General features: G+C 38.1%; 1 protein-coding gene across 2 annotated transcripts; it reads right to left on the reverse strand.

The window, feature by feature from the left end:
• Positions 1–76,543: 76,543 nt before the first annotated feature.
• Positions 76,544–120,079, reverse strand: Gxylt1 (glucoside xylosyltransferase 1). Of its 2 annotated transcripts, XM_076854313.2 has the most exons (8): positions 119,859–120,079; positions 109,326–109,418; positions 101,051–101,222; positions 98,121–98,246; positions 96,829–97,080; positions 91,853–91,976; positions 91,404–91,576; positions 76,544–82,717 (listed from the first exon to the last, which is right to left on the reverse strand). In XM_076854313.2, exons 1-8 carry the CDS (start codon positions 120,077–120,079, stop codon positions 82,556–82,558), a joined length of 1,323 nt encoding a protein of 440 aa, XP_076710428.1. In that variant the 3' UTR covers positions 76,544–82,555. The 2 variants fall into 2 exon arrangements, with proteins under 2 accessions (XP_076710428.1, XP_076710429.1); XM_076854314.2 differs by lacking the exon at positions 109,326–109,418.
• Between the last annotated feature and the right edge of the window lie 8,492 nt (positions 120,080–128,571).

Here is a 128,571-nt window from a genome sequence, read left to right on the forward strand (position 1 = left end):
GAAGTTAAATACACAGTTGCTAAGAAGAAACCAACATCAAAGAGAAATACCTCCTGAGAATTCATATAAAGATCTTCACTACCTCACATGAGAGGCAAAGGTGAGGTTCACAAAATGTTTGATTGTTTGGTAGGATGATCGGCCATCTAAGTTTATCTAGGTCTAGAAGTTTCCTGGGACACGAGACTTTCAGTTCACTATTGGCTGGTGTAAAGGAGGAGAGTTGGTGGCCCTGGAGATGATACAACTCTAACATCAAGTCAGTAAAAAAGAAAGTCTGCAGAGGGTCAATATGAGTTAGTCTCTGTTGCTGTGGCTTAGTCCAGAGGTTTTTTTGTTTTTTGTGTTTTTTTTTAGGTTACCTAGAGTAATCTTTAAACTTCATGGCCTTCACACAACCCTTCATGAATATTGTTGCTCTCCACTGAGCTTCTGAGAGATGATGCATATATATAGCAAAGAGTTTAACACTATACTACTCAAAAATAGCTGAAGTACAGCTACATGGTGCTGTCAATTGATTAAAGATCATTATACATTCAATAGGCAGTTGAACTAAGGTCAGAGTTAACATTCTTAGGTGAAAATTGAAAAAAAGCTGAAAACCACAGAAAGGTATTTTTATCTTCACATGGTGGTGAGATAAAGAAATATTTGGGGACAGGAATAAAATTGTCTTTTGAAAGTCATTTTGAGTTGTCTCGATGACATAAATGCATGCACTGAGGTAAAAATATTCTCCGCAAAAAACAAATTGGGTGGCCACAAATTTAACCTGGAAAAAACAGAAACTGAAAAAGGCAGATGCTACCCCAAAAATCAATCACAATAAAACATCTATAGAATAATTAACTTAACTCTTTGCCACTTTGGGGCATACCTGCCATGATAAACTACTTGCAGAATTAACAAAAAAAGTAACTGAATAATTTTCCACTACTTGCATCTCATTACAATGAGCTCTTCCCATATATCCACCATCTAGTCTATAACTGAAATAATAATCCACTAGTTTATCACACTGACATGTTTCTAATGGACTGAGCCTAAGAGTTACAGTCAATAATCCTGATTTAGAAGTTTCAGTTTAGCAGTTATCTCTCAGCAAATAACCTTTGGAAGTCATTTAACAAATAAATATTCCCTATTCCTGAGGGATCTAATCAGCAATCATATGGATTTTCTTTTCTGGTCAAGTTCTAGTTGTCAATTGCAATTTGTAAAAGAAACTTGGAGGAAGTTAGAAACAAAAATAGCAATTATCCAGCTAATCTGGGTTTTGTATACAGTGGGTGCACCTGTCAGATATGTATCAGAATATTTTCTCTTTGCATTGACAAAATTTCCAAATGATTGTTAATGTTTTTTTTTCTTGTTCTAGCATACAAAGTGATAGTTACTTTGGGTTGTCTGCTTGATTGAATTGATAGATGCCTAGGAAATATATAGGTTTTAAGAGGCTTCTGGGTATGTGTGAGTGCTTCTGGAAATGATTGGCACATGGGACAGCGAACTGAAAAAAAGACCCATACTGAAGGTGGGTGGCACTATCTAATATGCTGAAAGCCTCTGGGGTATCATCTGGATTCTACTTAAGCAAGTACATCTATTGCTGCTGACATTGCCTATGGACATCAATCTCAGCTTCTTCAGTCTTCCAATGTGGACTATTCACCAATGATTCCCTAGGGAGCTTCCAGTCCTCAGTCTCTGACTGGGGCTGCATCATTAGTTGCTTTTCTTCTAAAGATCCCACTTCTTGGACTGAGAAACTACTGAATTTTCTAGCTCTCCAGCCCATGCAGAGTCCTTGTGGGCCTATCCAGCTTCTAATCATGTAAGCCAATCTAATGAATGCCTTTTTATAATTGCACATATGCATATCATGTTAGTTCTTCTGCTCTAGAGAATCCTGCCCAATAGAGACAGTTACAAGTAAAACTGAAATATACACACTCTCATATGTCAGATATGCCAGATCTCAGAGCACACTGTCCAGTGCCAGTGACAATCATCCTTGGAATTCAGATGGTGATCCACTGAGGTAGGGTCCCTTTTATTTTTTTCAGTAATTTTTTTCTTCTATCTAAATGAGTTGGTTGAAATATCTATAGAGTGAGACTAAGAAGAGTTGGCTGAAAAGCCCAAACAAGGAAAACAAGTCCCTTTTCTAGGGAAATGCTGGTATCTTAGACTTCCACCTCACAAAAGCTAGGACACTCACATCTGTGGGAAGGAGGGGGCTTCAGCACTTTGGCAATGGCTCAAAAAGCTCTCCAGCTTTGAAGAGCCTTGTTTGTATTTCTTCATTGCCTTATTCACCAGTGAGTTTCCAATCCTCCATTTCATTTTCTGCAGAGCTGATCCTGTGAAAGACAGAAAGCTGGCTGCCACTGAGCCATGTATTGCAGCCACACAGAGAGGTACTAAGCTTCTCTTCCCTATAACTTCTCCACTGTCCCCTACCTGCTTCACAGCTACCTAATTCCATTACATGCCATTTGGCTATTTGCATCCACAGCTTAAGCCATTAAACAGGAGAGAAAGGGCCCCATTGGCTGCACAACAAAGTTATCCATTTCCTCAGTTCAACATACAGGCAAGCTTTTCTTCCCTCTGAATAGCTAGTTTTATCTATGACTAAAAGCTCTGAAATTTTACTACTCCACCTGCTCACTTTTGCATTGCCTCAAAGGGAAGGTCAGTAATCTTCTTGACAGAAGATTTAAGACATAAGAAGCTTAGCATTCAGGTCTAGGAACTTAACCTCCATGCCCTCCCAGGGCACGTCTAATGGAGCTCCATTTCGGTTTCCAGCTGGTTTTTCAAAAAAGCTGATGAGGACAGAATGGCTCCTCCACCACCCTGCTGTAGCTAGGCATTTTATACACCTCCAAACAAGACTAACGAGCAAGCTCCTCCTGGTGAAATGTAAGGATCCTGGCTCTGATTTTGTGAACTCTTGAATCAGAGTAATTTCCAAATACATCACTGTCAGTCCACACTTTTAGCCTGCCATCCAGGAGTCCAGAAATTGGATTGCCACCTCATTCTTTTCTAAAGGTGAAATGAGTCCCTTAAAAAAAAAAGAAGAAGAAGAAGAAGTTTTATTTTTTTGTGGACATTACATTTTGCCAGAAATGAATGAATTATATGCAAGAATTTTTCACTTCCTAAAGAAGAACATAAACGTTTCTATTTCCAAAATGTACATGCATACATTTGCTTAAAAATAGCTACCTTCATTATCATAATGATTTTCCCCCTGTGTTCAGGAGCTCAGGGAATTAGTGGTAAATGTAAATGTAATCAAGGGCCCCACCATGCTTTTAATTTGGCAAGTGAAAACCATTTATATCTTTCATTGCTGTGGCAGGACAAGTCAATTTTATTACCAAAAGAAGCTTAGAAGTAACCTGACTTGCCATCTGACTTATTTTTTTCCATGTTTATATCTTGCCTGGATAATAATCCTGCTCTTAATGAGCAGTGTCGGTTCAATTATGGGAAACTGGACTGGTAAGAGTGTATTTTGGCACCTTTCTGGGACACAATCTGCCAAAACATATCAAAAACGTGAATATTCTTTGACCTAGAAATCTCACTTCTGTGAATTTACCCAGAGATAGTGGCACACACAGAAACAGGTACATGTTCACTGTGTCACTGTCCACAACAGGAAAAAAAAAAAAAAAAAAGAAGGAAATAACCTTTCTGTAATAAAAGGCAATAGTCAAATACAGTATGGTGTGCAAGTCAACTGCAATGCAAAGATTCGAAACAACTGTGTGACTCGGACTCCTGAAATAGTTGAAATAAGAAATACCTTGTACCATTCACACAATTTATATGAAATTCTTTCATGCAGCAAGTATTTGTCATGCACTTAGTAAGAGGCATTATTCTAAAGCAGAGGTCACCAAACTTTTTCTACAAAGGGCCACATAGTAAATTTTGTAGGCCGCAAAGTTCCTAGATAGCTACATAACTCCGCCATTGCAGTATGGAAACAGACATAGGCAATCTGTAACCAATGGGTGTGGCTGTATTCCAACAAAACTTTACTTACAAAAATAAATGGGATGCTGCATGGACTTGGATCCTGGCTATTAATTTGCTAAACCTGGTTCCGGGTAACTGGAATATACAAATGAAACAAAACATACAAAAATTCTGACGTCATAGATCTTACATTATGTAACCATTTATCTATGAACAGCAATGATTTGATGGCCCTTCACCAATCATTCACTAAGCGGATCTTGGGGAATTGTGCAGATATTATGCTATGATTGGCTAGTGATTCAGTGGTAAACAAAAAAGATTTGGTTCCTGCCCTAATAAAGCTCTTGATCTAATAAAGATGACAGACAATAAAGCACATAAAAATAATAATTACAGTCTGTTAAAATTGATAAGAAAATAAAATTGTTAACATGGTTATCAATGGATAATGAAATGTGTGAGTTTTTTTCTTCTACTATTTGAAATTTTTGTAATAAGCACGTATTATCATTTCAAAAACAATAAAACTACTCTCAAAAAGTTGTAAGTAATGGAAAAGGATAAAAGCTTCATTTGTATTTTCTTTTGAACATGTAATCCTAAAGGATTTAGAACCGTGGATGATCTCTACATTTTTTACAGTAGTGATTCCAGTTGTCTTTGAAACCATCTGCCTAGAATAAAAAGTCTTACTATTCTCTAAAGAAATAAACAAGCCAAAATCCTTGTCTTTGGTATATGGATGAGGGGTTTAGTGAGGGACAGACTCTAATTCTTCTCCATTCATTCATTAATTTCAAGTTTAAAGCAAAGAGCTGATAGAAGTACAGGATAGCAATAATCCCAAAGACTGTCAACCTTTAAAAATATTGGTTCTGAGGAGCTGGGGCTGGGGCTGGGGCTCAGTGGCAGAGCGCTTAACCTAGCATGTGTGAGGAACTGGGTTTGATCCTTAGCACCACATAAAAAATAAACAAATAAAGGCATGTTGTCCATCTACAATTATTAAAAATAATTAAATACTGGTTCTGAAATTTTTCTTTTCATTTTCATTTTAAAAGGGAATGTATAATTTAAAAATTAATAAAGGTATTTTACCCAAAAATGATCTGACCTGTGCCTTGTTTCCATCTTTGCTTATGGGACATAATCTATGTCACATATGAGAATGGAACTGGCCACACCTGACAATCAGGTTGGGAGCTGACGGTGCCAAAAACACCAACCATGCGACACAGGGTAGGAAATGGGATCACCCAACCTGGTGACTGACTTCAACACATGACAGTCCATCAATCACACCTATGTAATGAAGCCCCAATAAAAACTCTGGATGCCAAAGCTCATGTGGGCAATTCCTGATTGGTGCATCGTCACATTTGAAACCAAGAGGGCAATGAGTTCTGAGGTAAATAAAATCTTCCTGCTTGCAACCCTCAAACACTGCCCTATGGATCTCTTCCTTTGGCTGATTGTAACTTGCACTCTTTCCTTGTAACAAACCATAAGAATAGATATTGTCAGTCTGAGTGAGGTCTAAGAGTCTTTCTGAGGCAGGAAGGTAATCTTCCTATAGGCAGCCAGGTAGGCTAAGGGCCTTGGAGAAGGAAAGGAGAGGAGGGGGAACATCACCCCAACCTGAAAGGAGACATCAGGTCTGGAGGACATCCTATGACTCACTACTCCCTGACAGCTTTAACCACAGCGCCTTCTTCTGGGTTAGAACACCTGTTTGTGTTCCTCACAGCTTCAATCAGAACAGCTCTTCCTTAGTTCCCTTGCTCCTACCCCTAGCAATGGCCAGCCACAAAGTAGGCCCCAACCCAAAGTGCTTCCTCTCCCCAACAGATGTGTCAAACCACAAGGTTGGACCTATCCTCTTAATTATGTAAATTAAGGATTGAAGTTATGCATTTCAGATTGGCTTGCTGAACTCAGAGCTTAGAAAGTTTGGTTCGTCCATGATACTAGCATCCCTCACCCCACCAATCACCTATGCTTAGCCATCAGATATGCCTTTAAAAATCCCTAGTCAATAGACATCCATTGGTATCCCACTCTTGGGAATCCACCCCTTCAGGAACTCTGTTTTCTTCCTTTTACCCTAATAAATCCTGTTACTTTGCTCTCATCCTTGTGTCCATGAATTTTATTCCTAAAATGTGTGAGACAAAGAATCTGACTGCCAAATGCCTTGTTGTATTTCTAGTGAGTTATGGAACCAGAGTTTGTCCTTGACTCTGAGTTCCAGTACCTTGAACTTGCACTTTGGGAAACTCCTGTACTTGTAATTGGCACAGAAGTGAGGGTAAAAATAAGTTTTCCTCATCAGAGTCTGTCAATAAATCAAACATTTTTTTTAAATTTTCTTTAAAAAGAATAGGAAGAAGAAGAAGAAGAAGAAGAAGAAGTAGCAGTAGTAGTAGTAGTACTAGTAGTAGTAGTAGGTGGCAGTGGGGGTGGTGGTGATGGTGGTACTGAGGGTGATCCTTTGGAGAACTGTGCCCTCAGAACTTGTAGATGGCTGGCTCCAAGCAGGGAGCATTAAAAGGAAAAAAAGAGAAGACAAAGTGTGGGTGAAATTTCAACTCTCAAATTTGCCATAATACTTCATGCTCTGGCCCTTTTTCTCCTGCTGCTGCTTCTGGATCCAAATGTCACAGGTTAACAGAAGGAATAACTGCACAGGATCCTAACAAACATATGTCCTCAGGGCACATTTACAAACATTTTAATTCTTTAACTGCTTTAGAAAAATGTATACTATATATTTTTTTCTCCTCTAATATATAAAAGGCAAATAAAGATTCAAATCCTCTAATCAAGGCTTTTCCTTGATGCAATCAGCACAAACTTTGCAAAAATATTTGGCCAACAGCTTTTTGGTGAGTCAGAGAAAAATGTTTCAATTAAGTTTTCTGATTTAGTCTTTTCAAACAAAAAAAAAATGGTTCCTAGGAAAAACAGGGTCTAGACACATTCTATTTTTGCAAAAGAACCACAAAAACTCTACCTTTGTGAATATTTAGATGTGTGTGAGAGTCTGTATTCGGATTAATAAAGACCCTGTTTAGTTACCACTACTCCTAGGGGAAACCTTGGGCTCAACCTTGGGCTTTCACAATGGCATCCTTTAGTCCATTATCTTTAAGGTATAAAAACTTGAGACAATCCCTAAAGCTTAGTCTAACATTTCCTGAGAGATTTCCTGAGTGCCTCCAGCAGTCAAATGTGGGTGTCTCATAAATCCTAGGTGATCCAACCCACTGTGTCAAAAATTGATCCAGGCAAATTAACACCATGCACCTCAACAACAACTAAGGCTGGAACGCAAATGTATTTCCTTCTTGCTCGCATTTTACCTACATAAGTCATTTGTCATTCATTTTAAGGACTTGAATTCAGAATGGATTCAACCTCTAAAAACTCAAGTCTAGTTCTGAGCTTGTCCTTGACTCTGAGTTCCAGTACCTTGCACTTGAAAAGATCAGGTGCAATTCAATTATGAAGTCGTGTCTGACTTTTTGAAGTGTAAATCCAATGCACTTGAAAATGGCAAGTGTAAAATCCATTCTTAAAAAGCACTTGACATTTTCACATACAGCTTTACAGCCGTGGAAATGTGAGAAGTCTCGCAAGATATGGCCAAGAGTAGCTTTAAAAAAAAAATGATAAAGAAAAAAAAGTTCTAATATTTGACCAGGAGGAAAGTCTAATTTTTAAGCTCTATGTTTTAGCTAAAAAATTATAATTTCTTTAATAGCTCTGCTTCGTAAAACTAATATCTTTGAGCTGATTATTTTGTTGTTGGGGGCGAGGGGGATTCTATATCTTTCTCCTCACAAGGACTTCATGTATTTCTTCTCTCCTTACATTCTGAAGTCATCATATAGATCAGGAGTAGGCAAACTTTGCCCATAAAGGACCATACAATAAAGTTTTGGCTTTGTGGACCATCTGGTCTTCATCAACTCTGCTGCTACAGCATGAAAGCAACCCTTGGTAAATATACGCAAATAAATGGGCTCTTCTGTGTTTCAATTAAAACTATAATTATGGACACTAAAACTTAAATTTCATATAATATTCAAGTACCGTAAAATATAATTCTTTTGTTGATTATTCTTCAACCATTTAAATAACTAAAAGCCATTCTTACTTAGTGGGCTGTACAAAAACAGGCTGTGGGCTGGATTTGGCCCCAGGCTCATAGTTTGTCAACCTTTGTTATGGATGGCAAAAATAATTTACCAAAATAAGGCATACATGGCAGAGCACATGTTCTGAAATTTTACACATTTCATGGAAAAGATCTAGCGGGGATCCTCAATATCTCTGAGCATAAGGAAACCACCAAGTCCATCAGATTCCATAAGTGGTTCAATAGGCTGGTTATCCTGCTGGAGTCATCCTGTCAATCAATGCTCTGGTCCACCCTGCCCATCACTCATCACCTAGGAGCCCCAGCCCCACCCATGAATCATCTTCACACCAGCTACACCACCTGGAGATATGTTAGAAACTTAAGATCTCAGGCTCTGACTCCAAACTTTTTAAACCAAAGTCTGCTTTTTGTTGGAAGAAGCCAGATCCAAAAGGTCAGATATTACATGACACTGTGCACATAAAATATTGAGAAAAGGTAAATCCACAGAGACACAAAGCAGATTGGTGGCTGACAGGGGCTGGATGGGGAGGGAGGAACAGCAAATGATGGCCTAATGGGCTTGGAGTCTCCTTGATGAAGCAGATGGAGATGATAGCTGAGCAACATTGAAAATAAATTAAGTGCCACTGAATCAGAACCTTTAAATGGTTAATGATTAATTTTACGTTATGGGAATATTACCACAATTTTTTAAATGCAAAAAAAATAAATTGGATTTTAAGAAGATCTCTAGGTGATTCATAATGGCATTAGAGTTTGAGAAACAACCTGTATCAAGGCTCAGGAATTTTCCATCTGGCTCATAGAAACACTGAGTTTTCAACATAAAAGAGCAAAGCTCTACTCACTGATGCTAATGCCTACATTATCATAATATTAATGGTTATCTAAATATTGTTGGTACATTTTATTAAACCTTTGACATATGAATTGTTAATATAGTATCACTTTTAAACTCCTTTTCCCAGATTTGTTTTTACATATTCAACAGGGAAATTGCTAATGCCAAAGAGATATCAAATATCTTTCACCCATTAAATTCGAGTTTATACGATTCTTTTCTTGTTCCAACAACTGCTCCCTAGCACCACCTATTTCTTCCTATTACTTATTCAACTACAACATTCTTTAATTTTTTTTAACTTTCCCAGATTAACTCTCCAGATGAAGTGCTACCTACTTGATATTCAGTATATATTTTCTAGTGACAGCTTTATGGTACAATTAAATTTCATACATTTTTTCAGCCTTCCCTGAATATGCATTAGAAAGCCAACCATCATAATTCTAAACCAATTGGCTTGATTTGCTTATTTAAACCCCACATCTCACAGGCCTGCCACATTTCCACATGATCCATCCCCATCTGCACTCCATCCACCTGCCCAAAGTTATCGATTGTGCTGACAGTGAAGGAAACCGTGGAGCATTAACAGTCAAAACATAATTTCCATTAGAAATCACTTTAGAAAGCATTCTGAACTTTAATATGTCTAACGGTAGTGGTGCCAGTTTAAACCAGGTCACGGAAGAAACTGAAAACTGATTATCACCAGTAGACTGGACCTGTGCTTTTCAAAAGAATCATCAATATTTGGCATATAAGAAACTGTTATCACAACTTAGCATTTAAGAAAAAATCCTGATGTTTAGATGGACTAAGTAACTTAATAAGGCTCATTTGGATGCAAAAATAAATGAGCATCAAGTTAACATTAACTTTTAATGCTTGCCATTTTATGTTAATTCATATTTTTAAATTATGGTTGATTCTTTGCAATCAGTCTATGGCTAATTATATCTCCAACATGTAAATCTGATGGAGTGCTGGGACCAAAGAACAACAAAAAATATCCAACAAAGACCTTGGAGGCTCAGAACTGTCAATCCATTAACTGATAAAATCCCAGTCTGCAGAAAAAAAACCGAAGCTCTCAACTACTGTCACTACTGTCTCAAAAATCAAAGCTAGGTCTGTTTAACCATGGAAACCATATTGATGCACCCTGTTTGCAGATGTTTCTACTGATTTTTTTCTTTGTAACTGATGGCTCTATACTGTGTTAGGTAGAAGAAGACTGGACTTTTAGGAAACCTACAAAATTGAAAACATGTAAATAAGAAGAAACATGCAGTTAAATACAGTCTACCAACACCAAGTGTCTACACAATCTTCAACACCAGACGAAAAGATACTAAGAGCCAACTATATTAATTATAATAAATTCTAAGGACACAATCTTATCAAGAAGCTAAAATTCTAAGAATACAAAAAAATATCTACCATTTAATGAGACTCTTTCCTCAGCCAGGAACTTTGTAAATTCTATTTGCCTCACTTAGTCTCCACAGTAACCATTCATGAGAAAACTGAAAGCCATTTGATCAAAGTTACTAAGCTAGGAAATGACCCATGATAGTGTTTGACTTGGGAGTTTGGTAGAATCTGGATTGTTCAAATCTGGATGCATTTAACAAATACTCATGAATCCACTAATCACCACCTGTAAAAATCCAATTTGTTTTGTTTGTGAAGACAGTGAGGCCCATAGAGGGTAAGCAACTTGTCTGAGTTAACACAGCCAACTAGTTGCAAATCCAAGACCAGAGCCCAGATTCCCTGTCCACTGAGTCACCATCTGTCCTCCACATCAGGTCAACAGAGCTTGAAAGTGCCTGTGAGTCATCAGGGGCTCTTGTTACAGTTCTGATTATATTTCATATAAAAAGTTTATTATTTGCCTGCAGGTTTTGAGTCAATAAGTCTTGGATGGCCCTGAGAGCTTTTGTGTAAACATGTCTTCAAGTCTCTTAGGTCTATCCCTAGGAGGAGAATTGCTGGATCATATGACAACTCTAACTTGAAGCAACTGCCAGGCTGTTTTCTAAAACATCAGTTTGTTTGTTTGTTTTGTTTTGTTTTTTTTGTTTGTTTGTTTGTTTGTTTGTTTTGCATTTCCATCAGCAGTATAGGAGGGATTGAAACCCTTCACCAGGAGTCTGTTGCTTGCATTTTACCCCTAACCTGGAAAGTTATGAAGTTGTTTCTAACTTGAGCAAAATGATTATGAAAGGAGATACTAAGAGATTCCACCTTACCCTCAGGAGCCACAGTCTCCCCTGTTTTCTCCAGAGATACACAAAGCTGGGATATAGAAGGTAAAAAAAAACCCACCCATCACTGATAGACTCATCAGACACCCTAAGGGAACTGACTCAGGTTGATTTACAGTGTAGACCTACCAGAATTTCAACTCACCCACTCCCCTAATCCTCCCCTTCTCTGCACCACCCAAGTGTTCCCCTTTCTCATTCCTTAGGCTAGCACTCCTTCACACGGGAAAGAACCAAGTCCTTCTTACTTACTCTGCATGAGTTTGTTGTTTGACAGCCAGGTACTGAGCTAGACTCGTCCAGGGATTCTCAAGGATCTTAAACAGCTTGGATTGAAAGGCTGGGTTGATTTGCCATATCAGTTAAAATTCTTTCATATTAAATCAACATTCTGTGCATTGATCAACAAATATAAATGATACAAAACCACTTTGTATTTGAGAAGAGAAAAAAAGAGAATGAAAAAAAAAAAAAGGAGACACAGATTCCTTCAGTCAGGGGCAAGGGCAGTCTGTTAAAAGGTAACAAAAAATGGAAAGTGGAGAAACAGAGAACTTTGGAACATTCCATATATGGCCCAGGGGTGGCTGTTGGCCTATATATCTGGGCAGGGCTGAGAGCCACTCAGCTCAGAAGTTATTTTTTTGTCCTGCCAATGCCTAGAGGCAGTTCTGCCTGGCTTGATTTATGAAGGAGATTGGAGCATATTTTTTTTTTCTTTGCAACACTGCCTCTTTCCCCAAGGATTTGTTAATTGAGGTATCACCTCTCAAGAATCATTGAGTAAAACTAATATATTACATTGCATGTTTCTGATTTCCACCAGGGCAATTACTTCACGAAGTGTCTGAAAGGGAAGACCGCGCTCTTGAGCATGTCAAATAGGAAGCAGTTTATTCAAGACCAAATGGGAAGAGGTTGATTTCCCTAATTTGCACACTGGAATTAGACTTTATTTCATTTCTTTATCCTATTTCTAGAAATGAAATCATAAATTCCTCCTGACAGGTCGGCACAGATTAGTTTTAAGTGCTCATAATTCAGTTATCTTTGGGCCGTCTGACCAAAGAAGTCTGTCACGTGACTTTGTAACACCCTAAATGGAACACTTAACCCTTTTTACTATTTTGGGATAGTTATTGTCTAAAATTATTAAACAACCTAATATAAATCCCAGAGCTTCCTAGACTCTTAGCAGCTGGGGAAAGTAGAAATAAGGACCTTCAGCATTTCCCTGTTTCTGAAAATCCAAGACAAATCAGATAATACATCTGCACGAGCCAAAAGCAACCAAAGAAAGCTTCACTCTTGATGCAATTTTGTCAACTTTTACATTCCTCAGATATTAAGACTCATAATTATGTGTTGATGGGGATAATTAATTTTTTTTAAAAAACTAGTCATTGCTTAATAAAGTCATTTTATAGACAAAACCTGAGTCCATGAGAGAGGTGTCAATCACTAAATAGGTCCCTGGAATTTGAAAAGTCTGGAGAAACCTGGAATACACTCTAGAACATCAGAAAATTCTGTTCCTTTAGCAGCTATTGCTTGGAGCTCAAGACTCTTCAGTCATCTGTGTTCCTGGCTTCCCCCTCACCCCCAATCACTGCCACCTGGGACCTAGAATGAAATACACCTGAGAGAGGAGGTTTCCCAAGAAGGTCCTTTTGGTGGATTAAACAATCCAAATATATCGTTGATATATTTTCTTGGAAACAACAGTTTAGATGTAATCTTTGGATATCAGCAGCAATTATTTTCTCTCTGTTCTCTGGAGGGGCTCTTGCCCAGCATGGATACCTACCGAAATCTAAATGGGCAATCCCTGCTTCAGGGAAGATCTGAACAAGGGCACCTCAGGTTAGCATAGTCCTTCTCTACTGGGAAGTTTGAAGAAGGACCAAGTTAATGAACCTTCCTAATTAAGCCTTAACCAAATGACTGTCACCATTGGTTAGAAGTGAGTTCTAAATCAAACCAGTCTCATAAAAAAAAATTAAACTTAAATGTATATTGAGATCAAAGGGAAGTAGGGGAGATGGGCCATTCCCTCCATACTGAAGGCAAGTGAACAAGTTTTTTGTACTGTTCTTTTCAAGAATGGCAGTGAAAATGATAGCAATGCACAAAGCAAGAAGTTCATTAATACATTTTTCCCCACCACCATCACCAAAATTGTAATGTGTCATTAAAAAAAAAAAAATCTCCACAAGCTAGAGATTTCCTCTCACACGGGGTAGTAAGCAAAAACAAAAACAAACTCCCTTGATCAGCCTCAGCTACACCATGTCCAGAACAGCAGCTCTCCCTCCAGCTCAGGTGGGGCCTCTGCAGGGCCAAACACAACAGAAAAGATGGGATGCTATGTTTTGCTTTGTTTGGGGTTGGTAACTACAGCAACCACTAGCCCATACCAATGTGTTATTCATATCCTAAATGTTTTTATTTATTTTTCTTTATTCCATAGGCAACGAAAAGTCACAAAAGTTTTCTGAGCAAGCAAATGGCATTCTCAAACTTGTGTGCAGGAAGATAACTGTCAGCTGTGTGAAGGATAAATGGGATGATGGAAAGGTTAAACAGATAAGGAGCTTCTTGCACAAGACAGTGCCAGACCAAACCAGGGTGAAGACAGAAAGGGCAAGGGGTGATAGATAAAAGTAACACAGCAAAGAATAAAAATCACTAGCAGCTCCTGATGGGAAGGGATAGAAACGATGCTAAGGAAATGGCTGGAGGAGAAAGACATAGATTGATGAGTGGTAAAGTAAGAATATATTCTGTGGTGGTTTCACAGATGCTTATGAGTCCCTGCCTCTAAGCCCCAGTGAAGGATGACTGTGCCCTAGAACCTGTCAATGGTTGGGCTGCTACCTGCCTCCAATCCAAAGGAAAGAGAGAAGCCACTGGACTTCACACAGTAGAGAAAGCACCGATTTAGAGAAAGTTCTCTGGGATCTAAGTCCCTGCACCCTTCCCCACCATTCCTGTGTGACCTAGGAAAAATTACTAACCTTTTCCTGAGCCAATGCTTCCTCCTCCAAAGATGAGAATGATATCCCTGGTAGGACTGTTGTAGAAATAAACAGTCTTATGCTCTGTGGCACTCATGCAAGCTGGGCATGCATCAGGGGCCTAATAACCAGTAATGTGTATCATCAGCCACACAAATGTTCCTACACTGGGAACATTTCCCAGATAACACCTGACTTTCCCAAGATTGGGCAGTAAATCAGTAATAAAACCAGAACTCCACATCAATGTGTCTGAAGAAATCGACCCCCTAAGCTGACATTGTGGGGTCTATATTATGATCTTCTGGTAGAGATTTTCTCAGAACACACACACACAAAAAAAAAAGGTAACATGACATCATAATATCAATGTGAGCCTTCCACAACTCAGTTGTAACATTGTTGCTACTCTGTAGCATAGAAATAAAATGCCTAAATAGAATAGAAATATGTATTACCTCTTAAGGCAAACAAAGAACAGAAGTGGCGACCCCCATCTTGGATGTTTCTTTCTCCTTTTATTTTTTAATCTCTGTTCACAGAGCCTGCTCACAGTAATCATGCTTGCTCAACTGCTGAGGTGAGAACTTGAGCTGTCTGTGGACGGGGGAAGGATCTGGGCTGCTTGAGCAAGAAAGTCTTAAAACCTGGGCGTCTGTACTGTATAAAAGATTCTGAGAACAAAGAACTGTGCTAAGAATTTCGAGTTTGTTCTCCCCTGGGTCCGCTAGTGTAAACTAAAGTTTGAGTTCTCCTATTCTCCGAGTGCCTCTTGCTGCATCTCAACCAGTCTACTTCCCACTACAATGTTACTGCACCCCCTGCCCACCTCTGATTCCATCCTTTCCTTTTGCACAGTACTTATATTATGCCCCAGTAAACTAACATCTTCCTAACTTCACCTCCTCCCTGGTAAGACCCACCTGGCACATCTATCCTATTGCAGTAGTTCTCAAAGTATAGTCTCCAGTCCAGGAAGCCACATCTCCTGGGAGCCTATTAGAAATGCAGATTCTTGTGGCCCATCACTTGGAATTTTACCAGCCCAGCAATGGCATTGAGGCAGAATAAGTTCAGCCTGGGCAACACAGCAAGACCTGCTTCTAGAAAACCAAAACAAACATACAAAGAAGCGGGGGGTGGGGGAGTAGGGGGAGACTCCTGCAGCCCCCTATTTCAGCAAGAGTTCACAGTACCTCATAACCTCTGCAGTAAAATCAATCACCGATTTGGGGTCTGTACAAGTCATTGCCAGCGCCCTCTGCAGACCACAGATAGAAAGAGAAATAAATCTAACTTTTGCCATCAGCAAAATCCTGCCTCAACCACAGGAGCTCTCTTCATAGCTGACACACTGGTTGCACCCAGTCTGTGGTCTCCAAGCCCAGTGCCCCAGCAGCCTAGCCACTCTATTGCAAGCAACGGAATCAATGCAGTGAATTTAACCACAAGGTCACAATCAGAGTTTGAACTGTAAAAGTACAACATTTGACATTCACATTGCCAACCGTTTTCTATAGCATCTAAGGAATACCACCTCCCCACGTTTGATTTGTCAGGGCTCACAACATGCCTGGTGTTTCATAGGATGTGGATTCAGACATTGACCTCATACTGCTCTTAACTTCTGCATTTATAAGATTCCCAGCTGAGGAGCACCAGCTAGCTCCTCAGGTATCTCCTGCTCTGCCCCACCCTGGTGCTGATGCTCAGGCTCTTGGGCCCCTCCTTGTAATGGTTCAGATGGATTCTGTTATTAAAGCTTCCTCCTTAATTACTGACGTACGTGCAATTCAAGTTACTTTCTTGCAATTATGTTATTCAGCAATAATTGGATTTCTAGTTTTAATTGGGCCCTAAATTAGCGATAGCTTTCGTGAAAGCCATTAACAGTGATTTCTAACCACAGTTTTTGCTGCTTTTTGAGTACATTATATTTCAAACAGAATGATTCACCAGTAGTAGGAGTCACAGTTGTGGTGAACCCTTACACGGGATCCTGCTAATGATTACAAGTTGGGTGCCATTCTGTAGTAACTAAACATTAGCTGCAAGTACTATCCATTGAACACTGAAGTGTCACAGGAGAGGCAGCCTGCCACCCAGGCCTAGTTTGGTGTGGGATAAAGATTCAGCCAAGTGACCAGATATTTAGCTCAGTTAAGTGGGGAAGAGAATATTTGTTACCCCCTACAGATGAACACTTCAAAATAATACAAAATAAAAGAAAACCAAACTATTCTGTTTTAATACCTTTAATACCTTTCAAGGTATTAAAGTCAAACCTTTGTTGAACTTACAGAAAGCATAATTCATTGCTATTTTCCTTTCCTAAGGGGCTCTTTATTTAATTCAGCCCAATTATTTGCTGAGTGTCAGCTACACACTAGTCATTGCAAAGGACACTAAGCTAGTAAGAGATAATATAATGGCCTGTGGTTCACAGCATGAGATTTGAGTCAGGCCACCTGGGATTAGCAGGTTAGCTCTACTAATTCTTGGCTGTGCAACCTTAGGCAAATTACTCACTCTCTGTGGTTGTTTCCTATTTGTAAATGTATCACGTGGTTGTTGTATGGCTGAAATGAGTTACAGTAGTTCCCATTTATCCACTGGGGATATATTCCAAGACCCCCAATGGGTACCTGAAACCATGTATAGTACCAAACCCTAAGTATCCTGTTTTTTCCCCATATACATATCTATGATAAAATTTAATTTAGAAATTAGGTACAACTAATAATAAAATCAAATAACTATAATAATATACCATAATAAAAGTTATTTTAAATTTATGAATTTTTATTTCTGGGATTTTTTCATATGATATTTTCAGATTATAACTGAACCCATGGAAAGGAAAACCACTTGGTAGGGGGAAACTACGGTATCACATGTAATAGACTTTTTAAAGTACTTAGCCCATGGTAAGCACTTATGAAACCCTAGTTTTATTATTTTAGTTCAAACTGAGGAGGACTCTGTGTCGTCCATCTCTGTATTCCCTAGCAACCAGAATAGTGACTGAGAGATGGCAAGTGCTCAATAGGTGTTTTTTATCTCAACGGGAAATCCAAGACTATTGGAAGTGCCCTCAGAGAGAAGGGATTTAAAGGAGACAGGATTTTATCTAGTATGGGTTGTATTGATCAGGATCTTGGTAGGAAACCGATGGCACATTCAAACAGGATAATAGAGGAGCACTCCTGAAATAAGCACCTACAAAGGTGTACAGCAGAGTAAGAAAAGCATCCAGAGATGGTGAAGCGCCACAGGGGTGGCGACAGAAGAGAAGGAATATCACCTCTGAGCTGAAGGGGTCTGAGAGAGCTGTGGAGAGAGACCCTGACACGAGCCAAAGCCACGGCTTTCAGAGAGGGGCACTATCCTGCACACCTACTCACACAGAGGGTGACAGCTAAAACACACCCTGACCGCCTTCTCATCCTGATGCCCAAACCCAACTGGAAGCAGTCAATGATTCTATACTATTGCATAAAATAATAAAATCTGAAGACAGGTGCAAATAATACAAATAATTTTCAAGTAGTAATAAATGAAAAAAATTATATATCTACAACAATGTGAAATTTAAAAATCTGTGATTTCTATGGTTCACAACATTTCTTGAGGTTTGATGCCTACATTTGTACTTAAAGAAAATGCTAAGTTTCAACTAGAAGTTCATGAAAACAAAGATGTAGCTTTTCCCCATCCAAGCTCATGGACTCTGAATGAAGCACCCCTGGGCTGGCCCTGACATGCCTGTTTCCATCTCCCAAGTAGCAGAGGCTATGGAACACCAACTTACATGCAACATAAATGAGATAGTCACAGATAGATTATGGAGACTTCTCATGAGTCTATAATCAGTCTTCATAAAGTGCATTCATTCAGCAAATATGTACTGAGCATGTACTATATGCCAAGCACTGATCTAGATACTGGGGATACATCAGTGAACAAAAAAAAAAAAAGACTAGGAAAAAATTCTTTGTCCCCATGAAGTTTAGATTTTGGGAGGTAGGTAGAGGGTTGGAGAAAAGGTCAGGCAATAAGCAAAAATAAGTGATATCACATGATAGGAAATGATAAGTGATCTAAAAATATGTACAAAGAACATTTTAAGTAGCATAGGGAACCAGAGGAAAGTTGTAATTTTAAATGGTACAATCAGGGTAAAGAAGATGAACTCAAAGCCAGGTACAGGGGCACATGTCTATAATCCCAGCAACTCGGGAGGGTGAGACAGGAGGATGGCAAGTTCAAAGCCAGCCTCAGCAATGTGTAGGCACTAAGCAACTCAGTGAGACCCTATCTCTAAATAAAACAGAAAATAGGGCTGGGGATGTGGCTCAGTGGCCAAGTGCCCCTGAGTTTAATCCCTGGTACCCCACCCCGCAAAAAAAGAAGATGAAGTCAAAGACTTGGAGGAAGTGAAACCAATCATAGCTAACTTGACAAATCCTTTCACCCCAAAGCAGCACTGTTCTTCTTGTCGGTAGGTGGCGCCGCATAATGGAAGCAGCACAAGAGCGGATTCGAGAACCCTTGTCCTCTCCCTGACAGGTGACCCTTTCTGGACTTGGTTTCGTCAGCGTTGGGCTGGGTCCACCATTACAGACCTGTGAGAGCCCACCCTAGGTGCTGGGTCCACGGGGGTCCTGGAGAGAGATGACACCAGAGACTAAGCTGGCAAAGATCTGAGTCACTTCCCCACCTTCGATCCTCCACCTGTTTTATACAATGGGGGCTACACATCAGATTTCGTTTGAAAATCATTTTCCCACAAACCAAAGAAAAAGAGTCTAAAAACCATTAAATAGTGATTATAGGGATTTTTTTTCTTTTAAATAATTGTCATCATCCAAAAGAAACATGATGCCAGTGTTATATGCCACTGCCTTTGATTCTCCACTACTCACAGCTGGCCACCATTTCACTACTTCTCTTGGTTCTATTTCATTACCCTTCACACAGAGGTATTTATAGTGATGATAATGAGTTTCAAAACAAATCTAATGAAATGTGCATTTTCGTAGGATTGTGAGTTCCCAGAATAAACAAGCATTGATTCAAGGAATCAAATCACACAGATACCAGGAGCAGAGGCTGTCCAAGAAGGTAAACTGTATATGTAAACATGCATCTCCTAGCCCTTCCTGCCCCAAACATCCCCACCAGAATGCCTCACTAATGCATACTAGGTTTATTTCATCAAGAAATTGTCCAATCACTCCCATTTAAAGGAGTCTTCCAACTTAGACACACACACACACACACACATGCTCACCTGGAGGAATTTTCTAATAGGCCATAGATCCTCAGTACAGAGTCCCATTCAGTCAGATGTCAGACATGGCATAGCCACATAACTGATTATATTGCTCTCCCCATAAATATTCTACCACCAAGGAAGAGATTTACGATATTGTATCTTCAGTTCAATTTTCAGAACGATTTACAGCTCACACACATCCAAAAACTTATTACCAACCGCATTATTTGAAAACAAAGCGATAACTTGCTATCCTCTGAGAGGACCAAGGGAGCCTTCAGCGGTGCCTTCTATCTATCTCAGCACTATCTCTGCCACTCCTATTACTATAATATATATAACAAACATCTTAAGTGAAATTACAAAGCACACATGCTACACGGCGGGCAGTAGTCTATTTAAGTGAGAAGCCTTCGGAGGATCACATATTTGTCTTCAAAGTGGAGACCTTGACAAGACTTTTCAAGTAACAGGGAGGCCTGCAGCATAGATTGTGCGGAGAAGCGATGAGCCCTCAGAACACACTCCTGATGACAACAGCTGGCTCTGGAATCATGACACCCAGGCTCAGAGGCTGCATTCTGTCCTTAATGGGCTACATCCACCTGGCTTTGTGGTTTAGCTCCCGTCCCTGCTAGACCAGTGAGACCTTGCATCAGTGTCCCTAAGCCCTCGCCACGCATTAGAACCCTAAAGGGAACTTTCAAAGAAAATACTAACCCCTGGCCCCATATTTAGCAACTCTGATTTAATTGATGTAGGGTCGAATCTTGACATCAGACTCACAACCACCCCTGCCCCACCACATGGACTCTCCACCCACCCCCAGATTATTCTAATATACAGTAGAGTTGAGAACCTCGGACTTCATGACCCTGAGCTTGAGTTTCCTCAGCTGTGAGCTATACATCACAGGCACTTTACCTATTGTATGAAAGTATGCCCAGGGTAGGCTCCTTAACCATCACAGCACACACTAGCACCTGGCACACTTCAGTAAGTCGATAAATAGGTGTCAAATTAACCAGCATATAAACACCAAGTTCTGGTAAGTGGCAGAGAATTTCATTATTCAAAATTCATTATTTAAAACCTTTGGACTTTGTTTTCACTTCCTGTCTCCGCACCATCTCTGCCACTCCACAACACTGTTCATATTCAACTCTTGCTCTTCAATCACAAAGCTATTGTTTCCTTCCTGCACCATTTTTTATTGCATTGTCCCAAAATAGGGAGAACTTAAAATTAGATACAAGGAAAGAGTAGATACCAGCACCCAGCATTAGCATATACCCTTTTACCCTGAAATATTTTTCCGTGTTCTGTGTCAGTGCTACATTGCAGAAGAAACACTCCTCATTTCTATTTGCACTCCTCATTTAGTGAGAACACTTTTCCCCATGACTAACTTCACACCGTGGTGGAAAAGGGAAATTATGTCCCTAAGTTCAACATTCTTATAAATGCTCAGTAAAGTTATACCTGTTTGTAGAAGTGACATCACAGAATTTTTTAAAATATCATATTTCATTTTTGTTCCAACTATTCTAACTAAGTCCTTTGCCATCCCAGTAGGAGTGGGACAGTAGTCCTATCTCCACATGAAATGGACCTCGCTGTAGCACATACAATGCAATCCTTCTGTCCCCTTTCATTGACTGGTGCTGGGAGCTGCACAATCAATCCCACTGGGGAAGAGCCCTGATGTTCTGTGCAGGTAATGAGGAGAGAGAGTTGGTACCCACAACCTCGGGCCAGGGATGATAAATGGGCACAAGTGCAGACTTGGCCCCAGGGTGAGTCCATAGAAAGACTCCAAGGCTGAGTGATCCCCAGAGGATTACACACACACACACACACACACACACACAACTAAAGGGGAGTTTTGAGAAAGTCGCCAGTGGCATGGTCCTCACAATTAATCAAGCCACTTAACTGAGATTCACCTCTAATTCTCCTCCCCTTTTTCAGTCCAAATTCCTCTCCACCTCACTCAGGTGGCATTGCAAGTCACTTATACTAAATCTCCCTTTTAAAACCAGATGCTTCATGGTCACGATTTAAAACTTTTGAGTTCCCCCCGATTTGGTCCCTCTGAAAGCCAACTTCAGACTGCTCTTTAAAACATGAATAATTCTCACCCCCTCAGCCAATCGGGTCGGCCCCTGCCACATTCTTTTGAGGTGTGTGTTCCCCCAGGATGGTTTCCAATGCTCGTGTCTTTGAAAAATATCTGTAATAAAAATTCAAATACATTCAAAAATGAACATAAATAAAACATAATTTCCTCCACATGATTTATAAAATACTAAAGCATCCGCTTCCCTGTCTTCTGCCTGTCAAGAGCGGTGTGGCGTGTCTCCTTGGGGTGGAGAAGCTGCTCCAGTTTCCCCTCAGCCTTCTCCACAGGCTGGATCCGGGCGCTGCCTTGACAACAGAGAACACCCTGAAGCCTGCCAGTGCTCCTGCACTGAGGTCTCCCTGTATCCATCAAGGCTTCAGCATGAATTTTACCCATGGAGAGATGGTAGAGCTCTCTATTTCCTCCTTAAAGGGCTCTCATTTTAAGGAAAATGCTGCAATGTAAGGATTGTCAGAATGGCAACAAGTGGGGCAGAGGATGACAATTTATTCCATGGGTTCTTCCATCAGCCCTGTCTTAGTGAGAGGCACTGTGGGGCAAGTCCCCTCCTCCACCCATCACAGCCTTCATCCACAACCTGACATCCCCAGTCCTGCCTGGGTAGCAACAGAGACAGCAGAGTGAGTCCAAGGAAGGGCTGGCATGCAGGGAGTCTCCTGGAGGGTGGTGTGACAAAGCACAGGTTGTAGGGGGCCAATCCAGAGTTCCTGGTTCAGCAGGTCTGGGGCAGAACCTGAGAATCTGCGTTTCTAAGAAGTTCCTCCGTGATGCTGATGTTACCAGACTGGGACCAACTCATCTAGGTTCTCAGGAACCAAGCCTTCCTTGGAACTGAGGTGGGGAAGCCGTTGTGCTCAAGGACTATGCAAAATGTACCAGACCCAATCACATCACTCTTTCCCAGAGCATTCTATACACACACACACACACACACACACACACACACACTCACACACACACACATTGCAGGAAGAGGCGGAGCATAATAGAAATAATCCAAAATGATTAGATACACGACGCTTCCCCTTAAACAACTCATAGACTAGTGGAGAAATAAACACAAGAATAAATAACTAACGAACAATGTGAAAAGTACTTTAGAGGAAACATATATCAAAGACTGGGAGAGCATCTGGACTCGGCCTAGGGTTTAGAAAAACTTCCAAAAGGAGGAAAAGGCTGATGGGTAGCTCAGTGGTAGAGTGCTTGCCTGGCATGCACAAGGCCCTGGGTTTGACCCCCAGCACCACCAAAAAAAAAACAAAAAACAAAGTGCCACTGGACCCAGAACTTGCAGGATGAATAGGAGTAGAAAAGATGAAGTAGAGAATAATCAACAGAGCCAATATAAAAAACAGCTGAGAGCCTGGTACTCCCAATAAATCAATTAATTTCATGTGTACTCAAGGGAATGTTTACAGATCCTGTATATAGTGCCTAATACCAGGTCAGAGCTGTGTTTGCATGAGACCCAGCTTATTATTCTTCTGGAATCATAACTGGGCTCCAGTGCAGTTCCATGAAGCTATTTGTATCCTCCAAAGCCATCCTGGAGTTTTAGAAAGATTTGGCCACAGAAATCAACAGATTCCATAAATTGGCTGAGAAATTGAGACACAACACAGAGACCGGCTCAACAAGCTGCTATTTGGAGGGTGACAGGGTAAGATCCGCCCAAGGCCCACAAATGTCGCACAGGGCAGACCCTGGCAGGAATTTTTAGCACTGGGCCATATGATCAGGAATGTGTGCCCAGCAGCCATGTCAATGTTCTGCTGATAATGATGAGGCTGTGGAGACTGGTTTGATGTGTAGTCACTGAATAGGACCCAACCAGGAGCCAAGTGCATATAATGAGAAAAAGTAATAAGATAGTTACTGCACTGATATACATTTTGCAGTCACAAGCTGAGACATAAAAAAAGAAGAAGAACTTAAAAAATTGCCTATCTTAGTTGTTTTCCTACCTTAATTCAAAACCCTATTTTACCTGAAGCAGAAAATTTTTAGTCTTGTCACTTTCAGGAAATTTTAATCAATTCTCCCCCTCTGCTTTAACTTTTTTCCCCTAGAGATTCCTTCAGTTGTGGAGGTTCAAGCAGCACCCATTGAGAGACAGAATTTTACCATGACAATCTGCCTTGGTAACATGCTGTATCCACTGGTAACACACCTGGCTGGATTTTTGTGCTCTGCAGGCACTAACCACACTGCAGTTGCTGCTGACTGTGCATGCAGGCTCTGTGCTACTCTCTGGGCCCCAGGGCCATGCTGGTCACCTGGATCCTTTTTGTGTGTATGTCAAGGCCTCTCTGGTTTCTTGGCCCCTCCCAATCTCAAGGGTACAGAAATCTTTAGTCTCCTGCACTACCTCAGGTAACTACTAAGTGAAAGAACTAGGACTCTCACTCAGGTCAGGGGACACCAAAATCTTTTCCACTATAGCATTTCCCAGTGAAAGGCCTTTATTCAGGCTGTTTTCCATTTTTCCATTGATGACAGTGGGCTGTCATCTCTTCCCTGTCAACACAAATCACTCTGCCATTTTTAATCTACTGGGGACCCCACTGAGGCAGGGAGTTCTGGGCCTAAGGGGCTTTCTGCTTTCTCACATTTCACCTAGACAACAAAGCACAACCATCTTTGTTCCAGAATTTCACCCAGATTCAGCTAGGCTTTCCCTTGTCTAACCTCTGCCAGAGACACATCCAGGAGATGCAGGTTCCCTCCTCCAGCACTACCCACCATAGTAATAGCTCCTCCCTCAATTCACCTCCTGCTACCAACTAACTGATTTTTTTTTTTTTTAACCAGGGATTGAACTCAAAAGTACTTAACCACTGAGCAACATCCCAAGCCCTTTTTTATTTTTTATTTTATTTTTATTCTTAAGAGAGAGAGAGAATTTTTTAATATTTATTTTTTAGTTTTCGGTGGACACAACATCTTTATTTTATTTTTATGTGGCGCTGAGGATGGAACCCAGCGCCCAGTGCATGCCAGATGAACGCACTACTGCTTGAGCCACATCCCCAGCCCTTTTATTTTTTATTTTGAGACAGGGTCTCACTAAGTTACTTACAGCCTCACTAAGATGCTGAGACTGACTCTGAACTTGCAATCCTCCTGCCCCAGCCTCCTGAGTTGCTGAGATTACAGGCGTGGGCCACCAAGCCCTATCTGACTGATTCTTTATCTCTTTTTGAGCAGTGAAATCTGTTACTTAAAAAAAAAAAGAAAGAAAGAAAAAGAAAAAAATTCAACTACCTCCAAATCTCCAAATTACTTGGATCACATATCATGATCATTTGTTTATCAAATATTCATTGAGAATCATTTACTATGTCAAATATATTCTAGGTACTTTCACTAAATAAAGAAATAAAATATTAAAAAATCTCTATACTCATGAAGCTTACACACTGGAAGAAAGAAATAAATTATAAACAATAAATATAATATTGTATTATTTTAATATGTTATATATATTGTAAGATGAAATATGTATACATGACTACATGGTGTGTTAGAAGATGATACATGCTATGGAAAAAGAATCTCAATGTTGGCACCAAATGCAAATCAACATAGCAGACTGTGGGACAAGAGGCAGTCCTGCCATTGGCATTTTTGAAATTTCCCCAAGCAGTTTCAATGTTCCGACAGACTCAAGAACCACTGCCTTTGTCCATGAGAATTGCCACTATTGCTTCTCTTGTTTTATTCATTTATTCATTAATATATTCAATAAGTATTTAGTGAGCACCTACAATTTTCCAGGGCTATTCTAAACACTGGGATCCAGGGGAACAAAGAGACAAATTTCTTGCTTTTATGCTGGTCCCATACCAGAACATCATCTCATTTAACTCTCAGAATACACACAGGTGGTGATCATTACTATCGCCATTTTCCAGGTGAGGAAGCTGAGCCTCAGTCAAGATAAGAAACAACAACCTCTTTAAAGGCCCTATCTTCAAATACGGTCACAATCTTTGGTACTGGGGGCTTGAACTTCGACATACAAAACTTGCCCAAAGTCATACAATTACTAAATGACAGAGCTAGGACTCACGCCCGGAGGCCGGGGGATTCAACTCACCTCTTCATCATAGCATTTCCCAGTGAAAGACCTTCATGCTTTTTTCCACTTTATTTTCAATACTTCACGATGGACCAATTTCATGACATAATTTAATGGATTAAATTTGAACAGCTCCAAATTGTGTAATTGATTGCATTCACTTTTCATCACAAATTACTAATTTGATTCACACCTGCTGATGTGACACCTGGAAGAAGTGAGTAGAGGTGGGTGGGTGGCCTTATTGGTCTCCCACATATGCATGAATTAATCACATAAAATAAAATGTTATTTTAAAATCGCAAATGGGTCATGACCTATGATTAGACAGACCACATAGTTACCATCAGCTTTCCGTTGGACACCTGGAAATTACTGTAATCAAGCCTGATAAATTCTGAAATTAATTTCCATTAAATCTTCCTAAACATGAGATCATATATTTATAGAACATCCTAAATTTTTGATCAGCATTCCACATTCAGTACAACTGTGAGTTACGTTAAACACACGTGCTGTTATGGGCTGAATGGTGCCTTTCAAAAACCTTTGTATGTCGAAGTCCAAGCCCCCAGTACCAAAGAATGTGACTGTATTTGGAGATAGGGCCTTTAAAGAGGTTATTGTGTCAAAATGAGACCATCAGGGTGGGCCCTAATGGAGTCTGAGTGGCATCATTTTAAGAAGAGAACATTTGGATACAACAGCCCGGCCCCAGACATGTGCAGACATAGAGGAAAGACCATGTGAGGACACAGCAAGAAGGAAGCCAATGCAGCCAAGAAAAGAAGCCTCAAGAGAAACCGGAGCTGCAACACCTTGACCATGAACCTCTAGCCTCCAGAGAGGTGAACAAATGAATGTCTGTTTTTAAGGCACCCAGACTGTGGGGTTTTGTTATGTCAGCTCTAGGAACTAATACACATGCATATTATACTCCATTTAACAAAAAATTACCACCCTAGGTCTGACCTACAAAGAGACTGTTGGAGGACACCATAGAACCTTTCTTCAAGGAAATTCAGTCTCTTAGAAAGGCAGCATATAGATAAGACAGAATAATAGGCAGTCCAAGGCCAAATGGAGCCATAGAGGAAATAAGCATTACTCTAGGGAGTGGAGGCCAGGAAGGACCAGCAAGGGTCTCAGGATTTGAAAGAAAGGGGAGCTGTCAAGGTAGACTGTGGTACATGGCTTTTGCTTCAGAGCAGTCTCAGCCACTTACTAGGCATGTGACCTTCAGCAGGTATCTTCAACAGGAAATGATAATGCACACCTGGTGAGGTTGTGTTGTAATGCAGATCAGCATCAGCGGGTGACAGTGCTATAGGTGAAACTCCCCTGCAAGTGTTGTGCTCTGGATTAAGTTCGGGAGGACCCTGCAAGCACCTCACTCAGAAACCAAAGATTCAGGATGAGAAAAAAAGTGAAAGACAAGAGGTGTATTCAGTTAGAGACTTGAGATTAACATAAAAATCCCAAGAAGAATTTTCTTCCCCGACGGGAGGCACAAGCCTGTAATCCCAAGGGCTAGGGATCCTGAGACAGGAGAATCAAGAGTTCAAAGGGCTGGGGATGTGGCTCAGTGGTTGAGTGTCCCTGAGTTCAATCCCCAGTACCCCCAAAAAAAGTGTTCTCTATAAATAAAATTTGATTTCCAAAATGATAAAAACATCCATAAAATAATATTAAGTAGCATTTGTGGAGCATTGGTGTGTGCAAGCCTTGTTTTAAATACTTCACATGTATTAGCTTCTTATATACAAAGAGTACATGCCTTCATGGTATTTCCATTCCGAACATAGAGAGGGATGAAAAAAAAAGGAAAACAGATACCCAACATTTCAGTCAAGCCCTCCCTCAAAGAAACCACTTCTAAATACCAGGTGGGTGATTCAAATTATATTTTGATTCTTAATAATGAGGAGCAGAAGAGAAACATTTTTCTTTTCCTTCAAACCCAAGGATACTCCATTCACTTCAAAGTCTCTACCATGAATATGAACATGATTAAACCAGGATGACTGATGTCAGGTGTGGTTAAAGTAAAACAGTTTCTTCATTGTTAATGAACATTGGTTGAGCACCTACCATTGACAGGCACAAGAAGAAACAGAGATCTGAAAAATATTTAGTCTGTAGTCATGGAGACCCAAGGATGAGCATTCTGGAAAGAGTGGTTGAGCTGAGTCCTGGAGTACACTGGGAGCAGTTAGGGGGTTTCTGCCTTCAGTCTGACCAAAGGAATCATAAAAGTCTGAAAGTAAGTATTCCTCAACTGCTTCATCAATGGCAGGGTTCAGTGAGCAGAAACTACAACCTCCTGACCATCCTTCTCTCTTTCTAGCATGACTCTAATCATACAAATGGCTCGTTGGCCAAGGCAATGTCCCCAGAAACTCGTAAGAAAAAAAAAAAATCCATGAATTCCCCCTTTTACATTATTATTTTATCATTATCTATTAAGAAATACATGTGGTAGTTTTGAAACATCACATAGTACCACGTTAATATGTAAAAATTTATGTTTTATGTATCAGTTAAAATTTAAATTCATTTAAAAAATTTTTAAGACCTATTTATAACATTATAACTTTATTATCTATTAAGAAATAAATATTGTTAAAAGATATGGTTAATTCAGTATTGTCTTAAAACAATGTCCATTTTATGAAACATTGCAGTATCTACATTCTATATATATCCAAACGGTGGTTAAGTCATGTGCTGTATTCAGTCTGCAGACAACTTAGGAATCTAAAGATCTCTTTAATCATGGAGGGCCTGGAGCAGAGGCTGGAATCCCACAGGCTGTGATCTCTTGGCCCAGCCTATTGTCTCAAGGGGTTTCCTTCCAGGATTTTCTTAACTGTGTGAAAATAGGGACCTCACACCCTGCAAAAGCAGAAAGATAGACCTGTTGGCCCGCAGGAAGCCCACACTGAAAACTGGGTTTCTGCAGATGGTTTACAACAGCATTTTTGAAAGCTGTCAGGTACTCACCAGGTTTGGAATTGGGGACTGAGTCTCAACTACCTCTGAGCAACTCCTTGGCTTTCTACGAAGATGTGATGTCACCCCAGAGGAAACTTTGGTGGCATAAAATGTGGTGTAGTAAAAGGGCGAGGCGAAAAGCAATATCAAACAGGTCATAAACGTCTAACTTTCACTGAGGGAGTCAGGAATTGTCCTTAGGAATATTTACCCTATAAAACTCTAGGCAGCAAAGTGGGTGAAAGCAGGTCGTTCTTAAGGCTTATTCCTCAAAAGTCAAACATGATTTCAGTTTGGGGTCATCCACCAAGCATGAAGGTTGTGGATAACAGTATTATTAATATTCCATAAATTCTTTATATAGTACTCGGTAGAAAATCATCATTTGTAATATTTATCTGGTGCTTGAATGAGTACATGCGATAATATGACAATTCAATTTTCTACTTTGACATTTCAAATATGACCAAGTCATGATAATCAATCAGTAATACATTTATCATCTACATGAAGCCAATTACACACCAATAATCAGTGAAATTTCGAACTTGTAACCTAGACCTGTGTGCAGTAGTGACAGTGAAAGTGGAGACATTTGCTATAATTATGCTGTTATTGCTTCTAACAAAATGTTTTATACCTGAAAGGGCAGGCAGTGCTTTTAAAACCTCAATTCCAGTCTGGCTCTTTATTACAAATTGCCTTTTGAATCATAAGCTTTTTAGAAGGGCAATAGGCAGTCCAGTCACAATAAGGTAGCATGAGGATGTGGCTTTGGAATCAAATTTGGACTGTGGTTCAAGTCCCAGCTCTGCGTTTACTAGCTGAGAGACCTCGAGCAAGTGATTTAAATCCTCTAAGCCTCAGTTTCACCATCTATAAAGAGGATAGTAACAACCACGTTACAGGGTTGTATAAGAATTTACTACGATGCAGGGCACCCACAGGCTCAATAAATAGTCTTGATCATTAAAACCAAAAGAGCCTAACCAAAACGTAATGAGTCCTAAAGGTCTAGATCATGTTTTTTAACAAAATAATTTTAAAACTTTCTATATAGGTGAACCAATGTGGAGGGAAGAAAAATATTTAAAACATCAGCACTCATTATAATCAAGTATCTTTTTAAATATTCTGATTACAAGACAACAATTATACATGCTATTTTAATAATATCATAAAATGGTTGCACTTTGTTTATTGCATTCTGAAATCCCATGCCAGAATTATAGGCATATAAACTGGAGCCATTAAGAATGTCTGTGGAAGGCACTTTCTGATGCATCATTTAGCCTGTTTCTTGTCTTTGGAAGAAAGAAATCCAAATGGCTGCTTGTTTCAAATGCTACCCAGAAACATAGTGCTCATTTGCGGTCATCTAAATAGTGTGTGTGTGTGTGTGTGTGTGTGTGTGTGTGTGTGAGAGAGAGAGAGAGAGAGAGAGAGAGAGAGAGAATTCAACTTTCTATGGCACCTCACAGGAATTTTCCTTCCCGATGAGACATTTGGGAATACTGTGGGACCAAAACAGATTTGGAGGCAGCCAATAAGCCCAGATGTATCACTATGGGAAACTTCCTGAAACTATTGTCCAGTCCCAAATAGCCCCTCATGGGGCAGGGTTATTGTCACAGATCCTTGAATTAATCATTCACTGTGTGCAGGCTACTTACAGTGTATTACCATGTATAGATGTGTTTCAGTTTCTATTACTGCGTAACAAAACACCCTAAAACTTAGAAACTTAAAATTTACTCTCTCTTAACACTACCGGTTGACTGGTGCTCCCACTGTCCAGACGGCATCAGCTGGAGGCTATGTTCCTCAGGGAATGGTTTGGGCTGGCACATCCAAAATGGCTCACTCTCATGGCTGCCTGTTGTTGGTTCTTGGCAGGGAGTTCAGTAGAGGCTATCAGCCAGAACACCTACAAGGGAGTCCCCATGTAAGGAAATTTTCTCACGGTGCTGGCCTGCAAAGGGTAACAACCAAAACAGGAGGACTGGATGGAAGCAGCAAGGCTGCTCACAGCTTCACCTCAGAAGTCACACAGCACTGTTTTATAGGTCAAACAACTCACAGGGCCAGCCAGGGATTCAAGGGGAGGGCAATTAGACTCCAGTACTTAATGGGAGTATGCTATAATTAAGTGTCTTCTAATACGTAATTGATAAAACACAAATGTACTGAAAGGAATATTGAATTCTTCATAAATTTCAGTCATTTACTATTTTTCCAATCAAGTCATAAAAATATATAAGCAATCTAACAGTATGTTCAAGCTCTGCTGTCAGATGGGTCTCAGTGGGAAGATTAGGTCCCCCGTCAAAAAAGCAGGTACAGAAGGGGATTCAGGACAACACAGAGCAGATACCAGAACTTCTGCAAGCATCATATGCAGTAAGAGGAACAAAGGCAGTCTAAATAAAGGGGAGCCAGGAAATCAAACTGGGTAGAAACCCAAGGTCAAATCTCAGAAGCAATGAAGTTCATGGAAAGAATTCTGCTGTCTCCCTGATGTTCCTCTTTTCACCTGTTCCAAACAACCTATTCCTAACTGGAGTGAAAAACAGCCCTAGGTGGCTTCTGACCTTAGTCCAAGTTGTGGTAAACTAAGAGAGCAACACAAGCTTCTAAATGAAAATTTTTGCTAAATTCAAGTATTTTATTAGAAGGAAGGAAGGAAGGGAGCTCTCTGGCCCTGAACTATGCAAGTGATAATCTCATGAAGAGTAAACTGGCCCTGCACACACTGTGTGAGGTTCCTCCCCTATAATCTTAAGCGAACAAGAGTTATGCATATGAAAGGAACTGAGGAATCGACTTCATTAAGTGTTTAGAAACCTTATAAGTAAAAATATATGTGAAAGTTAAATGGTCAGGGCCTCCCTCCCATGACACAATTTTGGCACATCATGGTTGAAATGATTCCAATGAAGCTTTGCTGGTGTCCCCAACATAAAGCTTTTTAAAAAGGTAGTTAGAAGTATCTGCCTACCTCACTGCACACTGTAGAAGTTCATATTATATATTAAGACCTAGTACGTAAGGCATTTTCAGTGGTAGTTTTTCTCTCAGTCCTTGGTTTGTACTTAGAAATTTTCTGAACTGACTGTAGGTTTGGAGCTATATATTAATAATGTTGAACGATGGATTTTATAGAAAATGCATTAGACACTGAAATTAAACTCACTCTAAGACTTTTACATCTTATTGCTACATTTGTTGTACTGTTGAGAGCAACTTTTGTATACAAACCCTTCTTAATTTATAAACTAGAAGGGCCATCAGTTCACACTCCTGATGTTATATTTAATATTCTGTTAGTACCACCAAACATGAAACAGCTTGCTTCCCTTTGAGTTTCTCCAATACATTGATAGTCATGGAAGCCCTCTTGCCACTACTCCGGTATATGTTATATATGTATGCTATTATATATTTTTTTTGTTGTTTAAACCCAGGAGATTGTACTTGAATGATTAGCTGGCTCTACTGAATCCTGTTGCTTTTAACCTCCTCTTCTCCAGAGGGATGATTTTCTCATTGGCTAGACTGTATTTTCATGCAAAGAAAGACCACCCTGCTCTTATCCATGACACAGTCTTACCATCCTTTGATGGTACTCATATGGCTATCCCACACTCTGAGGCAATCATTTACTGCTTAAAACCATTATATCACAGAAAAGTTGGTTTCTATCTCATAGAATTAAATTCTGCTGACTCCATCCTACCAACTTCTTGCATTTCAATGTGCACTTAATTGGATGGGAGTTTAGCCAGGCAAAGATGGCAGATCTGTGGTCATCAGGCCATGTGGGACTGACTGTCACTCATTAAAGTTAGCCTTAAGATAAAGATTTAAATCTATTTCATTTCCTTGCTCAGTATCACTCAGGTAAATAGGACTAAGATACGGGAATTAAAGGAGATTTCCCAGCCAAGAACATTGACAGCTGAAATATAATCAGTTTATAAGATTTATAATGCTATTGACTTTTCTTTTGCATCATAAATTTCACTGCTGACTCTCTGCCTGGGTTTTATTATAATATCATATCATATTAGGGAAATCAGCTTTGCTGGTGACAAATGAAAATCACTGATATGAAAAAAAATTCCCATTATCAGCTCATCACCTAATCATATTAGCATCTTTGTATCCTATTATCAACTTTTTATATAAAATAACATTTCCTAATGACAGGGATTTCACTAATGCTATATGAGTGGTGCTAATATCATTTGAGAGTTCTCATCATGCATATCCTTCTTGAAGGCAGAGTATATTTGTTTTCCACACAGACTTTGAAAATTGCTAATAGTTTGTAGCAATTCAGGCAAAAATAATGCTTTATGGAAAAACTATCCTATTGATTAGGATTGAAGGCTCTTCCCAATTTGGTCCCAACCTTTAATTAATAATATATTGACTCACAAACTTTGAAGACAATTAAAACAGGAAGGTTTAAAAAAAAAAAAAAACCTGCTGACCTACTGGATACAACATAGAATATATTTTTACTTATCACTCATATAATTCTCAAAGTCAAAGTGGGCTGAAGTTTAGCTAAGTTTCCTGTTGCTGAGACCTCAAATGTTATATACCAGGTGTTTGTCAATGACATCGAATAAGAGAACATTATTTCTTAGCAAATGCCCAACTTTCTTAAATGAGCAGAACCTGGTGAAGAAGGCAGACAGCATTTTTGAATTTGTTTTTGAGAATGTGATCGAGTCATTGGAGTTTGTGGCTCTATTTGCAAGATGCTGAAACAGCCAATCACCTCAGCAATTCAGTATGACAACCAGTCAATGCAGTGAGAAAATCAATTTTATCAGCTCACTGAACTGAACCGATGCCTGTGGACACATGCAAATCAACGGCCCTCTGTGGCTTCCCATCGCTACTGTGGTAGCTGCTTTTCTCTTGCCACTGTGGGGAAAAAGTCTCTCCTGACCAGAATTTCCACAAAAGAGGAGCCTGGCTCTCTCATGTCTTTTTAAGTTCCCCTGGCATCTGGCACTGGACCAGGAGGCACTTGCTAGGCAGCACAGAACCCCTCTTTTGGTCAACTGCAGTCCAGGCCCTGGCAGCACATTCCAGGCTACCTTAATGAGCACTTGCCTACCCTGGTCATTGCTTCTAGAACTCAGGACTCACTTTGGGCTCTGCTTTGAAAACACACTCTCACTGTTTCATAAACAAACAGAACAATTCTCTCCAAAATTTCTTCCAGGGAATTTAGTAGGTCCTCATAGAGGCTACTACCTCCAGAGTCAGCCATAGATTCCAGAATTTCTAGAGTGGTGACATAATGTGACTTTACTTCCCCATTGACCTTCCCTACAATGTCACAGCAGAAAAGTACATCCTGGAAATGGAGGGATCATGTCTTCATAACACATGCAATGACTTGCACACCACAGAGTTTAAAAACTACTGACTGACTAGATTTGATTGATTAATTAACTTAAGGCACTGGTTCTTACACTTTAGTTGGCTGTAGAAAAATAACCTGAAATATTTTTAAAATGTGGATTTAATAAAATAACTCTATTTATTTTAAAATAAATCCTGGTGCTGAGGATTGAACCCAGTGCCTCACACATGCTAGGCAAGCACTCTACCACTGAGCCATAATCCCATCCCTAAAATGTGGATTCTTGAACTCCACTCCTAGATTGAGGACAGGTATCTGAAATTTAACAAACAGCCCAGTTGATGTGCTTTAATTTAAAATATGTTGTCTTCCACCACTCTGACCCATCTCTTACTTAAAAAAAAAAAATCTGTAAATGTTTGATACGAGCAAAATTTCGTAAGTTGATGCATTTGTGCTTTGAGTGTCTATTTTTGCCGTTGTAGTTTGTTTAAAAATAAGAGAATGGTCAAGCCTTTAAAACATTTCCAGCCAAGATTCCAGTGGAAATTGGTTGGGAAGGCAAACCTAGTGAAATGTGTGAAAATATTTTCACACAAAATGCCTGAAACTCTTAATAAACATCTCTCTATACTCGACTTTGTTTGAGTCCCCTCTGCCTTGGCATATTTCCCAGCATCCAGCTTCAAGAGAACACACACTCAAGTTTCATATAGTTCCTGCCTTTAGGGAGAGGTGTGAGGAGTCACAGAGACGAGTAAATCACATTGTCAGGCAAGTCAACAGACCAAAGGGGAAAGTGAGAGAAAACAGGTTTCCTGGGAAGTGAGATAAAAGTCAGACAACACAGAGAAGGTGAGAAGGTTAAAAATGTCACATCCCTGCAGCTTTCTCAGCTCCTCTTCCCACAGGACTTGCTCCCTGTCCCCAGCACCTATGCCAATGTGGATATCTATATTACAGTGCTTTCCACAGCACCATGTACTTTGCGGTCTCTAGGGGGCAGCAAGCACCTACAAGATGGTGCCTCTGACTGACCGTTCTGTAGTTAAGAGCCTGCTCCAAAAGCAGGCCCCAAATTAAAATCTGGATCAGTCACTTACTGGCTTTGTGGGCTGGGCAATTTATCCACTAAACCTCAGCTTCCTCATCTGCAAAATAGATACAGTAACTTCCCCAGAGGAATGGTTGTATGGATTATATGAGATAATCCTTGTAAACTGCTGAGCAAACTTGCATTGTTGAGCGTTTGATAAGCATGAGCTCTTACAATTTATAATTACAATTTATAATTCCATTTACCACAAGTTGTACCGGAGCCCGGTACAACTTGTGGTAAATGGAAAGGAAATTAGAACCTCTGATACCTACCCTGCCTCAGTCAGCCTCTAGCTCTAGAAGGAACCCTGAGGAAGGCAGAAGGTAACGACAACCACTGTTCCTTCCTAAGTATTTGCTGAAAGCCTACAGTGTGAAAAGTCCAATCTGGTGTAGTTGGACCAAAGCCCAGGACAGGAGATTTCTGGGGCCTCTCCCACGGACCCAACATCTTGTTGTCTTATCTCCCAAGATTTCACCACTCTGTGGAAAGATGTAAAGAAAAGGGCAGGCAAGGGAAAGAAGAGGAGGACACAATTCCCCTAGCCCACACCCCTGGTAGGGCAACCCTGTCCGGGCATAGGGATTAATAATAGAATTTCCTTACTCATGTTCAGGTTTGGATCAATCCCATAGATATCCAACCTTCAGGAATTACCAGGGGAGAATTCCTCCAAGTATCTTGAGCCAGACTGGAAGCAGCTGGAGATGTCCTGTGACACCAGCTCCCAGGACTAACAGGGAAGGGAAGCCCTGCCTTTGAGCCCAGCTGTATCTCTGGGGCCTCCTTTGGCCCAGGACCCTCATCAAAGCCCCTTTTCCTCAGGTGGGAGGGAGCATGTACTCACAGGAGAGTTCTAAATTCTCTCAACCCAGCTCTTAACAGGGAACCCAATCATTATAAGAAACTCAAAATATTAACTTTTACTTTAGAGAAAGTCTTTCCATGTGTACTTAAAAGCTAATTTGGTTTTGCCAGGCACAGTGGCGCATGCCTATAATCCCAGCAGCTCAGGAAGTGGAGGCAGGAGGATCTTGAGTTCAAAGCCAACCTCAGCAATTTAACAAGGTCCTAAGCAACTCAGTGAGACTCTGTCTCTAATAAAATACAAAATAGGGCTGAGGATGTCGCTCAGTGGTTGAGTGCCCTTGAGTTCAATCCCTGGTACCCAAAGGAAAAAAAAATTAATTTGGTTTTGATGATCATAACATTCTTGGATACAAAACAAAAGATAATCTAACAAACTGTTGTACAGTGGTCACAGAGTATCAAACAGTCAAGTCCAAAAAATCACAGAAAGCACAATCAGCCACAATAACTTGACTCCTGTCAAGCAATTTGCATTCACATTGTGCTTCCACACTTATGGCCTCACTTTGCACAGTGAGGTAGGTATCATTAACCCAAAGTGTGTAAGTGAGAAGAAGGCCCTGGGAAAGGTTAAATGATTTGTCAAGATCACACAGCACACAGGGGCAGACCTGGAATGGAATCCAAGACCTTTGATTTCAAATCTTGTAATTCTCTCTAATACAGAGTCACCTCATATTCACATTAACTTGAATTCAGTTCAATTCCTGGTGGGAAGGGGTGCAAAATAAAGAGAAGAAAAGATGAGAAGGAACCATTTTTTCCCACTTTTTTTATTTGTGCATTGTGGTTGTACATTTTAATGGGATTTGTTACACATACAGACAGGCATACCAGAAGGAACCATTTAATGTTGCAGGCAACACCTCAGACCCATGTTTTCAATGCACGTGTGCCATGGGGAGAGTGAGCCCTCTGAGGCATGAAGACACCATCCACCTTGCGTTTGATGCACTTGCTCTCACATACTCTCCTGACAGCCTCTTACCCCTGCAAGTTCAATTGTAAGACTTAAAGGCATGTGTTTGAGGACACAGTCACAACATACAGATGAACACACTAGTTCATCTGGTGCTCAAGCCAAGAAACATGCCAGATGTTGGAGGGAAAAACTTAGAGAGGGACAATGTACAATCCCATGTGGCACCTTCCCCAAGGCTTGACTACCATGGAAACTGTGGCTCCTCCACCATCGAGCATGCAACAATAAGGAAGCAGTACACAGACCTGCTCATCCAATCCCCGTTAACAACCCTGAGAAAGAGAGAGGTAGGACAGATGTAGATGTCCCCCTCCTAGGGCAAGGCAGGAGAATATTTTCAGGCATCACATTGTCCGGGATGGAACACTGTTTTTCTTTCTCTCTCTCTCCCTCCCCCCTCCATCCATTTAAGCTTCAGGAAAGAGCTTGTCAAGTCTCATTCAGATCAGGCTTCTCGGCATGGGGTTTCCAGGGCTGGGCAGTGCCCAGGCTTGGTCCAGAACTCACAGAGCTGCCTGCCTCTAGGACACATGGCTTGGACTGTGCAGATGCCAGCTGAAAATATGCTGAACTGAGACTGGATGATCTTCCCCATAAAGCAAGTCACCAGTAAATCTCGTAGGTTTTTGTACAACCCAAGGGAGCTGGAAGAAGTCTCAACACAATAATGATGATAAATAAATTGTGTGTGTGTGTGTGTGTGTGTGTGTGTGTGTGTTGCTGGGGAGAAAACCCAGGGTCTGATGCACTCTACTATCGAGCTACACCCCAGCCTTTAAAAAACAAATATACCACTGATTTTGAGAGATGGGTACTCACAATCACATTCCTGTTGGCATTTTTTTATTTGTTCTTTTTAGATATACATGACAGTAGAGTGTATTTTGGCATTTTTTTGAAATGAAGAAATTTGACATTTCTGGCAGATCTCATTTTGTGATTGCAAATTTCTTCCCACTACATGACAGAGGGAAAAAAAATAAAATGCTGAACATTCAAAAGCACTTTTTTTTTTTTTTTGGTATTAGGGATTGAACCCACAGTTGCTTTACCACTGAGCTACCTCCCCAGTCCTTTTTATATTTAAGACAGGGTCTCACTAAGTTGCTAAGCATCTTGCTAAGTTGACTGGACGACAACCACACCTTGAACTTGTGGTCCTCCTGCCTCAGCCTCCTGATGGCTGGGATTAAAGATATGCCCCATGGCAGCAGCCATAAAACACAGGTTTGAGGTGTAAGAACTACCCTTGTTTGGAATGAGACGCTTGGTTAATAAGGCAGTCTGTGGCCAATTTGTGGTTCTCCCTTTGTTTACAGACTACACTTGTTTAAAGTGACTTTGGGGGACCCCATCATTTTCTGACTTATGAGGTTGCTTGTCTCCAGTGCCTGTCACCAAACTAATGAGGCCAAAGCAGTTTCTGTGGCACCTTGGAGGTCTCTGATAGAAATAGTGCCTAAGGTACCTGGTCATTAAATGGCTTCTTGGGCCTGGGACTCAGGACTTTTTATCAAGATATAAATTATAAAACTGTTTCTTTCCCCTTCAGTATTTCGTATTTATTCATTTATCATGAAGGTTGGGATTTTGAAGATTAAAGAAAAATATATATAAATTTCAGCTCAGTTATGTAAAATGACTCCCTATCATGTAGAGCCTCTGAATAGAAGCTCACTTCCTATCATCCATCCAAACATGCCTTCCCTGCCACCTACACAGGCCCTCTTCTGTCCCCCCTCTGCAGCACTCTGAACGCTGGCTTTTGCTTTCATAGCATTTTCAAACCCAGCTATACATTTAAAGGCTTTTGCTATATTTAATTCAGTATTCAGAGCCCAACGGGGCTTCCCATGGTACCCAGGTTTGCCATGTTCAGGGCAGCCTCAGTCAACACGCTTGAGTGCTTTTGAGGGGTCAGGCACTGTGGAGGCACAAAGGACACAAACATGAGTTAGGCAAAATGCCCCTTCTCAACAACCTCATAGTCTGGAGAAAAAAACAAACAAATTCCAGCACAATGAGACCAATGACAAGCACAGGTGTGAACAAAAAGGAACAGGAGCAAAGAGAACTGAGCCGCTGCCTGGCAGGAAAGCCAGAGGAGAGTGTGCCTGTGTGGCTGTGTGACAAGTGTGACCAGCCACAGTCCATCCATGGTCAGCACATCAGTGAAACAAATTAACCTTGACATTTACAATCTGAACCTGTAGGTTGTTGGCCTAATCCTCAAGAAACCTGGATCAGAGTCCTCGCCCTGCACCTATGTGGACTTGAGCAAAGTGCTTGCATGTTCTCAGACTTCACCTCCTCACCACATTATTTGGCCAGTTGGGTTAAGTAATCTCCAAGATCTCTTTTAGCTGAAAACTATGATCATTATACTTAGTGGCCATAGTTTTCCCCATCAATAAAAGCATTTTTACAATGTTTCTTAATAAAGTTAAATATACCTCTTGCCAAAATCATCATATGTAAATTTAGCTAAAGTAGCAGACCCAGAAGAAAAAAGCAGACACAAACCAAAAGACACAAGAAAGTGGGGATTGCTGATGGTAAGTATTGGGTACAATTAGCACAATCTTCACAGCACAGGGTCACAGCAAAATGAAACTGCCTGTCTGCAACCTATGGGCAGATGGTCATTTCCACAGAATATCTATGGGTCACCTTCTTGACCACAGACTTCGAGTTCTGTATCACATCCTCTCACGGGCAACCCACTAGTGAGCACCAAGGGACTTTTAATGAATACAAATTGGTTAGGACAAAGAAGAGAGTGTTCACTTCTGGGTATTTGTTGGATGGTGCTGAGGCATTCTTTCAACCTGCCACAGCAACAATGGGATCCTCTCTCCTAACAAGCAGTCCACCCCCTTAACAGCAAAGGAGCACGGGTTAATCCAATATGCAAAGCCCCCTCCATGAAAGATAATAAAACTGTATATCCTTAAGAGCACAGATCGGTATGAAGCGAAGTAAATTATGATTCTAAATGCGTAGGCTTTTTTTACTTCAATTGCTCACCCAGTTCTGAATAAGGTGTTTACAATTTTCAGCACAGCTCTGCCAAAGTTGCAGTTACTGTCCCGTCACCAGGCACGCAAAAGGGGAAGCACAGCGCCATCTGCTGTCCATCCAAAGGGAGAGTCGAGGATGCTAAGGAATTACTACCAAGTATCAAAGAGGTTCCTCCAATGGAACTTCACATTTTCCAAAGCCATTTTCTCCATTACAAGGGAACAGGTGTGGATTTTAGCATATATTTTGCTTTATTTTGCCCGATATTTTAGATAACAATGTTTTTTATTTCAGGCAAAAATAAACTTCAAACACCTAGTTTATATTTTAATTTATTCACTTCATAGAATCACAGCATTTTGTAATTAAGTATCTGACCCTAATGATAGTGCTTTTATTTGCATTAATTCTAAGTATCTTGAAATTAATGCCATGCATAGAAGCTGATACGTATACAAATATGAAGGGAACTGTTGAAGAATGAAAGCATCCAAACAATATTATAGAAGAAACAGCACATTTGAATTATTAAGGTAAACATTTTTGAACTAACATATTGGAATTTAAAGCAATTTGTTACAAAATCATCTTTATTTCCTAAAATAGCTGAAACTTTGCACAAAGTGTCCTGATTCTTTTCCTTAACTGAACTCAGGATGTAATTCTATATTAATAGTCTATCTCCACAGCTGCCAGTGGGCTACTAGGATTCTTTCAACTAGGAATGAATAAGTGTCGTTTAGCTAAGACTTGACATGGATTTTCTAGCTTGGCTGATTTAGAGCTTGTGTGTTATAACTAGAAAAAAATGGTGATCAGAATCCTTACCTACAGTAATACCATCCCTGGGACTCTGGGTCACCACCACACCACAGACCTGGACAAGGGTGCCCAGAGGTATCTTCCTGTGGCCTTTCTCCCAACATCAATTCCAGTCAATATTTACTAATGCAGTGTCTATCTTATAACTTGAGATAACTTGATGACTAACAACCAAAGGTGACTAACCTTCTGTTTTATTACAAATATTTCCAGTAGTATTGGTAGAAAACAAGATGCCAGAAATAGCACCTTCATGAAACAAATTGTAGGTTGAATCATAAAAAAAAATACTGCTACTTAATTATTTGTATCTAAGATAAAGCCACTTTATATGATTTACTCTAATACTTAGGAAACTTGAGGTTAGGTACACAGACATGGATGTGACTAAGGGAATAATATTCCTTGCAAATGCAATTTTTAACTTATGTTTATGGCAGAGAACCGGTTTGAACAAATTTTTTTTTAGCTTATTATATTGAATTTTTGAAAGTAACACTATCATTTATCAGAATGTACTGACTCCAATGGGGCTCTCAATTTAGTTGCATTAGTCAGCTTTGCATCACTGTAACAAATCACCTGAGATAATCAACTTAAAAGGAGGAAAGGTTGTTTTGGCTCACTGTTTCAGAGTTTTCTCGTTGCTTGACCCTGTTTTTGGAGCCTGTGGCAGCACAGTATATCATGGGGGGAATTCATAGCCGAGGAAGCCTGTTCACCTCATGTTGACTAGGACACACAGAAAAGGAGAAAAAAAAAAAAAAAAGCCAATGCTCCAATATTCCCAGTGACCTAACTTTTTCCAATAGACCCTGCCTCTAAAAGGTTTCCACCATGTCCCAATAGTACCCACAAACTGATGGCCTGGTGACAGGCCTTTAACACCTGGGCCTTTGGAGGACATTTATCCAAACCACAGTAGTTAAGGCAAGTCTTCAACATTGTTTACTAGTTCAATCTCTGTCAAACTTTTCTTTTTTCTTTTTTTATTTTTTACTTTTGCTTTATTTATTTATTTTTATGTGGTGCTGAGGATCGAACCCAGGACCTTGCACGTGCTAAGCAAGCACTCTACCACTGAGCCCCAGCCCCAGCCCTCTGTCAAACCTTTCTTATTATAACATATATAGAGAGAAAACTATTCATAAGCCTAGCATATTCATTTGATCAAGTAGTAGACTTCGTGTGTTGCAAAAGTCCATTTTTTTCCAAACCTCCATTTTTAAGCAAATAAGCAACTCCTCAAAGAAATTTAAAAGCACCCCTAAAAAGTTGTCAAGTTCCCAAGTTGAGTCATGAGAGTCTATGTAATGCATAATTCAGTCACATTATGATTATGTTACACACCTGCCTTACGAGCCCAGAAACCAATAAGACAAAAAGAACCAAAAAGTGACAGTGTGGCTCTTAGTGATTGTGATACCATTTCCAGTATTCTGATATAATCTTTAAGAACTGACAGGTTTAGTTCTGAATCATACTGTTATTTTATTATTTGAAAAGAACTCAAAATCTGACTCCTTTATGTATTCAAAACCCAATGACTCAATTTTTAATTAATGCAGCAAACAAATCTGGGCTCCTGTTTTGACAGGAGACGGGACCACACCCAGGAAGGTGGCAATAACAGCCAGATGCACAACTGCAAAGCTTCCAGGGCAAGTGTCAGTCTCAATCTGTACAGAAGGAAGCTAAGAAAGACAAAGACAAACCAGAAAAGCTTTCTTCAAAACAAAATAGTACAGCTTGCCATACTAAAAAGATTTTCACTCTAAAAAGAAAAAGAGTATCAAAATTTTCAAAAAGTCCTCTTCAAAGTGATGGCGTTATTTGAAGATGAAGGAGTCAAAAGAAAACGTCTGCAGTTAGCTATAGCTTGCTCCAAACCACCTCCTGGCACAGAGGAACTTAGAATGAGCATTGTCAGCAGCTGGAAAATGTTGGACAAAAATAGCCTTGAAATGACTGCTGCAGCCACTGACCCCATTTTTTTTTTGAAGTTGCTCCTTCTTTTATTAATCTTTTGATTTGTATATATTTTAATTACACATAAGTATAAGGTACAGTGTGATAATCTAGACATATGTAATGTATCATGTTCAAGTCAAGGTCACTAGCATTTCCAGCTCCTTAAGCATTTGTTATTTCTTTGTGTTGGAAGCCTTTGAACTCCTTTGTTCTATTTCTTTATAAAATATGTAATGGGGCTGGGGACGTGGCTCAAGTGGTAGCGCGCTCGCCTGGCATGCGTGCGGCCGGGGTTCGATTCTCAGCACCACGTACAAACAAAGATGTTGTGTCCACTGATAACTAAAAAATAAATATTAAAATTCTCTCTCTCTCTCTCTTCTCTCTCGCTCTCTCTTTAAAAAAAAATGTAATGAATTATGATGAACTACAGTCACTGTGCTGTGCTGTACTAAGAACTTATTCCTTGTATCTAGCTGTTTTTTGGTACCCATGATCCAACCTCCCTCTATCCCTGTTCTCTCTTCCTCTTCCTAGCCTCTGGTGACCACTATTTCACTCTCTACTTCCATTAAATCAGTTTCTTTAGTTTCCATAGTTGAGTGAGAACACGCAATATTTGCATCTCTGTGCCTGACTCATTTCACTTAATGGAATGTCCTACCCATACTGCCTCAAATGACAAGATTTTGTCCATTTTTAGGGCTGAACAATATTCCATTGTGTCTCTAGACCACATTTTCTTTATCCAATCAATCTGTTAATGGAAACGTACCTTGATTCCATATCTTGACTATGAAAGTCGGAACTTATTCAAGAACTATAAATTATATATCCGATGTTTCATTTTGCCTTTTATGATTAATGTTCATGTTACAGACTATTTCAGTAAGGTATTAAATGTTTCATTTATTAACTTATACAATTATAATGTGTTCTTACTTATTCTCACAATCTTATATGATTCTTTTGAGATTTTTCTACACTTACACTTTTTCTGTTTGAAATGTGCAAAGTTTTGAGTCCCCCTCAATTTTTTTAGGAATCCTGTAAATTTTTTTAAAATGAACTATAGGTGACATATGAATTTCAGTGTTCATTTTACTTAAAAGCAAAATGCCTATTGAAGTACCAGCAGTGTCACTTTCTTCTGGTATGTCATGGTGGCCAGGGGTGCTCAATCAGTGACAGCACATTTGGGGAGGAAAGTACAAGGAACCAAGACTCGAAAGGCCCACATGTGAGGTTGAAAGAGGACCTACAAAGACCAGAAACATAAGTGGTACTCTTACCAATATGTACTAAAAAATAAAAATGATAATAAGTCATCAACTAAGAGAGCCCTTGTTTTTCCCATGATGAACAACTTTTTTGTAAAATGTTTCATTAAAAAAAAAATCCAAAAAATTCCAGTGCTCTTGATTTTGTTGGTATCCCTTCATAAGACATGCTCCATCCATCTTTAGGAAGTCCAGTCCTCTCTGGCTGCGGGACTCCTCGTTCTGCTCTGATCACCAGGCATTAACCTCTCTGGCCTTTTTTCTTTTTTTTTTTTTAATTTATATATGAATAAATATATATAAATGCATTACAATTCTTATTACACATATAGAGCACAATTTTTCATATCCCTGGTTGTATACACAGTATATTCACACCGATTTGTGTCCTCATACCTGTACTTTGGATAATAATGATCATTACGTTCCACCATCATTAATAACCCCATGCCCCCTCCCCAACCCTCCCTCCCCTTTGACCTATCTAAAGTTCCTCCATTTCTCCCATACTCCCCTCCCCCATCACCATTATGAGTCAGCATCCTCATATCAAAGAAAACATTCGGCATTTGGTTTTGGGGGATTGGCTAACTTCACATAGCATTATTTTCTCTAACTCCATCCATTCACCTGCAAATGTCATGATTTTATTCTCTTTTATTGCTGAGTAATTTTCCATTGTGTATATATGCCCCAATTCTTCATCAACGCAGTAAGGGGTCTTGATCAGGTGGCATCCAGCCTCCCTCCAGCTGTCTAGAATTGCTCCCTGCAAGTAGCACCAGGCAAGGCTTAGAACTACCCCAGAGACCTTCCACCTCCCTTTAAATCAGCAAGCTGCTGAACTAACTCAGGGCTATGTGAGCAAATGATGGAGGGGCTTAGCCCTTCCCTGTTATTATAGTTTTATAATAGTAATATTTTTATTTAAATATGAATTACGTGATTCTCTAAGTAAGAATTTACTGTGTGTTTCAAATGGAAAGAATTCATCATAGGAAGAATTTTGAAGAATGAGTGATAAGCATAGTGTTTGCTGTGACCAGAGGCTTTGGAACAAGTCCAATATGGTTTTAAAGACCAGTTCTAAGACAGGTGTGGTGGTGCTCACCTATAATCTAAGCTAATCAGAAGGCAGAGGCAGCAGGATCACAAATTCAAGGCCAACCTAGAGTAAGTAGTGAGATCCTGTCTCAGAATAAAATGAGAAGAGCTGGGGATGTAGCTTAGTGGTAGAGTGCCCCTGGGTTTAATCTTCAGTACTGCTAAGTAAAATATAGTATCAGTTTCACCAAATGAGAATAAGCAGTTATTTGGAGAGGGCATAGAAAAAGGAACACTCTCAAACATACTTCTGGGGAATGCAATTAGATCACAGCTTTCAAAATTTAAAACATGCATATCTATTGACTGGGCAATTCTACTTGATGAATCTGTCCTATCTGTCCTATAAATAGGGTTGGTTACTCCTTAGATACCATGGGGTACTACTAAGTCTTACCCTAGAACTCTAGTACAGAATTTTTTAAAAAAATCTCCATTTACTGTATCTCAAAGTATCAAAGATCATCAACATATAAAAACTTTGATTCAAAAATAAATAAATAAATAAATAAAAAATAAATAAAAACTTTGATTCAGCCCCACATACACAGAATTTTAAAAATACAAACAAATCTGCAGACCAAGAGATCTCGAAGAGCAGCTTATACTTTGGACCCCTGTCTCTTATGGGATCCCAAATAAAAGAAATGATTTAAGAATTTAATCATATTACACTCTATACTTATATTAATCATCTTATCATTCATAGATAATGGCAGGAAATTAATACTTTATGGAAAAGGAAAGAAGTAGAAGAAATGGTAAAGAAAAAAATGATAAGGTTTTGTTTTGGGGGGTTTTGTTTTGTTTCGCTTTCTTCCTCATGGCCACAGAGTCAGTTAGACCATGGCAATTTGCCAGAACACAGAGCCTACGAGCTAAAAACTCAATTAAAAGAGAGATCAGACACAAGTGGTACCATGCTATACATGGTATTCTGTACCTTGTTGCTTTTTTGTTGACTATAATAACTTGGAGAATATTCGTGTTGACATCTATAGTGCATTATTCTTTTCGAAATCTATATTGTATTCCATTTTCTGTATGTCCCATAATTTATTTAACCATTCCCTGACAGAGTGGCACTGTTTTAAAATCATTTCTTGTTGAATACAATACTGGCAAATGGCCTTTTTATCATTTTGAAGTTCATTTCGGGAAAAAAAAAAAGAATTTACTGTGTATTTCAAATGGAAAGAATTCATCATAAGAAACTGGTTGGAATGATCTCAGAACAGGTGGAATAGCAGAAGGGAGAAAGGGCAAAGAGCCCTGGGAAAAACAGAAGATGGCATGGTAATCTGAGACCAGAAGCAGCTGACACCCCTAGAGTAGGGCCTGCACCTGCTGCAGCTGTGTTTTTGGAGATACTACTGCATCTCTGGACCTGAAACAGCTGAAAAGATGCCTATTACTAAGTCAGAGATCAGAATTCTGCCACCACTACAGTATTTGTCAGCCATCATCAGCAACTACCACACTGCCTGGGCCAGGAGCAAGGACTTCATCCTTGTTCTTGGAACTTCTAGTCATTCAACTGGACTCTTCCTTGCAGAACCAAACAGGAAACCAGCTAATAATGGAGCCTTGGAGATGTAGTTTGCATACTCCCAGTTCCAGGAGTACAGAACTCAGTACAGAAAAGTGGGTGTGGAACAAACTACAGTTGGTTACCCCATACAGTCTATATCTAGCAGTACTCATCACTCTAAAACTCTTGCCTGGTGTATTCAAGTACCCTCTTGGCTTCTCTGCTCTCATATTTAATAGCACAAGCCAAACTCTTGATCCAGACCACCAGGAAAAATTTCTCCATTGGTATTCCCTATCTCAACAAAAAGCAATTCTATATTTTCAGTTGCTCATATCAACAGTCATTCTTCTCTTTCTGTCATCACACATTCAATTTATCCCAAATCCTGTCAGCCCTGTGCTCAAAATATGTCAATAATCTGACCACTTCTCATTACCTTCACCTCTGTATCCCTGTGTAAACCCCCACCTGAATACGGAATACTGGGGATTGAACCCAGGGCCTCTTGCATGCTAAGATCGCATGCACTCTACCACTGAGTGACACCTCCAACCCCGCTCCACCTGGATTTCTGCAAAGGTCTTCTAACACATTCCACCCACAAGTCTGTTCCCAGTACAGAAGCCAGGAGAATCCACCTAAAGCTTAAATTAGATCACATCACTCCTCTGTTTAAAATTCTACAATTGTTCTACATTTCAGTCAAGAGGAAAATCAAAGAGTTTACTAGTGTCACATTATTGGAAAGGCATGTTCTGACCACCTTATACAAAACAGCAGTCCCATCAACACTTTCCTCTCTTCTTGCTTTATTTTTGTCCATAGTACCTATCCTGTTATGTGCTTACTTAGTATTTTATATCTTTCTGTGAACTGAATTGTGTACCCCTCCCCTCAAATTCATGTGTTAAAGTCCTAACTGTCAATGCATTTAGCATTTGGAGATAGGGCCTTTAAAAAGTAATTAGATTTAGATGAGGTCACAAGGATGGTGCCTCCATGATGGAATTACGAGAAAAAACATTGATGAGTTTATTTCCCCTAACCCCAGCCCCGCAGCCAGGTGGAACTCAGCACAGGGTGTCCACCTGCAAAGCAGGAAGAGAACCTTCACCAAGAAAAAAATCCACCTGCACCTTGGACTTCCCAGCCTCAAAAATTGTAAGAAAATTCATTTCAACTATGTAAGCCACACTATCTGTGGAATTTTGTAAAGGTAAATAGAACCATCTAGGACAGGACTAGGAAAATTCCACTCTCCCAACTAGATTATAAAGTCCATAAGAGACCCAATTTTTGTTTTGTTCACCACTGTATTTCCATCTCCTATTGGCCAGACAACACACAGTATATTGCACAATGAAAAAATGAGTTTCCCAATGTCTTGGCTAGAATATGGCATAGCTTGACTAGCTTAGATGCTAACTGACGGCTACACAGAGAAGTAGGGATATGTTTTAACCTTTTTTTTAAAAAAATATTTTTTTAGTTGTAGATGGACACAATACCTTTCTTTTATTTATTTTATTTTTTTATGTGGTGCCTGAGATTGAACCCAGTGTCTCATACATGCTAGGCAAGTGCTCTACCACTGAGCCACAACCCCGGCCCTGTTTTAACCTTAAACTCTATTTATAAGATTAAAAACTTGGTGTGAATCTTTGGTCAGAATGTCAGTCATCAAGAATACAAACAATAATAAATGCTGGAGAGGATGTGGAGAAAAAAGAACGCTTTAATGCTTCAGGTAGGGTTGTAAATCAGCACTACCACTATGGAAATCAGTATGAAGTTTCCTCAAAAGACTAGGCATGGAACCACCATGTGACCCAACTATACCACTCCTTGATATTTATTCTAAATAATTAAAGACATCTTACTATAGTGATACATACATACTCATGTTTATAGCAGCACAATTCACAATAGCCAAACTATGAAACCAGCCTGGATGTCTACCAATAAATGAATGGATAAAGAAAATATGGTTTGTGTACACAATAGAGTTCTAATGGAGTTCTATTCATCCATAAAGAAAAATAAAAAGTCATCAGAAAAACTGGATGAATCTTTAAACCATTATATTAAGTGAAATAAGTCAAACTCAGAAGGTCCAGTATTGGATGTTTTTTCTCATATGTGGAAGCTAGAGAGGAAAAAGGAAAAGAAAGGAGAATGGTGGATCTCAGGGAAATCAGTAGAGAAAACAAACCAGGGGCTGAGAAGAGACGAAGGAAGAGGGAAGTATTGGGAAGTGATATCAACTAAATTATATAGTTTTGTTGCATTTATTTATGAAAATGTAACAACAAATACCATCATTATGTACAACTATAATGCACCAATTAAAAAAAACCCACTTGTTCAATGGCTTTTTGGCCTTGAAAATACTACTTGAATTTATTTGCTAATTTTTTTTATAAATTTTGTATTTATATTTTGTGGGTCTATAATTATGAATACTTATGTTAAATGCTAAATGCTAGCTATATAAAATGAACTGGGAAAACTTCCCATTAAAATCTCTGGTCTGAATTTTTTTAATATTAGGAATATGTGTGCTAAATGATAGGTAAGTTGAATAGACCCCAGATTTGGCAATTCTATTACCACAGTATTGATTTTTTACCTTTGGCTATATGCTGAGAGCAGTGGTTCTCAAAGTGTGACATCAGACAAGCAATACTGGGGTCACCTGAAACTTGTTAGAAGTGCAGATCTTGGATTGCATCTCAGACATACTGAACCAAAAAATGTATATGCTGGCAATTTGGCATTTTAACAAGACTTTTACATTATTCTGATACATGCTTAAATTTGAGAATCACTGGCTTACATACGCTACTCTTCAGCAAATTTCAGTTCTTTATATTTGGATGAAACATGTTCAATTTCTTCTTCATTAAGTTTATTGCCAGAAAAACACAGATGATATACTTATAATGATTTAAATATTGTTCATAACTGTGGTTATATCTTAAAATTTATTATGTTGTGCATTCATTTTTTCTGTTAAAAAATATTCTTGCCAGTTTTCTCTGTATTCTATTTACTTATTTGGAAATAAAAGCTTTGGGTTTTGTATATAATTATTTTTTTTAAATGTGACTATAATTTGCAAATGGCCATATAAGCATCCCATCTTTCCTATTCTACTACATTCAGAAAATGCAAATTTAAACTCAGCCTCTCCAGCTTTCTCCTATTTGAACCAGGTGGTCATCCACTTGAGAAAACCTTGTAGTACATGTTTCCTGCTACAGGTCTCACCTGGTAAATGGTATCTGGGGATTCAGAAAGCACAGCATTGAAGTACACACCACACCACACCACAACCCAACGCCAGAAATGTGCTTATTTCTTTGAAGCCATCCACAGCTAGCTCCCCAGGACAAGAGCCAACCAACACTAGAGGTCTTGACTTTAAAGCCAAAGCAATGCTTCCTTAATTTTCCGAGAGGGAGGGCATGCCTCTTTAGCAAAAGTAACACAATTCACAATGTGCATTAGCTTTAAGAGTAATTCATGTGCTTTCACTAAGATACAGCTCAAACCCATTCAGCCGTGTTTCCTTGATTCTGTTGAAAATAAGCTTCTTTTCAAAGCAATAAGTAGTAACCATCACTGAAAATCAAGACCAAATGGCCAGAAATGAGAAACAGTAAATTCTGAGCTTGGGCTCACCAGAGCCAGTTATTCTAGTAGGGACAATCATGGTGTCTTTATTTGGACTCTTGAGCTAGCCTGTTTACTGCAGGGTAAATGAATTGATGTGCTCTCCCGGTGTAATTGAGGAGAAACCTCTTGGATCACAAATTCATCCAGCAATTACTCCAGGATTCCTCTGAGAAAGTGTCTACCTAATTTCCTTTGTATGGGTTTTCCAAAAGGACATATGTCTCCTATCCAGTGTTCTCTAAACCACAAATGTACTCCATTGATTTTCTCAGTCTACAGTGTGTTGATTTTCAGCCCATAGTGTATGAGGTGAAGGAAACAATAACTGAATATAGAAACTATTGATCTGCAACCATTGATTCAAGGCCCCAGGGTGTCGAAAGATTAGTTACTTGTAAAAGAAGTACTGAAGGTGACTTTCAGCTACTTTTTATTGACTAACACAGACCAGATAAACATTCTGCTCAAAGCCTTAGACTCTTCTTCAGAAGTCATCAAGATGGTCTTATCCCCTTTCTTGAGAACTACATAACACAGGCAGCATATTTTCCCACATACATATATACACATGATGTGCTAGTACCGAATAATTCATGACAGTTTAATGTAACTCTAACAATAACTTATACATTTAACGTTTGCTGTGTCCTGAGAACTGCTCCAAGTGATTCACACATAACAACACCCCTGAGGTAGGTAGCAATGTTGTCCCCATTTTACAGAAGAGGAAACTGAAGCACAAGAAGGTTGAGTAGCTTGTCCAAACAGCTAGTAAGTGGCAAAGCCAGACTTTCAACACAAATTATTTGGCTGTAGAAATCATACTCTTAACCACGACACAATTGTAGCACTCAAACATGAAGGAAAATGTGAAAACTTTCACTGAACACAATGCAAATGAAAACTATTCAAATACAGGACATTATTCTGCATCTAAAGAAGGTGACAATGGAAAAGCAACTTTTAAAATTGTAAATACTTTTCCAGTTTAGTACTGAAAAATAAATAATTCAAAAAAGAATGAAATTAAGGTATCAACTGAAAACAATATTTGGGGGAAACTTCATTGTTTATAACCTTTAAATCCTCTAGACAATAATTATTAGAGAATTTCAATTCAAACCCACAATGAGGCTGGGCATGGTGGTGTTGCCTGTAATCCCAGCAGCTCAGGAGGATTCCAAGTTCAAAGCCAGCCTCAGCAACAGCAAAGTGCTAAGCAACTCAGTGAGACCGTGTCTCTAAATAAAATACAAATTAGGGCTGAGGATGTGGCTCAATTTTCCAGTGCCCCTGAGTTCAATCCTGGTACAAGAAAAAAAAAAAAAAAAACAACACAGTGATATCACTTCACACTCATTAAGGTATCTTTATTTTAAAAACAAATAAATAATAACAAGTGTTGGTAAAAATGTGGAAAAACTGCAAGACCTCTTCATTGTACATGGGAATGTAAAATGGTGCAACCACCATGGAAAACAGTATAGAGGCCACTCAAAAAATTAAACCTAGAATTGTCATATGCTCTCATAATTCCACCTCTGGGTAAATAACCAAACGTATTGAAGGCAAGGATTTAAGCAGATATATGTGTAACCATGTTCATAGTAGATTATTCACAGCCAAAAGTTGGAAACAATCCTAGTGACCATCAACAAGTAAACGGAGGGCTGGGGTTGTGGCTCAGTGGTGGAGCACTTGCCTAGCATGCGTGAGGCACTGGGTTCAATGCTCAGCACCACATAAAAATAAATTTTAAAACAAAAGGTATGTGTCTATCTACAATGAAAAACAATTTAAAAAAACAAGCAAATGAGTAAATAAAATATCATAAACACATGCAGTATGAATGTCATTCAGCCTTAGAAAAAAGGAGATTCTAACATGTACTACAACGCAAGTGAAACTGGAAGATATAATATTAAGTAAATAAGCCAGGAACAAAAGAACTAATATTGTATAAACAAATATCTACTTTATGAGACACTTAATGTGGTCAAATTTGTAGCTACACAAAGTAGAATGCTAGTTGCCAGCAGCTGGGCAAGGAGACACTAAGGTTTAATGGGTAAAGAGTTTCCATTTGAGAGGATGAAGAAGAAGATATGATGCTGACTTTTACACAACAATGTGAATGTACTTAATGACACTGAAGTGTGAACTTAATGTGATTAAAATGTTAAATTTTATGTTGGGTGTATTTTACCATCATTAAAAAAAACCATTATGTATGTTTGTATGTATGTGCCCTATGCATACAGATAGATAGATCTTTATACTAACTGAAGCTATGAACATTGCTCTGACTTTTTTCTCCCTTCTTAGAACAACATATCTTAGAGATACTTCCAAATTAGCAAAACCTTTTAAATGGCTGCCTAATATTCCCTGGTATGGGATACCATAATGAATCTAAGCCATCTGTTTGTAATGATAATTTAATTGTCTCCTATCATTTCTTACAATAATGCTATAACTACAACAACCAAACACCTCTACAATAGGATTATATTATAATTCTTGCATTAGGATACATGAGGTAATGTGATATTAAAGAAGCAACCCCAAAATGGTCAGGGAGCACAGAGGGAGGTTGGGTAATAAGTACCAAAATGCAATTTGATAGCAGGAACAGGTTATAGTGTTCTACAGCACAGTAGGATGAATATAGTTTCTAATAATCTGTTGTATATTTTATGAAGAACTAGAAGGAAAGACTCATAAGGCCCCAAACATGAAGATATGATAGGAGATGGAAATGCTAATCACCCCAATATGATCAGTACCCATATGCATTAAAATATCATACTGTACCCCATAAGTATGCACAATTGTGTTAATTAAAAGAAAATATAAATTTTTAAAAGCAACCTCAAGGGGCTGTGGTTGTGGCTCAGTGGTTGAGCAATTGCCTGGCATGTGTAAGGCACTGGGTTTAATCCTCAGCAACATATTAAAATAAATAAATAAAGGTATTTTTAAAAGGACAAAAGTAATCTCAAAACTCTTTACTAAAGTAACAAATAATTCAAATTCTCTTAACACAAGACTTTATTTCTAACTCATGCTACACATCCTGAATAATCCAGCAAAGCCTTCTGCTCAATAGCATCTACGGGAGATGTAGCTTCCTTCCAGATCCCTGGGCTTCCCACTGTCTCAGCCCAGAGGGAGATTCAGGTTTCATTGGCCAGAAGTAGTATTTTCCTCCTACCTAAAATGTAGGGAAAATAACTCAAGTAGGACTCTCTTCTACCCTCCCATTACCCAAATAGAAACAATTTCCTCCCAATAGGTAATTCCAAATTTAAAAAGTATTTACAAAATCCTTTTTGTAACTTTCAGTGATTATTTTTTATTCAACAAACATTTATATCATTCCTACTCCATACTGAGTACAGGTACATGGTAGGCATTCAATAAATATGTCCTGAATGAAAAACAAATGATCCTTAATTATACAGTAATTGCTACTGTTCTCCCAAAGCAATCCAACTACTAGAAATGTTAGGAAAAGTAAATAAGAAATGGCTTCTGTCTTCTCACCTAGTTAACTTGGCCGAAGCCCAAATTGACCTTAACTTCCTGTTTGAGAGTAGATCTCGACAATTGAGAGGAGAACTTGGAATCAGACTGAGCTCTAAACTACATCTACACCATGATTATTGTTCAATTGAAAATTCTCATTGTTTCAAGGTCAGCCCACGTCCTGCAGTTGGCACTTAAACATTTCAGTGTAGAACTCCACATTTGCATTTTGCACAAACATTATGCATAGGTGAGAGGAAGAATATGATGCCGCCTAATCCAATGGCTAATTAGCAACACCTGCACCAAGGCACTATTAGCATCTTGCTATTAGGTTACCGTTTGCATCACAGGATAGGTGATTATGCCTGTCAAATTATGACAGGACTTGCTTCATCTTTCAGTTCATGTATAAATTTAAATGCCATATTTTTAAATAGCCCCCCTCAAATTTTAGACATGACAACTGCTATTTTTAAATTTTAGTTACAGATTGCCATTTGTCAATGACAGAATTATAATTCAATTCCTAAAAAATTAGAAAGTTATATTTTATTTACAAGAATAAGCATGTCTTTTTAGTTATTAGTACTGGACTATCTCCTCTACCTGATCTACCTGTTCTGTCTGAGACTCCAATGACTGGATACAAATTCTAAAGGTGGAAACACATACTAGTGCACATAGCTTATCATAATGCTTAGCAGAACACCCAGCACATATAGTTCTCTACTTCTGCCTCTATGTTGACAACTCCTACACCTCCTCTCCCCCTTCCCTCTCCAAGTTCCAGGTCTACTCGCCTAACTAAACATCTTTCCACATTTCACTATTCCACAGACACTGCATGCTCTTCTACAGTAAGCATTTACATCATTTTCTAAGTTCATGGTCATTTGGATAAAGAATTCACAGTGTTCCTTATCCATGCACAAGAAAAAGCTTTCCCCTTCCAGTCTTGGAGGGAGGATCACATGGTGAAATGGATTTTAAAGTAGAAGTCTTAATTTGCAACCAGAAAGAGGCCTCAGGAAATTCAATTTCACCCTAAAACTCACACAAAAGACAGTAGTGTGAGTTCCTTCTCTCCCCCTCAGAGTGGGGGTGCAGTAGTGAAAAGATCCGGTGTGTTCTGAAAGGGAGAAGTCAATCTGATTTTAAGGCCTGGTGCCTGCCACATCATGTTAAGATGTTATGTCATATCTGCCTTCAAATGTCTACATGATTTTTTTTCTTTTTCTTTTTAGTTATACATGACAGTAGAATGTATTTGGGCACAATATACATACATAAAGTATAACTTATTCTATTAGGTTCCCACTCTTGTGATCATACATAATGTAGAGTTACCCTGGTCATGTATACAAACATAAGAACTAGGTAAGTTATGACTAATTAATTCTACTGTCCTTCCTATTTTCCTTCCCCCTCCCTTCCCTCTGTTACCCGCTGTCCAGTCTAATCAATTTCTATTATTCCCCTCCCAACCTCCCCTGTTTTGGGTTAGCATCCACAAATCAGAGAGAACATTCAGCCTTTGGTTTTTTTGGAGATTGCTCATTTCACTTAACATGATATTCTCAGGTTTCATCCACTTACCAGCAAATGCCATAATTTCTACTTTATTGCTGAGAAATACTTCACTGTGTGTATATATACCACATTTTCTTTATCCATTCATCCATTGAAGGACACCTAGTTTATTTGCATAGCTTGGCTATTGTGAGTTGAGCTGCTATAAACATAAATGTGACTGTGTCACTGTAGCATGCTGTTTTTAAGTCTTTTGGGTATAGACCAGGGAGTGGGATAACTGGGTCAAATGGTGGTTCTTTTACAAATTTCCTAAGGAACCTCCATACTGTTTTCCATAGTGATTGCACCAATTTGGAATCCCACCAACAATGTATGAGAGTACCTTTCTCCCCACATCCTCGCAAATATTTATTGTTACTTATATTCTTTTAACTGTCTAAATGGCTTTTGACAGAAAAAAAAGGGGAGATTCAAAAAAGGCTTCAGAGAACAGATCTCTCAGGGGAAGTTAAGAGGGAACTCATGGTCACTCAAGAAAAAAAGACATTTCTGCTGAAGCTGTAGAAACCAGAATGGGGTGCCCTGTGGAACCCATTCATGCAGAGGCTCACCTGTGATCATTTGGATGGTTATCTCCAAAGACCTTCATCTGGGGATTGACTAGATGGCAGGGAAGAGAAAAAAAAGAATTATTAAGAGATTCTAGCATGGTGTCACACACCTGTAATCCCAACTACTCAGGAGTCTGAGGCAGGAAAATCGCAAGTTCAAGGCCAGCCTCAGCAATTTAGTAAGACCCTGTCTCAAAGTAAAATAAAAAGATCTGGGGATGTAGCTCAGTAGTAAAATGTGCCTTGGTTCAATTCCCAGTACCGCCAAAGAAAGAAAAAGTAAAATGTGTGCCCCTAAGAGCTCACAATCTATGTTATCATTTTCCATATTCATAGCTACATGGAAATTCTCACAAATTATATTTTTACTTTATCTCAAAAGTGTGCTATTTTTGAAAAGTTATTTTCCCTAAACCCTGGCTTTTATAATATCTCATGTATTGAAAAAAAAAAAAAAAAACTATTTCCAAAATAGCATTGATGTACAACCTAACATAAACAAACCCACGCTCTCTCTCTTAAGATTGAAAAGCTGTGCTTTGTGCTCACCACCATGGGAACCCGCCCAACAGTCCAGGCTCTGAGCCTTCTGAGAAATGAACTCAGATTTTGCCTCCAGCTATACAATATAGAACCCTGTAGACAACGTTTTTTAAATTACCATTAAAAGTGTAAGAATGTTTTCCAGGCTCTACAGAAAACGACTCTTTCAGACAATAGGAGCCACTTTTTTCATAGCACTAAGCTGAAAAGGCACAATAGGTCAAAGTCTTTATATTGAGACAGCACATACATTCATTTTTTTCACCTCCACCAGAGAATGAACCATAGCTGTGGCAACCTACAATTTCTTAGAGACCGATTTATCCTCAAATGATCCAAAATGGCCTTTCTGCTCAGCGAACAATAATAGCTACTTTTCTATGTGAGGATCTCGTCTTTGGTGCATATTTTCTCCAACTTATGGATATTCTTCATTGCTGCCCCCCGATCCGCGCGGGCAGCTGAATTTAAGGTCGCTCGTGTGAAATTTCCGGGGACACCAAATAAAACACAGACACACACTGTACTTTACACAAGCTTCAAGATGGCTCCTCCACTCCCCAAATCTGGAGAGCAAGACAATGTCACAAGAGGCTGGCGAGAGAGAGCGAGCACGTTCAGAAGTGGGGTTTTATTGGGGGGATATTTGTTCTTAGAAAGTTTCATACAAAAAAGGCCAGAAGGGGCAGGGTTACAAGGCACAGGTGAGAGTCATTCAACCCAAGGGGCGTCACCTACATCTGAAGACACGCCCTCAACTTCCTGACCGAGGACAATGCCCAGATCACTACAAAATGTAGTGATCAGTCAAAGCCTCTCGCTTCAGGATTGAGTCAGAGTGGCCCCCCACACTTCATGATATTCACTGAACATTAGTCACCAGTTTGTCCAGTCTCTATTGCAGAAAATATTGTCCAATTTTAAAAATGTAGCTTTCCTAGCTACTCAGGAGGCTGAGTCAAGAGGATCATGTGTTCAAGGCAAACCTGAGCAACATAGCAAAACCCTGCCTCAAAAAAAGTTATGTGTGTACATGTGTGTATACGTACTTATAAGTATATGTATATATACATGTATACACGCACACACACACATGTTGGTGTATGGAGGGTTTTTGTTTGTTGTTTGTTTGTTTATACAGTACTGGAGGTTGAACCCAGGGGCACTCTACCACGGACCTACACCCCCAGCTCTCTATATTTTTTATTTTTAAACAGGTCTCACTAAGTTGCCAAGAGTGACCTTGAACTTGGCGATCCTCATACACACACACACACACACACACACACACCCACACACGGTATTGAACCTAGGGGCACTCAACAACTAAGCCAGATCCCCACCCCTTTTTTCTATTTTAGTTAGAGACAGGGGTTCACTAAGTTGCTTAGGGCCTCACTAAGTTGCTTAGGGCATCGATAAGTTGCTAAGGCTGACAATTCTCCTGCTTCAGCCTCCCAAGCCACTGCCATTACAGGAGTACACCACCACACACCCAGCAAGAGGAATGATTTTTAATATTCCTCTTTACTGAGTTAAGAATCCAAATTCCCAAAACAAATGAGTTATCCAGTTTACAGAAGTAAGAAAAAAAAATTGGCACAAAGTATAATCAATAGGGCTTGAACAATTTATCCTGAGATGCTGACTCTGTGAAATTTCCATAATTCTATATAATATCATCTAACAGTATTAAAACTAAATGTAATTTGAAATTAATGATGTGAACAATTTATTAGGGTTGTCATTTAATCAAAACACTTTTATAATGCAGGTATTCACCTTGGCTTCCCAGAAACTAATGAAAGAAATGGCTTCCCAAATTACAGAAAAATGAACTTTGGCATCTGATCTTATATCACGTACCTCTGACTATCTCAATAACCTTGGACAAGTCACTTCTTCTTTCTGGGCCAGGTTCTCATTTGAAAATATGCACAATATTACTTCCATCACAGATAATGTTAATCTCTATGGCAAGTTCTTAGCAAGATCTTACCAGGTGCCACTCACATAGATATCAGAAATTCAATTAAGAACAAGATAGACACAGTTGCTGGGCAGAGTGACACATGCCTGTAATCCCAGGGGCTCAGGAGTCTGAGGCAGGAGGATGGCAAGTTCAAAGCCAGCCTGAGCAACCTAGCAAGGCCATAAAGCAACTCAGCAAGACCCTGTCTCTAAATAAAATATTTTAAAAGGGTCAGGGATGTGGCTCAGTAGTAAAGGGTCCCTGGGTTCAATTTCTGGTACCCCAAAAAGAAAAAAATAAAGAAAAATAGACATGGTCCCCCAAGATAGACATAGAACTTAAGTTACAATGGAATAGGAAAATAAGAAAGCCGAAAAATAAATAATCACATCATGCCAATTGTACAGGATACACAAAAGGAGTAAAAACAGAGTAATAGGGATCATTCTATTCATAGGATGATCAGTGTTACAATAGAGATGACAAAATGAGATCACAGATAGAAAGCACTTGACACATAAAAGAAATTCAACAAACACAGGTTTCATTATTCCATTGCTTCAGAACAAGATACAAGGAAAATCCTGGGGGAAATAGGTAGGATTTGAAATTTAAAGGAATAGAAGTCTAGATATTTTCAAAAATTTTTTTCTATAGATATTTAGACAAACTAAATAAAATATAACAGTAGTCCTTCCTAATATATAATGTAGTTCATTTTTTAAAACACAAAAACAGAGTATGGAGCATTCCTGAGGGTCAAGGCTAAAAAGCTAGCTACTGTAATCCCAGTCTAGACTGACACTAAAAGTGCAGTCAGCCTAAAAGCCATTGTTTGCTTCATTATCTAAAGTCTTGTGTTTTAATGGCTGCTTGGGGACAGGAAGCAAAGCTGTAAACTCACAGGAGGAAGGGATTTGGAATTAAAGTCTCACAATAAAGTCCTCACGTTCAGTTAAGGAGAAGACTAGGGAAAGTCTGGCGGCTTACCACAAAGAGAGAGAACAGAAGATTTGTCTGTCTTGACCCAGATTCAGGGTGTTTAAAAATAAAAGCCTCTCCTGGGATGCATAACTTTGGGCTAAACTTCATGCAGTTGGGATTAACATTCAGCCTCCAGAACTCTGAAACAAGACATCAACAGATAAAGTTCAGGCAAATATGATCCCACAATCCAAAATTATAAAACACATCAGCAGACAAGCTTCCATGACTAAAAGTCAGCAGAAATAAGAAATTAGGCCCTCAAGGACTTCAGCTATTATAAATAACAGATAAAGAACACCAAAATGCATTAAAGCAGCATGTAAGGTGTCAAAAATAAAATCTTGAAATGATTACACTGATGATGGACTAGAAAAAGAATTATTATTATTGGAAATAATTTAAACTGAAATAAAAAGGCAGTGGTTGAATATAAATTATAATATAGAATTATATAAATATAATATAGATTAAGTCAAGCATGGTGGTATAGGCCTGTAATCCCAGCTATTCAGGAGGCCGAGGCAAGAGGATCACAAGTTCAAGGCCCAACTCAGCAAATTAGCAAGACCCAGTCTCAAAATAAAAAACAAAGAAAGGGCTGGGGAAGTAGCTCCATGATAGAGCACCTCTAGGTTCAATCCCTAGTTCCAAAAAATAAAAAAAAAGTATGTGTAAAAACATTTATGTAAATGTATATGAGTATATAAATTTTCTGAAAAATGTCTGAAATTTAGTTATGTTCCAACTGCGTCTTAGAGAATAAAATTTGTACATTACAATTTTTAGAAAAATGTCCTCAGTCACAGAATTGCTCATTTCACTAAAATGGGAACTGAGGACAAGGATAATTTTTGCAAAGGGCTTCTGTTACAGAAAAGACGTTTCTAAGCCATTTTCTGTTACTAATAATACTAAAGACCAGGTATGTTATAAAGAAAAGAGGTTTATTTTACCTCATGGTTCTGATTCAAGGTCAAGAGAGCCCCCTTCTGGTTATATAGCCTTCTTCTTAACAAGGTCTCTACGTAGCACAGGCCATCATGGACAAAGACTGTGTGTGTGTGTGTGTGTGTGTGTGTCTGTCTGTCTGTCCTGTCTTTGGGTCTCTCTCTTCTTATAAAGCCACCAGAATTAAATCGTGGGGGCTCCACATTGATTATCTTATCTAATACTAAACATTTTGTGAATCATTTTGTTCTACCTCTAAATATCATAGTCAGATTAAATATCATTAAGCACTGCACAATGGGGATTAAACTCCAACGTGAGTTTTGGAAGAGGAAAACTATTAGCAGTATCTGTTTCAAGGCCATCCTGTGCAGAGAAAAGAGAAGGAAAGAAAAGAGCAGGATTGAGAGAAGGGAAAGAATTAAAGGGTTAGCACTTATCCCTCGTGGTTTCGGTAACATGTGACTCTCCTGGGGGTCCAGTGGAGCATGAGTTATTGAACCAGTACAACGGCAAGGAGAATGGTTTGGCCTGGAGAATGGTCCTGCAGTAAGAGGAGGTCAAAGGAAGAGGTGGATCTGGAAACAGTTTCCCACACAGGGAACATGGCAATGAAGAGCCCCATGAGAAGCCAGAGCACATGCTCTCCAAGAGCACATCATCTGTCCTCAGTGTTACCAGAAAAGCAATAAGGAGAAGACTGCAGTCCCACCCAAAAAAGAAGAGGTATTTGTCCTGTTCTCCCATCCCCTCCCCATGTTCAAGAGAGAATAATAGAAGAGTAAGAGTCTGATCTGCACTGGGGAAGAGTTTTGCATTAAATATGAAATTAAAGTTTTAACTGGAGTTGATTGATTTCATATAACAGAAAGTAATCAGGGAATGACGAGAGCTCTCCAATTTATTCTTAGGAGGTTGAAAGGTGGGACTTGGCATAGAATTCTTAAAAGCAGTTCATATTCCAGTTTGTTTCACAACTCCATCACAAAGTGGCATTATTGTGAAAAGCGGAAATAGTACTCAGTTTTCAAGCCCCTAGTTGAATATCAGACCTGCATTGGAAAAAATTTTTACCTACGGACTGAAGTTTATAATCTACCCAGAGAGATGGGGTACACTGGCATAAAATATGAGTGCAAAATACTTTGCATAGTGACTAATTACTAAGTGCTGTGTAGCAAAGATTGAGTTGAGAGAAGGAAAAGCCCCGAGAGCTACCAGCCAGGGTTTCATGAACCACTTAGGATCTGTGCTGCACTAGAGAGAGAGACTTTATTTGCATTGATAAAGAGATGTGCAGAGGACATTCATACATTGCTGGTTGGACTGCAAATTGGTGCAACCAATCTGGAAAGCAGTATGGAGATTCCTTGGAAAACTTGGAATGGAACCACCACTTGACCCTGCTATTCCACTCCTTGGTGTACACCCAAAGGACTTAAAAACAGCATATTACAGGGACACAACCATATCAATGTTTATAGCAGCACAATTCACAATAGCTAAATTGTGGAACCAACCCAGATGCCCTTGAGTAGATGAATGGATACTTGCAGAGAGCAATTCTGTAGAGCTGGAGAGAGGCTGGATGCCACCTGATCAAAACCCTTTACTGCACTGATGAAGAAATGTAGCATATATGCACAATGGAATATTACTCAGCAACAAAAGAGAATAAAAATCATGGCATTTGCAGGTAAATGGATGGAGTTGGAGAACACCATGTTAAGTGAAGTAAGCCAATCCCAAAAAACCAAAGGCCGAATGTTTTCTTTGATATGAGGATGCTGACTCATAATGGCACTGGGAGGCGGGGAGCATGGGAGAAATGGAGGAACTTTAGATAGGGCAAAGGGGAGAGAGGGTTAGGGAGGGGGAAAGGGAGTAGGAATAATGGTGGAATGAGTTAGACATCATTACCTAAGTACATGTATAAAGACACAAATGGTGTGAAAATACTTTGTAAACAATCAGTGACTTGAAAAATTGTGCTCTATATGTGTAATATGAAATGAATTGCATTCTGCCATCATGTATAACAAGTTAGAATAAATAAATAACCAAAAAAAGAGAGAGATGTGCAGAGGGCTTTGCAGATGGAAGACAGCAAAGGTGAGCAAAAGTGAAGAGGTGACAATCCAGGCATCATGGTCTATCTGGTCATTATGCTATTCATGTGAGCAAAATGACATAAGTTTGGAGAAGTTAAAAATCAGATTTTAAAGGAGGTAACATATCATTCAAAGGACTTTGGATTGGATAAGTTGTAAGAAAAAACTGGAGGTTTTCCACAAAAGCTTTTTAGATGATTGTCAGTGTAAGATTCAGAGAAAGAAGTGTTTAGAAAAGGAAATAAAACATTCATTTTCCAAAAAGGCAATTCAGAAGAATTGGCTGGCTAAATATACCACCCAATGTTACCAAGTTAATATTAGTCTGTCCATGATGGAAAAACAGGAGCTTTCTCACATGGCTATAAAATGCTTGTTTTTGGTGGGGAGGGATACCAGGGATTGAACTCAGGGGCACTCGGCCACTGAGCCACATCCCTAGCCCTATTTTGTATTTTATTTTGAGACAGGGTCTCACTGAGTTGCTTAGCACCTCGCTTTTGCTGAGGCTGGTTTTGAACTCACAATTCTCCTGCCTCAGCCTCCTGTGCCACTGGAATTACAGGTATGTGCCACCATGCCCAGCTATATGGTTATAAAATTCACAAAGGTCTTGGCAAATGTTCAGACACCAGCATGGCAATCATTAGTAGAAAATGGTTTCCAGGAAATAGTCAAGGTTTTGCCACTGGAGCGCCTATGGCCAGTCAGGGTGACCAGGTTATTTGGGATTTATATCTGAACTATGTTTTCCCTGACTGTCCTATGTGAAATATGTGAAGTGCTGAATCATACTGGAAGCAGGGCACAGTGTCACTTTTTGCTTCTACGTGATCAAAGTGGAATCGGGGCCACACACTTGATACTGGGGCTCCCTAGGGGTTATCAGGAAGAGCATAATCGGGGAGACCAGAAGGCTAACTAGGTCTGAGCTCCGTGTGCTGTCCAGCATCACCCTTAAGAAACTGAGGAAGAGGGTCGATTGACCAGCCTAATGATGCATTTCAGAACACAGCTAGGCTATCTCACAGAAACGACAGCACTGCAGTCCAGCCCTTCTGATCAAGCTGCTGAAATATTTCACTCCTCTTCCCGGAACTGCCAGTGAATTAATTCAAGTGTGGGTGTGTTTTGGAGTTACCATCAGCAAGACAAATGAGATCAGCCTCACAAGCAGTGCCTATAATTCAATTATTCTTAATTAGGCAGTGCTAATCTAAGGAAGAAGCATCCCGATCCTTGACGCCTCCCTGGATATATCAGCATTATTGTCAGAGCATCTGCCTCCTTTATTGCTGATTCTAAAGCATGATTTACCTCTCATTTCATTACATTTTGGGATTTTCTCCCTTGAACTTAAAATGTGCAATTGATGCCCTATTAATATGTTCTTAATCTGGCCTCAGAAGAAACTGGGAAGTTGCAAATATGCCTCCGTGGTATTGTGCTGATTTAGTCATTAAAAGGCTCCCATTATGTCTGCTACCTGGCTCCATCTGTTTCAATGCTGATGAAAGGAAGTGCTTTCTAAAGTCTTGACTGTGTTTGGCCCTTACTTCACAATGTGCCCTCTGTTACTTAATAATTGCTGAGCATAAAAAAGTATGATATTTCTCTATAATTTGTAAAGTGAAATATTTCCGTATGTTACCCAAAGTTAGACCTTCTTGGTCTTCATTTGTGTCAGTGATTTTCTTTTTAACAGAATGGTAACTGTTTCTATTATTCTGATATTGCCATTAATTTGAGTACCTTTTGTATTGGCCTCATATCCATTGGGCTACCTGCCAAAATATACACATAGGTCCTTAACTTTGCAATTACAACTCTGTCTGGGTACATATGAATAAAGCTGCCTTGGGGCAGTGAGAATTGTGGTGGAAGTAGGAGGAAAGAGGAAAGAATCCTAGATGTTTTAGTCTTAGGGGTTAAAATACTATCAAAATGCTCTGAATGAAATTAGATTTTTGTTGTTGTTGTTGTTTTCCCTTTGTGTATAGGGGTAGGGAGAGTGGTACTGGGAATCAAATCCAGGGCCTTGCATATATTAGGCAAGCACTTTACTACTGACCTACACCCCTAGTCCTTTTTTCTTTTTTTAAAACATAAGTTTTACCCATTCTTTAAAATTATAAGAAATATGGATGCATCACAAGGAATATCTGAGTAAGACTAAGAAGACTTCAAAGATGTTTTGCCCATCAACTGAACTCTTAATAATTTAATTTTAAAAACCTAAAGTATAAATTTATGTCATATAAAGTAAAATACTAATAAAACTTTCCTTTTAAAAGTGATATTTAAAAGCAAACTTGGTCTTGGAATTTTGTCCATTGGAAATTTTCCACTCCACTGGAAATTTTCAGCTAATAAAGCTAAGGTTCTACTCCAACTGGATTCTGCATGGGAAGACTAGAGCTGTGAGTATCACTGTATACTTTTTTAAAATTGTGGTAAAATATACATAAAATATAATATCTTGAACATTTTAGGTGTACAGTTTAGCTATGTAAAGTACATTCACATTATCATGCTATCAGTCTCCAGAATTCTTCTCATCTTGCAAAACTAAAACTCTTAAGAAATAATTCCCATTTCCCCTGCCCTCATAAAATTATGCCCTTTTAAGAAAACACCATTTCATTTTTGTTATGATTTGGATATGAGATGTCCCCTGAAAAGCTCACGTTAGGCAATGCAGGAATGTTTAGAGGTAAAATGATTAGATTATGAGAGCTGTGGCCTCATCAGTGGGTTAATCCATTTTATGAATTAATGATCTGAATGAACAACTGGGTGGCAACTAGACAGTGGAGGCAGCTGGAGAAGCAGGTCACGAGGGACAGATTTTTAGGGATTATATCCTGTCCCTAGCATCTCTCTCTCCCCTCCTGCTTTCCTCTGCCATGCCATGCCACCATGATTCTGGGCCTTACCTCAGGCCCTGAGCAATGGAGTCAATCAACCATAGACTAAACCACTGAAACCATGAGCCAAAATAAACTTTCCTCCTCTAAGCTGTTCTTGTTGATTATTTTGATCACAGTGACAAAATGTTGACTATCACAATTGTCCTTCATTGTTGTCTCATCGTCACTACCAGCTCTGTCCCTCCCCACTTCTGCCCACCTCTGGCCCTCTTAGCCTTGGCCAATTACCCTCTTCTTTGCTTCACCATCACCCTCTTCCTCCTCTTCATATTCTGGCTCCTACCTAACCCCCTCTGCTTCCTTCTCAACACTCATATTGGCCCATTTAGCTCTTCTTTCTCTTCCACAAATTTATTTTCTTTGATTTATTTATTTTCTTCCATAAATTTGTATTCTCAGTCAGCATTTCAAACAGGAATTTTAAAACTTCCCCAAGGGCTGTTAGCTACAGTATCTGGAGTAGCCCTGCTGCAGACAGATGTAGCAAAGAGGAGACCATGCAAAGAGGGCTGTTCAGACCCAGGCAGAGTTAATTCATAAAAACTATAATTCTTTGGCCATTCTTCTATAACTAGTCCTCCATCTTCTTTTTCCAACCATAGCTATGTACTCCCACCTTCTTCAAGCCATGTATACTCTACCTCCTAAGCCAATGTTGGCAAACACCACCATATAAAAAAAGAATTGAGATGGGATTGGGAGAGTGCTATGAATATACAAGTTTAAGAAATGGCCTCAAGCTCTTTCCCCTCTTGGAGATTTCCAATGCTCATCTTTATAATAAAAGCCCCCACAAGTCTGACAATGAAGAAAATAATGTAATTTTGCCTAAAGCTATACTTTCTTAATTATTTGACTCTGGCCCCCTTAACATGCTGATTACAAATACAGGCTTTTGGACTCAAAATGCTCTAAAATGCTGTACTAGTTACTTACTCTCTCTGGGCCTTGGTTTCCTCGTCTGTACAATAAGTTGAATAATATATACCTTTTATTGTGAAGATTAAATTAGATAATTATGAAAGTATCTGGCACACAGTATTGCTATAGGGACTGTTATAAAGCTCTGCCACCTATCAAAATAGAATTCTACAATATTTAAAATTCATCTGTTATCAACTTATTCTTTGTAAATAGAATTCACAAATAGAAACTTAAATTATGTTTCTAATTTTGAGTATTTGCACCATTTTTAATACTGAAAGGAGTTCTTTATAGTCAGATCAATGATATCATTGTGAATCAATTACCACCAATGTTTAGGAGTAAAATCACTTGCCTGCCTCTAACACAGCTTGACCAATGGCCTCCTCCTACAATAAATATTTCTATAAATGTAGTTTTTTATAGACTGTTCTAGTCTCAAGCAAACAATCCTTGAAACCACTACATTTTTCACCATCATAGGAAAGTTTTTTGCCTTTAGCAAAAATGAAAAAAAGAAACTAAGAAGGAAAAAGGGAGGTGGGAAGGAAAGACTCCTGTAAACCTAACTATGATTTCATGAATAAAAAATTATACTATAACATACATAACATTACATTTTCTGTTATAATAACAGAAAAAAAAAAAGTGTCAAGCTTTAAAAAAGACTGAAAAAGAGCCAGGCACAGCCGCACATGCCCATAATCTCAGCAGCTCAGGAGGTTGAGGCAAGAGGATCACAAGTTCAAAGCCAGCCTCAGCAAAAGCAAGGCACTAAACAACTCAGTCAGATCCTGTTTCTAAATAAAATACAAAATAGGGCTGGGGATGTGGCTCAGTGGTTGAGTGCCCCTGAGTTTAATCCTCAGTACCAAAAAAATAAGAAAGAAAGAAAGACCAAAAAAGGCTGAGGAAAAGTAAAGATGTAATTAACATGATAATGCAATGTATGCACGTGAATTAGATTTTGAACCAGAAGTGGTTCTGGAGCTGCAAAAATCAGGACAACTGATAAGCATTTGAATATGAGCTGTGCCCTAAGTAATAGAATTGAATCATTGTTTCTTTTAAAAAAAAATACTTTTTTAGTAGTAGACATAACATCTTTATTTATTTATTTATTTATGTGGTTTTTTTATTATTTATTATTTACTTTTAATTTATTATTTATTTCTGTCGTTCTGAGGATCGAACCCAGTGCCTCACATAAGACAAAATTTAAAAATAGTAAAAAGTACACTGGAGTCCCTTATACTACTCTTATAACTTTTTTCATTTGAAATGGCAATATCTGAAGGTACCTAAAATTCATGACAACAGGTATAATAAACACATACACTGGGTAGCTCAGGATTTACTGTATCTAATGGTAACTTGTGCTGGGACTCTCCCACTTGCCCCTCCAGATCTCCTTTCCCCCTACTTCCTCTCTTAGGAGTGGATCTTTGGGAGTCTGGCTTCCAAGCACACCATTGAAGGGCTCTCATCTCTCTGGTCTTCACAAGCATTTAACTGGGAGGTGCTGAATAGGTTCTGGTAACTGCTACCTCCTCTTGCCCTTTGGGCTTGCAAGTGATAACAGCTCCCCACTGTCATGAGCCCTGGAGCATTCCACTGTCCTGTGTTGTTTCCTTGAATCTTATTCACACATTTGTAAATAGCTTCTTCACTTACCTCTCTCCCCAGTTATCTAATTTGGATATATTTTCAGTACCTTCTGCAACTCTGACAAACTCCCATTCTTTCAAAGATTCTTACTAAACAACCAGCTGAAAGGCAACTTCAGTTAAAATATCAAGATAAATTTGAATTTTCCTGACCCCGCATTCCTAAGTTCCTTTCCTTTTTGCATACAGATGTATTTCTTCAACTACAGCTATTGCCAATTAATCTCTGTATCATTTCAAAGTAGCTCCTTCCAGAAAACAGCTATCTCTGTTGCTGGCCAGGAACTTGTCCTTCACTATTTCTCCTACCCTGTCCCCTAACTTCTTGGGCATGCCCTGATTCTTCATCTGATGCCAGTGCTATCACAACTTGATTCAATATTCTACATACTGAAGACAAAGGTGGCCCAATATGGCCTATGCCTTCTAACTGATCACAATTCAAAGCCAATATACAAGAAAACTGTCAAATAAAATACATTGTGATGCCCTCTATCATAATGGGAATTGTTAAGGCACATCCCCCTAGCACCCATCCTCTGGCCTTATAGATGGAAATTAATCTCTCCTAAGTGTGCTCCAGATATGTCTGATAGGTCCCCAGAGCGCCACATCATGGGTGCCCAGAAGCAGGTCTTTGGTCTCTTCTGTTTGGGTTTCTTCATGTCCTTGTGCTGCTGTCCCCGATAACTAGGATGTTTGCATCACTTCTTCATCAGAGGAACGATCTCCTTCTCTGAACTTTATAATAGTACCTAGAGAAAATGTAGTGAATTTAAATAACAATCGGCTAAAGGTCCTATAAAGAATGGAAAGTTAAGCGGGGAAGTGCTGGGGAGTGATATTTACCAATTTATATTGTTACATTGTGTATAATGTGCATGTACAAATAGGTAACAACAAATTTCATCAATATCCACAACTACAATGCACCAATAAAACAAAATGTGGGGGGGATACAAAAAGAAAGAGAAAAAAATTACAACTTAGCAACCACCTCTCAGGCTATTCTCTTGTCCTTCATTTGACAAACTCAATCCATCACCAGAAGCACCCCAGACTAAACCTCCAATACGAAACAATCAATAAAATTAAGAAATAGATCAAATAAATCTTCTAAATGAGAGGCTATGCAGGCCTTAAAATTATGCTTAAGAATTTATACAAATAGTGATAATATTCAGTGTTTTTTTAATAAGAAAAAAAATATTTTAGACTACCCTATAGTCTGAATTCTCTCTCTCTCTCTCTCTCTCTCTCTCACACACACACACACACACACACACACACACACACACACACACACACACATCACACAGTTAACTTAGGATCTGTTTCCCAGAATCCCCTTCCCTTTCAGCTCTGGGGTGAAGTCAGCAGCCATACTCTTTCTCTCTCTGAAAGAACTTTCAGTCAGATATGGTGACAGACACAGATTTGCCTGGGGTTCCAACTTGTCCTTGTTCTTCTCCACTCCATATCCAACTCTGATGTTTCTGCCACAGCACCCACTCTGCATTCCTCACCTGCAAGGAGGCAGACAGGTCCACAGAGGCAGCAGCATCCCAGAGGACTCAACACAAGCTCCCTCTTTATGATGGAATGCGGTGGGGCTTCTCAAGTTTCCACACCCACCAGTGCTTCAGGACTACTGACTAGTGGCTTGATCCTCCAACTCCCTTCTTTGGAAAATTCTGTCACATTGGGCAAAGTCTCCTTCCTATAATCAATCCCTTATTCTATAACATTCATGGTGGTTTTATTTTCCTGACTAAACCCCAACTAATATACTGTAGAGGAAAAAAACACTTTTCCTCTACCCTTCTATGTTTGACAACTGAGGCCCTGCCAATTAAAATGGCAAAAGACAGATTAACAGGGGAAAAGGCAAATAAATTTTATATGATGCTAGTATTTTTTGTGTACACAGAGGCTTTAATATAAAAGGGATAAACCCAAAGAAGCAGAGAGACCTGAGAGCTTATATGATATTTCAAGGAAGAGTGGTTAACTATGGAGATGTGATAGATAAAGAAAAAGGGAAAGAACTATCTCGGCATGGCAAATTGTGGTAAGGTAAATACATGAGGAAATTAGTAGGAGAGAAGGATTATTTAGCAGGATTTGTCATGCAGATTCCTCTGGGTGCATCTCTGGGATAAGAGTCTAGAATCCTTTCGGGTAATTAAGAGACGCACTGATGAAGAGTCTCCCCACCCACCCCCCCACCCCACCCCCCCCCGCCACCAATGGAGGAGGAACAACTTTACAATGAAAATCTGCGTCCTACTTTTAGCCAGATAGGTGGAAGGCGAAGAGCTTTTTCTCTGCATCAGTTGTTTTTTAATTGCCTTTAGATCAAAATAATCCTTATGCCAAAATGGCATATTTGAGGCTAGTATATTATGGACCTCTTCAAAATATACCTCTGTATGTAGGAATATCTAAAAAGATGCACACCAAAGGTAAACCCTTGTTGTCACTGAACCTAAGAGTGGTTTTGTTTTGTTTTGCTTGTTACTTGTTTGTACTTTCTTTTTAAAATAATGACTATGAGTTATAATAACTTCGTTTAAATGATTAAAGAATAGAATATCTATTTATATAATAACAACTGAGTAAAGAACCATTCTTAATCATATTTTAGACCAGAAGCTGTAGAAGGAAAGAATGGGACATAGACTGACTGACGTTGATCTAAGAACCCTCTCTTCAGTATATGCAGACTAAAATACTCAAGTTATTCCCCAAGACAATAAATACTGTGGAGATATACATTTATATACATTTTTGGTTTTTTTTGCCAGGCGTGGTGGCACACACCTGTTATCCCAGCAGCTTGGGATGCTGAGGCAGGAGGATCATGAGTTCAAAGCCAGCTTCGGCAAAAGCAAGGTGCTAAGAGATGCTGTCTCTAAATAAAATACAAAATAGGGCTGGGGATGTGGCTCAGTGGTTGAGTGGCCCCAAGTTCAATCCCCTGTTCCCCTGCCCCCTCCACCAAAAAAAGATATAGAATATTTAGAAGAGGGTTTATGTTTTTAAAGGGATAGACTGAATGAGTTCATGGACAGACCCTGGTATATTCCAGCATTAAGAGGGTGACAATAAAGTGAAGGGCCAGAAAGAAGACTGAAAAGAAGTATTAAAGAAGGAAAGAGAAAAACATAGAGTATGATGAAATAGGGGTGTTTCAATGAAAAAAAAAAAGTGTTATGTCAAAGGCTGCTGATAGGCCAAAAGAGATGAGGGCTAGCACCTGGACAGTGAAATCAACAACACATGACACCGGTGACCTTAACAAGAGAGCAACTGAGGGCAAAACATATGGACAACCCTTTTAAAGAATCTCCTAAGATCCAGCAGAGTAGAAAAAAAGTTTGTAAGATAACAGAGCTGTGTTCTTGATTATGTAGACAGGCTGGAGCCCAGAGCAAGATGAATGAAGTGGCTACAGATGGGAACCATTCTTAATCATTTTTTTGACCAGAAGCTGTAGAAGGAAGAATGGGACATAGAAAGAAAGAATGGGACACACAGCAACAGGGGAAGATGGAATCTATGGAGCAGTCTCAGACATTGGAATTGACAGATTTAATGTGGATTCATGTGGAAATTCTCTTTTAACTGCTGAATGAAGAAGCAATGGTGTCATCTGAGGATGGAGGGAAAGGTGCTAGTGGTTTGAAGAGAAAGGAGAAGGTGTAAAATATCATAGGAGATGCATACAAAGTGGATCAGGGAAACATATCACATTATTATTGCATTAAAAGCCACTTGAGTTCATAGGTATGAATTTTTTTAAAAATATATATTTTTAGTTATAGGTGGACACAATATCTGTATTTTATATTTATGTGGTGCTGATTGAACCCAGTGCCTCACGCATGCTAGGTAAGTGCTCTACCTCTAAGCCACAACCTCAGCCTCCACAGGTATGAATTTAAAGCAAGGCCAGTAATCAGTTTTGTTTCCCTCTAGTCCTTTTTAGCCTCCATGATGCAGAGTTGGATTTAACTAATAGTTTTGCCTAACAGTATGAAAAGTGAGAGAGTGGGCAGAGGGGTTGAAGATATATGCAAGCAAATGATTATGATTGAATGGAATTTAATGTGATGATAAAGGAAAGAGGACTCATCAAGGGGGATGTGGCACAATGGAAAATGGTAGAATCAGTAGACTTGAGTTCCCATGGAATAGGAAAACAGATGGAGTCAGAATACAAGAGGAGGTTAGATCAGGGAGTGAGATATATAAAGCTGAAATTATGGAGAGGTGACAGCCAGTACTGTCAGGATTAAACAGTGACTACAAGTAGTTGACATACGGTACAGAGTTCAAGCTATTTAAAAGATCACTTATGTGTTTTTTACTTAGAATATGTGACAGTAGTTTTGGATAGAGTAACAGTGAGCCGGACACTAATATTATCATGACATAGAGGGGGAGTGGGTGATATAATGGATGTCTCACCCTATATCTGCATTGTATCAACTACAGGCTTTTTCCTCCTATCAACAGGTTGGAAAATTGGGATTTTTGCATCTTATGTATTTTCCCTCTACTGGAAGTCTCAATTCTTTTAATATTTATTTTTTAGTTTTCGGCAGGCACAACATCTTTGTTTGTATGTGGTGCTGGGGATCGAACCCGGGCCGCACGCATGCCAGGCGAGCGCGCTACCGCTTGCGCCACATCCCCAGCCCTGGAAGTCTCAATTCTGGCAAATTGCAGCCTTTATGAAAACCCCTAGGATCTCTTTATCTCCTGATAGTTTCAATGTCTTCCACAAAAGTCCAACTCAGGATATAGGCCAGTTCTACAGGAAACATCTTCAACTTCACAAGGGTCACCTGATTTATTGGCTATGGAGCTGACGTGTCAGAGTGCCCATCCTATTTTCTCACAGTACATATATTTCTCAACAAGGGCCTTTTCACTAATCTGAAATCAAGAGGAAAAACCTGCTGTGTTTGCATATCACTACCAATGCCATGGCAGGGTTTAAGCAAGACAATATTACTGAATCTTGCATTAGGAAGATCATTCTGATTACATTTTAGAGAATGGCTTGGAAAGGAACTTGTGGGTGTGGAAATAGGATCAAGACAATCTAAACTTATTTTGGTTTCCAGAACTTACTGTCACCTCCCTAACCTGAAGCACTGTAGTCAGTCCTTCTTTAAAAACTACCACGTTTCTTGCCTGGGTGACTTTTCCTATATATTTTGATAGATGTTACTTCCTCCAAGAAAGCATTCCCTCTGCCACCTTGAGTTGACTTCTCTGTACTGTTTAGCATCCTGTTTACCTATTATCAAAGAGCATCTTACATTTAATTGCTTATTTACCTGCATCCCAACAGTGGCACTACTGACATGTTGGACTAGATGATCTTTTGCTATGGAAGACTGACCTGAGACGGGAAGTTTAGTAGCACTTCTGGCCTTGGCCCACTAGGTGCTGGTAACACCCACCCTCTTCCCCAACCCACTCCCCAGTTGTGTTTGTGATAGTTAATTATGACTCTAAACACTGTTAAGTGTCCAGTGGGGATCAAAACTGTCTCCATGTACAGACCCACTAATTTAAAATAACATACAGGCTTTCCTCTATACGTATGGGTTCTACATCCATAGATTCAACCAACCACGGATTAAGAAGAGTTTAAAAAGAAAGTTGCATCTATATTGAACATGTAGATTTTTTAAAATGTAAATTTAGCATTTACATTGTATTAGGTATTATAAATATTGTAGAGATGATTTAAAGAATTTGGGAGAATGTGTGTAAATTATATGCAAATTCACCATTTTATATAAAGATGTTGAGATGAATTTTTTTGGGAGGGAGTCACAGATCCAATGTGCCTCATATACCAAGAGACAACTATTCCATCATTTACCTAATCATTTCCCTATCATTGAGCACATAGGTAGTCCCAGTGTTGATTGTAAACCGACTTCATGAGCTTCTTCTGAAACAAAAAGACTTCCATTAGGATTTTTAAAATTGACCTATTGTAGTTTAATTTTAATCTTTCACCATTAATGAGAGTAGACATTAGAGAATTTTATTTAATGCTTTTATAAAGAAATTGGTGAGAATTCAAACCCTTTTCCAAATTTACCCAAAAAAGAAAGAAAAAAACATTTCTCAGTTAAAATTAATTCAATGAATTTTAGCATCTATCATGTACAATTACAGTACTAACTGACAGAGATACCACAGTGAAAACAGATAGTGACTTTAGAATTTACATTCTAGATACGCACTGTCCAACATGGTAGTCACTGGCTATAAGTGGCCATTGAACACTTGAAATAGGCAAGTTCAAATTGAGATGTACTATACATGAAAAATGCTATATGAAGTATAGTACGAGAAATGTGTGAAATATCTGACATTTTTATATTGATTACATGTCCAGATAATATTTGGGATATATTGTATTAAATAAAACATGTTATTGGAATTAATTTCAAGTATGTATATTTCTGCAGGAGAGCACTATTCTAAAACCTCTTTTAATCAGCTATATCAACCAGTTAATACACATAGAAACTAAAGAACAATAGGCCAGGCACAGTCAAATCTCGTGGTGAATTTTTGTTCATTTTCACAAATTACTTCTTTTAACTTAATATTTTCTACATATTCAAGATATTCCTTAAAAAATAAAAAGGGAAGAGAAACTTGAAGTAACAGAGATCTCAATCTCACAAAATACAAATATTTCTATTTATATGTACCAAATAATCTGTAGAAATAAATTTCACTTTTAATTAAAAAAATTTATCAGTTTAACATTTACTTGAATGCTTGAGGTATACAATTTTATTCACAAATTAATGTTCCTTAAATCACATTTAACTGGAAAATGGGAAAACTACTACTTCCCCTATCAAGTTGAAACTGATTGCTTACATACTTTTGTACTTCACAAGTTTGTGTACTATCTCTCCTAAGGATACCACTCTGAAATAATATGTAACTCTAAAGAATGAGGTGGATCTAATGTAATGACAAGGAAATGTCTCATATATCATGTGAAGAGGCAACTTATAGAAGAGTGCATAAGGTAGGAGCCACTTTTAGAACCATATGTATGTGTGACACAAAAGACCTGGAAGAGGGCTGGGGATGTAGCTCAGTAGTAGAATGAATGCTTTGCCTATTTAAGGCCCTGGTTTCAATCCCCAGCACCACCAAAAAAATAAAGACTGAGAGGATGCACACCAAATGTTTTTAGTTATAGACGAACAGGAAGGTTTTTTGTTTCTTTACTTCATATAAATTTATTATTTCAATGAGGATATTTCATAATTTACAAATTTAATTTAAAACATATTGCTAATATTAATAAACTCATCACCAGTTTAAAGGGATTTTAAAATTATTATCAGAAGCCATCATCACCTTCAACAATCTTCCCAAACCTTTTATACTACGATTGTGACCCTCCCCCACGAAAAACTAAGATATAATAAAATATGCAAAATTGAAAAAATGTTAGATAATAATATTACTGGCTTTTTAAAATGAAATTAGTTCCTGATACAAAAAGGGCACTCTTCTCTAGATGTGAAATTTGATCCCCTCCGAAATTATAGCAAATGCTTTAGTTAGTAAAATAAGGGATGGCCTGTTGCCCACCCAATAGCTATCTCCCAAACTCTCTGTCCTTCTACCCCAACAAATCCAGATCCCTGTTGTTGCTCTCCTTCCGCAGAGTAGCCATTCTTCAAGAGGAACCCATTTTTAAGTCTAGTGGCAAATCTTCATGGTCTGAACCAATCAGAACTTGATTCCCTTTGCAAAGCAATTGTTAGATAGGCATTGCTGTAACTACAAGGGAAAGTGAAACCTTCCTCATAAAAATGAATTTTATTTCAGCCTCTGGTTGTTATCTGCCACTTAGAATTTCTACTGTCACTTTGGAGCCAGGAGGGAAAACCAAGATCACAGGGACTCCTGGTGACCCAGCATCCCCACTTCAAGACCATACAATTGTTCTCTGTTTTGATGCTGGGCACTGACTACCTAAACTTTTTTTCTCTCCAATATGGGCATTGAACCCAGGGCCACGTACATGCCAGGCAAGCACTTTACCACTGAGCTACATCCTCAGCCCCCCTAAAATTGTTTTTGACTATTTATTAGAATAATTCAGACATCATTCAAAAAAATTAAACATTTTATTGAGTACATGTTTATTTAGTAACAGCAACACAGTTTCTCAATAAAAAGATATGCCAAATTCCTTCAAAACTGAATAAAACAACTTTTCATTATTCTCAAGTTAGAACCAAATGTATAATTCTATACTCTCCTTTAATAACTCCCAGAATACACAAAATACTTGGAGGAAGATATTCACATTTCTCTCAAAACAAAGTAGGTTAAGGTAAAAAGCAGTTAAAGGGCAATAATCTCTACATATTGCAGTATACCATGATGCCTTCCTGCCGCTTTAGAACTGTTACTCAAATTATTAAGATATCTTCAACCTTTTTCAGTTTTTTATTTCAGGAACTGGTGCAATTTCTGACTGTCTCCTTCTCAAATCTGTTACAGCACCCTCAAAAACCACTGGTCCAATTCTCAAATACTGGTGACAATGCATGTGGACACAGGTCAGTTCTGATAAATTTTGAGTGGATGGCATATTCTTCAAAAATACTACAAGCCCTGGATTATTTTTGCACAACAAAAATAACATTCCAATATTCCCTGAAGAGATTTTATATGACTATTGAAAACAGCTATGGTATATCATAGTCAAAATCAATTTACTTTTTAACAAAATATTCACTGTTACATTCTCTTCACCAGTTTTTAAAAGGGGTTGCTATGATGTATTATATGGGTGTATATGCTCTCATATTCTAATTGTACATAAAACTAAACCTAATCAAAGGTTGCACATCAGTTCTTAAGTTTGATATTAAGATGTCTGAGCATAGACCCTCCAATTAGTGTTCACAGTATTAGAGACATAAGAGAAAATCTTTGCAAAAGCTCTCTTTTGTTTGAAAACTAAGTTTATAGAAAATTCTAAAGAAATATTCCCCTAGACATTTGGAATTATTAGAGATGAGGTGATAAAACAAAATTTTCAAAGTCAGACACTGATTTGCAGATCAAATTGATTTACAGATTTTAAACTGCCCAGGCTAATATGCTATTCTTTATGCTATCCTATTATTTTTGATAATCCTGTAATTGCTAGATTTTGAATAACATCCTATTCACTCATAGTTCTTTCTTTTAGATTCTTATGCCACCTTTTAAACTTGTCTTAAGTTTATATAACTTAGTTTTTAAAAAATCTAGCTTTATGTTCAATGAATTAAGAAACAACAAACATCAGAATAGTTTAGCCATACTTTAATAAGCAAAAAAGGGTTGCTTTGGCAATGTATAAAAGGATAACTATTATAGTACAAATCATTAATCTACTTTTATTAAATATTAAAATGCAATAAGACAATGATTACATCAAGATACTTGAAATTGCATTTCATAAATGGATAACTGGCCCCATACCTGACATATTGCACCCCTACTTTTATTTCCTATTTACTCTAAGGAATCAAAAATGTTACTTTATAAAAACAGATCAGTGGTCTTTCTAGAAACATTATAACTATGGTATTTATTACTTAAATTATAAGTGTCTAAAAAAGAAGACAGCAAAGACTAGGGTTGCAGTTCAGTGTTACAGTGTTTGCCTAGCAGGCATAAGGACCTAGGTTCAATCCCCGGTACCAACGAAAAAAAAAAATTCCTCTTAAGGTTTTCCTCTTTAATTAGTGTTTCTACCATCTCCTGTTCTCTTGAATGCAGCCATAATAGTTCAATTGAAAACCTCTCTACTGAGGAATAAAACAATGTGATCTACTGTTGAAGCTACCTTTCAAGATGAGGCAATGATTCTCAAACTCAGCTCCTATCAGTATCATCTGGGAAAACTACTATGATAAAGCAGTCCCTCCACCCCAGCCTCCCCTGGTGAATGTGGTTAGTCTTACATAATCCAAATTTAGTATTACAAAATCCAAAGGGCAAAGTTAAAATGGAAGATATTGTTTCCAAGGGTCCCAGATCATACACTGGGATCCAGTAAAAAAAGATAAAATGTTGAATCATTTTTTTTTTAATGTTGAATCATTAGTACTGAAAAATCAGTGAGCATCTATATGCAGGGTCAACAAACCGAGGCCCTGAGCCTCCTGCCATGTAACCAGCATCTTTCCTGACCTGCAGGACTAAGGCAGACAGTGACCTGGGGTGGGGGTGGGGGCACAACTCCAAAAGAAAAGGCTTCCACACCATTCCTCTCCATCTCTACTTCTCAATTTTCCCATTTCATTCCATCCTTCCTTTACTCTGCCTTTTGTCATTCTCGTATTCCCTTCTCTTTCCTCTCCCTTTCTCACTTCCTCTCTCTTCCTTCTTTTCTGGTTACTCATTTACATCTTTCTTCTCTACTTTCTCTTCCTGAAAAACTCTTCCTTACATAATATAAGCAAATTCTTATTGGAGATATATGCCAGAAAACATTCAGCCTGAGGATAGGACCACCAGGGCCAAACAGAACCTAGAGCAAACACTGGTGTGGTATAACCGACCAGGCAGGATGTGTTCAAATCCATTCTTTCTTCGTCGAAGTCTCACCTTCTCTTGTGAGGTTTGAAGGGCACACTATACTGGCTCCACCTATAAACCTAAGGCATAGTGAAGTCTAAACAGCATACCTGAGGCCTCTGACCATGAAGAGAATCCAGATCTTGTTCTCAGCCTGGTCTTCCTGTCACTCTACCACTGCCATCTGATTGAAAGCAATGCAGCAATGCGTAGGCAGTAATAACATTGCAGGCTCAAAATGTCCCCAAATCACTTGGTTACTGTATGCATGACGAACTCTTCTTCATGAGGAAAAAATAATTTTCTTAAAATGTAAATCACAAAATATATTTCTAAAGGTTTCCCAAGTTCATTTAAGATGACTATTTTATACAAATGAAGTTCGACTACATTTTAATCTTTCCACTTTGGTGATACTGTAGCCCAGAGATAATTCTGAGGTCAAAACTGTGTGTTTTTTAACACACAGCCTCAAAGAATATATAGTATAATTTATATCAACTGCATAGATATACTATGTTTTCTGAAAGACTTCTTATCCTGAAAAACATATTATGTTCTCCAAGTTATCCATCTGCAATTTAACCTTATTAGATCTGAGCACATTTCTTAAGAATTCTCAAGGAATAAATTACCTTAAATATAAATTCAGAAAACTCACTTTAAAACTGTTAGACGTTCTGTGATACCATTGACTTTAGGTTTAAAAAAAAAAAAAAAAAAGACAGTTTTCACCATAACCCAATTTACGGTAAAATCCTCAATTAGGTCAGGTCTGAATAGACCAGAGGAAGAACCTTCCAGCTGGTCCACAATGTAGGCCACAGGACAGTATAAATAAGCCACAATACAAAGGAGACCACAGCACACAATCCAGTTGGATTAAACCATGACCACGCTCTACACAGAGCCATCCTCACACTGGAGCCCATAGGGCTGAGAGAATCCATTCAATGAGAAAAATCAAATCTTAATGAACTTACTAATATAGACTCATATCTTGTCAATAACCCAATAGTTTTTTCTTATTTCAAAATCACAATTATAATTGACCTACGAGGCCAGGAATTGTGGCACTCTAACTTCAACCTTAAGGCTGGCAAATAATTTCCAGTGGTTCCCAGACTAGTCAACATCAAAATCACCTGAGGTGCCTGTTAAAAACAGAATAATCATGTAACTTGTCTTTGTACCCTGATTCTAACAAACCAACTAAACAATGCCATACTGGAGACATCAGGGAAATCTGCTTAAGGACTGGATATCAGATGAGGCCAGAGGACTGCTGCTGCTTTTATTAGGTACAAGACTCTGGAGTTGCCAAAGCATTCACAGTGATGTCTGGGATTTTAAGATACTTCGGCAGAGTGGGGAAAAAAGAAATAAATTAAACAACTCAAACATTGCCCAGTATTAGATTGGAATGATGAGTACCATTGAACTATGTGCTTCCTACTTTTTTGTAATTTTTAAATCTCCTCTATAATATTTTTTTTAAGAGACATCATCCTAGAGAGTATATCAGTCTCTAAAGGGTGAAGCTCAGGATATCTAGTTTTAACAAGCTGCTCAAAGAGTCTTATATAGCTAAGCAATGGTCTCATTTGTAGACACTTAGAAAGGGTCTTATATACATCAGTCAAAATTTGTAATTTTAGGATTCTCATTTTCTCAGCGAGCTCAATTTCAACACAGTTCAGGTATTTCACCAAAGCATTCTGCCAAGGAAGTGGACTCCTGCTCTCTCAACCCATCTGTTCTAAGAGTACTGGGCTGCTTATCCAGTTCTCTTTATTTATTTATTTATATATTTATTTATTTATTTGTGGGGGGTGAGAATCAATTAATAATCTGCCTTTTTAAACCTTCCTCTCTCAATCTGTACCTGACTGAACTACCCAAGATAGCAGACAACAAAGTACTGACTACTTCTTTCTACAAAGTCCTGATCTACATAAAGGACACTGTGTAGGCCAAATAGCATGATTTTTCCTTCATGAGTTCCCTTCTCTATTTAAGCATTAAAATATAAAGAGAGAAAAAGAAGATAGCACATATCGCTTGGTAAAATGAGATATGTGCCCAAGCATGGTATGTACTAACATTCAGAATCTATAATTAACTACATAGCAGTCAAGAACACCAAGAGTAATATTTTTCTCAACTTCAAGGCTTGCTTTGAAAAATTAACTGTCCTGGCCAGGTGTGATGGTGCAAACCTATAATCCAAGCAACTTGGGAGGCTGAGGCGGGAGGATCACAAAGTCAAAGCCAGCCTCAGCAATTTAGCAAGCCGCTGAGCAACTCAGCAAGATACTGTCTCAAAATAAACTAAAAAGGGCTGGGGTTGTAGCACAGTGGTGAAGTGCCTGTGGGTTCAATCCCTGATACAAAAAAAAAAAAAGGGTGTGATATTCAAAAAGGCAAGATTAACCCAATAAAAATTATTTTTTCTGTAGTTAGATGTAACATTATTCTAATCCAAATCATCCACCAAGTTGTCTAATTTACTTAAGTAAGGCTCTGGACATTTGCTTTTCAAAACTACCTTGCAAAGCCATTTTGAGGTAGAAGAAGTTTAAATGAACCACTTTTTCTACTCCTTTGTAACTAAACTTACTGATCCAGGAAGTCGATAGCTTACATATTTTGGCCCATTGCAGTTTCCACCATCAGATTAGCATTACTATTAAGGTTATCACTTTATTATCAGCATAATATTTTTTGCTTCCAGAATGCCCAGTAAAGCTGAAAATTTTCACTTAAAGTGATTTAAAAACAAAACAAAACAAAACAAAAAATTTCCCCAAATACCTTAGAACCCAGTTTTGGCAAGACAGTTTAATAATACATACAAAACAAAAACACTTTATTTCCCCCTTTCACGCACACACACCACACACACATGCACGCGCGCGCGCGCACACACACACACACACACACACACACACACACACACAGAATAATGCCTCAGAGTTTTCACTATTTTTCTTCTTTCTTATACAGCTCAATTTTCTGTGCAGCTTAGTTATAGTCTAAAAATAATTTTAAACACGATTGTCACAAAAATATTGTAGATCGGAGATGAAATGTATAAAGGTACATAGATTGTCAATGGTTACATTGGTTACATCACATTTCTTGAGAAACAGAACCTTTTCTGTCCCTGTAAACAATTTTTTTCTCACATGTTTAAAGTGAGGTTAGTGCTGACATAAAATTATTGCTATACTCACAGCTTGAGTGTCCACTCTGTGTATGAGGTACGTTTTCCATCCATACACCCCTACCATTCTTACTCACTTGAGAGTAGGAGCCAGCGGAACTGTGCAGGCTACACTATAATATTTTCATCAACACTGGAATGACAGCAAGTAATGTTATGAAACATCAGAGATCAAAAAAGTCTATCATTGGAGCCCAAAATTTTAACTTATTCTTCATTACATGAGTACACTGCTCATTTAACTTCTTCAGGAAAAAAATTTCTCTGGAAATGAGTAATTCCTTCCTAAACACTTCATTCAAGACTATTCCTTCACACTTATCTTCTGCCACTTTGTTGTTTGCATCCATTTAACTTAGCAGTCACCAAGAATCACCTTTCCTTTGGTGGTCTGTCATAACGATCTTGTATGCTTTTCATTAGTTGCTTGATGAATATTTTGTAAATTTTTCCACAGTATGTATGCACTGTCTTTTGTAGTTCCAGTTCTAAAGGTTTTAATAAGGAACGAATGTTGTTATCTTCAAAAGAACACTAGAGGGGGAAAAAAAGAAGAAAAAAAGCAATGATACATATAAAAATTATTTTCCAAACAACTTCGTCAATCAGTTTAATATTAATAACTTCCATTTAATATCTCACAGAAAGTATATGTTCAACAAATATTTCCAATGAATTATACCAAACTACTAGAGAAGACAGACAGTGATGGCAAACCCCTGGGGGAATGAGGAAAAGCTTTTCAAAGAAGGATAACAGAAACAGCATCCCAAGCCAACGGAAGAACATGTCCAGAGGCAGAGAAGACCCAGAGATACTGATATAAGATGAGCAATGCTCTGAAGATACCTGGTAAAAACTATTTAAGCTGGACTCACTTAAAAAAGGCATCCCTTTTTAAAAGAATGTAGAAAGTATTTAGGAAGGAATACTCATTTCCAGAGTAATATTTTTCCTGAAGAAGTTAAATGAGCAGTGTACTCATGTAATGAAGAATAAGTTAAAATTTTGGGCTCCCAGCATCCCACCCCATTCCACCTTCCAAAAATCTCTCTGGTAACAGTCTTGAGGCAAAATTAGAAAGGAAAGATGGGATGCGTGAAAATGAGGAATGCAATATGATGACATAGTTTAGCATTTCCCAAAGAGCCCTATCTGCACAAAAAGATCCCCACAATAACTACATTTGAGAATTGCTAAATGTTATGCAGTTTTCATAGGGATTCATACTCTCACATAAAAAAGTCCAAAAAGTAAACAATAAATACATCATTAAAAAATCTATAAACAGGGTTGAAGTTGTAGCTCAGTGGCAAAGCACTTGGCTAGCATGTGTGAGGTACTGGGTTTGATCCTTAGCACCACATAAAAATAAATAAAGGCATCTGTCCACCTACGACTACAAAAAAAAATTAAATACATTAACATCCTGATGAATATATTTGGGAACAGTATGGTAGTAGTTAAGAGAAAATAATTTGTAATCATAGGATTTTCATTAGGTGTATTTTTTAACTCAGTATTTTCTCTGAGGCATATTTTCAATTAGAAAGACGGATGGGTCTTGAAAACAAAACAGTTTACATTAAAATTTGAAGACAGTGAAAAATGCAAACTCACAAAGTAAATTCAGAACCTGAAATCTGAGAGATCCACGTGACCTAAGATTACACCTGAGTTTCACTAGTACATTAAGGGAGGGAGAAGAAATGAAAGCCCTAATCTAAGCACAGTGAGTCAGTCTGTGGGAAGCCATGGGATTCAGCAGTGAAGAGATGCCAAGAGATCCTACACCTCAGCACCGCTTGAGCAACAAGACTGTGAACATAAACTGCATGAGAGCATCACTTTTAGGTTGATTTTTAAAAATTAATCACATACACTGAAGATAAATATCTAAAATTGTTTTGAACATACACACACCAAAAAAAAAAAAAAAAAAAGGAAGAGGAAAAGCTTAGCTAGGAACAATGTAATGAAAATAGTAACAGCACAAAAAGTGGTTGCTATATGCCAGATACCAATCTAAAAGTTTCATATGTATTAATAAATATAAATCTCATAACAACTTCATAAAATAGATAACAATATCCCCATTTCACAATAAAGCAACTAAGGCAAGGAGTGAGAATTTTCCTAGTTACAATCCTAGTAAGAGGTGAAGCCAGGATTCTGTCCCAGTAGCCCAACTCCAAGGTCCAAGCACTGAACCACAATACAGCAATGCTTTTCCAAATAAGCCAACAAAACAATGCTTTAAGTTTTCAAAACTACTGTCAAAGGATGAACCTCAATGAACAATGGGAAACTGAGAAAAGTGCTGTGCTATATATAGATATGCCTAAATGTGTCTGGTGTTGAAGGTGAGGTTGTCCAGTGACATTCCACCATGTACAAAACACACGCCTGAATGACTATGTGACAGACAAATAATTATGGGAAAACCAAACTGTGATTTTTTTTTTTAGCTATTCTGTAACAGTAAAATGAAACATTTAAGAATTAGGGGAAAACTGTTGATTCCTAGGACTACACAGTACTTGAAATTTGGTTAAGTCGTTTTCATGGGATTTAAATCTGAATGTTTGGTTAAATATTTTTATTCCCTCACCAGTGGAAAAAAAATTCTGATAAATATTTTCTGAAATAAAATACAAAGTTGCATAAATTAGAACTCCTTCAGCCCACCATGTGACACAGCAATTTGACCTTTAATGAAGGATATAAATTATCAAACTTGTATATAGCCTAAAGACATTGCATTCTGTCAGTCACATGAGCTGCACGTATGTGTCCCAGTCCCAAGCCACATGTGTGTGCCTTACTTGGGTGGCAGGCCCTTTCCACACTGCAAACTATGCCTGACCCATCCTTCCCTCTACTTCTGAACCTAGTACTCATCATCCTTGGGCTCAGGTCAAATGCCAGCTCCTCTGGAAGCCTCACCCCATGCAGTTAATCATTCCCTCCTTTCATTGGCATAGTACCCAAATTTCTAGAAGTATACAAATTTCTAGAAGATCATGAATAGATAGATAGATCGATAGATAGGTGAAAAGCAGAAAATAAATCATGAGACAATGATGATCGTGATTAGGCAATATGAGGCATTTTCACAGAATAAAACATGCATGAAAAGTATGGCAAACTGGCAGTCCAATCCAAAAACCTTGAGTGTCAACCCTATACAAGGAGGTACTGTGCAAAACTCCTTTTCAGACATAATTATGCTAATATAAGTGGGGTGTAAAGTAAATCAAAGTTAACACAGAAACACTAAGGAAATATAACTCTGAATGAAATACATGAAGCAGAAAATACCTCATAGAGTCATAAAATGTTTTGTTCCCATTTTGAATTTGTAATTTTTAAATAATTTTTATTCACTCAACAAACTAATATTTAACAAATATGTATGGACTACAAAAACTGATTTGCTGGCAGACATAGCTATGCATTTGCATTTTAAAACTGGTTCATATCCTTTATAATTCATACTATTTACTGCATTCCATGGCTATGACTAAGCTTCTGTCTGAAACTTACATAAATACCCTTGTCTGTATGCAATTCTTTAAAAAATTACACTTCTTACTGAATTATAGATAAGGGAAGATAAGAGCGCCATAAAAGACTGATTAACTTCATTAAGTTGAAAAATGGATAAATACAAACTGTAGTTAACACCGACCCAAAGCAAATGCAAAAAATCATTCATTTACTATTAGAAATCATTTAAAAAATAAAATCTATTTTTTAAAAAATCAAAAGTAATTAAACAACTTAAAACTATTACTCATATTTTTAAGGATAAATATTTATAAACCAAAGAAAAACACCCAAACAAAACCGAAGAGATTTAACTTGCTAATAATAGATTGTTTTTAAATGCTCAAGACAAAAGAATTGTGCTTTTACAGGAATGAATTTCTTTTCTGTACAAAAATCTCAAACCCCTATTAATGTTTTTATTCATTTTTATTATCTTCTGACAATCTGTCATACAACATTATTAAAATACAACATTAGTTTCTGAAGGTATAGAAGGCCTGTTAAGTTAAAGTGAAAATCAACACTACACTTCATAATTCTTTAGCAAGTATAGTCATATCATGATAAGTGATTATTTAGCAACTTTATCTGTCAAGTTTATAAGACAAGAAACTTAGCAAATAGTACCTGAAAACTGTGGCCTTCAATGCCGTTGGCACCTTGTCCACCATCAGGTTTGGTTTCCAGCAGAGAGCTCTATTCCATTCCCCATCGTGGTGGACTACCATGCCAACGTGGCACAGCACTCCTCGTCCATTTGCTGCCTCTCCACTGACTAACTTCACTACCAGGCCAACTGCACAGCTCCATCCTGACCTCCCCAGGACCCTTCCACAGCCTCTGAAGCTTGTTCTCAGTGCAGACTGGCCCGCTCACCTGGCAAACTCATACTCATTCCTCAGGACCCAGTTCAAATAACTCCTCTTCAAGGAGGCCTCCCCCAGCCCTTCAGGACAAAACTGCTAAGCTTTCTTTTTCTAATACAGTCTCTGTTACAATGGATCATAGTTAGTGTTTTTATTCTTATTGCTACCTGTGAGGCTCTACAAGACGAGAGGTTCTCAGTCACAAGCAAATGAGAACCTTGTCAATAGGGGTCATAATCTCTTCTAACCCTGACACTTAAACAAAACCAGCCCTCCTATTATTTATTAATGTTTTGTCTTCACACCTAAGACTAAGTACAGTATGGCAGAGCAGGCAGTACACCTGCATGAGAGCTCAGTGGTCACACACACTCCCTATGTAGTAGTGAATGAGCTGACGTGGAGAGCTCCTTGTTGCAACATAAATCCAAAGCGGTCTGAATCCGCCCAAGCCTTGTCTATATTCACAGAGGCCTGGTTCATTTTCATTCATTTTAAGTATTTTCTATTTTCCCCTGTGATTTCTTCTTTGATCCATTTGTATTTAAGAATGTGTTGTCTGGATCTGGGGATGTAGCTCAGTGATAAAGCACTTGCCTAGCACATACAAGGGACTCAATCCCTGGCACTACCAAATTAAAAAAAAAAAAATTAATTTCACCTAGATATTTGTATTCATCTAAAAGTACACGTAGTATAATATTCTTCTCAATCCACTTTAATTACCCAAAAGGAGACCATAAAAACAAGAAAAACACACAGAAGAACAGATATCTGGGATAAGGGAAGAAGAAGGGCATTATAGTTTTTTTTTCCCCCAAGTCATTATAAAGCACATGCTTAAAATAAACCTTTTTACAAAAGCAACAAAAAAGATAAAATAAACAAAGTATGAACATACTTCAGAATAAACAAAATATGTTAAAAATGTATAATATGAAAATTACAAAACATTCCCAAAAGATTAATGGAAAGACAGCCTCTGTTATTGGTTAAGATGTCTCAACAACACTGTCTCAGTCTGTTTTCTGTTCCTATAATAAAATATTTGAGATTGGGCTAATTTATAAAGAAAAGAGGTTTATTCCTCTCACTATTCTGGAAATCTAAGAAAATGGTGCAAACATTTGCTACACTTCTATTGAGGGCCTCAGGGAGGAAAGTGGAAGAGTAAACAGGCACATGCAGAAGGTCAGGGGAGCCAGGCTTGCTTTCTAACAACCAGCCCTCTCAAAAAATAACCTCATCTCAGCCAGGTGAGAACTGTAATTCCAGAGACACAGGAGTCTGAGACAGAAGCATTGCAAGTTTGATGCCAGCCTTGGCAATTTAGTAAGATGTCTCAATAATAGTAACAATAATAGTGGCTGGGGATATAGCCCTGTGATAGAGCACATCTGTGTTCAATGCCCAGTACGTCAAAAGAAAACTGTCTCACACACAAGGGCACTGTTAATCCCTCACAAGAGTGAAGCACTCATGACTTCATTACTTTCAAAGGCCCTACTTCCTCTCAATACCATTACACTGAAAATTACATTTCAATAAGAGTTTTGACAGGGATGAACCACATCCAACACACAGCAACCAACAAATGTCAATGTTCCCCGAGTTAATGTATGAAGCTAATATATTCCCAATAAAATTATCCACAAGCTTTCTTATCGAGTGAAACAAGTTGACACTTGTGGGAAAATAAATATATAGTGGCCAGGAAAACAATGAAAAGGACAGGCTATGAAGAAAGGATAGCCCTACCAGATTTTAAAACATATAATAACTAAAACAGTATGACACAGAAATGGATAGACCAAAGCAGCAAAACAGAAAATACAGAAACCACAAAGAGAATTGCAGTATATGATAAAGTCAGTATCTCAACTCTTTGCTTTGATAATAAACAAACTTTTTAAATAAATGGTATTGAGACAACAAGAAAGCCATTTGGAAAAGGATGAAATGGTATCCATTCCTCATCCAAAACAAAAGAGTAAAGGTAATAAATGAAATAGTGCATGGGAAATTCTCCTATAACTGGTTCTATCTCCCAAGTGTAGGTAGGAAAAGACTGATAAACTTGATTACATAAAAATTTTTAAACAAACTCTGAAGGGCATGAAATGTCATCAGCAAAGTCAAATTGGGAAAAAATATTCACAGTAATATATCACAGATAAAGGCTAAGACCCACAATATACAAAGAACTTTTAACAATTAAAGGGAGAATCAAAAGTTCCTTATGAAAATAGCTGTATAATTCTGTACATATGCTAAAAATCACTGAATTATACACTTGAAATAAGTGAACTCCATACTTTAATAAAATTATTTTTCAAAAACCTATAGAATAGGCAAAAGACAAGAAAATTCATTCCCAAAAATATTAAAGTAGTTCTTAAATATATAAAAAGATATTCAACTTCACTTGTAATAAGACCAATGCAAATTAAAACTCCTCCAAGATTCAGTTTCTGAACTGACAAATTTTTAAAATCTTGATAATACATTCTATTAATAAGGATGTGGGCAATCGGCTGCCTCATGAACTGTTGGCAGGAATGCCAACAATCCTTACAGAGGAGAAACAGGCAATATCTTCACTATAATAATCTCACTCCAGGAATTTACCTTGAAGATTCACCTCCCAAATACACATACACACACAGCAAGGCTACTGCACACTGCTACATTATTTATAATCCAAAACACTAGCATCTACCAAATGTCCTAACATAGAGATTGGTGCAGATATTTCCAAAATATTTTAAGTAAGGGGAAAAATAAAACCCAAAGAACAAATGAATACACATACTACCCTTTATGTAAGAAAAGAAAAATTATGAAATTATAAAACAAAATTATAAAATTATAAAACAAGCTTTCACACATCTTCCCTTCTTACAAATAGAAACCTAGGCACCCAAATCAGAAAACGACACTGGAAACTGTGGGGGAAGAGGGTTGGTGGGTAAGGGACAAGGAAAGAAGTGTTACATCTGAGTAAACCCTTACGTGGCTTTCACTTTTTGAAGTGTATTAATATTCCATATATCAAAAATATTGTATCAACAAGAGTAGAAAATAAAAGCTAAAACTAAAAACTTTCTGAAAAGAAAAAATGGACCAAAATTTCCTTCAAATAAATAAAATAATTACATTGAAAGTGAAGGACAAAGAACTACTTCAGGTAACTTCTGAACACAGTATTGAGTGTTTACCCTTGTTCAGGGGCAGGGGAGGAGGAAAAAGGGCTGGAAACAAATCCAGAACACTTCAGTAGGTTGGCTTTGCAGGGTGGGGAAGTGAAGGTAATGGCAGAATGAAACATTTCTGAAATCACTTTAAATGTATTATGGGGTTAAGCAAATAAGGAAGTGTATTAATGTTAGAAGTAAGGATTCTAGGGGCTGGGTTTGTGGCTCAGCGGTACAGCACTTGCCTAGCATGTGTGAGGCCCTGGGTTCGATCCTCAGTACCACACAAAAATAAATTAATTAACTAAATAAAGATATTGTGTCCATCTACAACTAAAAAAAGGAAGCCAGGATTCTAATGGTAGAGTTAAAAGGGGATAAAATATAGGGTAGAAGAAGGCAAGAAAGAGCTTGAAGGAACAGGCTAGAAGTGGAGAATCAATGAGAACACCTGACTACATGTCTGAGTTCACATCTCCTACTGTCACTGAAGAAACAAGCCTAATATCCAGAGCCACAAAAGGGCACAAGAGCACCTTTGCTGGATGACTAATTTCAGAGATAGGGGAAGGAAAGTATTAGATAAACCTAGAGTATTTTGTTGGGACAGAAAATAAAGAGGTACTCAAAAAACTATTGGGACATGTCAAAATGGCACAATAAGTAGCCAAAAAATGCTCTCCAGGACAAAATCTGAAACAGCTTCAGCACCAACACAGAAGGGAAGAATATTATAAATCACTGGGGGAAGGGGAATAAGTACCAAAGAGTCATACCAATTACATATAAATGAATAATAGGGCAAAAAGGGAGGGCTAGGCTCTTCCTTACAGAAGAATGCTGAATCCCAAATGATACGTGGAAAGAGTACTAGAACTGGACAATCATCAATATGCAATTGCCATAGTAAAGACTGATCTCAGCAAGAACCAACAATGAATGCTAAATCTAGTAGGGAATCTAGGGGCGGGGAAGTTGTGATAAGAAGCAGAGCATCTGCATGATTTTTGAGACTGTCCCTACAGACTTCTTGCAAGAGGAAAAATTATTATACTGTGGAGAAATTAACAACATTTTGATGGAGTGATCAACATCAACATGGGGCAGACAAAGGTGACTTTGTTCAGGAGTGCACATCCTGAACCTAATCAGAAGGAGCGTCAGATAAGCAAAATAAAGAAAATTCTAATTTAAAAAAAGAGTGATGGTAGTGGCAGTGAAAGGGCGCTATTCTCCAAAAAAAAAAAAAAAAAAAAACAAGATCTTAAAGGACAGTGGGAAACTGTTCCTTGATCAACAGAGAGTACATATATAAAGACACATGAAATACCAGAATCAAATTTTCTGAGTTTAATATTGGTATTATGGTTAATATGAGAACTTATTCTTAGTAAAACACACAGGTTTTTAGGGGTGAGAGGCTAACAGGCAAATGGTTCAGAAAAACACAATGTACAGGGGAAAAAAACAATGACAAAGCAAATAAGGCAAAAATGTTAATAACTGATGAACCTAAATAAGGGATTTATGAAAATTCTTTGCATTTTTTTTGTCAACTCTCCATAATAAGTTTGTATGTTTTCCCAAATGGGGAAGAAAAAAACTTACATTTCTCAGTGCTTCATAAACAGCTCTAAATGCCGGCTGCTTATCATCATGGTAAACACCTCTGTTCCCGTGAAGAATAAAGATTCCTTCATCTTCTGCTTCTTGGCAATTGCTTCCATATATACAATGATCTGGTCGATAATTCCATTGACACGGAAAAACAAAAAGGCTTTCTAATATTTAAAACAAACAAACAAACAAAAATGAAACAAATACTAATTCTACAAAATCAACATTTTGCAAAACATTTAGTTTAAAAATATAACTTACAAAATAAGACTTAAAATAGTATAAAATACAGGTGGCATTTAAATCTCTCCAACTAAATCATATTCAAGAAAAGTTTTACTGTGTCTCAAATATAAGTAACAACCAATAATAAGTCAATATCAATATTCTGTGATTTTTTTTTTACAAATGCAAAGAACAAAAGAAATTTAAATGATTACCTGGATTATGAAAAAACATAATATTCAGTAGATCTTGATCACCCCACGTGATGTTTAATTTGTATTTTTTAAGCAATGGCATAAGTATATCTCCCCATTTTAGGTGTACAGTTGTCATATCATTCTGTTGATAAAACATTAAAGAGTCTCAGAATTCCAATTTTAAATGGCATCATGATAGTTCCTGATTCTTCCTTTAGCAACCATTACATAGGCACAAGAAGAAATGCAAACTCCTTCTGCTACAAAACCAAGTGATGTTTATAACCCTAATTGTGAGAAGAGCTGTCCAGTAGGAGAGGGGAAGATAGCAAAAGATATATGAAGTTACATGTAGGAGTAATAAGACTAATAAAATCCAGGAAAGAAAAAGTAGTAATAGTTTAATTATAACTCAATCACTAACTTTTTTTTTTTTCTTTTGTGGTGCTGGTGTTCAAACCCAGGACCTCATGCATGCTAGGCAAGTGCAATATCACTGAGCTACATCACCAGTCCTACATCTCGATTTTAAGAGGAGGACCATGAAAAGGTGAAAGTTTTCAACTTAATAAGAAAAAAATTTTAATATGACTATAAATACTAATATACATGTACACTTGTTTCAAATACATTTTTTAAAAGGTCCACTGAATATACAACAAAGTTTATAGTGTCACTTCTCACAAAGGCATGAAACTTGAGAGAGAGAGCAGAGTAGGCACTTGTCCTGCATACACTGAATTATTTGATTGTTTATAAGAATAATTTTGCTTTGTAAATTCTAAAAACAGAAGAATCTAGTTCTAATTTCAGCAAATCTATGACCAAAATGAATACTGCATTAAGACCAATGAGCTTCATTTTAAAAGTGTGTATGCTTTTGGAAATAGATTCATTATCATTGTCGGCCTACCCATAAATATAAAATTTACAAGTGTCTATTTATATTATGCTCCAATAATGCTAGAAACTGGGAACTCATTAGTTTCCCAGGATTCATTAATCCACACCCTTTGGCAAGATGCTCATTGGTATTACTCTGCTCACATGGCTATCTACATCAACACAAATACTCCATCACATACATCTTTCAAATACATAAAAATAAAGTTTGCCCTTTTCATACCAAATATTCTCTTTTCCAATATTTTCCAATAATTCATTTATGTTTTCATTTCTAAAACATTCATCTGACTCTTCTTTGCCAGTTACTAGCCACTGAGGTGCTATTCTATGCACTGTGCTAAATATTCTGAATACAAAGCTGTACAAGAGATGCACCTGCCCTCAGTAGGTAAAGAAGACAAAAACACTTTACAAAGTAATATGTAGCCACACAGGAACAGGGTACAATAAACATACAAGGAATGTGTTCCTAAGGGCCTAGTTCACATTATTTGTTTTTTCTCTAATTTTTTTAAAAATAATAATTCTAATTTTTTTAAAAAAGAGAGGAAAGAAATACTCCAATAAGGATTCAAAACTACAAATATAATAACCCAAAATACAAAGTAATAGCTAATTAATGTGATATCATTGTCTATCAAGTATTAAGAGATACAAAGAACAAAAAGAATTTTTACTATTTAAATTTTTGCAGGGGCAAGGGACACAGGGGATTGAACCCAGGAGCACTTTACCACTGATCTACATCCTCTAAAAAAAAATTTTATTTTGAGATAGGGTCTCACTAAGTTGCTTAGTGCCTCGCTGAGTTGCTGAGTCTGGCCTTGAACTTGTAATCCTCTTGCCTCAGTCTCCTGATTAAATTACACTTTTTAATATACGTAACTATCTGTGGGAGGTAAGAGAAATGTTTGTCAAAGGTGCAAACTTCCAGTTATAAGATAAGTAAATTCTGGAAATCTAAAGTATAATATGGTGACTAGAGTTAATAATACTAACACAGATACCTGCAATTTAAGAAGAGAAAGTTTAAGTGTCCTTTCACTCCAGACACACAAATGGTACTCTGAGTGGTAACAAATGCATTAATTTGACTGCGGTAGTCAGTACATTGTTTATACTTACATTAAATCATCATGTTATACATCTTAAATATATAATATACAACTGGTTATTGAGTTATGAAACTAGTCATTATTTCCTATCCTTATAGTTTATTACTGCTAATAACCTTTTGTCAATTCAACATTTTTTAATAAAATATTTTTGAAAAACCTTTAAAAAATAAAAATATGTTACAATATCAGGTTGGAACTAACCAGCCATGAATAGTGAGAACTTGGTGATAACAAAGCAAATAAATACTCTAAAATAAAATCTTTATCCTAAAGGGGTAATCTTGTGCCTTTCCTTGTGATAAGAATTATGGGATGACATCCACATATCTGTTTGTAACAATATGGGGATATCTTAAAGGGGTAATCTTGTGCCTTTCCTTGTGATAAGAATTATGGGATGACATCCACATATCTGTTTGTAACAATATGGGGAGTAATAGGAAATAATTCAGTTGTATGGCTAAAAATATAAAACTTTAGATGGGAAAATAAATTTAAAATCCATAAAATTTATGGTATCATCCCAGGAATCAAAAATTCAAAATATTTGAAAATGAAGCAAATCTGAACATGATTTCACAGGCCAATAATAGGTCATCTGTAACATACAGCAGTAGGTCTGAAGTAAACTGGACCTACTGAACTAGTGTGCAATCAATTCTCTCATCTTTTTTTTTAAGTCATTAATGCACAGAAGAAAAGAAAGTTTGAAAGTTTAGAGATTATTTCAACTCCATTTCTACATTTCTAACTAGCTACAACATACCACAAACAAAAGGAAAAGTGAAATGGGAGAAACAATTGAGGTATTTAAGAACAGCATCTAATTAAGAAGCAAGAAAAAATAGTAATGGACTTAAAATTATACAGCTATATTTTAATTTTTTAAATCAAATAATATTATAATAAACTATCTCTAGTTCTTTGCAACACTAAATTTCTCAAAATTCTATAAATTTCAAATGCAGTTACTGAGCAGTACATTATTTCTTAGCAGATAATCTTACAGCACCATCTTCTGGTATAATATTACCAAGCATAGTCTAACAATCACAAAATCAAAATCATGTTATAATGCCAGTTTTACTCAGTAACACATCATGGACCATGAAATTTAAAAATTCAAAATACAGTAACAAACTGGATAACTACAGATGTTTGTTCTGTGTTAAGAAAGAGCAGAAGTCACCTAGCACTAGTCTCGTTAATGCATTCAATTCTGGGAGAAAAAAACTGAGATGGAATCAAGATTTTCTAAAGGTTCAGAAACTGGAAGGCTAAAAGAATGAGGCTTACTAGAGTAATAGGATGTAAGGGCAATTGGTACTATCAAGACTTCCCAGACTGGCCGGGTACAGTGGCACAATTCCAGTGACTCGGAGAACTGAGACACGAGGATCACAAGTTTGAGGTCAGCCTGGGCAACTTAGAAAACCTCTGTCTCAAAATGAAAAATAAAAAGGACTGGGGATGTAGCTCAGTGGCAGAGTGCCCCTGGGTTCAATCCATAGTACTGGGTGAGGTGGAAAGAAGACAGTTCTAAGACTGAAATGCTGACATGCGGTGGTGATTGCTACAAGCCATACAGCCGCCCATACCAAAGGAAAGAAGAAAAAACTCTAAATGAAGCAAAGATTTAAATCTAGCAGGTACAAGGGATAAATAAACTCAACAATGTAAATTCTATCCACCAGAAATCATAGAAAAATATGAGATAGGGCTGGGGTTATAGCTCAGTGGAAGAACACCTGCCTAGCATTCATGAGGCCCTGAGTTCAACAGCGACAAATGAAAGAAGGAAAGGAGGGGTAGAAGGGAAGAAGGGAGGAGAGAAAACCATATAACAAATAAGCCCACAGAGATAGCCATGTAAACATATACAGAGACTCACAAGACGTAATATCCCTTAATGTTTAATTTAGTCCTAATTAGTTAGAAAGGAATAAATGGTGGGTATTTGCTCAGAAGGTACTGTTTTTAGCTAACATTTAAAATCTGCTCCCTCAGACTGGGGAGGCATCTCGATGGCAGAGCACCTGCAGAGCATGGCCAGGCTCCCGATTCAACCCCAAGCACAGCAAAAATGAAAACAAAGAAGAAAAGAAAACCTGCTTACTATGTGCCATGCTCTGTACTAAACATTTTTAATTAATTTCTTTTAAACTAACTCAGATAAGTCCATTTACTATCTCTGCTTTTAGCTGAGAGAACTGACCTTCAAAAGCTAACTAACTGGCCAGTGGTTAAGAAGTACCCTGGTGGCAAAGCTATACAGAAAGCCAATTTGACCTCAGAGTCCACAAACTACAATGACTTACAACTTACTGTACTCAAACTAACCTGCCTAAACTTTACTCAGAACATAGTGATGATTCAGAGTACATCATCAGTGAAATTAAATAATCTGACTCTTCTACTGATCCCACAATTTGATGAGAAACAAATTGTTTTTAACTTTCAATATAGCAGCATAATACAACATTTATATATGTCAGCCACCATTTTCACTCATTTAATCCTCACAAAAAGCCCTAGGACACTGGTACTGTCATGCCACCATTCCACTTCACAGAGAGAAAACTTAAGCCTGAATATAATCAAAATGTAACCAAAATAACTGAATAACAAAAAAAGTGCCAGAACAAAAGCTGTAGTCTACATCCTTAACCACGACCCTGTGTTGCCCTAAAAAACATCACACTTCAGGTTCCAGTGTCCTGCAGGGAGAGCCAGGGTGATGGCGCTCACTGTCTAGCACCCTGCCCCTGCTCTTCCTTATGTGTGACACCATCTAGTTCCACCCACTCCATTAAAGAGCACACTGTGGCCACTTTTTTCTTCAATAATTCTATGTAAATAGAAAAATTCTGAATAGTCTGGATTTTAATAAAAGGAAACTAAGCTATAAAGCAAATAATTTCAAAAGAAAACCAGAAAAATATCAGCCAAGCACCCGCCTCAGCGATTCACCTTGAAGTACTTCCTTCTCATCCGCGTCATGTTCATCAGCATTACTCCAGAGTTCACTCCGGTCTTCCCATAGTATGGATGCCTGGCAAAGCGATTGTACCATCCAATTCGAGGCTCCTCATGTTCTGGGGCCATTGCAGCAATTTGTGTGGAATTGAATTTCTTTAGTAAAGACCAAATATCATCAACTGGTCGTAAAAAAAGGATATCAGTGTCGACATACAGTAGCGAATCAACTTCTTTCAGGATTAACTGTAAGGAGAGTAATTTAAAAACATAAGAGGATTTAATTATAGAAAATATACCAAAGAGATAAGCTAACTAACATTAATTTTTTTAAAGTAATTTTTCCTAAATCTGTCATTTTTGAAAACAACATAAAGAAGATACTATGCTAACTTTCATATCAACTTTCAAGAAGCTAAGCAAACAAACCAAAGCCAAAAATTCAAAACTAACAATTGAGAGGATAAAAGCATTATCCTCAAAAGATCAAAAAAGGAATGTTTTTCACAATGAAAAAATAACATTAACATATGGTAGATTCTTATTTCAAATCTAAATTTCCAATCATGAAAAAGTAAACCAATACAAATTAAGATCTTCTGTGACATCAACCCCTACATCACTTGGTATCAACTAATAAGAGTCATAAAACCAAACTGGAAGCCAGCCTTCCAGTTCCAGAGTCGTTGGTCTTATTTCCATGCTTACTATCTCCTGATAAGTAAAAGAAAATGTGCACTTAGGAAGGGTGAAGAATTGTCTTAGAAGGAAAAAAAATTGGCCATGCTGCACTTTTTGAGAGACACTGCATCTCCTACATGTACCTTCCACAGAGACATTCAAGGATAATTCCCTAAGCTGTTTGTGCAGTCTGCAACCTAAAGTTAATACTGTCAATATACATCACTGGCATCAGACCTGGCTCCATTAACATCTGACCTCTATTCCTTCTTGGAGAGAAAACCATTCAAAGCAACTGAATGAGTTACACTTATAAGAAACATTATTTTGACAATAATTACTTAAAATTTATTTATTTTTGTGTGGAACGGGGATGGAATCTAGGGCCTCACATATCCTAGGCACTCTACCACTAAGCTACATCCTAGACCCCAAATTTTTCATTTTTAACATCATTTTTATTATAGTTTTGACTTACTCTATATAAATTTTTTTCTAAATATCACATGCATATATTTGTTTAATTAGATTTATATATTAACTCCTCATAAATAATCAGTGTAAAAGTAAGTTTTAAAACAACATTGTGGCAGAAAAAAACTTACTGGCAAGAATAACCTCTGGGAAGCACATGGTTTAAAGAGTTTTTTCCACTCCGCTGCATTCTCACTTGGAAAGGTAATGGGGTATAAAGTGTAATTAAATGTTTGTAGAAATGACCAACTGTCAAGCTGAAAAATAAAAAATAATATATTCTTTAAAAAGAAACCAATTTAGATTTGTTTTACTTTCAATTTTCTCCATAATATCATAAACCAATAGTTTAAAACAAAAGAGCTAAAAATTAAGATCATGTACATCTTATGTTATACATTGAAAAGAAAGAACTCTTCCGTCATTGTCCTTGTTTTTATTCAAAGCCTAAAAGTCATAGTAATATGCCAGAAAGACTTCACCCTTCAGATCCAAGACACAATCAATTTATGAGGGTATGAACCAAAAATATTAGAAAGTTGAAAGAGCTTTGCAAGCTTTCATGTCCCTTAACTTTACATAAGTACGTACTCTGAATCCCTAAACAAAATAAGGTCAGAAAAATTAGGTACTAATCTTATTAGCAAAATATGTATAATAAAAATGTTTACACTCAAAGTCAGACTAACATAAAACTAGTTTGTCCATTTATATATGGTTTCAATGTGCATGAGAATTCTTGACAAAAAATATTCTGATAATTATACATCCAATGACAGTTCTTTAAAAATTATAAAAAGAAAAATATACCTAAAAATCTATAATGAACGTACTCCTTGAACTATTTCAAACTCAGGTAAGCACTTACTATCTATTACTTTTGCTTTAACAGAATTGTTTTTGATTAGTTTTTTGGGTTTTATTTCGATTTGCTGTTGTCCAGGCTGGCCTCAGACTCCTAAGCTCAAAGGATCTTTCTGCCTCTGCCCCCTGAGTAGCTGGCGCCTCAGGCACATCCACCAGTCTATCAGGCCTGGCTTTCAAATTGTTGATTCAAAGTACCCAAAGAGCAGCCAGAGACAATAAGGAGGAGGAGATGGCATGGCAGGAGACTAACTAGTTTCTATAGCAGGCTGTTTTAGAAAACAATCCATATAAACATGATCTTTCTGAGTTATAATTGTGTTTAAGGAATTTTAAAAATTAATATATTCCAACATAGTTTATGTGAATACCTGCATCAATACTCTGCTTTGGTGTCTCTGTTGATTATTTTAAAAGACCAACCTTTTTATTTTGCCTCCCAACTTAGAGACCCTTTCAATACAAATTTCAAAATAAAGTCTTTTGCATAAAAATGCGAAAAGAAAACTTCTAACATTACAATATTTAGTTATTTTTTGATACGAAAAGCATGTCCCATCAAATAGCTGATATTCTTTCAAAAGCAAACCCAAACATTTTTAGGATTGCTTATTATAATCAAAGAAAATCTAAATTTCAAAACGTGGTATGGAAGCTACATCTAAGGTGAAAGAATTAATGATTTACTTTTTTAAAATTACCTTTTCAAGTGTTTCCACAATGAGCAGCAGTAACTTATACAACAAGATTTATTACTCAGCATTTTTTAAAAACAATAAAACAATCCAAAGAGATCAAGATCACTAAAGTATGTAACAAAAATGTAGATGCCAGAAAAATTTTCAAGTTAAGTAAATTTCTACACCTCTTGGAATCAAAGATTTAGACAGAAAAGTAAAAGACTTGAAATCACAAGTGGTATTTTTCCCTTGACATGCAAAATGAACTAAAAAAAATAGACCAAGCATCAAAATCCAAATAAGGTTGAAAGTATAATTTAGTGGGTATGGGGCTGGAGAATGAGAGAGAATTAATAGTCATTAGCATATCACCATATCACAAATATGTTCTCTTAAGAGAATATCATGCAAATCGAAATAAGCCAATCCCAAAAAAAAACAAAGGCAAAATGTTTTCTCTGATAAGTGGATGCTGATCCACAGTGTGTGTGGTTGGAGGGTGGGGTAGGGAAGAATGAAGGAACTCTGGATTGTGCAGAGGGGGAGTGCGGAGCTGTAGAAATGGGAAGGACAGTAGAAAGAGACAGACATTATTACCCTATATACATGTAGAGCCAGAGGAATGAGAAGTTGTGCTTCGTTTGTGTACAATGTGTCAAAATGCATTCTACTGTCATGTATCACTAATTAAAACAAATTTAAAAAAATTTTTTAAACACAAAAAATAAAAATGTTCTCCCTGTATCTGATTTCCAATCCTTTCTTTAAAAAATATTTTTTAGTTGTAAATGGACACAATACTTTATTTGATTGATTTATTTTTTTGTGGTGCTGAGGATTGAACCTAATGATGCTCTACCACTCAGCCACAAACCCAGACCCTAATCTCCAATTCTTGCACAGTAATTCTTGTTCTTGTTAAGGTTATAAAGCTGCCCTGATTAAAAAGTATATTATCTACCCTATCAGTTAGGCATGGCCATGTTGACTAAATTCAGACAAAGAGAATACTGGATTGGCAGAAATGTCACAGCTCTGCCTAAAAGTATCCTTAAAGATAGGGAAGGGATTGCCCTTCTCCGCTCATTCCTCTCTCCTCATTTAGAAAGACTACAGGTGTGACAGCTAGAACTTGAGTACACATCTTGGATCATGAGGTTGAAGCCTCATGCTGCAAATGACTCAGCCAAAATCAGGAAAAAACAGAGCCCCCACTACAGAGGCTACTTTTATATGTGAGAGTAATAAACTTGTATCTCGTTAATCAAAATATCCTGGAACTGTAGTAGGTAAATTAAAATCTTCATGCGTGGCAAAGGACTTTAAGTTGCCTACTCCTGTTCACAGACAAACCTTCCTCTGGACTCCTAGGGGAGATAACTACAAGGAATACTCTCCAGTCTAGGAGGACAGACTTACAGAAAAGATATTTTTGCACAATGAAGGAATAAAACAAAACTAGTATACTGTATATTAATATTCAACTCTATGACCTTGACTAAGGCTCAAATACTTACTCTGTCTTTAAAGCTATCATGCAGTTGGTCCTCAGCAAAAATATGGAACTGAAGAGGTTTGATGCTGAAAATGATAGCTGACTTCAGCATGGTCAGAGTTTCTTCCAGTCTTTCACCACAGGCAACTACAGCAAGATGCATTTTCTCAGGAGGCTCTATTTTCAGACTGTACCTAAGAAGAAAGAAAAACATATTTTCCAACAGTGTTAGCACATTTACAGGAATATGGTGTTTTTTAACCATGTTCAAAAACAGAAGTTCAAAACTTCTATTTAAAAAGGCAAAATAAATAAATAAATCACAATGCAGAATCAATCGAGCATATATTTCTGTACTTCCTGTTGCTCACTAGGAATCACTGAACACAAAAAATTAATACTTTCTCACTTCTCCCAAAAATACATGACAGCATCACTGTCACTGCCATGTAGGATATAAGTTAATTCATTACTCATTCTGGATACCTTAGGGCCTGAGGGCTTAATTCTCTCAAGGAGCCTGTGGAAGAAAAAAAAAGAAAAAAAAAAAAAGCTTAAAGCATTCTTATTTCATCTAAACCCTTCCCACACCAACTTCCACTAAATAGCAGACCCCTGTGAAGCAAATCAGCCATAATTTCATCCATAAATATTTCAGTATTACATCTAGCCTTAAACCATGGCCAATAACAAGAAATTTCCTTTACACACTATTTTTAAATGTCACACATTCCGTCCCATTGACCAAATATTCAGCAAGACGCCAATATTTCTAAGAAGACCTAAAACACACCAGCACTAATGTGTCTTTGTGGAAGGAGAGACGTCCTGAGTACATCGTGGCCAACATTGCCACAACCCCTTCCAACACAGAGTAGCACAGACTCCAGGCTTAAGTGACCCGAAGCCTCCTTGACTCTGCTGTGCCTCTGCTCTCACTCCGCTGGTGTGGGTATGGCGGGGTCTTGCGTAGTGCCCTCCATCCATTCCCACCAACAGTGTTAAAAACAAGTGGGACCCCTTCCCTTCCTTTATCTGTACCCTCTGTCCCTTACCCTCTTTCTGTTGAGCCCACCAGTTCCTAACATGGAACCTGTATTTACGACAGGGGACACGAACCCAGTTCTCTCAAAGAAGTGGAAGCCAAAGAGAAAACTGAAGATAAGGAAATCAAAACACAATTGTACAGAACTCTGCCACCTCATCTTCCTTAGTAACTGCCTCCAGCTCTGGTGGTAATACATCATGATCTGAGAATCTTCATTACTATATCAGATTGCTTAACTGGCCATAACAAGATCTAACCCGCAAATCAAAAACTAAGAAAAGATTTTAGACATAAACTATAATGGTCCTATGTTGTGCACAAAATTCTCCACATATGGAAATAAGTCTAGTAAACCTTCCTCCAGAGGAAAAACTCCCCCCTAACTCAGTCCCAGGGACGACGACTCCCAGGCCTTTTAGCAAGAGCTGTTTTGGTCACACTGCCAGCACTCTTTCCAATCTCTGCAGGGATACTGTCAACCACATTACATTTTTTCTTTCTTTAGGTGTTCCTTTTCAGTAAAAGCAATAAATAATAGCACAGACTCCAACACTTACATTGACAAAATAAAACGTATTTTAAAAATGTCTTTACCCACACCCCAAGAAGAGGAAACTCAATTGTAACTGGAAGAAATATAAAATAAACCATACACAGTGGCGCACACATGCAATCCAGCGACTTGGGATGAGGCAAGAGAATTTCAAGTTGGAGGCCAGACTCAGCAACTTAGCAAGACCCTATCTCAAAATAAAAAATAAAAAGAGATGGGGCATACTCAGAGGTAGGGCACCCCTGGGTTCAACCCCCAGGGGGCTGGAAAAAAGCAATCTAAGCTTCTACACTAAGGAAGCGATAACTAAAACTTAACAGTCACGGGAAGCAGCCATTCATTCTGGAAGAATGATCTATCAACCATTCTACCAACAGAATGGTCGACTCTATTTAAGAATAGGCTAATTTTAACCATAGTATGAATTAATATCCTTATGGGTTTAAAGAAATGTTATCCAAAAAAATTTAAAAATCAAACCTATTTTTCTATTTAATTTGAAGAAATTCTTTGGATAACTCAAAGATAATACCAGGGGTTCCCATGGTTAAATGTGGCATAACCTGAGCACCAAAAGTGTTACAGTAATGAGCAACATATCAGATATAAAAAATGAAGCCATGACTCTAAATAATATTAAATAAAGGAGCAAGGGGAGGGAACCTTCTGTTTTAAAGATGAATACTAGCTGGGTAACGGTGGCACCTGCCTGTAATCCCAGTGGCTGGGAAGGCAGAGGCAGGAGGATCACAAGTTCAAAGCCAGCCTCAGCAAAAGCAAGGTGTTAAGCAACTCAGTGAGACCCTGTCTCTAAATGAAATACAAAATAGGGCTAGGGATATGGCTCAGTGGTCAAGTGCTCCTATGTTCAACCCAGTACAAAAAAATTAAAAAAAGATAAACACCAAACGATAAAAGCAGAAAGAATGACATAATTATATAATCACTATCTTGCAATCATCTTTTTTTTTTTAAATACCTTCATTCTATTTATTTATTTGTATGTGGTGCTAAGGATCGAACCCAGGGCCTCACACGTGCTAGGCAAGCACTGTACCGCTGAGCTATAACCACAAGCAACAAGGTATTTTCTCACTTATTACAAAGAGGATAAAGATACTGCTACGGTATAGAAATGGGAGAATATAACTGCAACCATGTGATCAGATCTAGCCAATAAATATTAAGCTCATGACATCAGCTGTCTTCTGACAGTATTATCAAAGAAGACTATCTCCTATGCAGTAAACTGGTCCCCAATCCTAAATCTAACCATGAGGAGACAGGCAAATACAAATTAAGGGCCATTCTGCAACACACAACAAAAATGTCATATCACAAAAGACACCATTACCACTACCACACCCCCCAAAAGACCAGAGAATAGTTCTAGGATAAAGAATACCAAGTAGATCTAATAGCCGAGTGCAATGTATGATCCTTGACAGGGTACTAAATGGAAAGGAAAACCTATAAAGGCAATTAGCCAGGCGTGGTGGCGCATGCCTGTTATCCTAGCAGCTCGGGAAGCAGAGGCAGGAACGTGAGTGCAAAGCCAGCCTCAGCAAAAGCAAAGCACTAGGCAACTCAGTGAGATCCTGTCTCTAAATAAAATACAAAATAGGGCTGGGCATGTGGCTCAGTGGTCAAGTGCCCCTGAGTTCAATCCCTGACACCCCCCCCCAAAAAAAAGAGAAAAGAAAAAAGAAATATATGTTCTATCAGTATTAAATAATGTGAAGTGACAATTTTATTATGGTTATATTGGAAAATGCCCCTGTTCTTAGAAGATAAATGCTAACTACATGTATTTAGGGGTAGGTCATATGGCTTCAGTTCCCTCAACTGGTCTAGCCAAAGAAAACATCAAAATGTGACTAAGAAATGAACAACTAAGTAAGGATGCATGATGTATTCACTGCACTATTCTTGAAACCTTGTGGACTTGAGACTTCTCAGAGCAAAAAGTAGTAGAGGGGGAGCACACAAAAAAGTTAGTACTTAAAGAATGTTTTGAATGACAAATTCTAATACAAATACTGTTAACAGATTTCAAACCCTTAGAAATTGCCTTCTAAGTTTATGAAAATTTCTACTAGCGGAATTATAACAACTTTCTTCTCAATTTTTATTCAGGCAACATGGATGGCTTCCAGTGTTTTCTTGTAGCCTATTAAGTTAGTATGCTCTCTATAAATAAATGATGTATAATATTTAGAATAGGAAATAGCATTAAAATGAAGTATATAAAGTCAAATAACAAAATAAAATTTCTAATAACAATCTCCTCAAACTAAAAAATACCTGCATGTATCTTTAAATACTTGTGATTGAACAAATGGAAAACCATATTTTCAACAGCAGAATGAATTGGACATAACTTTCCTATGTGTACATACGAATACATGACCATTGTAACTTCACATCATGAACAACCACAAGAATGGGAAGTTATACTTCATGTATGTATGTCAAAATACATTCTACTATCATGTACAAAAAAGAACAATTTAAAAAAATTGTAACATAGAAAAAAAAAAAAAGAAAACCAGATTTTGAAACACTAACAATAATATCCTTAAGGTCTAACTTTAAAAAAAAATTCCTATTAAAAAAAGACTTGTAAATTGAGCTGCTATAAACATTGATGTGGCTGCATCACTATAGTATGCTGATTTTAAGTCCTTTGGATATAAACCAACAAGTGGGATAGCTGGGTCAAAAGCTGGTTCCATTCCCAGTTTTCTGAGGAATCTCCATACTGCTTTCCATAGTGATTGCACCAATTTGTAGTCCCACTGGCAATGTATGAGGGCACCTTTTTCACCACATCCTCACCAACTAAGCATTACCTTAGATTAGGATTAGGTAGAGGGAAGTGATGGGAGAGGAGGGGAAGGGATATGGGGGAAGAAAAGATAGTAGAATGAAACAGACATTATTACTGTATGCATACATATGTCATGTATAACTAATTAAAACAATCTTTTTTTAAAAAAAGGACTTCTGAGGCTGGGGTTCTGGCTCAATGATAGCTTGCCTAGCATATGTGAGGCACGGGATCTGAGTCTCAGCACCATATATAAATAAATAAAGGTCCATCAACAACTAATATTAAAAAAAAAAAAAAAAAAGGATTGCAGCTAGGGATGTAGCCCAGGAACTGTGGCTAGGGATGGTAGTGTGCTTGCCTAAGCATACGTGAGGCCCTAGGTTCAATTCCCAGCACCACAAAAAGGGAGAAAAAGGTGGGGGGGGGGGGGCGCGGTCTTTTGAATTATCATACAAGGTAAACTAAGGAGTAGTTAATTCCAATAATACTCAAGAAAGATTAAATAGTGTAAAGAAAATATTTGTTATCAATGGCTAAAACAGAATAATATTGTTCTAAGAGTTCATTAAAAACTCAGTAATACAGACAATATATATGACAAAATATTTTTAAAAGCTAAACAAGTACGGAAATACCATCAAGCAATAATGAACTAAATCCAAATAATAAGCTAACACTTTATTCTAATAAGTGGCAAAATTATGACATCCAATAATGCAAAGGTTATGATGACCCCAGTACACACATAATGCTGGTGCTGACTTGTATCCATGAAATTTTTTATAACATACTTAGTGTGTTCTCATTCATTCTTTTTAACAAATTTTTTAACTCTTATGTTTTATATTTCCTAGTTAGTTTTTTTACCTTTTCATTAAAACAGACTCTTATCAGTTTCAATATATTAGTTTTTTTATGACTTGAACTTTTTTAAAAAAATAGTTCTTTTAAAACATTTAATCTTGGTGGATGTTGTAGCACATACATGTTATCTCAGTTACTCAGAAGGCTTAGGCAAGAGGATCACAGGTTAGAGGTCAGCCTCAGCAACTTAGAAAAATCATAAACAACTTAGTGAGACCCTGTCTCAAAAAATTAAAAGGACTGGGAATGTAGCTCAGTGGTTAAGCAACTCTGGGTTTAATGCCCAGCACCCTTTTTTTTTTTTTAATTTAAATTAAATTTTTAAAAAGCATGGGAATTGCTTAAGTAGAAAACACCCAGGACTACTAAGGAGGTTTACTACACAAACACTTGAACCAGTCTCAAAGTGTTGGGGAAACTGTCCCATAGCAACGATCCTCTTGATCATGGTATTCACTGGTCACCCAACACCTTTATAGGCATGGGGTTTCAACACCATGTGCTATCACTCGGCCAAGGGCAGAAGTGGATAAAGATTCATAATTACAATAGATAAAGTGTAAGAGCTCAGGGGATGTGGAAAAGGGAAGTACAGTCAGCAGTGAAGGAAGATGACACAGTGTGGCACCAAGTGATGAGCAGGACAGCACAACAGCTAGGGAGCGGAAGGGCAGAGGTAGCCAGAAGCAGTGGCATTAAAGCAGACACACAAGAAGAACCAATGAGTGCTTATGTGTGGACAAAACCAGTCACAAACCATAATTTAAAACACAGAAAAGGAAGATCTGAGAAGCTAGGCCACGAATTCAAGTTTGAAAATGAGTCTCTGAGACATCCGAACCTGCAAAGTAAAAATTACCAACATGCAGCTAGAAATACTGGTCCCTGAGAGGAACCTGAAGTGGAGACATCAGTTGCCTATGTTCGTGAATAGCTAGATAGGAAGTTTATTCTTTTTTTTTTTTGGTTTCTAGAGAATGAACCCAGGGGTGCTCTACCACTGAGCCACATCCCCAGTCCTTTTTATGTTTTATTTTGAGATAGGGTCTCACGAAGTTGCCTGGACTGGTCTCAAACTTTTGATCCTCCTGCATCAGCCTCCTGAGTAGCAGGGATTACGTGCATGCACAACCATACCCAGTTTTGCTATTGTTGTTTGTTTTTTTTTAAATAAAGAAAGCCAGTAGGTGGGTACTCTTATAAGTTTCCTGGCGATGGGCAAAATAAATTGGCAAAGGCTTGAAGTTTAGCAAAGATGGGAGGAAAGGAATGCTAATCAAAAGGTACAAAGTTCCAGCCAGAGAGGATTAAAAAGTTTCAAGATTAATTGCACTGCAAAGTGACCACAGCTACGAGTAATTTATTATTTCAAAATTGCTAAAAGATTTTACATGTTCTCACTATAAAAATAATGATAAATGTGAGGTGACAGATATTGATTAGCTTGATATAATCATTCCACACCCTATGCACAGATCAGAACATCACATTGTACCCTTTAAATGGAAATAATCATTGTCAGTTTAGATAAAAGCTTAATTTTTTTTTTTTTTTTTTGAGAGAGAGAGAGAGAGAGAGAGAGAGAGAGAGAGAGAGAATTTCTTAATATTTATTTTTTAGTTTTTGGCAGAGACAACATCTTTGTTTGTATGTGATGCTAAGGATCGAACCCGGGCCGCACGCTGTCAGCGCGCTACCGCTTGAGCCACATCCCCAGCCCAAAAGCTTAAAAATTTTAAATGCAACTCTTCCTACCTAGAAAGCTTTACCTCCCCCATCCTTGAACCAGGCTAATTTTCTGTTCATCAACTGGTCTCCCACAATAGAAAACCTTCCCTGATGTCTTGTGACTCATCACAGCTATAAATTATCTCCCTCTAATGTAATTTCAGGTTCACTACTGTATACACTAGAATGAAAGCTCCAAAAGGATGGACCCACATTAACCTTACTCAGGAGCAGTCATTAGTACCAACAATAGAGTCTGATAAACAGAATGAGCAGAATTGAAGTTTAAATTAATAATAAAAATACAATAGCCAAGCATGGTGGTGCATGCCTATAATTCCAGGGGCTTGGGAGGCTGAGATAGAAGGATCTCAAGCTCAAAGCCAGCCTTAGCAATGTAGCGAGGCCCTAAGCAACTGGTTGAGACCCTGTCTCTAAATAAAATACAAAAAAGGGCTGAGGATGTGGTTCAGTGGTTAAGTGCCCTTAAGTTCAATCCCCAATACACATCATCATCATCATCATCATCATAATAAATGACTCTCAAAAGAAATTTACTCTCTGGAAGGGCATTTTTATTAGCCCTACTACTATCTCAGGGAAATAGTCTGAAAGCTACTGCCTTATCCCATTCCTATTCCTATCAATACTTGCTTCTCTCATTGAAGATTAGAACAGGAATGGATCCAAGAGGTCAGCCAATCCAGTACCTTCTTTATACAAAAGTTTACAAAGCCAAATTCTGCAATAATTTCAAAGGGCAATAAACGATGTCATATTATTTACTCCTTCAGTAAATTTGTCTTTATCATCACATTCCCCTATATTCAATCTCTCCACTAAAAATTAATATAATCCTTCCCAATCGTCCCATCCACCCATGTTTTTTCAATACACCATCTTTAAATTAGGTAACTGCAATATATATGTGCATACCATGTGTATGTGTGTGTCTATATATATATAGACACACACCTGTTTATCACCTGTTATCAAAGGTTAGATCATAAATTCTCCTAAAAATAATGGTTTACCTTAATAACATCTAAAAATATTTAGACTATTTCTATACAGAATGTACTAAAAGTTAGTGATAGCCATAAATAAGAAAAAAAAGGCAGAGAAAATCCAATCAGAAATGAATTATTTACTTGTATAATATTAAGTTACAGGAAAAGAAACACTTTCATGTTCTATTACAGTGTGAGGTTTTAGTATTTACTATCTAATCTTACCTACACTGATCTATCAATTAAATATTAAGTGCCTACCTAAAAGCCGCTTCCCAAAAGCAGTTCATTCCACAAACATCAGAGGGCAGCATCCAATAGGGATTCCAGTAACACAGAGAGAAATCTTTACACCTAACAGAGCAAGACAGAAATAAGAGTCCTATGTGAGTATTTCAATTGGTAACTAACAAGGAATTTACTGAGTAACAAGATAACTTACTGTTCTGTTTTACAATAACAACAACAACAACAACAAAAAAAAACCCCTGCAAATCTAAGTTGCTATGTGAACTTGAAGATTTATTTTTTTTCTAGAAAATTGATTTCTCCCTTATTTAGGGTCCTATTATTTATTTATTTATTTGGTACTGAGAATTTAACTCAGGGGTGCTTTACCACTAAGCTACATCGCTTTAATTTTTTTTCTTTTTTTTAATTTTGAGGCAGGCTCTTACTAAGTTGCTTAGGGCCTCACTAATTTGCTCGGGCTGGCCTCAAATTTGTAATCTTCCTGCCTCTGCCTCCTGAGTCATAGGTGTGTACCACTGTGCCTGGCAAGTTACCACTATTTTAAATAAAACTTTATAACCTTTAGTTTAGATTATACTACAAAATGGAAAACAGTTTTCTAATCAGGAACTCTCTTCATATATTAAAATTCTCCCCTCAGATGACACAGACAATATCTAATTTTTTCTTCATGGACTATACATACAAATCTAGAACAAAATCCATTTCATCCGAAAAATTTTTGCTTATCATGAATTTAAATTAAAATGTCCCAAATTTCTGGTGGAAAGGGAAAAAAACGATCTTTAAACACTTTTAAATGAACCCTCAACTCTAGCTACTTGCATGGTGTTTTAAACTAAAAAATAAGAAATCATGCTAATATTCATGGCTCAGTTTCATTTTTACATTATCTCGGTTTCACTATATCACACAGCTAGAATAGAGGATCAAGTACGGTCCTCCTTCTTAAGATTATAGGGTAGAGCTTTAAAAAAGCCCCATGTTACAAAAAGTATGTTCTTCACCATTATTTCTTTTCAAAACAATCACCTAAAATTCACTACAATGGAGTCTGGATACTGACGAACGTGTGTATGAAGTCAGGGTGAAACACTCAACTAGGCTATTTCCAAACTCATTACCATGTAGCTTTGCTTTCTCTCACTATTCAATTATAAATTACTGTTCTTATATCAAAAGGTCTATAAAATTTAAGGTTTGCCAATACCTTTAATCACTTTTCTCGAGAACTGTCAAGGGTTATTACAGCCCTGAAGGTGTAATAAACACTCACAGAGCCCCACACAGACCAGTGAAATCAAAATCTCTGAAAACAGGGTCTGACAATGGTGGTTTTTAAAATGCCAAGAAATTCTGTATACTATTTCATAAAGAACTACAAATTTGGAATTTTAAAATCAATAGAAAAAAGTTAAACTGTAATTTGTTTTCCTTTGAAAGACACCATTTTCTAGGAAACAAAAAGTCATATTTTTAAAAGGTTGATCAGTCAGGAAAACAAGATGTGAACATATCAGTAAAACTTACCACTTGATTAGAAAACCTGTTTGTGTGCCCTCCTGGGCATGGTCTTATATGTTTAAAACTTAACACTTCATACCAGGGAGTCAAGCTCAGCAGCACCTTAACAACTAACACAGTTCTTTCACATTCAAGTGCTTTCACATCTATTTACGCATCAAACAAACCTGTTAAGTTAGATAATTATCTCCACCTTTCAGATACAGACATCATCATGTTGTTATTTCAACAAATGTACAATTTATTTACAATGAACAACATGCAACTTGGTTCTATGAAGGAAAAAAAAAAACAATTATAACTAAACATTATTCCATCCTGTTTCCAAATCTACCTGAACCTAAGGTTACCTGTTGGAAATGGGGACACAGGATCCTACTCCTAGTTAACCAAGAATCTCCAGATGAATGGCCTAATAAGCTGAATTTTTAACTAATACCCCAAATAAGTCTTAAGGTCAGACCTGAATAAGAAACACTATTGATCATGGGATATCTAGAGTCAAGTTTGAATTTTTAATCAAAAGTATTGATACTTGGGGCTGAGGCCGTGGCTCAGTGGTAGCGTACTTGCCTGGCTTGTGTGAGGCACTGAGTTCGATTCTCAGCACTGTGTATAAATAAATAAAATAAAGGTCTATCAACAACTAAAAAAGAAAAAAAAATTTTTTTTAAAGTATTTATACTGAGGGGGCTGGGGTTGTGGCTTGGTGGTAGAGTGCTCACCTAGCACACGTGAGGCCCTGGGTTCGATCCTCAGCACCACATAAAAGAATAAAAAAACAAAACAAAAGTATTGTATCCATCTACAACTAAAAAATTAGGGGAAAAAAAGGTATTGATACTAGTTTACCTAGTATGCAAGAGGCCCCAGGTGTGATGCCTAGCATCACATCCTGGCTCCTCAAAGGTACTGATACAACTTTTATCATTCTGTTTATTTACTAGAACTTACATAGATCTTTAAAATTTAAAATTTGTGTTATTTATAAATGCTTCGATCAATACATGTTCATTAAGCACAATTTTTAAAAATGTAAAAGCCTAATAAATCATCCACCACTGTTAACATTTTGACATCTTTGCTATCAATATTTTAAAAATTTCTGCCCACAAATATTTGTCTAGGAAAAGTTCACAGGCATGTTGCCAACATGGAGAAGCTGCTGAAATTACTTAAGTTTCATTAGAATCAAGAAACATGCCTGTGAGCTGGAAAGCACACCCCAAACCTGTCATAAGGTTGCACCCACCAGGGAGCTTCTAACTCAGGGGATCCTTTGCAGTTTTACAATTAAACTACACTGTACGGCAGAGTTTTTAAAAAGTTGATTCAAGAGTCTGGAATGTTAGAGCACACCTGTCATCCCAGCTACTCCAGAGGCCAAGGGAGGAGGGTCACAAGTTCCAGGCCAGCCTGAGCAACTTAGCCAGACCCTGTCTCAAAATAAAAAGGCTGAAGATGGAGCTCACTGATAGAGCACCCCTGGGTTCAAACCCCAGTACGTAAAAAACAACAACAAAATGATACAAAATGGAGAAGACATAAACTAGAGAATAAAATTCAATAAGACCAATGTGTTAGACAACTTAATGATGAGTTTAATTTCCTGAAACTTTGAGCCACACCAAGACCCCTGGACTTTTGCTACCATCAAACTTTAGGAGCCAAGTATGGTGGATTAAGGGTGGTCACAAACTCGCTGACACTTAGATCAAGAGTTAGGTTCTATCTCCCCTCGGGACAGAGTGTCAATTCCTACGCCCTTGCCTAAAGAACATGGCAACATCCATTGCCTGTTTCTTGGTACACACTTGTCTCCATATTTTAAGAAGTCTAAGGCACGTGGACAAGTCATTTGAGAGGATGGAGGTCCACAGCCCCAGCTGGGCTCTCAGGCAAAAGCCAGCAGCAACTGCCAGCCATGTGAAAGGGCCACTTGCTGCATCATTCTCATCTACCAACCTACTAGGTCCATCCCAATCAAACATAAGCATCACAGTCCTCCTCTCAATGCCAAGTTCCACTTTCCTCCATACAATCACACAATAAAAAAAAATCTACTGCATGACCACATACACAGGCAAAACAATGGAAACACAATCGTGAGTAAAATGGGCATGGATCATTGCGATCAGTAGAGAATAAGAGTCATCTTGGATGCTGCCTTGTGGGAGACCTAAGCCAATACCCAATTCTTCAACTCCAGGACTTGTACTTCCTATTACCTTCAGTTAAAAATAACATATCCTAGCCTTTGTCAACACCTGAAACTGCAATCCTAAACTCCAATATCTCATTTCAGACTAGTCTCTACTCTAATTCTCCATATTCCATTAGAGACTCACACCTCCACTCACATGCCTCCTAAGTATAAGCTCCTTCTTGTACCTTATTTCTGTCCCTATTCAGACTAGACCATATAGCTCATCTGTTCACTTTCCTATAGCTACAACTTCTACCTCACTCTTTAACCATACCTTTCCACTAAAATCCCAAATTGAAACCAATCCATTCATTCACTTTCTCAGGTGACTTCTGAACAACTAATGAATGACTATGCTGATTAGTGAAACTATAAACTCACTGTCTCCTTGGATTGCCCCTCAGGTTACTATCAACTCCATATGTATTCCACTCTACTGGCAATCTTCTCAGAGGAGTCTGTAAAGACCTCCTTGCCCTTTTTTCTCCTTAATCAATATCCACATGTACAATCATTCATCCTCCACTCTTATCTATTATACAAACATGTTCATCACCACATGACCCGCCTGTCTCTAAAAGGGATAAGTAAATACCTCTGCCTCATTCTTTGACTTTGACCTTTTTCCAGGGACTTGCTCTGGTCAATGTAATGTGAACAGAAAAGATATCACAGCATTAGAGCAGAAGCTTCAAATCAGATTGTGAAATTCACCCCAGCCCATCACTCTTCCCCTGCCATTAAACTAGGCATATTCAATAGACTGCTTCCTCAGTCTGGGTCCTAGGATAAGATGATACATAATGCAGGGTCATAGCCATGAACATGTAAACAGCTACAATAAATAAATGTTGAAACTGATGAGATGTTTAGAGTTTTTACAAAGCAAAAAATAATAATACGTCATAATTCCCTTTTAAATTATACAACTCGGGCTGGGGTTGTGGCTCAGTGGTAGAGCACTTGCCTCACATGTATGAGGCACTGGGTTGGATTCTCAGTACCGCATATAAATAAATGAATAAACTAAAGGTCCATCAACAACTACAAAAAATATTTTTAAAAAATTATACAACTCAGTGGTTTTATTATATTCGCAAAGTTGTGTAGCCATGATACATCAGTTCTACTCCTAAGGTGGATGCTCAAAAGAACTAAAAACATTTTACGTTCACAGAAAAATTACACATGAATGTTTAGAACACCATTATTCACAAGAGTCAAAAAGTACAAAACCACTCAAATGTCCATTAACTAATGAATAAACAAAAGGTGGTATGTCCATTCAATAAAATATTATTTGTTCATAAAAAGGAATGAAATGATACATGCTACATTAGTTGAATCTTGAAAACACTAAGAGGGCTGGAGTTGTGGCTTAGTGGTAGAGCACTTGCCTAGCACACATGAAGCAATGGGTTCAATCCTCAGTACCACATAAAAATAAATAAAATAAAATAAAGGTATAAAAGAAAACACTTAGAGGCTAAACTCAAAAGGCCACATTTTGTGTGATTCAATTATGTGAAATGCCCCAGACAAACATATGAAGACAGAAAGCAGATTTGCAATTGCCTAGGGCTGAAGACTTGGGAAGTGGAATGAGGAGTTACCTGCTAATGAATACAGGGCTTCTTTTGGGGATGACGATCAACTCCACACAGGAGACAAATTTGCACAGAAATAGTCGAGTTTTAGTAAAATTTCTTGACCATAATTACATAGCAGGAAAAAAAATACAATATGAAGAAAGAATTTTCTTTTCTTTATTGGAATATAAAAACATATGCACTTGTCAAGTGAAGTGGTACATGCCTGTAATCCCAGCTACTGGGGAAGATGAGGCAGAAGGATCACAAGCTCCAGGACAGCTTCAGCAAGTAGCAAAACCCTGTCTCAAAAAATAAAATAAGGATGCAGTGGTGCACACCTGTAATCCCAGTGACTCAGGAGGCCGAGGCAAAAAGATCACAAGTTCAAAGCCAGCCTCAGTAACTGAGCAAGGCCTAAGTAACTTAGTGAGACACTGTCTCAAAACATAAAAAAGAGCTGGGATGTGGCTCAGTGGTTAAATGCCCTGGGTTCAACCCCCAGTATCAAAAAATTAAAATTAAAATAAAATTAAAAGGGCTGGGGATGTAACTCAGTGATAAAACAAGGTAAATTTTCAACATAAGGGGAAAAAAACAAGAAAATATGCAGTAAAATACACAGGCTGCTCACCATTGAAGAAAAAAAATCATAAAACACTAAGCTACTGGGGCTGGAGATATAGCTCAGTTGGTAGAGTGCTTGCCTAGCTTGCATAGGCCCTCACTTCAATCCCCAGCACCAAAACAAACAAACAAACAACACTGCTGACAAGAAGTGGAATCATTTGTTTAGTTTCTTAACTCCCAAATTTCCATTCTCACACTTATGAAAAACTGGTTTTGAAGATTGAGACACAGTAGAAACTGAAAAAGAATTCACTATGTACCAGTAACTTGTTACAAGCAATAAAGTTAGGAAAAGCAACCAATCTGAACACAGTGGTTGTACTTGCAGGGTGGTGGTGGTGGAGGTGGTGGTGGTGGTAGTAGTGGTAGTTGTAGTAGTAATAGTAATAATAATAATAATAATGTTTTAAAATAGTAGAAAAGTAAAGGTAGTTATCCAGGTTTTGGTTATTAAGGCTTATAACTGCTCAAAATGGAATACTAGATGTTCAACATTCAAAGTGGTAACTCCACTAAATAATATTAATGGGAGCTGATTGGTGGTGCATGCCTATAAACCCAGGAGGCTGAGACAGAAGATTCACAAATTTGAGGCCAGCCTCAGCAACTTGGTGAGAAAGTGTCTCAAAATAAAAAATAAAAAGAGCTATCAATGTTGCCACTGGCAGAGCACCCCTGGGTTCAATATCCAGTAAAACACACACACACACACACAAATATGAATGGATAAATAAAAAGTGATATAAACCCAGGAATGGTGGTGCACACCTGTAATTCCAGAAAGTCAGAAAGTTAAGGCAGGAGGATCATAAGTTCAAGGCCAGCCTCAGCAACTTAGCAAGGCCCTTAACAACTTGGCAAGACCCTGTCTCAGAATAAAGAATAAAAAATAAAAAAGGGTTGGGGATGTGGCTCAGTGGTTAAGCACCCCTGTATTCAATCCCCAATATCAAAAATAGATAGATAGATAGATAGATAGATAAAGTAACTAAGGTATACGTACACAACGAAGTTTTATCCAGCCACAAAAAAGAATGAAATTATGTCACTTGCTGGAATAGCTGGTACTGGAAAACATCATGCTAACTGAAATAAGTCAGACTCAGAAAATCAAGTGTTGAATGTTTTCTCTCATCTGAGGAAGCTAGAAGAAAAAAAGGAATCTCATGAAAATAGAAGGGAGACCAGTAGAAGAGAGGAAAGAGATCCAGGCAGAGGAAGGAGAAAAAGGGCAATGCTAGGGAATGAAAATTAAGCTATACACATGTAAATGAATCCCACTTTTATGTATAATTATAATGCACCAATGTAAAAAATAGATTAGAGGAAGAGGATCAAAGGGAAGGAAAGGAAAGGAGAGGTATTAAGGAAAAAAAATCCACCAAATTATGTTATATATACATATAAACATATCACAAATAACCCCATTTTATGTATAATTTAAATGTGCCAGTTGAAAAATAGAGGGAGACCTGTAGAACAGAAGAAGAGGATCAGGAGGAACGAGGAAGAGACATACAGAAAATGAGACTAACTAATCAAATTATGTGTGTATATGAATAAGTCACAATGAATCCCACTATGTGTAATAATAATGCACCAATAAAAACCATAAAAATGCAAAAGTAAATAATCAGAGTCTTGAATCAGGATATGGAGCTCAGTGGTAGAGAGATTACCTAGGATGCTCAAGGCTCTGGGTTCAAGGATCAGCCCACAAAATAATAATAAAAGAGTCATAATATCTTAGGAGTTGGCCTGACCTTAATGAAATCATAGGGTAAAAATGTGACAATTCAGCTTTTCTATGTTGTTCCTCTGCCCACACGACTGTTTAGCATGCAAATGTAGAGAAACATTCTTTACCACTTTATTTTTTTTTTCCTGGTACTGAGGATTGAACCCTTTAGCACTGAGCTTTATTTCCAGCCCTTTTTGGTTTTTGTTGTCGTTTTGTTTTGAGACGGGGTCTCCCTAAATTGCTGAGGTTGGTCTCCAACTTGCAGTCACTGTGCCCAGCACCTTCTCCAAATTTGTGTGAAGACTTATAAACATTTCATTTAAAACAAGAAGTAAAGTCCCACATGGTGGCAAATGCCTGTAATCCCACTACTTGGGAGGTTAAAGCAGGATGATCACAAATTCGAAGACAACCTTCAAAACTTAGAGGGGCCCAAAGCAATTTAGGGAGACCCTGTCTCAAAATTTAAAATAAAGGGTCTGGGATTGTAGCTCAGTGGTAGAGTACTTACTTAGCATGTGTGAGGCCATGGGTTTGATCCTCAGCACCACATAAAATTAATAAATAAAATAAAGGTATTGTTTCCATCTACAACTAAAAATATTTTTAAAAAAATTAAAATAAAAAGGGTTGAAGATGTGGCTCAATGGTACAGTGCCCCTGGGTTCAATCCTTAGCACACACACAAAAAAAAAAAAAAAAGGAAGAGAGAAGTAATGCTACAAGAGGACCTATAAAGTACAGCATTTCACAGGCTGAGGTTGTGGCTCAATTCTCAGCACCACGTAAAAATAAAGGTATTGCATACATCTACAACTAAAACAAAAAATGCTAAAAAAAAAAAAAAAAAAAAAAAAAAAGTACAGCATTTCAACTGACTCAACTTTCACACATCAAACTTAGCTTTATTACATATTTATTAAAACTAAGCCTCTTTCTAAATTTCTTTCTTTCTTTTTTTTTTGGTACCAGGGATTGAACTCAGGGGCTCCCAACCACTGAGCCACAGCCCCCAGCCCTACTTCCTATTTTATTTAGAGACAGAGTCTCACTGAGTTGCTCAGGGCCTTTGGTTTGCTGAGGCTGGCTTTGAACTTGTTATCCTCCTACCTCAGCCTCTGGAGCCGCTGGGATTATAGGCATGAGCCACCAAGCCCAGCTTTTTTAAATTTCTAATAAAGTAATTTTGTTAAAATTAGCTGGACAAGCAGATTCATAAAAATCCGTCACAAATATTTGAGACAAAGTAATAAAAGTGAATGTTACTCTATCAAACTGAAATGCTAGTATTATACTTTGAAGTTTTTTTTATGTTTGATTAATGTTTTGCATCCTGCCTGGCACTGTATGTAGCACATGCCTCTAATTCCAGCGACTCCCAGAGATTTGTGAGGCTGAGACAAGAGAATCAAAAATTTGAGGCCAGGGTCGGGGGTTGTGGCTCCGTAGAAGAGCACTTGCCTAACACTGGATTCGATTCTCAACCACATATAAACAAATAAATAAATAAAGGTCCGCCAATAACTAATAAAAATATTTTAAAAAAAATTCGAGGCCGACGTGGGCAATTTAGCAAGACCCCGTTTTTTAAAAATAAAAAGAGCTGGAGATGTGCGTCAGTGATAGAGCACCCCGGGGTTCAATCGCAGTTCAAATAAAAAGAAAAATTGCAGCCTTACAATTCTATCCACTATTTCATAATTTAAAGGCCTCATAATAAGGTAATAGTTCAGAAATAGTTTAGCTTCCCTCTATCATTTTTCATGAGCTGATTCAAATATTCAGCCATTAACCCAATTTTGGTAAACCTGGCTCTGGAAGTAGTTCTGCTCATGAATACGAAGTCCTGAATCCTATGAACTTTTCTGACTCATCAAATCATAGAGTAAAATTGTGATAATCCATTTTTTTCAACGCTACTCCTCTGCCTAAACATCCCCCTTTCATCCCGGAAATGACCAACACCTCTCAGAAGATGTTCAACAAGAGCTTAAAGTTGACCTACACTCCCTCCTCCTAATCCTACACCTTGCCATACAAAAGCTTTTACTTTTTACTAATGAGCACTTCAGGTCACTGCCAGAGAAGTGTGGGTGCCCATCTATCAAAGAGTGCGAAACGCTCAGATTTTAAGTATTAATATGCTGCTAAAAAAATTCTATTTCCAATTTAAATCTCATGTCTCTGGCAGCGATTTGTCAGCTGATCTGCCAGTCAGCTGCTTCACAAACATGGATTTTCAAGAGAGGTTTCTTCATTCCATCCCACAAGTATCTTGAGCCTGCTAAGTATCGCTTATTGTTAACTTTCTGTTAAGTTTAGGAATAAACCGAGTGTTTAAAAAAATTCATAATGTGCACATTATCTCCAGATTTAACTAATCGTCTCTATTAATGAAAACTCCATGCATTAACACACGAAAATTAGACAATCCTTTTAGAGGGGAGGAGGTACTGAGTAGGGCGCCAGTCTGTTTAAATATCTCAACTTCAACTCCATGGAAACAAGAGGGAATTCCCACTAGTAAAACAGCAAATAATAAGTGAAAGCACCATTTATTTTCAACAAATATTTTTTTTAAATTGCAGATTAAATTCGATTTCTAATTTTTGTCTTATAAAGCACATAAAGACTAGGTCAAAAGGCAAATAGCGTGGGGTTCTCGGAGGTGGGAGCAGCGCAGGGCTCACCCCCGGCTGGAGGGGAAGGAGGGAAATGAGTGAAGGGGGTGCGAGCCCGCGGCCAAGAAGCGGGAGGCGGAGACCGACCCTCAAGCAGCTCGGGCCAGGCCGCGCCCGGAGCCCCCGAGCCCGCCGCCCAGTCGCGGCCCCAAGACCCGAGGTGGCCCGTACCTGTCCGACCGGCCGGTGCGCGCCGCGGGGCCCGCGCTGCCCGCCCCTCTCCCGACACCCCGTCCGCCGTCCGCGAGCCAGGAAGCCGCTGCGGCCTGCGGCTTCCAGCCACCGCCGCCCGCTCCTTCCTCCAGGGACACTGCGAGCTGGCTGAAGGCGTAGAGCAGCGAGCAGAAGCCGCAGGCCAGACACAGCACCACGACGCGCAGGTAGCGCCGCATCGCCCCGGTCCCAGTCCCGCGCCGCGGCCGCCTCCGTCGTCGCCGCCGCCGCCACCGCCGCCGCGCCCGCTCGGGCGAACTGGAGTGGAGGGAGCAGCAGCGCGCAGCCGCGGGCGCAACAAGTTCCTCCTCTGCCACCGCCCCGAGCCCGCCCCCCTTCCTCTCTCCCCTTGCCTCCCCGCCCACCACCAAAGAGAGCGCGGCCGCGGCGCCCCAGCCGGCCGACAGCCGCCCGGAAGCCGGGACGCCTCCTTCGCCGCCGCGCCCCGGCCCTGCCCCGCCCCGCGGCCCCGGAGCGGCCCCGGAGCGGCCCGACGCGCTGGCGCGCTGGGCGCTGGAGGACTGGCGCACGGGTGCCCGGGACGCGGCACGCGGCACGCGGCGGCGGGGTCAGGGCTGTCTCTGAGCCCCTGGCAGGGAGTGCGGAGGCTCTGAACAGCGCCGGAGAGAAGTGTGGAGAAAATAACAGGGCTCTAAATTCAAATTTTGGTTCTAACACGGTAATTTGTAACGTTGAGCAACCTAAAATTCTCTGAGCATGTTTCTTCGCCTCTCAAATGGAGATACTGTCACCATCATAGGGTGATTGTAAAGATGGAATTGTTTAACTCGTTAAAAACACTTAGAAGTCTAAATTTAGAGGGCGCTTAACTAAGCCCTTTCATGTGCTGTCCTCCTTAGCAGGTCATCCTTGACCTCTAGGTTTCTATAGGGTCTGTAGAAGCCATTTCATTCAAATACCTTTCTGCCTCCTAAAGTTCATAATGCGATATACCTAACTTGCCTCCAAACGGGCTGTAATTTTACCTGACATCCTTTTGGCTTTACTTACAACTCACCATTTGCATATCCAAAACAAAATTAGTGTTCTCCCCAAAAAGCTTCTCCTTCCTTTTGCGTTTCTTCTCTTTCTTCTTCAGCTGTTTCCACCCAGTTCATTCTTTGATTTGACCGTTTATAAAGCATCTTTACGCGCCCAGCAATGTGTAAGTACCTTGAGGTATAATGAAGCCTAGTGGTGATGTGAGTGGGAAGGTGTATACTTCGGAAATGAATGAAACATTAGACACGTTGGGATACAGACTTATAAGGGTGTGAGCACACATCCAAAGGTGTAATCAGACCTGAAAACGTAGTAAAAAACAGACTTCTTCAAAGCAAAGTTAGCTCTGGAGTTTGGGGGGAGAGGTAAGGCAAGTAATTCTAGACTAAGGGGTCAATGAAACACGCTCTTGTGTTTAGGGAACTGAAACCTATGATACCACCAGCTAAGTGAAAACAAGAGAATAAGATGAGTGATAGGACAGCAGAAATCGAAGAGGCCCCATATTTGAGTGCCTTGCTTAGTTTACCAAGGAGTTTGAACTTAATCTACTAAACAATGGTGAATCATTGAAGAGTTTTAAAAGTAAAATAGTAACATGATCACGTTTGCATTTTAGGGAGCAGATTCTGGCTGCAGTGGAAGCTGGAACAAAGATTTGAGAGATTGGAGAAAGCTCCAGTGCAAAAAAGGGAAGTTTAAATAGGCGCGGGCGCAAGTACACACACACACACACACACACACACACTCTCTCTCTCTCTCTCTCTCTCTCTCTCTCTCTCTCTCTTCAAGGAGAAAAATCATGCTGTTAAATTGTTCAGATTACATCTGGGGCACTGAAAGTTTGACTATGAAATACAGGATGGGGAAACTCAATACTACATAGAAGTAGCTATGAATTTCTACACCACAAAGTTCTCATCCTGTGAGTATGGGAAAGTCACTAAACAAATTTAACATTCAGTTTCCTCCCCAATAAAGATTCAATTTCTTCCTTACCTGGCAAAAAATGAAAATCAGCAAGCTATCAAGATGTGTAAAGAGAATAAAACGATACATTTGTTCATTCAATAAACATTTATTGAATATTTTCTTCATGCCAGACAAGGGGCTCAGATGCACAGTATTCAGAAATAAAGGAGTGTACTTCCCTCAGAGGGGAGACAAGTTGGTTAAAACAATAATAATAAATCTTTCCACTATACCTTACAATTCTTAGAGAAATGAAGATAAACTTAATGAAGTACAGAGAATAGTAATAAAAGCATTGATAAGAATGAAAAATTTATGGAGTTGAGGATATACCAAGAAATTAGAGTAAGAGTACTCAAAGAATGTTCTCTATTCCAGTAAAGAAACTACCTTATAATCAAAAATTAAGAATAACTTTTGTACTCCCATGCACCCAGATTAAAATACTGAAATGGCACAAAGGAAGGCCAGGAAGTTTTAATTTCTGCAACAATTTGTGGAAAGAGCATATCCAAAAGAATAATCATTCATTTACTTCACATCAGAGTTCTGGACCATATCATCCTTTAGGTTCCCTTTAATCCTGTAATTATAAGAGAAATTTTGAGGAAAGGGTACATAGGGCATTCTATCTAGAAATGATCTATTACCCACATATTAGTTCATCTGGTTTTCTTGTAGTGTAAGGAGTGAGGTGCAGGCTGGTGTCCCAGATTCTGATCATTTCCAGAAGTCACAAATTGGATGTCTGTATTCATAAAATTAATTTTAAGTATTGTGTGTATGTATTCCTAAGTCTATTTTTCATCTTTAAAACCAGTCCAGTCTGTTGCTGGACTCAGTGGTACACACCTGTAATCCCACTTACTCAAGAGGCTAAGGCAGGAGGATTGAAGGTTCAAGGTCAGCCTTGGTAACTAAGATCTGTTTCAAAATAAAAAATAAAAAGGGCTAGGGAAATAGCTCAGTGATATAGTGCCCCTGAGTTCAATCCTCAATTACCACCACCACCACCCGCCAAAAAGAATTAAGATCATCTCTTAATTCTCTAATCACAGGCTGGCTAGATCCAACTTTTTTATCCTTGTTGATCTTCCTTCATCCTACCAAAAAGAGAAGATTTAAGTGAAGGAAATGGAATTTAATAGTAGCAATATTTGTTGTTCAAATTAGGAAACAGATCTCCATGGTCTGGAAAATTCTCTAATTGAAAATTCTCTAATTCTAATTGAATTGACTCTTAAAAATATAATAAAATAAAAAAGACATCCTATGGGAAAACCGTTGAATATAACTTCTGCTTTTGTAAATGTCTGCATCATCTAATTTACATACCCAGGAAGAGACGTTATTTTTTTTAGGAAACAATCTCAAATTCAGAGAGGTTCCTTAACCACATGGTAATAACGAAGATCCATAATTTGAAATTTTTGAAGATCCAAGATGCATGTTGTTTTTCCATTTTACTATGTCATTTCATGATGAAGAAATAATCGCTACATCAAATTATGCCAATTAGAAGTGGAAACAGAAAAAGGATGTTATATGAAAATCTCATTGACTAGTCTTAAAGACTAAAAGGAACTTTACAATCAGAAATATGTGTCACATTAGCTAGGAGAGGTGCCTCATGCCTGTAATCCCGGGAACTCTGGAGGCTGAGGCAGAAGGATTAAAAGTTCAAAGTCAGCCTCAGCAACTTAGTGAGACCCTGTCTCAAAATAAAATAAAAAGGACTGGGGATGTTTCTCAGTGGTTAAGCACCCCTAGGTTCAATCCCCATTCCAAAAGAAAAGAAATATGCATCATGTTAGTTGCTGAGCACAAAGAATCAGAAACTCAGACTAAAATCAAAATTTATTCTCACCTGTAGTTGGCTTATATTTCTCCATTTTCCATAGTCCAACTCCTATAGACCTTGTTGGACTGGGGGAAAAGTTGGAAAATAATGCTGTTAATTCAAACAAAAAGTATTTCATTTTAAAAGTTTATTCAGACCAGTAAACCTGGGGAAAGAGTGGTGTCAGGGGTTGGATGAAAGGGTAAAGGAATTCTCTTCATTCTCAAAACACTGAGCTATCGGCTGCAAGATTAGAGAGATGACAGAAATCAAAGGAAAGGGGACACTTTATGCTCCTGACCTGAGAAAGTAGCTGGCTTTTTCAGCTTGGGAAAGAGGGTGGGAGGGAAGCCAGGTGGAAAAGGGAACAATGAATAACCTACGGACCTTTATTTCTCCCTGATTCAATCTTCAGGAATCTTCCATTTCCATTTATACAATAGATCATAATAATCCTCCTCTGCTGGGTTGAGGATTAAACCCAGGGCCTTGCACATGCTATACAAGTGCTCTACCTCTGAACTGCATCCCAGCCCTATAATCTATTATTACTTTTCCCAAGATTTTTTTAATTAAAATACCCAGTCGGGCACTGTGGTACACACCTGTGATCCCAACTACTAGGAATTACAAGCATCAAAAATTCAAGGCCATTTTGGGCAATTTAACAAGCCCCTGTCTCAAAAAATAAAAAGGGATGGGGATGTAGCTCAGTGGATAGAGCACTTGCCTAGTACATCTAAGGCCCAGTTCAATCCCCAGTACCACCAAAAATAAAAAATAAACACAAAGTGCAAATCCTACAAAACCTGTCACCAATCAAAGTTCATAATTACAATGTTAAGGACCAGTTAACCAAGTTTTTCTGACCAGATTCCTCAAAACTGAAGGTTCAAAATAATAAAGAATTGTGATTCATCCTTCCAAAAGTCCAGTGCTTAGCCGAAAACTGAATTCAGAATTCTTGTTATCACCTCATATTCTTTTCTATAAATTACATCACTAGGTGTTCCTGTTATATTTGGCTTATTTATAAATTTCTATATTTTAATAAAGTAAAAAAATGATTTTCTGCCTTTAATTAAAAGTGTTCCCTTAAACTTTCATCTTATTCTATGCTAAAAACTTAATGACTTTTTTATGTTCTATTAAAGACCAAAATTACCTTTCAAGTCTGAGGTTAAGTCATTCTGTTCTGTTCTTTTGGGAATTCAGCTGACTTCCTTTTTTGGCGGGGATGGGTGTACCAGGGATTGAACTCAGGGGCACTCAACTACTGAGCCACATTCCAGGCCCTATTTTGTATTTTATTTAGAGAGAGGATCTCACTGAGTTGCTGAGGCTGGCTTTGAACACCATACTCCCGTCTCAGCCTCCCAAGCAACTGGGATTACAGGCGTGCACCACCACACCCGGCTCTACTTCCTTATTTAAAGGTACGTTCATCACCATTTTGTTTTGTCCTTTAAGAGTTGTCATCTCCCAAGCTAGTTTCACAGTTTTCCAAATATTCACATTCTTACTTCAATACTAAACACAGGACAATTTCACTGTTACTATTAATTACTATGAACTAAAAGAGGATAATGAAAACCTACAAGAATCTAACGAAAGCCAGCCTTAGTAACTTTGTGAGACCCCAAGCAATTTAATCAAGACCCTCTCAAAATAAAATTAAATAAATAAGTAAAGAAAGAAAGAAAGGGTTGAGGATGTAGCTCAGTGGCCCCTGGGATTCAATCCTCAATACCAAAGGAAAAAACAAAAAATAATTAGTATTGTTTCCCATTCCTCAAGAATTCCAGTTGGGGAGGCATCTCTTTCACTGGATCCTTATCCCTAAGATTCCCTTTGGGCTTATCATCATACCCTCAAACCAAGTAATTTTTAAAAATCACTACTACTCAGCCTTATACAAGAGAGTTTAAATAGTTTATCAAAACAGAAGGAAAAAAAGAATCTGGAAAAAAAATAGAAGATCAAAAATAAGAAGTTATAGAGAGGCAGGCCCTGGGTCCTACATAAATTATTCAAATTAAGTCCAATTTTAATCTGAAATTTCTCACAACTACAGAAAAAACTGAAGACAATCAACTGGTGATCTGCATTGTCTGGAAGGAAAGAGCAAATTGGTTTCTTAGGTGAGGTAAGGTTTTTCCTGAAATGGGTCTGAATAAAATTCCTCATTTGTGGGGCTGGGGATATAGCTCAGTTGGTAGAGTGCTGGCCCCACATGCACAAGGCCCTCGGTTTGATCTCCAGCACCACACACACAAAAAAAATTTTTTTTAAATAGAATTCCTCATTTGGACAAAGCAATGTTTCTTGAACATCTCCACAAAAAGGAATTTAACTGTCTCAATAAAAAAAAGGAAAATGATGAGTTATCTCAAATTACATAGCTTAAAATCTTAAGCTTTTGAAAATTCCAGCTGAAGTAATAAAATATGTGATTCACTAAAACTAATGGCTATATCCAGTAATTATCAGCTGTAAACATCAAAGAAGTCCTAATATTTTCAATGTGGACTTGCAGTGTGGATACTTAGGCTTGGGTGAATTTTCTGGAAACAAAGAGGTGGCAAGCTCCTCTATTTCTGTATCTTATACATGTTTTTATTGTTGCAGTAGTATCACTGTAATTAGATTTCTAAGATGAGTTCCACATCTGTCCTTTTGGTAACTAACCCCTAGGACAATCCTAGCACCGAAAATATACTCCTTAAATGTTCATTGAATTAAATAATACTTATGTAAAGAAACCCTAAATCAGGAAAATACTTTAAGTATTACAACAGTAAATTACATCCTACTACTCCCACTAAAGGGAAACGAAAAAAGATTCAGAGTGTGAAACGTCCCAGATTGATAGCTCCAGAGTTCTGATTTTTCCACTGAAGTATGTGGTCCTTTCATACTTTCTGGTCCCAGAAATATCTGGACTGACTAAACACAAAGCCTAACTAATACAATAAAAACATACTTAACTGATCTGGGCTATTGGGGATGTCCATTTAGGAAGCTATGTAAGTCAGTGAAGACTTTTTTCTACGACAGCTTCTTGAAGAGAACTGGTTTTGATGAAAATCATTCTGAAGTATCACACACATTGCTGTAAACATTCTACAAAATACAGCCGAGACGTTGACATGAAGATGACTCGTCTTTAAAATGTCCTCAAATATTGACATGCTGTAAGTTATTTGTTCTCTCTCCCTTCTCAGTGATTCTCCTGTTACCTAGAGTGCATCCTTCTGCTCACTGCCACTGTTTCTGCTTTCTTTCCCCCTTTCTCTTCCTTCAGTTTCTTCCACTCCTATCCTTTCATGCCCTTGATATCAGTGAGGGTTATTCTTCATCACCTGTTCAGTAGTCAGAGAAGACATGATTTTCCTCTGCTTTCAAAAATGATGTCATATTCTGTGTTCTATAACCTTGTCTTTTTTTGATTCTGCTCAAATATTTTTGTCACTGATGACTTTTCTGCACTTCTATTTTTCTGCATGTGTTGTTCCAGCCAACTGAAGGTAACTGGGAGTGAAGTGGAAGTGGTGAGTGCTAAGAAATCAAGTCCTTATTTTACTGTTATCGTCTCTTTACACATTCTTCTCTTTTCACTTAATTTTCAAAGTACAGTACAGAAATGTCTATGAATGGCTTACTATATGGCCTAATTCCAACATGAGTCCTTCAGAGACTCCAGAAAATAGATAATTGCAGACGAACAAAGTAAATTAAGGGCCCCAGTGGAAATTTAAAACTTCTAGACCATTTACCATTAATGCATACGCCAAAACCACATTCTTTTAGGCAACAAAGATATGTATCTAAAAGAAAGTCAATATATATGCTATTGACTTATACTGAGGGTTGCCGTCCCCCTTTTAAAGTTCTCACCTTGTATATTATTATCACTAAAATTTTAGGAAAACATTTAATAAAAAATTAAACTTTTAAGTTATTAAGTCCATTATTTCTGTTACATAATACAAAAGGTTTTAAGATTATATATTCTTGTGTGCCTGAAAGTACACCTTCACTCCTTCTTACATGAAAACAAAGTAAAAACACCAAAAATTTTTTGTTACTGCCTTTTGTTATTTGTTTTGTTGTGCTGGGATTAAACCTAGAATCTTGCAAATCATAGATAAGTGCTCTGCTACTGAGCTACATTCCCACCCAGCTCCAAATTCTTTTTGTATAGAATTTGGTTAAAAAAAAAAAAAAAAAAACCCACATTGTAAATTCATTAAACAGAGCTAAAAATAGATCCTAAAGCCCAGACTCTGAAATCTTTTTGCATATTTTAACATTAGGTACAAGTGTTTAAGGAATCTGCATGTTTTCCTGGTGTGGAAATATAGCTGAGGTAGAGTGAAATGAAGGCAGGTATAGATGATTGTGATTAATGAAAGGAAAACAAAAGTTCAAACTAAGTATCTTAATTCATTTCTCCATAGTGTATACCATCAGGTTCTTTAATTATGGAAAGATGGTCTCTTTCTGGGAACAAACATCTGAGGTTACATTGAAAATTTAGTGTCACCTATAGAACACTATTCCCTTAGGTCATCCAAGAGGGCACAGGAAGAATTTTTGTTACAAAAAACATTTTTGTGTTTTTGTAATGGGATTTTACCTACAATGATAGTAAAGGCTCACACTTACTAAGCAACCAAACCGTGTCAGGTAATTGTTAAGAATCATATATGGATTGACATTTGACCTCTTAACAAACCTGAGTTAAATATGATCATATATCCACCTCTTTTATAGATGGGAGATGAGCTTCAGTAATTTACTCAATAAAACTAACTTAAGTTCTTCAACAGGGATTCAGATACCAAACATCAATTA

The sequence above is a fragment of the Callospermophilus lateralis genome, chromosome 4, assembly GCF_048772815.1.
Source record: "Callospermophilus lateralis isolate mCalLat2 chromosome 4, mCalLat2.hap1, whole genome shotgun sequence".
NCBI lineage: Eukaryota > Metazoa > Chordata > Mammalia > Rodentia > Sciuridae > Callospermophilus > Callospermophilus lateralis.

Excerpts from the sequence above, each read along its gene's own strand:
- Gxylt1 (XM_076854313.2), bottom strand. The coding sequence starts at position 120,079 with ATGCGGCGCTACCTGCGCGTCGTGGTGCTGTGTCTGGCCTGCGGCTTC. Across the intron at positions 98,247-101,050 it reads ATGATAGCTTTAAAGACAGA|CTTGACAGTTGGTCATTTCT; the intron begins GTAAGTATTTGA and ends TTTATTTTTCAG. Across the intron at positions 97,081-98,120 it reads CCCAGAGGTTATTCTTGCCA|TTAATCCTGAAAGAAGTTGA; the intron begins GTAAGTTTTTTT and ends CTCTCCTTACAG.